Below are 144,179 nucleotides of genomic sequence, written 5' to 3' on the forward strand. Positions count from 1 at the left end.
CATTTCGCATGTGTATTTCGGATTTAGCCACAAAGAATGATGACAAGTTAAGTATTTGAGCATTTTAGCTTCTGTTCACACACGTGTCATAGCCATCAATGTTATTTCTCTCTTAAGCACTTAAATTTAATTTATTTATTACTGTCTGGCAGCGCTAAAATAAATGCATAATTGTTGTTCTGGCTGATTTGACATGATCCTGCTTAACTCTGTGTCTTTAAATAGAGCTTTAATTCTCTGGGATTATAGTTCACTGTGGTGACTTAGCATTACTGGCAAATACACACGCAGCACAGACTATGGATCCGTTCCCATGGTGTCTCATTTACTTAATCATGTAAATAGCCAATTGAGGAATGCATGCTTTTGAAGAGGAAAAGAACCATGCTTAGTCCTTTTTTTGCAGCTGAAAGTGACATGCTATGCATTATATGTGGAAAAGTGTAAATTTACGTCATGATGACGCACCAAGTTCATTTGGGTCAGGGGTTTCTCATTAAACCCTGAGTCAGATCTTTTGATAGATCTTGTAAGGACAGGAAGGCCAGTTTCTAATCCTGTCAGTCAAAGCTGACCCATGGTACACAGGTTTACCTGCGTCACCAGGCATAAAATGACAGCAGTGCTACGTGCTCTGCAAGAAGAAGCTACCTACCTGTGTAATTTTATCAAAGATAAAAAAAAAAATAATAATTTTCATTAAAACTCTATTATCTGTGTCACAGAGTTTGTTAATTTTAGTATATTTATATAGTATTTGTTACTATTTTGAATAGGCCTTTATTTATATAGATTTTCAGTTTTTTTTATTATTATTGTTTTAGTGTGAAGTAGCTGTGCTTTTTAGCATTTTTATTAGATTTGTAAAAATTCTATTTAGCTTTATATTCTTTCAGTTTTCTTCAGTTCAGTTACTTCAACATATTTTATTTCATTATAAAATTACTTCATTTTTAATTGTTCAACTAAAATATTATAATTCAGCTTCAGACTCTCGTTCAATATAAGTACAATACTGTCTGACCACACAACAAACTAAATTCAAGCTTACAGAAATACCTTTATAATGGAAGCAAATGTTTAAAATGAAAATTATGAGGTATTAAATGATTAATGAATTAAATGTTTGTAAGTTATTTAATCACACTAGTCTCATGCTAATGCAAAAAGTAATATATATATATATATATATATATATATATATATATATATATATATATATATATATATATATTATTATTATTATTATTATTATTTTTCAAAATGTTTATATTCTATGATATTTTTACATTTTATAATAAAAATATCTCAGCCTACAGCAATAAAATGAATTCATAGCATTGCGTATTGAAGTTGTCTGCGATTGCTTCAGTCTTTGTTTGAATGATGGTTTAAAGTGTTATGGTTTAAATGTTATTAATTAAAACGTTAATATTTTAAGATATATTTCTAATTGTATGATTAAATATCGGTGTCTGAGACAATAGAATTTGCACCGCATTATAAAAGTAATACAAATAAAAAAAAGTCTAATTTTGTGGCCATAATTAAAGCGATACCTATCAAAGAATAACAGAAATCTGTGTAATACCCAGAATGAAAAGGGAAAAATCCTAGTTTCAGTCAGCGCATCCGTGGGGTATTAAGATATCGTCTGAGATGGCAAACTGGCACTACTCTCCTCATGTGGCACGCTGCTCTCTTTCACATTTGCTCCTCCTCCTTTTTTCTCTCTTTATCCCTCGTTCACGGCTGAATAATTAATCCCAGAGTATGCTGTGTTAGGACTCACGTACTCACTTTCTGTCTCGCCGACTGTAACCCCCTTTCACACATGCATGCTCATATTTGCCAACATGAACACACAAATAGAAAAGAAATGCTTACTCTGCATTCTTTGTTTAATATTCTGACGTGACAGTAATAGTGTGACCGAGTGCAGAAGTGACTGTCCTTGGTTTAGTTAACTTGGCATCTTTCAGAATTTCCATGGAAACCCTACACCATGCTTTCACTTTCATGATGCCCACTATTCATTCCCACTGAAGCACAGACTTAGAGAATACAACATTGAAATGTTCTATCTATCTATCTATCTATCTATCTATCTATCTATCTATCTATCTATCTATCTATCTATCTATCGAATATTAATAGAGAATATTGCTATTGAACAGGTAATATTGCAGTTCAAAAATTAGAATATTTGGATTCTCTTCTATTCTATTCTATTCTCCATTTTATCTTAGAAAATGACCCCAAAAATCTCAAGTGTGTCTTCCCTTATAAAAAATTATAACTTCCCTTATAAAAAGTTTATTCAAGTGTGCTATTACTATACTTCTTTAAAACTAAAAATAGGAAAATGTTTAGTTTACTTTTTATGTACTTCTCGGAAATGGGCTTTATGTACTCGTCAAAAATATACTGAAAATAACATTTAAGTATACTTGACTTGTACTTAGAAAAATTCTAAATATATTTGAGCTATACTCCTAGAATCTGTGTTTTCATTGGTATACTGTAGAGGGCGCTAGAACACATCTTCTGTACAGAATTTCCAAAAAACACAAGTGAAGAAGAAAAATGAAACAACAGATACTTACTCATGTAATCTAACACTATCATCTGACATGAAACAGCATCAAAACTTATGTTATGGAATAAAATGTTGACGGATGAAGCTTTGGGATGTTGACCGACTCTGTCTACGTTTTGATTATCATTCTGAATCAAATTCATAGTCTTTTTTCAGCTTTTTGTTCAAAATGTTATTTCTTAATTTTTTTTTAATGAAACTTACCAAAATTAAAGTGTTTAAAAAAAATTTATGAAACTACAATGAGCAAAATGTTTTTGTTTACAAGTGGATTCTGTTCTTTAGACATTTTGTATGTTCAAATATTCATACAACAAAATATATACAAATTAAAACCTAAATAGGGACATAGTAGTATACTTAAAGTATGATGTAAGGTTCACTTAAAGAAAACTTATGAGTATACTTGCCATATAAACTACTAAACTAGTAGTTTACTAAGACTATACTTCAAAGTGTACAAAGTATTTAATTATTAAACTTTCAGTGTACCTATAAGTTCACTTTTAGTATAATTGCAGTACAAACTACAAACATAGAGCTAAACTAGTAGTGTACTCAAAGTTTGCTACTGTTATACTTAAAGTATACTTAAAAGTATACTTTTATATAATAGAATGTGGGCCAATTTAGTCCCAATGAGAATTGAAACAATACACTTACAACATATACTTCTAGAACACTGATATTTGTATACTTGATACATAAAGTATACTTTAAAATATACTAGAACTTTACTTAGGTATACTTATTAAAATAAACTTTAAGTATACCACTTTTTGGTAAGGGTTTACAAGAACATCGTGAGCTATGCTATCAAAATTCAGACATTTCAAAACATTTGAGTTAACGTTTCATAAGGAAGACATGTTTCATAAGGAAGAAATGTTTTATAAGGAAGACATGCTTCATAAGGAAGCATGACTGAAAATTCTAAGACTTAGTTATAAAAGTCCTCCCTGTTCTATTTAATGGAGGAAGATAAACGAAAGTCAGCCTTTTTAATCCAAAGTGCAATTTTTCAGCATTTTCTGAGCTTAGTCAAGGGATGAATTCTATAAAACACTAAGGTTTGTTTGAATTTCTTACAGTGGCAATAAAAAACGAGATGTCTGTTTCTCATTTGTACCAGGCCTCGCCCAATTCTCCCAAAACTGCTCCAGTTTGAAGAGCGGAGGAAGAACAAGCTGGGCGGAGCGAGAGAGAGGAATGGATGGGAGTGGAGGAGAGTCTTCCAGGTGGACGTGAGACTTCTCACATTCACTACATGGGGCTTGGTTTGGTTCCTTTTTTCCCCTGTCCAGCCTCAAAGAGGTGAGTGTGCATCAGTAAACCTAAACCAACCCTGAATGTCATCCAACACCTGTCCCTGGAGTCCTGCACAGTCAGATCCCAGATGAGCATGCACTTATTAGCCATGCTAAAAGATCAAAACCAACATGACTTAACAGGTTGGTTACCTCTATCTGACGTACAGTTGTCATAACTACAGTTGCCCTAACAAAACTGACTTAACAGTGCAAGTTACAAAACATCCAAACTTGTCCTTGACACACAGATGAGGACACATGTACACACAAATTGCAGAAGTGATTTGAGGACAAAAAGGTCAATATTGCAAATGGTGGCGTTTCCAAAATGTGTATCTGTAAACATGTGGCCTAGACATCTGACAGTGACCACAAAAACTTTGTTCTTCAAAATGTACAGGAAGTAACGTGAAACATGGCGATGGGAACAAGCAAACAAACCTGTGCACACAGGCAGATGCTAATAAAAAAGCAATTGCATATTAAGCGTTTTTTATTTTGCTTAGGAATTTCTTTGCATTGTTTGCTGACCAGCTCGTGGAGGAGAAGTGTGTTATTATTTTTTGAAGGGATAGGATGTAATATTCTTGGCTGATTTGACTGGATTGGATTATTTATTTCTAGTGGACGATAAAACAGGCAAGAAAGGGTATCTTTTAGTTGTGTATAGGCAAGCCAAGTGTGCAATATTTTGTACTTAATTTTATTATCATATAGCTATTTTATTATTTTGTTCTATTGTTTATTTTGAAATGAAATGAAATGAATGGCTCATTTCTCTTAGCTTGAAAGCAGCTGCAGAGTCATTTGAATTAGACGACTCATGCGCTCCCAGTAAATTTCCTTGGCTCCTCTTTGGCGGTGATGTCACTGAGTGGACAGGAATCCGAAGGAGAAAAATAAACAAGTGCTGCATTTGCCAAAGTATTACATCACTATCACAAGATCACCAGCATTGTTGGGCCAGAATTGGGGCGCCAGTACCTTTAACGTGGGATGTTTCATAATTTGCTTGCGATAAAAGTCAGAAATGCAAATAAAATTAAAAGAGCAGTTTAAAACAATTAAGTAGACTCAGTTTAGACAAGGCTAAAGCTGTACTTTATTGGATATTTTCACTCACAGAATAAAGTAACAAGTCACTGAACATTTCTACAGAGACAACTTTAGTGTTTGCCTAACAATGCATCCACAATGCGTCCTATCACCCAGTGCAACAAAAACATTTACTGAGCATACCGGAATATAATGCTTATGTGCAGTTATTGTGCGACTTTAAAATGAAGCTGAAGGTCTGAAATTCATGGCAGCTTTCGTTGGCCAAGGCCCGCCCATGAGGCCGTTTGACCGACATGTCCAACAACCAATCACAGTTCGTTTCGTTCATCTTCAATTTCGAGGCGTGGACATTTTGCCACAATAACAGACCATTGTGTAAAACTCTCGGATGTATTTTAAAGATTCTATGCCACAAACTTTAAATATTTCACATACTTTTGAAAATGCTGCGTTTAGGTGATCCTGATAAGCGCTGGTCTTCACAGTTGTAAACACGACGGCTTTCTTCTTTCGTGAGGGGGTTTGGCGCCACGGCATCTTTGTTTCTAGGTGGAACGTTAAAGAACGCAACACACACGTCTCCCAGAAATCCTGTAGAATTCAACCCATCCGATAATGACTTCAGCATTCCTGAAGTGTTTCCACTTTTGTGTCCCATAATGCATCAGATATTTATTAGACTATTGTGTTTATGACTATGGTAAATGTCACATAAAAATAATCTGTTTTGAAGAAAATGATGAATATGTTTGACCATCCAGAGCTTCCTGCCATGATGTTCAGGTAAGAGTTCCCCTGGTGTTGTTATACAGTGGTGCTTTTATTTTGTTGCACTGAGTTTAGCAAACTGAGTTTGTTTCTGAATGTTTTAGATGTGTGCTAGTGTGTTCTAGGTGGTTTTCATGGTGGTGTTATTTGGTCTCTAAGATGTTGCTAAGCATTTGCTAAGGTGAGTAGAGTGGTTTTTTATTTGTTGTGGTCAAGTTGGCAGTTTTAGGGTGGTCTGGATGGTTGCTCAGGTATCATTGGCCTAAAAAGAACCTGCTCCCAATTCCCTCCTTCAACGTAAATCAGAAACCATACACTTAAAAAAGTAATAGACCATTTCAAATGACAGCGCTTTCCAGACTGAGACAAAAGAAGCTCAGGATGAGATCACCAGGACCTCTTTTAATGTTACAAAAGTGTTTTAAATCCCAGCATTAGTCATGGGTTAAACGGATGCTCCTGTGTATCTTTTCCTAAACGTGTTTTAATCAGTGTTTGTCCAGGGTTGCTGAACAGACAGAATAAGAATGTGAGTCAAGTTTTGTAGTTACATCTTTACAATCAAGGCTATTGCGACAAGTTGAGAGCAAAGTTCCTGGAACTTCCTGTCTCCACTTTTTGTGTCTACTCTCACAAGTGGACACTTAACCTCTTGAACCTTACGAGAAGAATTTCAAACTTCCCATTTCAACCAACATGAGTGTGTTAAGAGATCATGGCAATCCATGTCCTCTAGTTCAGCTGACACGTACATTAGTTGTCCTTCCTTGTATCATCCACACTCAATGTTAAACCTAATCCAGTTACCACAAAAACAGTAATAGATCCCTTCCTATACCGTACATGTCATACGTCAAGCCACTGGCTGTCGGCCAGTGTTTCAGCCTTACAATAAAGACCCCACAGTCTGTGTTCTTGGTTGTGTTATAACTAAATCTATAATTCCATTCTGAGTCCCATTCCACTTTGTCACATCCTCCCATGCCATTTTCTCAAATTTTGTCTCATAATAAAATAATCTCTCATTCGAATGTAAGAAATCATGCCTGAACAATGACGAAGGTAGATGGCGTCCCAGCATTTAAAATGTCTGAAAGACTGATCTTGAAAGTGCCTAGGCTGGAGGTGGCATATTGTTGTCTGCTCTTGACCCCGTTCACTTCAGATCTCATTACTTTGCCGACTGACCCTGACCCCCGTCTGGATTAACAAACTCTCAATGCTGGACCATCAGCCAAGCATGTTGTGCACATACTCAAAGAGTTCAGGTACAGGTATGCACAGACACTGACAATGTCAAATGCTAACCTGCGTGCACTAAATCAAGCAGCTCTAACCATATAACCTGCCACTAAGCTCTGGATAGACAGGCAATAGATCGATATATAGACAAGACAGACAGACATTGTCCCTAAGTGACTTAATGTCACAATACTCAAAAGTAGTTCAGCTGCAGTGACATGGCTGCATTGTTTAACCTTGACCAGAGTTACTTGTGTGCATGTGTATGTTTATGGTGTCTTTGAATATACAAACCGAGCAATCAGCCGATACTTGGAAATCAGTCAATTACTCTATGACTCTGTGATGCCAGGTTAAGAGTGATTTGCAGGGTGTGACAGAGTTTGCAGGAAGGCCGCGGGCAAAGTACAAGCATTTGCCTGAAGCACATGGCGGTTTGACATTTCCAAATGGTTTTGAAAAGGTCTGAACGTGCACATTCGTACATAAACAGACAAACGACATACAAAATACGAAATATATGAACGTTCATAAGACAAGTGCAAATAGAGAGCAGACAGACAGCACGTGACCATATATGGTCTTACACCTGCATAGCATCAAACTGGACTGTGTAAATATCTGCAGGGTGTGTAGTGTAGGAGAAATGTCACGAGGACACGCGTGACAGTCTACACAAGTTCAAGGTGATGAAATATGTTGTCTGAAGGTGAAATATAAGTCAGTCCTAAGAAGACAGCCGAGACATTAATCTGTCTCCGCGCCAGTGGCCGACATAAGCTGTGTCCAAATTCAGGGTCTGCATCCTCCTTAGGATCCTTCCTTCCCGGTTGAAGGAGGATGGGTCCTCCGACGACCGCAAAAACCGGAAGTCGGTGTTTGTGAATTTGGACAGCCTACCCTTCTTTCAGTTCCCTCCCTTAACCGTTGCTCATATCCTGTCGCCTAGCAACCGTGACAGCGCCAAGCAAGAAGCGGGTGAAGAGCTCATCGTTCTCTCCCCGGAGCTTTATAAACACTTCTGTCTGCTCTTTCGTCCTTAGAAGCGTTAAAACAGCTTCAATCACTAACAAATAAGCTGTGTGTAAGAGGATATTCACACAGGCAGTAAGGAAGAAGCTAGTTTACGAAAGTAAACATATACATATACATATACATTTACATATACACGTACACATGTAAAAAAATGCTTAATGCTAAAACAAAATGTCTAACTAGAAAACCACTCAAAATATATCTTTTTGAAAAGCCAGTTTTTAAAAAACATCGAAAATAATACTCCTCCCCCACTGCGCTACCGCTCGCTTCGTCCTGCCGAAAAGAATTATGGGATAGGTAGGACGCGAAAGGATCCATCACACCCATCCTTCGAATTCGGGGAAAAGGAGGATGCATTTGTGGGCCGCATTTGAAGGATCCTACGAATTTGGACAGCCTTCGTCGCGGCGCTGTGACGTAACATCCTTCAAATGCGTCCTCCGAAGGATGTAGACCCTGAATTTGGACACAGCCATAGTGAATATTATGTATGATATTCTATAAATCCTACCAAGTAATTGAACGAGTAAAACCCAAGTGTTAAGTGATCCGAGTCACTTCAAAGAACACGGGGCTTTTTTTGGTCCCTGTGCTGAATGGACCGAAAATCACATGCAATACTGTTATATCACATTGATATGGCACGAGTCATTTTCCACACTGTGATGACTCAGTGGTCATGTGCGCTAAACATTTGTAGTGCTTCCGGTTTGATTCTAAAGGAAATCCTGACCTCTAGTGGACATGGATTTGATTGAATCTGTGTTTCCTATATAGCTTAATTTCTGCAATTGTAGTGTTTTGAGTCCGAATATGCAATTTAAATAAAAAGTCCGAATATAAAAGTCAGAATGTGTAAATGCGTTTTTGAGGCAATAATTTGTCTCAAAGACCTCACTTAAGAAATAAGCCTTTATTTGATGTTTAAGGCAATTTATTCAAGGTTTTCATTTCCCATGCACTGTAAAATAACCATACATATATAATAAGTACTCATTTCTAGATGTCCCAAAATAAATCATAATGCTGACTATACAGAAAACATAATTTTGTCTCTCTAAATATATTGTGTTTTTGCACCACACATTAATTTCCAAGAATGCATATATAACTTTGTACAGTCCAACAACATAAGAACCTAACCGAGCAGTAACTTAAAGTTTGCTACACAATAATATTTTGCCACTATTCACACCTCTATACAAGGCCTTCAGAATTCAGTACGGGACACGTAATAAAATAGATGATTATTAAAGATACGGACATCACAGCATATTCTTCTAAGAAAACATACAATAAATTTCATGATGCACAAACAAACAAGTATATTGGTATAAAAATACTTTTCAAACCAATACCATAAAAATCATCACAATATGAGATTAAGTACAAATTCAAATATCAAATTCATCACTATTGTCACATAAATAATGATTTATTTTTCCTTTATATCATTAAACCAGTAGGAGGCGACAAGCCTCATTCACTTCAACTTGTTCAGGTAAGAAATGAAAAACCTCTTTTAACTCCGTTTTAAGTACATTTGGAATTTTTAAAAGAAAATCTAATTCGTTAATACAATATGTTAGTAATTATTACCTTCTTATGTTAGTTTTTGAGAACCAACACATTTTCACTTTGCTAGTTCATGTTTTTTTTGCATTGTACCTCACAAAAAGGCAAGGAGGCACCAAATAGTACCATAATAACATTATAGATATTATATTATATAATTTGACACAACCGTGTCTTTTATCTACTAACCATAGCATTAACTGAGGTTGACTAGAGGCTGATATGTTATTAATGTGAGTGTTTGCCGTTCGGTTTGGCTTTTTTCACAGTATTTGCACAAGTGTCTTCTGTTTGTGTGTGAGTCAGGGGCTCTTGATGCGGGCCATGGCGGGGTTGATGAAGGAGAAGTTGTTGAACATGGTCTGGTCCACACTGTTGATCATGATACAGTCTGTGACGGAAAGTCGAGGCTTCTCGTTTATGAACTCCTTATCGAAGTTACTACAGTCACTTGCTGATTTCTGTAAACAGAGTTAGCGTGTCAGTCAAAGATCAACTCAGTTCCTAAATCCAGTGAGTGGCTGCCTCCTGTTAACAGTAAGTTACTCAAATCATGGTAATCATTTCTCAAAAACACATACTCAGTGTTAGCATGTTGCTAAGCTAAAAACACAATAACACTCTAACAACACTCTATAATTAAAATAGTGGTTAATTGAAATCAAACACATTTTGTGCATCTCTTTTTTTTTTTTACCATAAACACTTTTCAAAAACAGATAATCACATGTTCAAAATTCTTTACATTTTTGTTAGTTTGATCAAGACTTACGAAAAGAGCTAAATAATTTAAAATAAATCTTGCAATTATGGGCCATTCTACAGAATTCGTGCAAACTCCCGTGCCACAACCAAAAAAACAGGTTTAAAAAGTATTTATGAATTAAAATCTTATATTATCTATTATCTATTGAAACCCACAATAAAATTAAAACTTTAGTTATTTTATATATATATATATATATATATATATATATATATACATACATACACACACACACACACACACACACACACATATATATATATACATATATATATATATATATATATATATATATATATATATATATATATAAAATCATCGTTAAATGGGTACTTTCAATTGGGTAAAGTATTTTTCGATATGAAGTATCGTTTTGATTCTTTTTAAAAGTGAAGTTAAAAAAATATATAATTATTTTATATTTTCTTTGTAAATTATGAAACATTGTGTAAAAAAATGTGTCCCGCATTTTGAGGTAAATGTGTTCAAAAGTCTGAAAAATCTGTGTGTAACTTTAAGGAGCATCACTACCAAACAGCGGTTTTCTGCAGTGAAGCATACATTTATCCCTAACATCAAGTTTTTATATTGTATACCACTGTTCAGAACTGTGCTAGCTAACCATGTGCTGATTGAGCTAGGTTCAAAATGATCTAAAATCGTCACAACTGAAACATTTGTTGGGGTTTTTGTAGTGACATCTCTTTTTTGGGTGTTATCCCATAGAATTGTCACTACCGAAACAGTCACTACTGAAATATGTCATCATTGTTTCGGTAGTGACAAAAGGGAACAACACATGATGCTCATATTCGGGGGAAATAAAAATTTTGTACAGTTTTATTTTTGTACAGTTATGCAATTTATTTTTGTATTTTAATATGTTTTAGTAGTATTTTAGTATGTGAGTTAAAATTCTGTAATGTGATGTGGTTACTACCAAAGCATTACTGTCACTAACGAAAATGTGAAAATACTTAACTGTGTAAAAAAACTTTCCTGGCTAGAAAGATATTTATATATATAAAAAAATTGCATTCTGGGATTGCATTTTAAAAGATGCATTCAATTCATCTGAGTATAGCTTATGTATGAAGAGCGCGGTTATCTTTAAAATGTTATCTAGGTAGGCAGCTCATTAGGTTTTGGAACGGAACAACAGTCTTTTAGGGCAGTGATTAACTTACCACAGTAGGCCTGAAGGGCGGCTCCACCTGTCGCTTCTCTAGTGCGTTCCAGTCCGTGTCTCTGAAGAACGCATGCTGCCGTATATTTCCTTTCACACCCAGCCTTCGCTCTGGTTCTCGTACAAATAGCTAGAACCAATCAGAAAGCCCAGGTATAACAAACTCAGACCCACAAATCGGAGTAAAGCGTTCTTCTATTTAACATGAACTCTGACACACCTTTACAAGAATGTCCCTTGCGTCTCTAGATAACCAGCGTGGGTAGCACGGGTCATCTGTGCGAATCGACTGAAACAGCTCTTCCTCGTCCTGGCCATGAAATGGTGACTGGCCAATCAGCATCTCATAAAGAAGGACACCAAATGACCACCAGTCTACAGACGTCCCATATTTCTGCCCAAGCAGAATCTGTGAAAAATCCAGTGTGCATTTATATTTTGTGCAATCTTTTTTTTTTACATGTAAACAATTAAAAATAATAATATATATATATGAACTATAGTGTGGTAGCGATCCTGACCTCCGGAGCTATGTAGTCTGGTGTTCCACAGAAGGTGCACGTTCTAGCTTCTCCAAACATGTTCTCTTTACACATGCCAAAATCTGCGATCTTGATGTGACCGTCGATGTCTAGCAAAATGTTGTCCAGCTTAAGATCTCTGTGGAGGCATAAAATGCATATTAAATATATGGAAATACTGAAAAATATGTCTTTAGCGCATCTCTTATGTAATGTAGTGTATACCTGTACACAATGCCTTTTGAATGTAGAAACTGCAGCCCACAGACGATCTCCGCTGCATAGAAGCTATGGACAGAGAGAACAGAAGAGGTGTAAGAGAGTGAAACCCAGAGAAGAGAAGAGTGGGCAGAGTCTCAGCTTTTAAAGTGTGTTTGTGGGGGCTGCGTGAGTCTCACGTGGACCGTGGGAGGTCAAATCTGTGGCAGGTCTGGATGTGGAACATTAAGTCGCCCCCATTTAAGTACTCCATCACGAAGAAAAGATTTTCCTTTAGAGAGCAGTACAAAAACAGATCAGTGCAGTCCGGCCAAAAGAAACCGCAGTATGCGAGTGTGACTCAGTGTGTGGAATGAGGAATGTCCACAATCTTATATTGTAGTATTTCAGGGCCATTACTTCAATTCATAGGCCTTGAACAACAGTTTTATTTATTGTTTATTAACTTTATGCTGTATTATTACAGCCTTAATATATACAATTCTATCATTAGTTACTCACACTCATGTTGTTCCAAATCTGTAAGACCTTCGTTCATTGCAGATCACAAATTGAGATATTTTTGATGAAATCCGAGAGCTTTCTGACCCTCCATAGACTGTAAACTTATATGGCCCAGAAAGGTTGTAAGTACATCATTAAAATAGTCCATGTGACATCAGTGGTTCAACTTTAAATGTATGAACACTTGTTTAAAAGCAGAGGAATGCAAACTCATGCATCTTGCTACTCGACCCGTGAAAGTGTGTCGAAGACTCACACGAAAGAAAAGAAATTGTCAAATGAAGCCGTTATTTTTGTTTTCTAGGTGCACAAAAAGTATTCTAGCTGCTTCATAACCTTACGGTTGAACCACTGATGAAACATTGACTATTTTAACAATGTCTATATTACCTTTCTGGGCCTTGAACATTTCAGTTATGTTGCTGTCTATGGAGGGTCAGAAAACTGTCGGATTTCATGACAAATATTGTAATCTGTGTTCTGAAGATGAACAAAGGTCCTATGGGTTTGGAACGACAAAACCCAAAATGGAACGGCTTTGGGTGAGTAAATAACAAAATGTTCATTTTTGGTTGATCTAACCCTTTATTGGCCCTTTCTTATTGCTGCAGACCCTTACAAAAAAGTCTACCTAATAGTATAAAAAAAAATTATAATTAAACCATAGCCATGTTTTAAAAACCATAAAACAAAACCAGTTACATATCAAATATATAGCTTAATCTCAAAGTCATAGTGTGTTACCTTGGTCTGGAAGGTGCAGTAGAGGTGTGTGAGGAAAGGGTGTTCCCAGGCCAGAGACAGCACTCTCCTCTCCACCATAGTGCACTCAACATCGTCATCCATCAGAACTACATCTTTCTTCAGGGCCTTCACTGCAAAATACTGCCCTGTGCCTTTCAGCTCGGCCAGAAATACCTACAACACGTATGCACAGAAGCAAGATTTATAGAGAGTTACATGAGTATGCATTCAGAATCATGTTGTCTTGTTCTGCCTAATTCAGTCATGCCATATATAACGGCTGTCTATGAATGCTACCAAAGCTAGTTCCATAAAATAATTCAACATCCAAATCCAAATTGGTCAGGTATGCTCAGGACGTAGTCTTGCAAACGGTTACAATGTTCAGTTTCAGTATGGCAAATGTTTGCCAAGATTCTGTTTAGTATCTTGTTTGGCATCCTCACAGTAGTATTCAATGGTTATTCACTCCTGATTTGTTATTTATATCGGTTTGACCCATGGAATCAAAGGATGTCTCATTTCTAGGCTAAATACTTTAGTTTAAATGGAATTTCACTGCTGTGATGTGTTTGCTGTGAGTTGAATACACTACTCTTACCTTTCCAAAGCTTCCCTTGCCCAGCATCTTATGCAGAGCAAAGTTTTCTAGGTTTAATTTGTGGTGCTCTTTGCGTGGGGTGGCGTACAGGGGTTCAGACTGTTCAAGACTTGGCCTGCGGCCCTCAGCCGGAGTGTTCCATGAAATACCTTGATGCTCTGAAGGGAGGAACCAAGAATTAATCCATTAAATCAATCAGTCAGTCATCAGTCAATGCAAAAACTAGTACACTGCATGGCATAGCAAAATTTTAGGCACCGTAAGAATGCTTCAGATGCTTAATCTGATCCAAAGGGAAGATGATAAATTATGCATCACAAGTCATTCTGGCTATATAAAAAGATGTTATGGTGGATTATGTCAGAGAATGTTACAGAAATGTACATCCATCACTAAAATATTGACAGAAAATAGTTCCATTTAATTAAAATGGAATATTTTACCCATTGCTTTTGAGCGCTGTAATTTTTGTGCTTACGACGTTGTTAGCTTGGCTATTGTCTACTGTTGTTTCAGCTTTGAAGCCAGTTCATTGTCTACTTCCTTTCGATCGCTACCTAGTTCCTTATAAGATCATTTCTGGTAATTTCTAGAGTGGGCATGTTCCGGTTAACTGAAAGACTTTTGATAATGATTAAACTCAAGAGATGGCCCCAATGCAGAGTAGTTAATACTGAACTCTGTAGCTGACTGAGACGCACTTCCCGTCTCTCCTTCTGAAGTAGTTTGATCCAACTAAACTAATCTTTAGTCAGTAGCAAGCTCGACCGTCCAATCTGAGTTTTATTTTTGCATATGTGATATTTACCTTTGCGTGGTAGCAGTGGTGCAGGCGTCAGGGGTGATGTTGGTAAGCGGCCTGAAGGCTCTCTAGCGACCCCTGCCTGACTCACTCCCACTGGACCCTCTCGACCAGCAATCTCACTATCTCGAGAGCTGCGGGCCTGCTGTGGACAGAAACGCACACATCCGGTCAGATTAACCACATGATAATCTAGGTCATTCATGTCATGTGTACTATGTTGAGTTAGACAAAAAAAACTACTCCGTAACAATGCTAGCATGTAGTCCTATTGTACATAACTTGAAAATTTTCATTCAGTATGGCGAATAGGTGAACTATGAACTATCCTAAATGGCTACCCATTAAGCTTGTAACCAACTCTAGTACTCAAGGGGGCGACAGAGTTACTTTCAAATATTTGTGCCAATAAACCAATGTGCTGTTAGGTAGCATTTAACATGTAGAGTTGAACTTGTCATCCAGTTTCTTCTCAAAGTACAGGTATAAGAGACAATTAAATATGTGGTCACATTTTGACAAAAGCCAACTTAAACCCTTTGTCCAAAAGAAATATTTAGCTCTCACGCTAATTTCTCACGCTGGATTCTTAACGAAATGATTGGATTTCATCCACTAAACTTTGCCAATAGTAAATGGCGTGGCAATTTTTATATGTTGTGTCAGTCTGTGTAGCATCTGTGGTTAAAAAAATGTGTCTTCCAACCTGTTGAGTGCTCTCAATCATAGCCAGGGCCTCTGCCATTAGCTTCTGGTTGACGCCACAAAGGTTTGCTACTTTCCTCTGACATTTATGGTGAACGTTCATTCCACACTCTGCAGTAAGAGAAAATGTTCAAAAAATTTAACTGAAATTTATGTCAAAAAAAAAAAAAAAAAAACACTATAAGACATGATTATAGAAAAAAATACATTTCAGAAACTTGATATGATAAAACAGGCCTTATGAATGTTTAGGGGTCATTCTACAAAACATTTGCATCCTTTATTAAAGTTCCTTATACGGTACATGTTTAAAAAAAATATTTAAGAAATGAATAGCTCATGGTCAACTCATAGCTCAACTTTAATATCTATTAGATATCTTATATAACTTGGTAACTTTATTTTTATTTAACGCTTTGTCTTTATTCTCCTTATTATTATTAAAAAGGTTGCATATCAGCTGTTACCATATTACAATTACATTCACCATTTTAACATTTTTAAAATTATCTAATTCAAAAAAAGACAATCATATTTTCTGTAAGTGAACAAGCACATTTTTTTCTTCCTTTTTTCACTTTTCTGGCATTTTCTTGTTTGCTAAATATCAGATTAAAAAAATAAAAATGGAAAAAAGACTTGAATTCTTTAAAAGAGTTATGTCCTAACATATGTCTATGCATATATGTTTCTGTTTATGTGTTGTACCATAAATTATTTTTTTTATTAATAACATTATTTAAACACATTTTTAAATAGAATTCTATAGATATTTACTTCAAAAATAAACGCAGAATGACCCTTAGACATTGATAGTTGGCATGTGGTTGTGTAATGAATCACCTTCACATTTAAGGCCCTGCCGAGCAAGACCCCACAACAAGGTTCCACAGTGCTCACAGAATGTCGGGCTCATGTAGTTATACACTCTAAACCTGTGAGGCATGTCAATCTTAAAACGTTCCTTATGGATCTGGAACACACATATACACAGATATTAAGTCTGGAAAACATACTTTACACACACTGATACACCAGGTCATCAAGGAAAATGTTCAAAACGCCATTCGTTATTTTCAGTGTGACTCAGTAAAGTGTAGGAAATGTGTGTTTTGTGGCATCTACCAATTACTGAAAGAGGAAGGAGTTTGTGACAAAAAGATGACTCATTTTTCATTTTCTTAAATATTTATAATTATGCGTTCATCTGCAGATTACTAAAGCTTTGCTGAAACTATAATTAGCTTAAAGTTGCACAAAATGTCTAAAGGACTCTGACTTACTGTAAATTCAGGGCACCGAAACCCTTTTGTGAGAAAAACAAAACACTTTGTGTGCTTGAAGTGATTGAATTGAAGGGTGATGAAAAAGATCCTTTTATTTACCCTGGTTTCTTTACTGTTTACTGCTGAGCCTGTGCATTTGGCGATGACTTTGTCGATACACTTTTTATGGATGGCCGCATTGCATTCTGGGAAAGAAGAGTGAAGTGTGTAGGAGTCCTGACACTGATTCAGTGGAAACTTGTATAGGAACTGGAAAAGCAATGAGGATGTGAAAAAAATGACTTACGTCGACACTGGTATCCTTGTTTATTAAGGCCCCTGAAGTAGGAAAAGAAACCATTAAGAAAATATTTATGTAATGTATAATCTAATATACAGTGCTAATTTTCTTGCATATACATATACGAATAGATATTTTTCACAATTATATGTCATACGTATGACATATAACAAAATGACATATAACAAAAACAAGCCGCAACGCAACGGAAACAAGCCACAACAAAGCAAAATTGGTACAACACAAACAACTGTCTTCTGCATTGAGATTTCTTTACGTTGTGTTTTGAACTACTGGGCCACCATACATATACACTTGTATTTCACAATATAAAATTTTATGTTGAGTAAATTTTATTACATTTAGTCTATTTTAGTCTTTTTAATTTTTTATTGATTGATTCAGTGATTGACTGATGTTTTAAAGAGGCCATAAGGTAAAAGCTAAACTGTTCAGTTTATCGGTGTACAAAATTGTCTTTCATCAAAATGTCATAACTTGAACTGTTGATAAACCAGTTAATATAACAACAATTCATATTTTTATTGCATTAAGCAATATTTTTTACATATTTTCATCTGATCGAATCAAAATAGATAGATTAATCCATAAAATCTCACCCCACATTATTTTACGAAGGCTGTTTAGAATCTACAGAGTACTTTAAAGAAGTAATTTTTTAATAAGTTTTGTTTTAATATGAATATTTGAGATAATACCAGACAAACTCCTTGCAGACTGAACAGAAAGTCGGCTGAGGGAAAAAGGTGGCGGTAAACTCATGACATTTGACCACATGAACTTTGGCCTGTTTGATAGCTCCTCTTCTGTGATGCAGTGCGAACACCCCGTCTTTTTCCTGTTCGCTTTCTCCATTTCCTTCACCATGACCCGCAGCATCTTAGAAAAAAACAAGAACCCACATGAAAACACCAAAAATGATTTATGTCCCCTGATCCAAGTTTGAAAACTCCATCAAGCTCCATCACCTCATGAAAGCGTGATAACATAATAATAGAAGTATGCTAATATTAATAAGTTTGAGATTGTGTGTGGATCTGAATTAGAGAAATACTCACCACTCCTCTCCAAAAAATACCGCGCTTCCATAAGTAAGCGCCCCTGTGGCTTCAGTTCCACCTGTATTAAACAAAAATAAATCTTATTAAATAATTGAAAGTATATTTATTCCGTTTATAACATCCATTTGTATTGATTTTAGTAAATCGCGATTAATCACATCTAAAATAAGTTTTTGTTTATAATCTGTGTGTACTGTGTATATTTATTATGTATAAGTAGACATACACATACAGTATATATATATATATAAAAAATATACAGTACAGTATGTATATAAATATATATATATATATATATATATATACACACACACACACACACACACATATATAAACGCATGCACGCACACACACCACACACACACATATATATATATATATATATATATATATATATATATATATATACGCACGCACGCGCACACACACACACACACATACATGCATACACATTGGCTTATACATTGGCTTGCGAAAGTATTCATACCCCTTCATTTGTTGCAGCCTTATGTTAAATGCTTTAAATTTCTTTTTTCCCCCACATCAATCTACACTCCATATACAATAAAGAAAAAAGCAAAAACAGAACTGTCATGACTTTGTATTCATTCCCTTAACTCATTACTTAGCTGAAGCAACTGAACAGCCTCAAGTCTTTCTGGGTATGATGCGACAAGCTTCGCACATCAGCATTTGGCAATTAACTGCCATTCTTCACCTCACCTGTTCACCTCTCAAGCTCTGTCAGGTTGGATAGGGACAGTGGGGAAAATATTTATTTGATCCCTTGTTTGATCCCACTTACAAAGAAATGAAGGATCTGTCATTTTTATGGTGTGTTTAATTTTAATGTATAGAGACAGAATACCAACCCAAAAAATCCAGAACAAACATTTTAAAAAGGTTAGAAATCGATTTGCATTTCAGTGAGTGAAATAAGTATTTCATCCCCAAGCATGACTTAGTACTTGGTGCAGAAACCCTTGTTGACAAGCACAGAGGTAAGCCATTTTTCTGTAGTTGGTCACCAGGTTTGCACACATCTCATGAGGGATTTTGGTCCACTCCTCTATACAGGTCCTCTCTAAATCCTTAAAGGGGGGGTGAAATGCTCGTTTTCACTCAATATCCTGTTAATCTTGAGTACCTATAGAGTAGGACTGCATCCTTCATAACTCCAAAAAGTCTTTAGTTTTATTATATTCATAAGAGAAAGATAGTCTGTACCGATTTTTCCCGGAAAAACACGAGCGTCTGAAGGCGTGACGTGTGGGCGGAGCTAAAGAATCACGAGCGCCAGTAGGCTTTTGTGTTGAGAGCATGTGGAAGCTGTGACATTATCGTGAGGGAAAAACCATCATCCAAAACAAACCATTGGCTTACAGTCAGATTCAGCCGTTTATTTATGATCCAGAATCAGATCCCGAGGCTGAAACTGAATGAGAGGAGCAGCATCAACGACTTGCTCCAAGCGGGGCTCGAACCCGGGTCTCCGGCATGGGAGGGGACGCACTAACAATGAGGCAGAGATATTTGAAGCAGTTTTACTCACCGCCTGCGGTTCCAACACACGATCGTGACCCTTTTTCATTGGGATTACATCATCCTTAAGAAATAAACGATACGCAAATCCGTCGTCAAACAGGGCCTTGTTTGTAAAACAAGCATCTTCGAAATGCAGGGAACAAACAAAAACACTTGCACAACTCCGTTGATGCTCTGTAAAAGTAAACTCCATCCACTTGTCCCTTAATGCTGTTTTTTTTTTGGTAATCTGTGCAGGGTTGTCTTGCCCTGGCAACCAAAAACACTTCTTTTGTGAGTTTTCGCGACGCTCTCGCTCTGATCAGTGAAATGTCTCTGCTCAGCCTCACTATACAGGAGCGCGCGCTCTTCTGGCAAACGTGCCCTCAGGACCCATATAAGGAAATTCCGCTCCATCTAACGTCACACAGAGCCATACTCGAAAAAAACTTTCCGAAACTTGTGACAAACCGGAAGGAGTATTTTGGGAACAAAAATACTCCTTCAAACGTACAACTTGATTTTTGAAATTTTGTCCATGTTTAGCATGGGAATCCAACTCTTTAACAGTGTAAAAAACTCAGTATGCATGAAATAGCATTTCACCCCCCCTTTAAGGGTTCTTGGCTGTCTTTTGGCAACTTGAAGTTTCAGCTCCCTCCACAAATTTTCTAAAGGACTGAGGTCTGGAGACTGGCGAGGCCACTCCATGACCTTAACGTGCTTAATGTCCACTTCTATATTGCCTTGGTGGTATGTTTCGGGTCATTGTCATGCTGAAAGACCCATCCATGACCCATCTTCAGAGTTCTGGAGAGAAGGAGATTCTCGTCAAAGATTTTACAGTACATGGACTCGTCCATTTGCACCTCAATGCGGTGAAGTCGTCCTGTACCCTTAACATAAAAACAGCCCCAAAATATAATGTTTCCACATCCGGAAATATTGCTTGACTGTAGGGATGGTGTTCTTGGGGTCATAGTCAGCATTTCTCTCCTTATAGCCCATTCAAGCCTTGTGCAAATCTCTTCTCTGACATCCTTCGACAGCTCTTTGGTCTTGCCCATGGTGGTGGGAGAGGTTGGAATGGAAGATACAGATTGTGTGGACAGGTGTCTTATACACCTAACGAGCTGACATTAGGAGTAACTTCTTAAAGTGACACGACTAATCTGTGTTCCACATGAGCACATACTGTAACCAGTTTGTGGGAGCCAGAATTCTTACTGGTTGGTAGGGGATCGAATACGTATTTCATTCACTGTATTTGATTGGGTTCAGTCCCAGGCTCTGGCTGGGCCACTCAAGGACATTCACAGAGTTGTCTATAAGCCACTCTTGCTGTGTGCTTAGGGTTACTGTCCTGTTGTACTCAATCTGAGTTTCTGAATGCTCTGGACTAGGTTTTCATTAAGGCTATCTCTATATTTTGGTACATTGAGCTTCGAAGAGTACCTCAGTCCCTGTCACTGAAAAACAGCCCCACAGCATGAGGCTGCTACCAGCACACTTTACTTGTGGGATGCTACTCTGCATGCTTGGAAATAAGGTTCATCAGGCCAGATAATCTTGATTCTCAGCATCTAAGGGTCCTTAAGGTGCTTTTTTGCAAATTCCAAATTCCACCATCATAAAGCCCAGATCTGTGGAGTGTTGCAGTGATGTTTGTCCTTCTTTGGGTTTCTCCCATCTTGAAATATGATCATGGAGATCAACCAGAGTAACCATCAGCTTCTTGGTCACCAGTCTAGACAAGGCCTTTCTCCACCGTTTGCTCAGTTTGACCAGGAGGCCAGCTCAAGGAAGAGTCCTGGTTGTTTCAAACGTCTTCAATTATGGATAATGAAGGTCTCATGATTCTTTGAATATTAAATGAAGCAGAATTTTTTCGGAACTCTTTCCCAGATCTGTGGCTTGACGCAAACTTGTTTCTGAGCTCTACAGAAAGTTATCTTGACCTCAGGGCCTGGTTTTTGCTCTGATATGCAAGACGTGTGCCTTTCCAAGCCATACCCATTCAATTGAATTTGCCACAAGTTAAGTGTAGTAACATCTACAAGCAATATGAATATTCCTAAACTAAATTTCACAGAGGGTTTGTATGCAATGGAATTATTTGTTTTTTATTTGCAAAGATATTAAAAACCTATTTTTGGGATTGCCATTATGGTGTATGGAGTGTAGAACAATGTGGGGGGAAAAATAATTTAAAGCAAACTACCATAACGCAGCAACATAACAAAATGTGATAAAAATGAAAGGGTTTTAATACTTTCACAACATATGTATATATGCATATAAATTGTTTTTTCTTTTTATTCCAACAATAACAGAGGTTAAACTGGCTCAATTGTCCTTGAACTGTATATCAGCACTGGTAACGCATTTGTTTCCATTTTGCTTTCTCACCCAGATCTCCAGTTTGCCATTCTCTTTCTTACAGCGTGAAGCGAGGGTGTCAAGTTGGACAGTAGCCTCCGTCTTTAGCTCAGCCGTCTTGTCCTTGACCACCACATGCATTACTCGTCCTCTGTGGACATGAGCGTCAAAAGTGCTGCTCCAGGGGGGATACATGGTGGGCCGCTTCTGTTTATACATCTGACCCTTTTCTGTAGATACACACACAAGTTCAATACAAGTACATCTCTAAATCAGTTCCACACTGCTGACTGTTTGACTGGACTAAGCTTTAAAAGTATCAGCACAAGTAAATCACTTACAGCATTCGGACTGGATTTACCGGATCTGAAACTAATACTAGTGAAATGGCACAGTGCTCTTTCTGTTTGATAGTAATCTGACAGCCTTTATGGCAGGAAAACAAATATAGGGCCATGCAAATGAAACCATGCGATTTTGGTAGAATGTCAACATTTTCCCTTAGTTAAAGTCAACATGACATTTAAAATCAGGTCAGTTTTTTTCTTAATGCATATTCCTGGTCTTATTGCGCGTGGAGCATCAAGCCATGTTTAAAAAACACATTTGTCTTCATAATATTTCATCAAAATAATTCCTAAAACGACTTTTCCTTTTTGCTGACATCATCAAGTCCTCTTATTTTTTTAGCCCCTCCCCTCACCTCCAACCACCTGCTTTCATTCAGTGTATAATGCCTACTTTTCAATAAATGGATACAATGAAGTTTAGATCTACGTTTCTTTAAGTGAAATAAAATATATTGTTTCACTTGTTGTTAAAACAGATTGTGAACCCTTTCATTTAATAATAAAAATTGGATATACAGTTTATCTGACTTATACATAAAAGCAAATAAAGAAGAATCAAATTACTAAAGTAACAATTTCTGCAAAAGTGCATTTGAACTTACCTACTGTTTGCATGTTTTTGACAACTGAGCATTTTAAAAACATCATATATTTACATACACGGATGTCTATGTATTTATTGTTTACAAATTTTTTTCACTTCTTAAAATGGGTCGCAAACACTTTCATTTAAAGTATAATTTGACATTAAATGCATAAAAAACTGGACATTTATATGACTCGCTCTTGACAGTGTAGATGATTCAAAAGTGTTTAAACTGAGTTGACACTTTATATTTTGACAGGTATTTGTGGTTGCGGTCGGTTCTAGAGAATGAAACCAAAGGGGTTGCTGGGAAAGCCTTGCGCTCAGTACTGCTTAGTGGCCATGTTTAAGTAATATGCATGTGTGTACAACTGCTTATCATTTCATCTTATCTCATTTAAACACGCATTTTACCAGCTATGGACATCCGTGCAAGTAAAATATACGGTGCATAAAAGTTAAAAAAAAAAAGTGTTTATACGCACTTTACTTTCTTATCAATTTTGTATTAATTGATTCATTCTAATTATTTGCAGTATAGAAGCAGTGAAACATTGCAGTGATCAATTCTCTTAATTAAACTATGTATGATCATTTTAATTGTCTTTTACAATCTTTTAAAACTTTAACGCAGCTGTTCACATTCATTTTATTTGGAAAAGGGTGTCCAGAAGATTGTTTAAAATGTATAAAAGATGGTTATTTGGGATTGGAACATTACAAGGGTGTGTAAATAATGACGTTTAAATTTGTGAGCCATTTCTGTAGAATTTGTAAAGTTTCAGATATATAGTATCTACAGTAATAAGTATAAAATCATTAATACGTATAAAAACATCTTTGAAAGCATTTTGAATTGTTGAATATTTGGTCGTCAAAAGCTATTAGACATAATGTAAACAGTTTTGGGTCCATATATGGCTTTTTTCTGTCTTCATAAACTGATGCTGAATAGTTTAATGAATAAGCACCTCATTTGAAATTATGGAATGTGTGTGTGTGTGTGTGATAGATATATAGACTTGCTTTATGAATCACAACATGAAGAGTATGTTTAACAGGAAAGAAACAGATAACTCCTTTTTACTGATAATGACACTCACGACACACTTCCCTTAAGGTAAGAATTGACACGAACACAAAACACAAAACATTCAGTAATAGTAAGTTGTTACCAATTCTGACCTGACACACTTTCACCTACTGAAAACTGTGTAGGTTGATCTTGTGGGCGTTTCTTCCACTATGGGCCATTTCGTCTTTTTACACTTTTAGTAAACAAACTTCATTAACATGAAATTTACAAATGTTTCTTTAACATTGATATTTTAAAAGTAACACTTTAACACATGCATCACAAATGTATTTGATTGATTTATTGTATTTTCCATTTCCACCACCATCTGAAATCAGCATTCATCATGATAATTTTTTTTTTTGCCATCATAGCATTTTATGTACAATAGTTTCAATAAATCGTTTTTTCAGTCTTTTTGCATAATTTACAAAAATTACAGTTTGATGGCCAATAGAAATATTCATTTTTTTTATTTATCACATTTGCTTTGGTTTTTACTTATTTTCTTTGCACATCACATAAATCATATTTAATTATCAAACTCTTCACTAACACTGTTGTCTACTTCATAACTAAGTACAGTACCTTGGGGAAAAAAACGTAGCAAAATTGTTGGTTGTTGTGATAATGACACCAGAGTTAAGTTATATTAATTTAGACTATCATAGTTTTAAGTTAAAACTTAATTATTCATTTTTATTAACAGATTCATATTTTTTAAATTAAAAGTGGTACATGGGTAGAAATATAGATACAAACATAGATAAAACTATAAGATGAAATGTACAAATATTAAAATCTATATTTTTTAATAAGAAAAAAAAAAAAAAAAATGGCAAAAAGAAATACTGAATGCATGGTAAAAAGTTTATCTTCATAACAAAAAGTGATGATAAAAATGTAAAAATGCCCTTAATAAAAGAAACTAGCCCGTGGTGTCTGTTGTTTATCTATGTTTTTCACAATTTCATGGTAAACTATCCTCGTATATTTGAAGCAGAAGTATCTCTTACCAGTCTCCACAGCCTCTTTCATGTAGACAGCACAGTATGGATTGAGTACTTCTTCATGGTAGGCAAGCCCAGGGTCCATCTCAAAACTCGAAAAACCAATCCTCAGGAATGGAGACATGACTGTAAACTCCCAGATCCAACAGCAACAGCCTCAGATATACAGTTTCCTGTGAAAGTATGGTGTTTAATTCCACTGTAAGGATCTTATGTCCAGTGATATACTCCTATTTGGTATTTGTTTTCATATTTGTGATGTCCGATGTATGGGCTTTAAATCTCAAGCGGCTCAGTAGAGGGCCAAGTCTGGAATGGTGGTGTCCTTAGCTCCGTGGTATCCAAATTAATTGTATTAATTGTTTTCAATCGAAGTGTTTACAGTTGTCCTTTGTCCATCAGATCCGTCTCTCTTATAGCCACTGTTTTAGAAGGACTGATGTTGGGATGAAGCAGTTTAAACAGTCTACAAAAAAAGAATAAAATATTATAAATTCAAGTTTATTAAAGTACAACAATAAAGAAATAAAAACAGCAAATTAATTAAATTACAATATTTATATTAAATTAATCTTAGTAAATGTATAAAAAGTCATGGTATATTATGTATGGTATATTAGCAGTTTTAGCAGGAATAACATTTAATTATTAATTGCGAGCACTTTATTTTAATTTATTTTTATTTGAAAATATTAAAATTATTTTCAATGGTTAAAAATGTTATGACACCAAGTTTTATTTTTAATTTAATAAATACAACTCTAAATCATTCGTCGTTGTTAATAAAGTCACATAAACCAAAAGGGTGTTGTTGCGGTGATGCCATGGAAGAACCATTTTTGGTTCCCAAAAGAACCTTTCAGTTCCTAAAAAAACATTTTTAAAATCTAAAGAACCTTTTTTGAACTATGGAGAACTTGTTCTGCATTTGAAAGGTTCCATGGATGTTCAAAGTTCTTCAAAGAACCATTGATGATAAACAAAGAACCTTTATTTTTAAGAGTGTAATAATGATACTGTTCAATTAAACCATTAACTAAACCCTGATGGAAAAAGGCATAAACTACCCGGTTGTAAGGATCATTCAGATATGCTCTCTGTCTAATGGAAACACAGCTAAAGACACGCTTTAACTTCTTTCCATACTACACATGCCCTTTAAATTAACATGACACCTATTAACACCAACCAATATCATAAACTAAGCAAAAAAAAAAACACACTGACTTGTTAAAAACAGTTGGACCACAGAACCACAAGAAACACTTAGAGAGTACTTACCAGTTGAAAGCTGTAAGGTAACTGGTGAAGGGAGAGAACCAGAAAGAAAGAACTATTAATAGAAGTGAAATACAAAACTCCCATCCCAACAGCCTGCCGGGATCCACTTCCCTACTGAGTCACATACAGTACTAAACCACGTCATGGTCACACATTTACACTTAGCTCAGACATGATGTGTGTGTTATAGTGCATCTTATTCATGCTACAAAAAAAGAAACTATTTGTATTTTTTTTAAATGTGAGTGGCACCAACTACCCTCCACATGTCACCACTAAGAAATAGTGTTAAAAATAATCAACAAAATATTCCACTAAAACACACGTTGTGGTCATACATTTACACTTTGCTCAGACTTGATGTGTATGTTATAGTGCGAAATATTCATGTTACAAAAAAAAATGTTTTTTTTTTTAAAAATGGTGGCACTAACTCCCCTCCACATGCCACAACCAAGAAATACTGTTAAAAATTATTAACAAAATATTCTGGTTAAGCTCAAACAACAGTATTTGGGTCATAAAGTAAACACATTAAATGATTTAGATTCATGCTTAAAGACAAATCTAAGTTACAATGCAAGTGAATAAGGCCAATTTTGGAAGCTTTCAAAAACAAAAATGTGAAAATTTAAGTAAAGGACTTCTGTTAAAACTTCTTGTAAAGTTGTATAACAGTAAGATGTTGTGTTGGTATAAAGTCATCTTCACTTTAGGTTTTTAGCGTTATGTTGTCGTGCAATTGAACATAACTTCACACAAAATTGGTTAGTAAGCGATTGTGCCGCATTAAAATCCTGTGCTCAAAATATTAACCATACATCATGTAGCTGTACTATTAAAAAAGTGAGCATTCTAATATTTAAGGATTGGCTCATTTACTTACATTGCAAGTGCCTCACTAATTTTTACTTATTAAAAAAAAGTATTTACTAGTTAATCAACAATCCTAGATGGTTGCTAGCATGTGGCTAAGAATCTCACATTTTCATCTGATTTATCATATCATAATGTAAGAATTGTAAGTGATTTACAGATTATTAAAATTATGTAGGAAGAAAATAAACTATAATCCAATGTGTAAACAGAAACTATAAAAATGTAATAAAAATATTATTGTTTTATATATATATATATATATATATATATATATATATATATATATATATATATATATATATAATTAAAAACCAGATTTTAGTATGTTATTTCTGTACAACACTAACATACTTTTTTTCTTAACTCAAGTTTCTCAAAGCTCTGGCTTAGAAACTCTCTTTCTTGCTCTAAATGTGTTACTGCCAAGTATTTCCTGTCGTTTGAGTGACAGCTCAAACCGCACTTCCTGCACATTGAAGGACTGCAGTGCAGATAGCGAGCTGGCCATCTTACCTTCTTCTGCTACCAGGATAGAGAGACAAGACAAAGAAAGAACACAGCCGGACACAGACAGACACTTTAATGTCATAACTTCATAGTAAGTCTTTAATGGCTCAATGAAGGTGCTACTTCATCAAACAGCGTGCGCGGTCAATACTGACTCCGGAGTCGACACGGTTGAACCATCCCAGCATGTGAAAGCTGCAGGGGTGCAAGAAGTGTGGGATCAAACCACAAACGCCTCCATTGAACTCCCACACCCTGGACTGACCGAACTACAAATACATTTGACCTTTTGCAAGCCACTCGGGAGGTTAGACTCATGAATAGTCCATGTTCAACACTTAAGACTCTGTGGCTCAGTCACCACAGAAAGTCATTCTCAACTCTCACATGTGTTTACATGAATCCACATATTATGGAAGTGAGCAGGCAATGTAAACCTTGAAGTGTTTATAAGTAGAGATGTAAAGCACTTCTGATACAAAACATAAAGAATGTTTTTTGAGATTGTCTTTTTGCGATGGCACTACTTTTCTTCGCTCCTTCTCTTCTCTTTAAACAGTTTAAAGATAGTCCCATCACGTCTCTTTCTGGTATCCTTGGGCGTGTGTTTTTGTTAGTTTATCATTTTAGACCCTTTTAGGTTTTAATGTCGCATAATATGAAACTGTTTTTGCATTGATACCAGACATACTCATTTAGTTTGAATGCATCTTTTAATTTACATTTATCAAGTTCCACATCAAAAGTTATTTATTTTTATTTTTATTAAATTATTTAACTAAACATGGTTCAGTAGTTTACGCATAGACTGACATCTACAAATTACATTTATAGATATATGTATGTGTGTATGTGTATATATGTGTGTGTGTGTGTGTGTGTGTGTGTGTGTGTGTGTCTGTCTCATACACTGTATATATGCGTCTATAATAATAAATGTTTCTTGATCGCCAAATCAGCATATCAGAATGATTTCTGAAGGATCATGTGACGCTGAAAAGTGGAGTAATGATGCTGAAAATTCAGCTTTGCCATCACAGATAAAAATGACAATTTAATTACATTTTTAAAAAGAAATTTAATTGTAAATTGTAATAATATATTACAGTATTGATATTAATACAATAATGTCACTGTTTTTGTTTATGATCACATAAGAGTCTTCTGTTAGAAAAAAAAAAATCATTTTGAATGTTAATGTAGATTAAACTAAATTAAGATATTACTTTTAAAAACATAATCAAGACTGATGACAATGTCTAATGCTTGATAAATGTTTTGAGTCAATATTTAACAGTTCTACATTCAAAAGCAGAACTAGAGTGTTGTGCATTTCTGTCTGCGAGGTAAAGGCAAAAACATGCATTTTCTATAAACAAACAGAAGAGGAAGTGTTGTTTTTTTTTTTTTTACAATCAAGGCTTTAGCACTATATATTGTATGGTGTCTTATTGCGAATGTGCTAAAAACCAGATCTACATCTAGATAGCATCTTACACAACGCGCCATTGTTCCACTGCCTTTTAAACCCTAAAAAAGTAAAGTCACTACTAAAAAGGATGAAAAACTGAAAAACGAGCATAATCGCATGATGTGTTTTTTTTTTCAAAGCCAAAAAAATGTCATTCAAAACACTTGTGCTTTAATTCAGTTATCTGCTGTTATTGATGATGGTATTGAGTAATTCAGCTATTCTCGCACATGTTGGTTCATCGTGGTTTTTTTAACCCAAAGTTGTTGAAAGGCAGTTGAAATAACACAACACACTCCTCAAACCATACGTGTTTTAGGTTGAGCACCATGCTATCCTTTGTAAAGAAGTCAACATATAACCACTGAGCAGTACAACTTTCAGCCACATCTCTTTTTTGTTTTTAAATAAACCTTTGATTAACATCAATAAAAATAGGAAGTATCGTGACCAGCTTTCCAGTTTGATAATTAGCTTTGATTAAAGCCACTTCAGCTTCAGTACAATACACAACTGAGTATCTTCTAAAATGCAATATACAGTAGGAAAAACACAGAAATGTCCTGGTTAAAAAATGTCTTGGAAACAACTGCAGTAAGTAATTTTAACTTGAATCACGTAACACTGACATGATTTTGTACCCTTGGTTAAAATGTGGTTGGAAATAGCACTCTGATGTGAGTAAGATGTTCCAGTGCCCGACATTTGCAGTTCCTCTTATTCACACCACAGAAGGTAGTATGTTCATGTTTTTTGGGTTATTAGATTTTTTTATTATATTTTTTTAAGATTACCTTATTCCCAAGCATGTGTTTTTAACATAGATGGTTGCATACAACTGTGTCTGCGAACATCACACACTCAAATCCAGACACATAAAGCACCTTTTAAATCATAATTCTTCAGAAAATGGGATTCTTTAGCAATAATAGTGTAATTTAACAGCAGCTTTTGTCAAATTATTGACTGGAAGAGGACAGAAGGGATGTTTTGATGTGATGCACAATGTCAACATCAGTAAGTAACATCATTTCGTCAACTCATTTTGTCTTATTTTTGGAGAAACATCTCCAAATCTGATACTTCTTCGTATACTTTAAACACACTGTAACACAATGCTTTGAAAGAGCAGTATTTGAGATCATTTGAAACCTATACAAGGGCTGCATTCAAGCTAAAGCCACTACAGTTCAGCAGGTTTTAACTGACTTAAAATAGACCAATTAAGGCAAAAAAAAGTGCTTAAATACTGGATAAACAAGCTCTTAATCCTTCTAAAAAAACTACAATTCAGGCTTATGCTTCCAATTGCACCAAAAGATCGTGATCCCTAGCTTTTGCCACACTTGTGTGGGCATTGTAACACAAAACAGTGTGAAAACATGTTTTCTGAAAACTGAAAAAAAAGAAAAAAAGCTTGATACATCCCACACATGTTGTTTTCTTTTAAATATAGGCTGGCGTTTTTTTTAAAGCGCAGGTTCTCAGATGCTAGGTTTTACTTCTACACTGTTTTCTTCTACGTTTTGTGGTTTCCTGCAACTGCTACAAGAACAACTGGATAAGTTTGCATAATGTATGCGAAGATGTAGCCTACATCTTATTAGTGAAGTTCTAGACAGACATCAACCGTTACATCAGCAACACGGACAGACAGCCAGTCTGTCTCTTTTTTGATTTTTAGAGTTAAACCAAGCTTCAATTGAATTTGAAAGTTCGTGTATAACGTATACAGAGTATAAAAACAGCACTTACCGAGTGCAGCTCAAATGAAGGCAGCTGTTCAGTACAGTAGTCTACTCAGAAAGTAAGAACGCCTGCTGATGGAACTTCTGTAGACCTGCGCGCACGTGACGGGCGCGCGCGCCTCACACCTCTCACACACACTGAAGGAAGCAGAAAGAAATGATGTGCGGTTTGCAGAATTGTACACTCTTCGCTGCGAGAATATAGGTCGTTGACTTTTATTTTATAGCATTGCTCAAGTTCGTTTGTTTAATTCTATGACATTAAATCAAGGGATTTCTTTTGCATAAGTCATTTCATTGCATAAGAATTGTTTCTTAGCCTGCTTTATTCAATTGTGTTTTTTGTTTATTTACTTTATTTTAAGAAGCAGGGTTGACAAATTCTACGATGTTCCAATTGTCTGTGGCGCTTTCTGTCGGCTGTAGTTCTGCCAACGATGTCCGAGTCATTCTTTTTGAGTCGAATCTTTTTAATGAATGAGTCAAACGGTTCAGTCGTTTGAACGACTCACTCACAAAGGGACTCGTTTAAGTTCATAAATTGACTGAGATAAGACGTTACAAAAATTTATTTTACAGAAATATGATAAATCCATTTTGGTAGACACAGGCACTGGCAATAGGCTAGTTGTTATATTTCCGAGATTTATTATTATTATTTTTTAAGTCTGCTAATAACATATGTAGCCTATTAAATTGCAGCTGACTGTTTGTAATGTTGCATGTTTATTTTTAATAGAAACTCTGTTTTTATTTATTTATTTATTATTATATATATTTTTTTAAGTAGGTAGGCCTACACTCTCAGAAATAAAGTTACAAAAGCTGTAACCGGTGCGGCTCCTTCTCAAAACATACACTTTTGCACCTATTATGTACTAATAGTACATATCTTGGATGTAATAAAAGCGACTCTTTTACAAGCATGTACCCCCAGTGACAGCTTTTGTACCTTTATTTCTTTGAGTGTAGGATTTCCAGCACAAAACATGGGATCAGTTAAACTGTCAGAACAGGAGGGTTTTTGAACCGGTTCTTTGAAACCAAACGATTCAGTGAATTGAATCAGACGTCCTATCTGCAGCAGATAACGGTTCTGCCAGCAGGCGGCGCTAAATCATAAAAAAGCGACGCCTATATCATCAGAAAGACATAACATAGAAACAGTTTCTCTTTCTGAACATATTGATATATTGATTGATTGAATATTGATGGATCAACATGAGTGACAAAAAATAGGCTACATATGAGCCAATAGTGACATGGAACGATTTATCAACATGTGCATGCTTTCATATATATATATATATATATATATATATATATATATATATATATATATATATATATATATATATATATATATATATATATGTATATATATATTATTTTGCCAAGACATGTTCCTAGATCAACATGTTCTGATGATCCTGGATCAACATTATTGTCCAAAAATACAGACTTAACCCAATCCCTAGCCCTAAACCTAACCTTACCCATAGTTAATTCTTAAAATCAGAGGGAAATGATAGCTGATTAACAAGGGTTTAGAAGCACCTAACTCTGATTGTAAGCCTAAAACAGATATTTCCTGAAAAGTTATATCTCAATTCTGATTGGTTGTTTGGAATGATGTTCCTGGATCAAGAAGGATGTTGATCTAGGAACATGTTGTACTTGGTGAAATCACGGTCGCCATCTAGATATATAGCTCAGAAAGTATGCACATAATTTACCAATCTTTTTAGTTTACTTGTTAGTTATTTTAGTCACTTTCTTTTCTTTTTCTTTTCTTTTCAAAGTGCATTATTTAATGTTCATTCCAACATTCTACAAAAGCCAACAGATAAATCAGCTCTCTATCATCTTGGTGTGTAAATATACTTTGTTGCTTATAAAGTAGTTGTAAACATATAATAAAGTATGCATAGGCCACCAGCTACTTCAGAACTACTGATGCAGTCTTTTGTGCTCAGCACAGGAATGAAAATCTGATGAATGGTTGAGAGGTGTTTTATTATTTCACTCTTTGTTTTGGGAAAGTAAGTGAGTGTGGCCTTAATGAAGGAGCGACGGATGGGATGGGGAGGTGGAGATATGGGGGGATGGGACGCAGAGGAAGAGAATCGTAATTGTTGCGTTGCATCAGGGAACGTGCCTTCTCTCTATATTTCTGTTGCTATGGAAACCTGTGAGGGAGCTAATGGATGTCTGGGAGACCCCCAGCGAAAGTCCTCCACACACACACACACACACACACACACGTCTGAATAATTTAATTTTAATTATTTGAATGGAATCCAAAGCTCTCAAAGAAGCGACCGCTGTTTCTGTGATTTCAGATTTATGATAAAATCCCACAGACTGCCAAAAGCCCAACTTAATCTCAGTGTGCAGCTAATTAATACAAGCTCTAGGGAAAATAACGCATTTCTCATTTGAGCTATTGAGATTGTGATTTATACCAGTTAATATGAAAGAAGGAAATACTAACGTTTAAACAGGATGACTCCAAATGACTTTGATTGCTAACATCTGTTTTCCTTTCTCTGATGTAACAGATCAAATGTGAAAATCTAACTACTTACGCTGGTTATACTGCATCGATACTTACAATCATATTTCATAAACTGAAATATTTATTTGTATATATATATATATATATATATATACACATTAGATAAATAGATAGAGAGATATGTATTCTTAGTGCTGTCAAACGATTAATCGCGATTAATCGCATCCAAATGAGTTTTTGTTTACATAATATATATATATGTGTGTGTGTACTGTGTACACATTTATTGTGTATATAAATACACACACATTGTATACACACATATTCTACACTATATATTTAAGAAAACATTTATATTTATATATTGAATTTATTTATATGTAATATAAATTATATGAGTATAAATATATGCATGTGACTACATACATACATATATATGGTAATAGATGTAAATATTTTCAGAATATATACATGCATGTGTGTGTGTGTGCGTGTGTGTGTGTGTGTGTGTGTATATATATACACACAGTACACGCACATATATATTATGTAAATAAAAACTTTTATTTTGTATACAATTAATTTTGACGGCATTATATGTAAAATCGAGTGTGGAAATTAAAGTGTGATCATATTTACCCTTATCACACTACTTTTTTCCACTCTGTTTTACATATTTGAATATTGCAAAGGATTGTAATGTCCATGGGCAAGTAATTTGCTGTGTATTTGACCGTAATTTAACTTAAGTATACATGCTTGAAATTTTATAACACAAAATACTACTGAAACAAGACATTATATATTTATGTATACATTATTTAAAGATTAATTCATATAAACATAAAAGTTACAATTAGGTCAATCGAAGACTGCCTTTTAAATAAAGTTTTGTTTTGTTAGTAATAAGTCTTTTCACATATATGTGTGTGCTCCTGCTTTTATAGTTCTGGAGCCTCATCTCAGGAAACACGTCTTTGCTGTTGAGAAAAACTAATTAGATGCATCGCAGAACCCAGAAGCATAGCCACGCCATCTGCGCCAACAAAAGCAAGTTGTTAACTTGTGTATTGTCTTGACTTACTTTAAGTGCTGAATAAAATAGTTAAATTGAAACTATTTTTAAAAAGCAGAAAGGATGCACCTGTTATTGAAAACATGCATTTCAACGGGTGGTATAGAAAACAAACGTGTCAGTACATAAATGTGCCGTAATTCCTGTTCAGGCTTAAGGGAAATGAGAAGCAAACACTTTCTCTATTATTGCTTTTGTCATTTTTACAGGAAGAATGAATGAAAATGAAACGGTTTTCTCAAAACCAGCTCTGTTTATGCAGCTCGCCTGCCGAGATTGTACTGAGTCATTCACAGTGAATACAAATGAAAGTACAACACGCACATACACAAACAAACACTCACACACAGATTCTTCAAATGCCCCATGCAGTGAAAGATCCAGCCGCGTGACTGAATTGGCTGTTGAGGGAAACTGTGCAAAAATATTTATGATGCCAGCGATACATTATGACAGCTTGCAGGAAAACATAAAATACTGCGCATGGTTCATTTAGATGAAAACTTGTCTTGTTTTTTTTTTTTTAAACCCGATCATCACGTCCATGTGTGGCATGAATTTATTTTCACTTTTACAGCGCTTTTCCAAAACACTCCTCCATGATTAGCAGACAGGAAATGATGCGTTGTGTTTTTGTACAGACTGAGAATGTCACTGAATGTGGCAAACAAGCAGAAAAATACAAATCAGTAATGTAAAAATCACCATATAGCCTACATGACATCTCCAAAAACAGTGTAATGGGAGTGTAACCTCACATTACGTACATTTAGAAATAGTTTTCTCATTTGACGTCATTAGATTTATATGGGCAAAAATGGAGAATCTTATTTTTTAAGAATTTGATTTCGCTTTTAATTCTTATTATCAGTGTTGAGTCTTTAAAGACCCAAACTGTTGGTTGGCATGTATCTTCTTATGGAGAATTGACTTAAATTGAACTCAAAGGACTCAGTTAAAGGATTCAAATCAATGTTGAAGTCCATTTTTGCCTTAATTTTTTCTTAAAGCATAGAACACAAAAATAATTTATACGACATGAAAAACAAAACAAAAAAAAAGTCCCTATGTGCAATTTTATTGTATGGAAAAGAGCAGCATGAACATTCTTCTAAATCGCTCAAATATATTTATATCAAATATATCGTTAATAATAATACAATTAATGATAAATTATTATTATTATTTACATTTTCTAGCGTTTACATTTTGGGGCAAACTATATTTAAAAGTGGTGTGTCTTTTCGGGTGGTTGTCTCTTAGAAATGCCTGATAATGTTTGCCTGATTATCGTGACATCTCTAACTTTTTTAAAACCTTGTCTGCAAAAATAATTACATATGAAGTGGCATCTGAAATTCATCTAAAATTAAGATTTTTATCAGGCTCCTATATTTATGTTCAGTTATTTCACTTTAATAGCCTGGAAAAGGACCCTGCACATTGCAATTAAAGTAAAATGACTCAACCTAAGCATATAGGAGCTTGATAAAAATCCTAATTTTAGATGAACATTTCATATGGCACTTAGAGGCTTTTGCATCTGAACTCTTCATATATATTATCATATAAAACAATTTATTCTATACTGAAAAGATCCCTCTGAAAATATACACAGATATATTGCGCAGCTCTCCTTTGAGATGTACATACAATAGATGGAAGTTTGATGAATATTCATGTTTGATCGGGTCGACACACACACACACACACACACACACACACACACACACACACACACCTAACAGGCAAACACACAGCTACAAGGTAGCAGCAGAGTGAGTTTTTGCTTGATTCTTTTTCCTTGATGAGTCATTTCACACAATGTCAAGATAACAGTATGACTAATAATAATAATGCCTTTGCATTTTACAACCAGATACAAAGAACCTGTGCTTATTTGAATGCATGTTTTTTTCCATGCATATGTTATTGCAGAACAACACTGAGGGTCATTTCAGAGAAATGCAATGTAAAGCTGACCTAGAAGCAGCAACTAAAACTACACAAAAATGTAAGTATGTCCTATACACTCAGAGCACCTTGGAAATCAATCAGTTTGTGATTACAAGCTTTTTATTAGATTTCGATGCATTCAATGTGCTTGCACATAAAAGAGCTCACACAGCATAGTGTTTCGGACTGATTCAAACCAGTATTAAATGGTTCATGATTCAGATTACACTTGTTGTGTTGTCCATCTTATTGCATGCAGCCTGTAAGGAAAACATACACAACAAAAAAAATACACTGTTAAAAATTGTATTATCAATAAGCCATGACAACATATGTTTTTACACTAATACGTCAAAATAAGTTAAGCAATTTTCAACTTTTTAAAATAAGTTATACAATATTAAACTCATGTTTCTAATTTGAAATGACTTATACAGCTAAGCTGAGGCAAATAAGATTTAAGGCAACAACTTTTTACAGTGTAGAATATGCATTTTATACAGACTGTGACCTTCTAACTTGGTACATTGCAAAATATTAATGTTAAAATTAACAAAGTCCTATGCAGCAGAATAAAGTGACATTTACAGGACAGGAATCACTGTACAAATGTTTTCATACTAGTAAAAATAGTGTTACATGTCAATCACAATTAATGTAAAAAACAAAAAACTAAATTTGACATGAGATGTTTTACATTTTATGAAGAAATGAACAATTTCTTATTTTAATTAAGCTACTAAATAATCTAACAAATTGGCAACTTTGTATTAATTCAATAATTACAAATTGCCATAAGTGTGTGTTGAGAATAATCATGTCAGTTTATTGGTAGAAGGTGCCACCAGAGAATTTCAGGAAGTATGTGTTAACAGTACAATAAACAGGCAAAATATGAAATACTCGTGAAGTGCTTGCCGTGTCAAAGCAGGTGTGTGTTTTTGTTGCACCTTTCATCTTCACTGCGGTGAAACGAGTAGAGAGAAACTGTCGTCCTTTCAAGCTGTGTCTTGATTTCCGATTGCATGCAAAATGTGCAAATCTAAAAGGAAGCTTATTTCAAAGGAGATACAGCAGCCAACAATTCAAAACTGGCCCCTGTCACCCCCCTTAAAGGTCCTACGTGACCCAGTTTCAGGTGTGTTTTAGTATGAGAATGAGCTTTGTGGTTAACCCATGCTAGCAGCGTTTTTCTTTTTTTACTCGAACAGGCACATATACCGAGTCACATTTTTTGCCAGTCCCTGATATTATCTACAGAGTCATGCTCATAAGTCAGCAATGCTCTGCCACTAACAATAATTTCGTGATTTTCAATATTGGATGCTACTTGGTATGTAAGCTTTGAGGATTGAGTTTACAGAACAGATGAAAAATATGTCAAATGTGATTTGGCACAGTTGTACACCTTCTACACCTTATTTAAACCTTCACTGTGTACATACAATCCACTGCAGTTTCTAGCTTAAATAAGGGTTCCCACTGGTCCCTGAAATCCTTGAAAGTTTGTGCTTGAATCCTCGAAAATAAGTCCCTGTAGAAAAAAAAACTGTAACAATGTATCTTACAAGGTAACACAAAATATAACCTTGATCTCACTTGAAATGCATCTCCAAATTAAGTCCTTAAATTTGAGGGATCTGGAAAGTTCTTGAAAGGTCCTTGGATATGAAGGTGTGGGAAACCTGTGAAATAAACACTGGTGGCAGTAACACACCAATAACTTTTATTCCTTTTCAAACTAATTATGATGATAAACTTGCTCGATAGCTCACCTGGTAGATGTGTCCCATAAAGCAAGAGTGACAATTAAAGAGCTCAAAGACTTAGCATGGTTACTTTAGCAAATGCATTTTTGTTTTGTTACTATTGGTTAGTAACTAGACAGACAGTGAGACAGAGAGATAGTCAGACAGACAGATAGATTTTTTAATTACTTGCGAAAAAATAAATAGATAATACTGAGAAACATACAGTAAAAATATAGAGCTAATGTATACTAGCATACTTCACATCTTTTTTAATTTTATGATATTTTTTTCATAGTTCGTTCTGAGATCTTGAACATTTGACTACAGACTTTCTAAAGGATTATTAAAGTTTTTTTTTTTTTTACTTAACCAAAAGTCTTAATTTGTTTCCCGTTTAATGACATTGACATTTTTTTCACATTTAGGCATGCTCTCTTTGAAATGTTGCTCAATGAAATTCAAGTGGGCTCCTCAAGCATCCATGAGAAACATATCTCGATTATGGTCAGACGCATCACTGGTGAAGCCGTGCAGCATACCTTTGAAATGATGTTGCATGGCAACCATGAGAAGTGGCAAAATAGTCCTACAAACAGCTTCTCAGTCTGACTCAATAGAAAACAGTTAATGGTTATAATGTCACACTTCATGGAAAATATATAAAACAGTAATTATTTACAAAGTGCAATAAATTATTGATTTGTTTGTTCTCACTTACATCAATTCTCCTGATGGCTGGTTTAATGGTTGAACATATATATATATATAATAGAAATGGAAAAATAGAAATGAAATATAAACTTTTATTATCTTTAGTAATTCTCATGAATGAGTCCATCTTAGAAACATACATTATTTATGCAGATGCTAATTGGCCAATGCGAAGTATCGTTGTACAAACTTAATATGCATACATTATATAACAAACCTCATTACTCAGGTGGCTAATAGAAGTACAATCAAATGTCTGTGCCAAACAAAAGCCTTCTTTTTAAAATTAGAGAAATGTTCATAGAAAAAAAACCTCTAATGGTTATGTAATATCACCATGTTTTAGCCTTGACCAACAGCTGAGTGTGTGTGAGTGGGTTGCGCTCTAAATAGCTTGCATTACGTTGCCTAATGTTTCCTGGAAATTATGTTCATTTTTGGGTGAGGAAGTTCACATTTGTTTCAAATTCTCTGGAAAACATGAGTATAAACTATATAAGCTGCTATTTTTAATATTAAGGGAATGCTCCGGGTTAAATACAAAATCTATGAAGGGTATCTGTGACACACTGTCGATTAACCGCAGAAAATAATACTGACTCAGCCCTCAGTTTAAAAACGTACAGTAATGCATTTGCAATGAAAGTCTATGAAACAAAATATGGCACTTAAATATACATTAAAATACATTTCTGCTTTGGCAACAGTTATCAAACATTATACATAAAACTAGTATGATAAAAAGATTTAAAACCTCTTAGAATGCCGTTTTGAAAGTGCACTCTATGCCATTTTTGTGTGCATTTACAAATTAAGTCAATCTAATGGACCGCTGGAGCATGTTATATTTTCTGGTCTTTCAAACATTGCCAGTTTTGAACATTAAACATTGGAAATGAATCAAATGATGACCGGAGACAGTATTTCAACAGCAGTTAATCCAATTTTAATACATTATACTTGTGATCAAGGTGTCGTACAATGGAGAAGTAAAAAATATATCACTATGTAACTCATTAGTCATTACAAACAAAAAATATTTATAGAAAACATATCCAGTTTTGCATAGATCAAAAATTACATTTACATAAAATATAGATAGGCCATGACAAAAGGCAGCTCCTCCAAAAAATGTACTTGCCCTTGTATTGTAAAGAGAAACAAACGATGCGTTTTGGGAAAAACAAATGCGTGTCGAGTTATGTATTTACGTGTGAATGCACATTTCAGTAACACTCACACAACATATAACCACTCACACAATAAGTTTATACCAAATATCAGTCTCGATAATAATAATATCCCCTAATTCATAATGGCCAACTTGCCAAATCACGATATTTCAGGTGTTAACTAACCTCCTAACAAACGTTTTAAAAATAGTTTATCGGAAAAAAATAAATACTACAAATATATTATTCCACTTCCGAAATTAATACTTCACATTTAATTCGCCATTATAAATATAATTTGGTCTTTAAAGATGAATTAAATTTCTGATAGTTCTGCAGTGAATTCAGGGGTTGGAGGTTTTTCACAGTTGAACTTCCTTTCAGTTTAGACATGTACTTATTCCCACCGAGGATGTCTTCATTCTAGAGACGTTCTTTTGAAACTTTGGTACTCCAACCAAACCTAAAATTGCCATCGGTTGTTTGGTTTGTCTTCACCACACTGCTGAAAAAATGGCGCTCTTAAAAAATAAAGGTTCTTTATTGGCAACAATGGTTCCTTGAAGAACCTTTAACATCCTTGGAATCTTTCAATTCCCCAAAAGGTTCTTAATAGTTGAAAACGGTTAAAGAACTGTTCACTGAAAGATTTTTTGGGGAACCAAAAATGGCTTTTCTATGGCGTCACTGGGAAAATCACCTTTATTTTTAAGAGTGGAAGTTTGTTTAGGCTATTTTGATGGCTTTGAAGGTTTTTGGTACTTGATTCAGTTAAATCCTCCAAAGGCCAGTTCGACTAGGCTGGGAGTCCAGGTAGACCAGCTCAAACCAGCCCAAACCAGCAACCTTCAGTGGTTTTCTTTAGCAGGGAAAGCAGAAATTATGTTATATTCCATGACTAAGTCTCATATTGAAAAAATCCATTCGGCATGAGGCAACCTGAGGTTTCCTGATGGATGGAATGACTCTTTACATCCCCTGAGCACAATACATAGGTGTCTGTTGATTTATGTCCGCCAAGAAGGTTAGGCTAGTTAGCGAACTGGGAGTAGAAGGCCACTTTGACTCGCTCGATCTGATGACAGAGTTTGATGGCGGGGCCGAGCTTTAGGTCCATGCACTCTTGGACTGTAGGAAGGGTCAGCAGCAACAGGGCCTGTCCATCAATGTCCTTGAGAAGAAAATAAGGTGTATGGGTTAGCGCAAATATTTTATTTTGTTTTGCTTGTTCTTGTTAGTTTCAGTTTTGCACACCCTGAGAGCAAATGAATGATTCTAAGGTGTGTGTCTGTGTGCATTTTCACTTGAAATCTGTATGATTTCTAAGCTGCAGCAGACCAAGACTATTAGTAATACAAAGTAAAAAGGGTCGATTTTGAAAGCAGTGTGTTATAGATGTGCTCTGTCACAGATTTCATACTGACTGCACACTGATTAGCTTAGAAATCGTAACATTTTCTTGATAACTTGATATGAAGTATGCCCCAAAGAAGGGCCAAATGATTGTTTGGTTAGTATACCGTACCTGCTCTTGGAATATCTTTGCTAGAGAGGCACAATCTGTGGATGAGATGAAGTCAACCACATCAGAGACGCTCCATTGCAGAGGATTCGTCTCTAACACCAGACGATCTTCCTCTTCAAAACTTTCAGTCTACATATGCACACAAACACAGTTCAGCTTAACTAATAGAATCTGATATAGTACTGATTCATTTGCACATTAGCTCTATGTGGACGGTTTACCTTTGTGTGTGTGTTTTTGGCCGTCTGGTTCTGGCTGTAAGAAACAGAGCGTGTGGTTCTTCTGGGAGAGGATCTGTCTGTGGTTTCTGGCCCTGGATGGGTCGCCCTGCGCTGAAGAGCAGCACGGCGTGGTGGTCTTCCTCTCCTCGGGACGTCCTTGAAGGAGTGGGCAGAGGCCTCCTCACGGGGTGAGCTGGAACTCACTTCACTGCCCCATTCCTCAAAATCTTCTTCCTCCTCATCATAGTAATCGCTATCCTGTGATGAAACGGGAACAGTCTTACACTAGATCTAAAGGTGTAGTCACATTTACCATTGCTTGGCTAAATTTCTTGGCCACAAATATAATTTAAATACACAATTGGAAATTTCACTTCAGTTTCTTCCCCACATCGGTTCTATTGGGTTCAAGTTTTTAATGCAAATTTTTCACGTTGACCAACAGAATGCTGCTTGTTTGTTTTAAAGTTCGATGACATATATTAAAATTTTGACTTTGACTTTGCGTGTTCGACTTGTAAACACTGAGTACTCCTGCCTACATAATGCTTGACCTTTTAAATGTGATTACATATCACGTGAAGTCGTGGATGCGCATCGCAGAGCAGTGCAAGGCAGGCATTTCTTTTTATAAAGAAAAAAAAAAAGTAAATCAATCACTGATCAGGAATCTGTATTTTTGTCTCAATATCCAGAAGAAAACTAAATCATAAAAATGTACTTAAGAAAACAGATTCTTATCAAAAAGTAAATTAAATCTGTTCAGTGAATATGTCTTAAATCAAATCTAGTTTTTACCCCACTGAGCAATTTGTTGTTGTTTTGGCATAAAACTAAATTAAATATGAAACAAATATGGTTAAAACAAGAAAAGATTATGCCTAAGATACAGTATATCATTCAAAACATCAATAGTTGCCTTTTTGTTTTAGTAACACTTTGTTCCATGCCTTTATGTATAATCCATTATAAAGATATTCATAATGCATGTTTGCAATGCATTATATATTTTCATAAATAATTTGAACCAAAGTTAAACTGCATTATAATGTTTGCAGATTCCTTTGGTTTTCATGTGTGCATCAATGGATTATATGTTCTGTGTTACAATGTGATAGATAAGTATTATAATTTATTATTATAGCAGTGGTTACAATTATTAATATTATTATTATTGGATTAAAATGCATTATATAAAAAATGTATATGCTTAAAGTAATGCATTAATTTGACCTATTTGAAGAATGTTTGGATATTTTTACTGTAAAAATGACAGTTCCATTTACAATAATAATTGATTAATAATTATTTAAAATAAATTATTTTTGCGATGCACGCCACCCACACAAAATCAAATTGGTCAATGTACCTGCTTTGCACAGTTAATTAAAAAAAATATGTTGTGGTTGTTTGTGGATGTTTAGTGTGCACATACAAAATATATGTCATAGGAAACATTTTTACTTATGTACTTTTATATGCGCTTGCATTTGCTTAGTCTCAGGAGTTGCAAGTGAGATGCAAGTGAATATTTGATGCAAGCGAGTGTGTGTTTTTGGTTTGGCAGACCTGAGGTGACTCTGTGGTGTGGTATCCCACAATAGAAGTACGTCGTTTTTTCTGGACAAAGATGGCTTTGCGTTTTTTTCGACGTCGTGCTGGTTTGCTCATGTCACCGTCCTGTGCATTCTCCCCTAAACTTGGGCGTCCAACTTTCCTCTTCTTGTAATATGCTACATCAGACATAAATTAACACATACATGCATTTATTGAAAGTTAGCAAAAGCTATGTGTGAATTTGAGTGTATCTGTGTCTGTTTCTGGAGAAAATAATACCTTGCTCTTGTGAAACATGTCATTTTAATTCCAAGTTAGAGCAAACAACACTTTTCATCGTATGCCATAGAGGAAAAAAACACTCACTGTATTTGGTCTTGGTCTGACTAAAGCAGTTTTCAGGGCACTTGTCGGACACGATTGTTGGGCCGAAAAGATTCGGACAACACTGAAGTCGCTCGCATACTCGACGACAAAACTCCGACACTTGATCTTGTGTTCGGACGATCCTCATGGTGGACCGATAACTTTTCCCTTTGTATCTATAAACAAGCAAATGTGTTTCCACCATCAAGAACATTATTTAAATGAAACATTTTAGATATCTGGCTAACATTCACATGATTATGCTAATCAGCTGGCTTAAAATCTCATTATGCAAATGAAGGACAGCTTTCTGTTCATTATGAATGCACTTTAATTTTGTATGTTGACTAATTTATCACTAATATTTTAGAATTACACATGTATACAGACTCAATAGTATCGGAAAGTCTTTTTAATGAGCAGGTAAACAGAAAAAAAAGCTTAAGTCATCAGACAAAAGTATGGAAAGCTTGTTTCCGCCATGGAATATTAAAAAAAAAAGTAATTATCTCACAACTGACTTTCTTTGTCATTTTTCTCATCAGAATTGTTATAAACTTGTATTTCTCACAATTGCAAGTTAACATCTCACAACTATGACTTGTAAGTTTGTATTTCGGAATTTTGCCTTATAAATGCAAAATTTCATAATTGGTTTTTCGAGAAGGCATTTAATAGAAATAAAGTCGCAATTCTTAGGGAAAAAATCATAATTGCCAGATATTAACTCACAATTCTTAGGAAAAAAAGAATTGCGAGTCAAAATATTGGAAGGTGTTATTGTAAGATAAAAAGTCAGAATTACGAAATACAAACTTACTATTTTGAGAATTGCGACAATTGTGAGGAAAAAGTCAGAACTGTGATATAAAAAGTGGCAATGATTTTTTTAACCATGTTAGAAACGGGATTCTATACAAAGAAGTAAAATTGTGATTATTTTTTCAATTATTATATAGAATGTGTCCAATGTTATTAATTGTGAATTATAGCAAAGAACAATATGGATTAAAAATACTAAACAGAATTGTTCCCAATCTTATTTATAAAAGTAAATACTACTACTATTACTACTACTAATTATTATTATTATTATCATATTGTTCCAACCTCACAATTTTACCCCTAAACAAAGTCATCTATTATAGTTTAGTGACTTCAACTGAATCAACAAAAATAATTAATCATTCAAAGAAATTTAATAATAATAATTTGCAGAATGAATACTAGCTTTAATAAAATATATTTATAAATCTTTTTAACTCTAAAAATACAAAACCTATTCTGTTATGGATGGGTTTAGCCTGTTTAGCTTTCTATAAAAACGAATCGATGTCTTTGGTATATTGTGGTTTCGTTAACTAAGTAAACATGAATGTGTGTGTTCATACTTGGCTTTCAGGGTTTCCTCCTGACAGTTCCACTGTGGGTCTTCCACCATCTGCAGCTCTCTGAGCACGCGGCCGGGTTTATACGCTGAGTTTATTAACATTGACAGAATCTGTGAGAAAATAACATCTCAGTGAATACATCATAATGCTCATTTAATGAATCATGTTACATAAACATAAACAAACACATGTGCGTATCCTCCATAGCTAGTGGGCAGCTATTCTTTTACTTCTATAATTATAGTGCATGCATAACTTTTATTTGCTCATATTAAAATAATGTATCCCACCCTATTTGGAATAGACTATAGAAGGCATAATTGATTAAACTGGTGGAAAAACTTCCAGCATCTTTATTCTGTACATTCATGTAGATTTTTTAAATCTCAAATTCTTCATAGTATTTGCAACAAGTCAGAGATAACTGTACCTCTTTGAGGACTACAGCACACTTTCCGGGCCCAACGGCATTTGGTAACTCAGCGATTCGGCCTTTGTTGAGATACGGACCAGAGAAACAGCGGTGATTGATGAAGAGCTGGGAACAACAGTATTTTCCATTCACCAAACCTAGATAACGCACATACAGTAGATTAGCAAAAATATGTAGACAATGTTTGATATGACATGAATTAAAACGATATTATTGGTAGAATATTTAGTAAACCTGTATCCATGGGTGAGCACAGGTTAACAGGGGCATCAGGAGGCTGTGACGGGGCCAGCCTAAAAACAATCAATCAATCTCAATCAAGGTATTGCCATCCCATTCAAAACTACAGAAATTATCACACAGAAAAAATACAGCATCAACGTTTATTTTCAAAACAAGTAGATGAGTCACATGCATGACACGTTTAGGTCAAAAGTCCCACAGGTTCTAGCAAAACAAACATGAGTTTATGTACTCACTGTTTCTCAGGCTGAACAACGGCAATCTTCTTCTGAGACAAACCTGAAATACCATACAAAAATATGACTCGCTGGGGAAAATAGGGACATTTCTTTGGAAATGCCATGAAATTATGAAAAGTCTTGTTTGGTTTGCTTTGAAAGAGCAGAGTTTAATGCACTATTTATGTAAAAGCGAGAGCTGTTATTACTGTATTGCTTTATTACCAACCACTACAAATGACGTACAACAGGTCCTAAGTGGTCTTGGTTTACATCAGGCTGTACTGATCTCATTGGTAATACCTTTTTCACATTGTCATAAATATTTCAGAGTTCTCCAAAACGTTTCAATAAAGAATTTCCACGAATTTTGCAGGTTTACTATACAAGATTTTTTATAAAAATTACATTTATGAAAAGCAATGTATAAACAATTAAACATTTAAGTGCATGAATACAGTCAAAGAAAATCTGTAAAAAAGAGATTTTTTCAGTTTGTTTTTCTTCGTATTTCGAATTTCGCATTGCATTGTGTTTTGTTTAAGGGTTAAAGCAATCTTTTCTATTTTTCTATTGATTTTTATTTTTTACAGTGTACAAAAAATATACAGTGGATTCTGAAAATATTCTGACCCATTTTTTCACATTGTATTATGTTGCAACTTAATGTTAAAATCCATTATTATTATTTTTTAAACACACTTTGCAAATGTAGTTTTGAAGGTGAAATAATTTTGAAGGTGTTATTAGTATCTAAGTCTAGAAATTACAATTTAAAATGTGTTAATATCTGATATTAACTGGCTGTTGCTAGGTCATCTAGCTGTGGCAACATAAATAAATAAATACATTTTATTAAATAAAAAATTTAAGTATTGCTACCAATTTAAATTTATATTTTAAAATGTAAATATTTTAAAATAACTGAATAATGCCTTTTTAACATTTTTACTTTAGCAACTCAAACTGATTTTCATGCACACATGGCTAAAAAGCCACATTTGTTGCAACATTTAAATATGTTCCTTTCTTTAAAGTAAAGTCAGATTGAAAGCATATGTTGCAGTCAAAGACACATTAGAAAGCATCAGCACTTGACACTCACAGACTGTCTTTAGTAAATGTGTTAGCGGATAGCTGTTAGCTTCACACCAGCCCACAGGGAAGATACTCATACTCTCAACATCCACTATGCAATCTGGTTGCGGCTTAGTCAGACCTAAAAACAAAGACAGAGAGCAAAGGTAAAAAACTGTCAGTGTGTCATATCTTCTGGTATTCACTTCAAGATCATGCCCTTGAGAGATTTCTCTTAAATAATACGCAAAGAAGGTCAACATACAGTCTGTGCTCTATTTATTCCTACCTTCCAGTCTGAGCCAGAGAAGCCGACCTTTGACCTGAGTGATGCGAGCGACGCAGAGTTCAGAAGGTTGGAGTGGATTCACGGCTTCAAGCCACATATCCTTACAGAAGCCCCTGCTCTGAGACGCCTGATCGCACACAACACAGAAAAATAGGTCAGTGGAGAAGCACAGTGTCCAATTACAAAAAACAATGCATATCACAATAAGTACAAACAAACTGGATAATGAGGCAGATACATCGTCAAGGAAAATAGCTTTTTTTACCCAAAAGTTTTAATGAATCAGATTTATACAACTTATCACCATTTGCATCCGATAATTGGTGCAAAAAGAAACCACAAAAAAAGCCTGCAGTCACAGCTTTTGTCTCGAGTTCCAACATAATTAGTGGAATTTGAAGGGCTTTAAAATTCCAGTGCTGGATGCTGATTGGTCGATTCAGTGTAACAGTTCTGAGTGTCTAGTAACCTTTATGAGTTTAGAAGAGTTACTTTAGAAGAGTTGAGAAGATATGAAAAGATATATCTTTTATGTAACATCTATAATGTAAAACTAAAAACCAGTCAAAAGCAGTCATACGTTGCACTGGTATATTTGTAGCAATAGCCACAAATACATTTTATGGCTCAAAATGATAATTTTTTTCTTTTTACGCCAAACAGTCATTAGGATATTAAGTAAAGATCATGTCCCATTAAGATATTTTGTACATTTCCTACCGTGAATGTATCAACGTCATTTCTGATAAGTAATATGCATTGCTAACTTCATTTGGACAGCTTTAGAGGAACACTACACTTTTTGTTAAATTAGGCTCATTTTCCAACTCCCCTAGAGTTAAACAGTTGAGTTTCACTGTTTTTAAATCCATTCAGCCGATCTCCGGGTGGTAGCACTTTAGCTTAGCTTAGCACAGATCATTGAATCTGATTAGACCCTTAGCATCTCGCTCAAAAATGACCAAAGAGTTTAGATTTTTTTCCTATTTAAAACTCGACCCTTCTTTAGTTACACTGTGTACTAAGACGACAGAAAATGAAAAGTTGTGATTTTCTAGGCTCATATGGCTAGGAACTATACTCTCATTCTGGCGTAATAATCAAGGAACTTTTGCTGCTGTTTGCTGTATAATGCAGCGCCTGAAAAAAGTCCCAGCTAGGTAACTTCCAATATCTTTTTCCACCCTCAGATTTCAGATTTTCAAATAGGTTTATCTCAGACAAATATTCACAATAGTCATATCGTAACAAACCATACATCAATGGAGAACTTGTTTATGATGTAAAAAATTTACCCTTATGACTGGTTTTGTGGTCCAGGATCATATATATATATATATATATATATATATATATATATATATATATAAATACACACACACACGTAATGCTGCTTTGTGACAATATTTATACACATAATAATATTTATAAATAATGACAAATATTTGTTGATGTATATATCTAATGGTAATATAAGGTAGACAGAAAACATGCTGTCAACTTAATACAAAGTATATTACTATTATTATATTTGAATAATAAAAGGGTACATTTATTTATGTATTTATTCATATATTATACTGTTTAACAAAAAAAGATAAATTACTTATATAAAATAGTTTATTTTAGGATGTGTATCACTTGCCAGGAATTCATCATAATTTATAGTTACTGACTATGTTTATCATAGTCAACTTTGAACTTTATGAGGAACGGGAAACACAAGAGGGGAGGGGTATTTCTCTAAAAAACAAAACAATCCTTTGGCACCTTGCTTGTGTCAATGTGACCAACATCGAAATGGGGAAACCCATTAGGTGGCACACTGTGACATCAGCCTTTATCTAATAAAGAAGAAATCCCCAAAGCCTCATTCAGACACCATCTAAACACACACACACACACGGTCATCTGAACACGGGGCAGCTGTGGTGGGGAAGGATCAAGATAAAGTGCCTTACATTTGGGAAACACACATCTGGGGCGGCTTCAGCGCCAGTGTGTTTAAGATAGTCCGCCCAATCGAAGTCCAGTGACTCAAAACCTGAGAGAAAATGACACATCGAGAAATAAAAAGAGATGATAAGAGAGGCAGAGCAAGCCAGAGAAACAGAGAGAGACATATTATGAGCAAATAAAGCTTAATTGTACTACATTTGTTCTCTATTATCATGTTTCTTTTAGCCTTCATAATTTTGTTATATATTGATATAGTGTACCACATTAACAAATCACACTGAACTGAAAATAAAATTGTAAAATCTTGTTAAGTGAATATGAATTTAATAGAGCAAAAATCCCGTTAAAACACTTTCACGCCCACCTTGTGGCCTCTCCAGTCCAACACCATTCTTCAGACACCACTGCACTGGCAGGATGCCCGGTGAGTCAGCGTGACACACCACATGAGTGGGCGTGGCTTCAGCTGTGAGGTCATCAACTGTGATCTGAAAGTAGTATTCATTATAGACCTGCAGAACAGAGAGATGTGTGAGACAGAGGAAGACTGATGTCAGGGTAGTTAGCTAGTAATTATAACCTCTAGCATAATAACCCTTCATCTACTGTGTGTGTGTGAAAGCATACTTTAGTTACAGATACAGGGCAGATGTGGAAGGGTTCCTTGGGTGACACCATTTCAAGCTTCATTCCTGCCCTGAAGGAGTGTGTGCTCAGGTCAGGGTGATCCTGAAACACACACATACAGATATCAGTTGTCAAAGTTCTTAAGAGCTTTGTGTAAAATATTGCTCTAACTTTCCAAAAACACACACACACACACACCTTGAAGACCTCCAGTGGAAGGGGACATTTCAAGGCTTCAGTTGTGGCTTCATCTAGAGCTTCAGTCCATTCTGAGCTGCTCCTCAAATCACACAGATCTGAAAAAGAAGGAGAAACACAAGCTCATCCATCTATCTATGCACCTATTTATTCACCCAACTGTTCATCCATCCATGCATCCATTTACTCAACCAGATATCAATCCATCCATCATACAAAGTGTACATACACATAACTGTCCATCCATCCACATATTTATTCATCCAACCTTTTATCCATCCATCCATTGATTTAACCAACTATTCAAGTCATCTATCCATTTATCTATACATGAGTCTTTTTTCATCTATCAAAATGTTTATTCATCCAATTACTCATCCCTCTGTCCATACTGCCCAGCGTTTTATCATTCTATTATTCTATTCTATTCTATTATATTGCTCTGTTTGCACTACTATCCATCCATATATCCATCCTTCCCTCTCTACTTCCGTCAATCGATCCATCATTCCGTACTTCTATAATCCATCCAACTATCCATCATTCTGTACTTCTATCAACCATCTATCATTTTGTGCTCTATCCATCGTTCTGTACTTCTATTCATCCATCCATCATTCTGTATTTCTATCCATCCATTTGTACTTCTATCCATCATCCTTCTCTGCTTCTATTCATCCATCCATCCATCCTTCTGTATTTCTATCCATCCATCCATAATTCTGTACTTCTGTGGCAATTTTATTTATCTAGCACTATTAACTACAACCAGAGTTGACCAACGTGCTTTATAATAAAATTACGAAAAACAGCAATAACACACACACACACACACACACAAATGCTGTTAAACCAAGATGAAGGAAAAAAAAATCTTAACATGCAACTAAAACATTGGACAAGGATATAGAGTGCATCATCAGAATTAAAAGAATTATTGAACAGATAGGTTTTTAATTTAGACTAAAAAATATTTTAATAAATGTATATATACAAACTAGTCCATTCTAATAAAAGTTTGCGGATCATTCAAGAGTCTTGGGGGAACTGTAGAAAAATCATGATTCTGCCTTGTAAATTGCACTTCTGCCTTGTCTCTGGTTAGAAGACCGGAGGGAACTGGTTACATTGTGCTCAGTCAATAAATCAGCAATATATAATGGAGCCACATCATTTAGTGACTTACAGACAATAAGTAGAATTTTAAAGTCTACTCTCTAATGCACAGGCAGCCAGTGTAAAGACTGTAGAACCGGAGTAATATGATCCCGTTTATTAGGGTTGGGTGATGTCTACCAAATTGGCATCATGCGATGTCTTCCGTGAAACATCATGATGGACGATGACATCGGGGGGTGGGGTTAGGGGTGTGCCCAAAGCTTGAATCCGTTTTCAGAAAGGCACAGAAAATAAATAACGTGTTCTACGAAGCCATTAAATGGATGTGGTTAGCCGTTTGCTAGCGATTCATTTACAGTACTTAACATTTTGCTTACCACATAAAGAGTGTAAGGAGTGATGACCTAGTATGATGGCAATTGATTTTCAGATCTTGTGCACCACTGACAGACATCTAATCTTGTAAACTGTGTGAAGTACTGCTGCTCCATAGTTTAAATAGAGTACTAGTGAACACGAATCTTGAAAGTGAAAGTAAAACACAAGCACGCATTCAAAAGTGGTTTCAATGCCCTGCATATTAATAACCGCTCCCTGATGCCTGCAATTTATATACAGTAATATCTAATGATATAATTGTGAGAGAAAATAATAATAAAAAAAAAAATTCTCCCATCTCCTATTTATTTCCTTAAGGAGTTCCGTAGTTCAAAAGTCTAGCTGCAGCATTCTGAACCAACTGTAATCGGGATAAAGATGTTTGACTAATCCCAGCATAAAGTGAGTTACAGTAGTCTAATCTTCTATCCATCCACCCATCTATCCATCATTCTGTACTTCTATCCTTCCAATTATCCATCCATCCATCCATCCATCTATCCGTACTTCCATCCTCCCATACTTCCATCCATCCTTCTGTACTTCCATCCATCAATCCATCTGTACTTCCATCCATCAATCCATCTGTACTTCCATTAATCCATTCATCCTTTTTTACTTCCATCCATCCATCCTTCTTTACTTCCATCTATCCATCAATCCATCCATCCTTGATTCTTCCATCCATCCATCCATCTGTACTTCCATCCATTCTTCCATCCATCCTTCTGTACTTCCATCCATCATCCATCTGTACTTCCATCCATTCATCCATTCATCCTTTTGTACTTCCATCCATCCTTCTGTACTTCCATCTATCATCCCTATTTCCATCCATCCATCCTCCATACTTCCATCCATCCATCCTTATGTACTTCCATCCATCAATCCATAGATAATTCTGTGCTTCCATCCATCCATCATTCTGTATTTCTATCCATCATTCTGTACTTCCATCATCCATCAATCATTCTGTACTTCCATCCATCCTTCTGTACTTCCATCCATCAATCCATACATCATTCTTTGCTTACATCTCTCCATCATTCTGTACTTATATCCATCCTTCTGTACTTCCATCCATCAATCCATCCATCATTCTGTACTTATATCCATCATTCTGTACTTCCATCCATCATGCGATAAAAACAAAATAGTTTTCCTACTGAAAAACTAATAAGCTACATGATTTTTTAAAAGTGATTCTAACAAAAATGTAGTTAATCTAATTACTTTGTTATTTGTGGCATCACAACCTCTCAACAGTGCTAAGGGCCCAAGCAGACGCAGGTAAACACATGCACCCAATCAGTCTTTCTTCTCAAAATAACTGCTTAGAAACAGTCATCAATACAAATTGTAAAGCAATGCTTTTGAACTAGTTACAGCCTGAAAACTGTTTTGAGATAAACATGCAAGTTGAATAACTGATTTCTGACTGCCCACTGAATTCATTAGATTGAACTGACTGCATTACCACAGTGGGAGTGCATTTATTTCCAGAAATGAAACTGTCATCATTAGTTATTCCTTATACATAATCATATCTGAAAGAAAGGCAAGATAATGAGAGAACATGTCTGAACAAGTTTTTGAATTCATTTGCAAGGGTTAGGGAAATGTGAACTCAGATCCATGATAATTAGTGTGTGGAAGCCACATAGACCTTGGCAATTTTGCAATGGAACAATTTGCATACAGGAGGGGAAGCCTAAAGAAAAATGCACGACTATGAACTGCGCTGCTTCAACTCAAAACTTTGAATGAATGAGCAAAAAGAAAGTAGTAGTAGTAGTAGTCTTTTTTTTTATTATTTACATTTACTCAACATTTATTTTAATCAATGAAACTTAAGTATGCAATGGCTTAACACTGACTATGTTTCTAAAGATCAAATTCAGGTTCATACTCTCACCTGTGGGTGGTTTCAATGATAAATTATTCTCTTTGGCCCAGCCCAGGGGGCGGAGCCTGGTGTCAAGGTAGAACATCCACATGTCGTAGGCTGAATCATTTACTCCAACATAGCTGAGGCATAAACGTCCGCCAACGTTACACTGGACACGTGCCGCCCAGTACACACTGGGTTCAGAGGCATCACGCACCTCCAAAATACAGCCTACCACAATCAGATCCACTGTGTTTTTACCTCTTAATGGCTACGATGACAGAAAAAAGAGACAAAGAAATAACATTATTCATTTAAGTAAATTGTTCAACAATATACAATGATTTGAACAGATTTTATGCAGTTAATAAAAGCTTTTGTTAATGTACTTTTGCTGCTATTGAGGTGTGATAAGGGCAAGGTTCAGGACAAGTTTGGTGTTGTGAATTGGTTTAAGGGGTCAAAAGTGTGCAGGGATTAATTTGATTACTACTGTATAAGAGATATAAGATTACTATAACATGTTTTAGTCTGTTACTATTACATTGTTTTGATAAATGATCAATTAAATAAAAGTGCAGGATTATATGCACTGAAAGTTTAATGACATTTCTAAGCAATTTACATTAAATAATGATCTGTTAATCATTAAATAATGTTTGTTGAAAATGAAAAGTTATTATAATGTTACCAGTAAAAGCCCAACACTAGGTGTGTAATTCATGCTTCTTCTGTGTTTTTCATAACTGCTATTGTCTTGCGATCACAATGGCAGGAAATGTTGTTTTGTTGCACAAGCCTGTCACATGATCTTTTACATTATATTCTTGTTTTTATTCACGTCAAATGAAATACGCCATCTACCCTGATTAAGGCCCATTCCATTTTTCCTGTCACCATTATTGGCTTACAAACCAAAAGTAGAACTAAACAGGTATTTTTGCACAAATTTATCGGTCACTTGGTAAAATGGCTTATTTTCAGTGTGTATGATGTTTGGCACTTGCGCTGTTGATTAGGCATTCACAGGTTTGTTCATTGTTAATGTTAAGACCACGTACTTTTGCACACTTAACATACGAGCTTAAATATACACACAAATCTCATTCTCACCCCTTCAAGCAGGGTTGCCGGTGCTGTCCGTGAACCTGTGAGCTCCTTGATGAGAAACTCAGTCCAGTCACTGTACTTCTCTTTAATAGCTGAAACAAACCAAGAAAGAAGAGCTGTAATGAATTTCACAGACAATTCCACACTTTTGCATCTGGAACTGATCCAGTTGTTGTTGTTGTTGTGTGTGTGTGGATTTTACTATAATAATAATCTGAACTAATATCACAGCTATTTATTTTCTGGCTTTTTCTCATTTTTACCCCCAGCACATGGGTCAAAGTTGCAAACATCCAATTTTTGTGTTTGCACTGAATTAAATTTACAAAAGTGTTTTTATATGCATAGAAAGTGTCTACTTGAATGTTTCAAATAACATTTGTGAAATAAAATGTCAAAATACGAATGAAATTGTATTCCATCGCCCGCCATTCAGCATAACATCTTATGTTTATGTAAAAGTGATCCAACATAATATTCTGACCTCTACTTTTTCAAATAAACAGGATGCATTCTAATGTACGAAAAAATAAGCTGTATTATTAAAAACCCTTTTTCGTCTCTGACCCACACATATCTGCTCATTTCTGCTCATTGGTAAAGATCCAAAGATTTATGAATATGCCATTTAATAGACTTCCTCTCTCAAACATCTTCCTACTTCCTGCTCCATGGTGTCAGCCACATGAAATATTCATATACAGTATGCATTACGAATGTATATAATGTTAAGTCACTTCCTGCATTTTAGCGTCTACACGGGCCTAAACAACATACACTGTACATAGCACCTCCTCAGAGAGAAGTGCTAGTTAGTTATGTGTTACAGACGAACAACAACACATTAATCATGACGCGTTGAGCACCGTTCACACACAACTGTACATTAGCATCAGCAGAATTCACATTGATGAAGTTCTCAGTGGGGTTAATGACTCTTAGCTTGACTCTGAGAGCCAAATACTGTCTCTGCCCTGTTACGTCATGACTACTTCACTCAATAACACATGATAGCACTCATGTGGGTGTGATCTCTGCCCTGATGGAGGATTTGAGTAAACAAAAACAGAGAGAGAGGGGTAGGGCCCACAATTGGATTTTTTTTTTGTATGTTAGAAGGCTTAAAATAAATTCAGTACCAACTTTTTTAATATACCAATATGCAGGAATAAGCAAAATAATTAGTAAAAATAATAATAATGTAATAACATACTATGCCAACTGCCATACTGACACAAAACACAAATCAATATATCTGACTTGTTTCCAAGAAATAGCTACTCTATAATTCCTTTATACATTTTTACAATCTTTAAAACTAGGTAACTTTAACTAATCTTTAAAACTAGATAACTTTTACCAGAAAAGGTATATTGCAAAAGATTTTCGGAAGAATGTATTGCGATACGATTATAATACGTTTATTACACTAACAATTACTTTAGCTTATTCCATTAGTAGAAGTGGTGTTTGAAACCCATTTTTCTTTCCGCAATGCAACTTTTCTGGACACATTTTATTTAAAGGTCCAATTTTTGCTATTAAAAAACCATTAACTATGAACTCCTAATTTGCTGTTTATTAATAGTTAGTAAGGTAGTTGTTAAGTTTAGGTATTGGGTAGGATCAGGGATGTACAATATACTCTTGCAGAATATATGCTTTATAAGTAGGCCTACTAATAAACAGCCAATATGTTAATAATGGGCATGCTAATAATAGTGAGAATTGGTCCCTATACTAAAGTGTTACCCCTTTTTAAAGTAAACGGTTTTGTGAAGTCTTTTCAGAGTTTAAGCAAGTTAGCATTAGTTAAAAATTAAAGCATTAGCATTATTACATTATAATTATTTAAGATTTCTGGTTAAATTGGAGCAAACAAACAGTGAGTAAACTGGATCTTTTGCAATGTATTGGAGAATGCCTTCAACTCTGTCCTTGTGTTAGAGTGTATGTCTTTCTGCTTGATGTTTTACAGACTGGAAAAGAGCAACTATTTTTACAGATACATTAAATTTGTCACCACGCTTTTTTTAATAACAGATCTCAGTCATCAGAAACTCTAGCCATTTCCATTTAAACAGGACACTTATTTCTGTCTCTATTATTTATTTTCCTCTTTTAACTAGCACACTACTTGCCTATTAACCGTCTACTAACCTCAGCCACCATAAAAACGGTGATTAATATGTAAAATATGGTAAATATATTATAGTTTAAAATGTTTTCCCTCTAAAATTTAGTATAATTTGTAAAATTTGTAAGTACATTTGTTATTTTTACTTCTTATGGCATTGTGACTATGGCTTTAAGAGATTTTGTAGACATTTATTTTGTAGATATGAATATTGTAAAGTAAGTTTACTTCAAATCCATTGTGGGCTTTTTGTTTTTGATTCTTTGTTTCTTCTGGCAGTACAGACTTGTTCGGATCAAATAAATGAATGCATAATTGACAACAACTCAAAGAGACACGAGGCGCTTTGCGTTTCCTCTTTTTCTGCACTAGGGAGTCTCTATGCAAATATTAATTTTGCAAAAGCAGATTTGCATATCTTCCAATAACCCTTCTGTAAACAGCGGGCCAGATTTAAAGAGTTTCCCTGCTTGTGTAATCAAAGCAATTATTCAAGAGAGGAAGGGGAACAAAACTCTGTGTGTTAAAGAGAGAGCAGTGTTGCGATACTGACTGGTACAGTATAACAACCTGTCCTGTGTGTCTGAAGAGGATAACACTGTTTCCTGTTTGCCTGCCAAGCACTAGTACATCCAGGATACTATTTTTAACAGCAAAAAGGTCATTGCTTAATCAAGTTAACTCAAGAATATTTGACTAGTTTGTGTTTTTAGGGTTATTCAAAGGACAAAAACAACTATTAAGGATATATATTTTTAATAACATTGAAAGTCAGTCTTAATTTTCTTATTCTCTTTTTTAACTTAGTAGACGATAGATAGATAGATAGATGGATGGATGGATGGATGGATGGATGGATGGATGGATGGATGGATAGATAGATAGATAGATAGATAGATAGATAGATAGATAGATAGATAGATAGATAGATAGATAGATAGATTGATTGATAGACAGACAACAGATAGAAAGACTGACAGACAGACAGACAGACGATAGACAGATAGATAGACTGACGATAGATAGACAGATAGAAAGAGAAAAACAGACAGACAATATACAGACAGATAGACAGACAGACGATAGATAGACCGATAGATAAACAGACAATAGATAGACGGATAGACAGAGACAGACAGACAGACAAACGATAAATAGACAGACAGACAGACGATAGATAGACAGATAGACAAATAGACAGACAGACGATAGATAGATAGATAGATAGATAGATAGATAGATAGATAGATAGATAGATAGATAGATAGATAGATAGATAGATAGACGGGTAGACAGACAGACAGACAGACAGACAGACTGACAGATGATAGATAGACGTATAGACAGAGACAGACAGACAGACAGACACACAGACGATAGATAGACAGATAGACAAATAGACAGACAGACGATAGATAGATAGATAGATAGATAGATAGATAGATAGATAGATAGATAGACAGACAGACAGAATGTCAGTCAGACAGACAGACAGACAGACTAACAGACTGACAGATGATAGACAGACAAATAGATAGATAGACGGATAGACAGACTGACGCTAGATAGACAGATAGACTGACAGACGATGGATGGACAGATAGACAGTTGGATAGACAGAGACAGACAGACAGACGACAGATAGACACAGAAGATAGATGATGGATGGATGGATGGATAGATAGCTAGATAGATAGATACAACCAATAATTATAAAATATATAAATATACATTGTTATGCATTTAACAGACGCTAAATGTACTGTATATACATACTCTAGTTTATAATAATTATTTTGCACTTTTTATGAAAATATATAATTGTACACACAGACAAACACACTATTAATATTTAGTTTAATAATCTATTTAATCCATTTATTGTTCAATAATGTATATAATATATTATTCCATTTAAACATACTCAACGTGATTTGGACCCTGCATGGACAAACAAATCTGACAAATATATTTTGTGTGTCAAACCATAATATTACATATTCTGTCACTATAAAAAACAATCACAAATATAGCTATACATATATCCGTGAACCAGCACAGTACTGGCCCAAAATGTTGAGGTATAAAAGACCAACACTAATGTAATTCACCTCAAATAGCTACAATAAGAAAAGTTTGTGCGTGAATGAGTGCTTGTGGCAGAACGCCGCTGTGTCTCAGCGTGTAATCTCTGCAGCACAAGTGTGTACGCTAATCGCTTAAGTAGCGCTAGAACGGGAGTGTGTGGCCGTTGCCATGCCAACAACCCCCCAGCGTCTAAGCACTCTACTCAGGATGTGTGTTCGACACTCTTCAGTGGAACGGGATCATTTTATCACATTAGCTCATGACAATCAAATTCAACACATACTTATGCGATTAACCTTGGGCCTTTTTTATTCGGTGCGTGCTTGTGTGTGCGTGTGTGTGGTTGTGCGTTTATTCCTTTCATGTTTATTAACTATTAAACCTGACGAATTAATGAATAATTCATTGAACTCATATCATACCATTAGCAAATCTGCACTTAAGTACAGATTAAAGGCCCATTCACATCAAGGACAAAAACTGTAAAATTGTATAGTTTTAAAAGTCAAATTAAATCCATAACACAACATTAATAACAGCACACAGCAATGATTTAGTTGGAATCACTTTCAAAATTATTATTTTTTTTTTTTTTGTGAATTATAAAGAATTTTCATTTAAAGCAGCAGATGACGGATCTTCATTGCGCACTTATAATAAACATCATGCTATCTTCTGTTGGTGTGGATGCTAGTATAGTTATCCTTATAGTTATACTTTATAGTTATTGTTGTTGGTGTGAATGGACTTTAAGGAATAGTTCACCCAAAAATAAAAATTCTGTCATTATGTTCTCACCTTCATGTCGTTCCAAACATGTATGAGTTGATGGTTAGTTGATGGTCCCCACTGACTACAGTAGTATTTCTTTCCCTATGGAAGTCAACGGGGACCAAAAACTGTTTGGTTTTTCAAAATTCCTTGATATATCTTCTTTTGTTTTCAACATATGAAAGTCATTCTCTTTCAGGTTTGGTACAACATGAGGTTGATTTTTGGGTGAACTATTCCTTTAATTTCTTAATGCATGCTGCCTCAGTAAAAACAAAACAAGCCAAATTGACCATATTTACTTTTTAAATACACGTTCATGTGCACATTTTAAGTACATATTCTTATGTTTTTTAAGTTTATAATCTTTTACAAAGATTAAATGTAGTAATAATTTCTCAAAAATACTTTTTTCCTTGTTGGCTGATGTCGGCCATCCCTCTTAGTTTCCAAGTATCCCTCTTTCTTTGCTTTTGGCCATCTTTGGCCATTGCACAGTTGAAAATATTTATACTGCCTTGCACGATGCCCATACTGGCACATGCCCAAATGCCCATATGGTTAATCTGGCATACTACAGTAAGCTTGTGTCAGTGTTTAGTTTTCAAACTACTCCTTAGTTTATGCCAAATACGGTTATAAAGCAGTTGTATTTTTAAAAGAATACCAGAACCAATGACTTTAATGATGCTCAGTTGTGTTAACTGCTTCTTCCACCAATGGAAATGGAGCACCGTACTAAAATACTTAAAAAGGATAATTTACCCAACAATGAATCGTTTATTCACCCTCATGTTTTTCCAAGCCTATAAGAATTTCTTTCAGCCCCTGAACACAAAAGAAGATATTTTGAAGAATGTGGCTAACCAAACAGTTGACGGTAGCCATCGACTTCAAATGGCTATCGTCAACCAGCATTTTTCAAAATATCTTCTTTTGTGTTCAGGTGGAAGAAACTCTTAAAAGTTTAGAAAGATCTGAGAATCACTGCCCATTTAAAATAAGTAAATAAGATTTTAGTTTATACTATTTTGTTGGTAAATTTATGCACCTGTTTTTTGTCATTAGTGCATGTCATGTTCAGCATTTTTTTAAAGATAGATAAAAGTTATTTTTATTTAGTAGTGCCCTTAACTAGTGATGTCTAAATAATTCAGCTCTTTTTTTTTAAAAGAATCTGTCCAAAAATGAACCTGTTCACAAATCAAGCTAAATGACTTACAGTATGCCGACACTTCCAAGTGAGAGGCAAGTGAGCACTCATTTAAGAAAATAGTTTAATTTGCACAAATGATCTTTTTGCTAAACCTTGTTCGCCTGGTTCTTGGTATCATGTGGCTTCTCCTTGAGAATCAATGACCACTTGCAGCCTTTTGTAACTGTTATGTATGAGTTCCTCAATTGTCTTGAGTGCCAACGCTGAATCTCAAAATCATAAAGTCACTGTGGGGAAGAAATCAAATGTGCAGAGCATGCTGGGAAACCAACGAACTTACTGGACCTGGAGGCTTTTTGTCAAGAACAGTGGGCAGCTTCACTACTCGGCAGAAACTGAAAACCCACACACAACTATCACAAAAGACTAGAAACAGAAAAAGGAGATCCAATGCTATGTGAGCATTTAAACAAAAGAGTCAACCAAAAACTTTTTTTTTTTTGTGGAATATAATTTATGAATATTAGAGATTCTTCTTATTTAAAAAAATTTAAATGTTGCATTTTAAACTTTTGAGCAAAGTTTAGGGATTCCTGTTGTTATTCTTAATTACAACTAAAAATATGTTTTTTTTTTTTCAAGTGTTAACATAAAAATTAAATAAAATACAAATGAATATGAAAAATGTAAATGAAAATTAGAAATGCTTCCTTGGCATCCAAGTTAATAATTTTAAGTTGAAGAACCATAATTACTAAATCTGAGATTTATAATTGTAACAATATGTATAAGATGAATAATAATAATAATAATAATATATATATATATATATATATATATATATATATATATATATATATATATATATATATATATATATATATATATATATGTGTGTATATATATATATATAAACAACTGCTAAAAACTAAAATTAAAATAAAAACTTTAAAATAAAAAAGTTAATTCAAAATATAAATAAATACTATAATAGCATTTTTTTATTGATTGATTTATTGTATTGTTAAATGTGATATTAAACTGTGCTTCTATTTAAAACATATAGATTACTATTTTGGTTGCATTCATCTAAAACTCACACATAATTAATCTCAGAATTGAATAACAGATAATAAAATGTAATCTTTATTTGTATTTCCTAGTGTAATTTCCATTAAAATGTTGTGATGCCTAAATTGTATTCTAATTCTTTTTATATATTTAATATTTTTATTGTCGTATTTTTTGTCTAATCTGCCATTTTTATTAGAGGTAATAATATATAAATAAAGATCTGTTTTCATCTGTATGCATAATGTTTTACATTAAACATTTTTAATTGGTTTTGCCCCAGAAATGGGAAGAATGTGTAAAATGTGTTTCACAGAGCAAGCTATTCGTGCAAACATGTGCGTGCACCAAGTGAAGCATGCCAGGCTGAGTAGCTTTACATATGACCTCCGGAGTTGCCTTAACTTTGTATGTCTCTGCTACACAAATGCATGCAAATACACAAGCTGACACCACCATGACGTTCACACCTCTCACACACACTCATTCGCACTCACATAATCGAATACACAGGGCGGAGCAAACAAGCATAAGGAAGAAGGAAGGAAGATAAACAGAAAATACTGGAGGAATGAAAAGAACATCAGAGGAATTCTGGAGGTTGCCTGAGAAAGATGAGGCGAGAGATAAAGGAAAGGACCCAGAAAAACAGATAATGCATGCGTCTGAGACGTGGGCGTAGATTTGGGTACATGTGGGACAACATGTTTCTACCTACCAAAGTTGAAGGACTAGTTCACAAAAAAAAAAAGAAAAGAAAGGGAGAATTCTGTCACCATTTACTCACCCTCATGGTATTACAAACCCATACAAAATACTTCCTTCCGTGAAACACAAAAGAGGAAATTAAAGAAAGAAAAAAAATTGCTATTGCTCTTTCATGCATGCACAATGAATTGGGACTGGAGCTTTCAAACACACAAAAAATATATATAATATATATATATATATATATATATATATATATATATATATATATATATATATATATATATATATATATATGTATATGTGTGTGTGTGTAAAACTGTAAAAAAATATATATATATATATGTATAACTAAAAAATTGTCATTAATAATTATCATAAAAGCAGTCAGTATGAACAGTCTTATGTCTTACCATATCTTTGTATACGAACAGAGTGAGATTGAATAGTTGAGTAATTTCAGATCAAGAAGTATCGATTTATGAAATAGGTTTATCAATCGAATCAATAAGAATAGAAAGGAGAATTTGAATTAAGAGTTTGCTCATTAAAGATGGAGGGAAAAAGAACAGATAGTTAATGAATTACGACTTGAATTTCATCTGTTCATCAAAGAGAGTCTTTATAGAATATTCTTCATAAGTTCTCATTTTGTAGGTTTGCAGGAGTTATTTATGATAATAATAATAGTCTAGTTTTTGTTCAGTGTGAAAGGAGAACCACCTTCTAATTTTTACAACGCAAGCGAAACAGAATTGGACAGCTAGTGATTATTATGCAGTTTATTGCCTGGAAAAGAGCAGCTGTGAATATTATAGGAACAACAAGAGTGGGTAGATGATGACTGAATTTACTGTTAAATGTAAATGATTTAAAGGAAGTGACACAGTTGGACCGTCCAGATTGAGGCTTCATAAAATGCTATATCAGCACAGTAATTTTAGACAGCTTTTCACTTGCAATGATTAAACAACCTAATTTAAAAAACTAAATAATAATAATAATAACAAAAATGTAGTAACTTTAAATGCCTACGAATATAAATTCTTCAAATTATTTCATAAATAATATTTATAGAAAATATAAAATATTTATAATTATGAAATAAACGAGTGTACATATTATTTTAATAAAATAATCTTAAAGAAATAGTTTTTCTATTGGATTTCTATTTTTCTAAAAGATTTTCTTAAAATTAATTAACCCTCGGGGCCTCCAAGATGTACATGTGTTTTTTTTTTATTATTATTTATTATTCATCTGAACCGATCTGGATCAGTTTAGCATTACATCTCTTGCAAACAAGTGGATCCTCTGCAGTGAATGGGTGCCGTCAGAACGAGAGTCTAAACAGCTAATAAAGACATTAACAAATCCACAAATAATCCACAAGACTCCAGTCCATAAATGAAGTCCATAAATCAAAAGGAAACGCTGTGTCTGCAAGAAACAAATCTATAATTAAGGCATGTTAAGTAGTGCCAACTGATGTTTTTATCAGTTATTTAACTTTCATTCTGACGGCACCCATTCACTGTAGAGGATCCATTAGTGAGCAAGTGATGTAATGCTACATTTCTCAACATTCACTTTCAATGAAGACACAAACTCATCTACATTTTGGATGGCCTGAGGGTGAGGGCATTTTCACCGCATTTTTGGTATTTTTTATTTTTGAGTGAACTGTTCCTTTAAATCTACAAATACCTACATACAGTACTTGTAGAGAATATATTGTCTTTCTAAACAACCGTTTAGCATTTACATTCAAATTCATATGGTGAAAACATGGTGTTTTGCTTATTTGATTTAAAAATGTTGAAACCAAACCTATGCCCTTGGTCTGAGAGAAAAGAGGACAGACAGAGAGAGAGAGAGAGAAGTAGGCTCAGCTTACCTGCTCTGAGGTAAACGTTATCTGAGAAATAAACAGACAGGAACAAAGATGACCAACAAATACACACTGACTAAACATGCACACACACACACACAAACACACACTCATAAAGGTATGCATACAAACAAAACACTACTTGTGGCGCAAATTAAACACGGTAAAACAAACAATATTCCTGGCTGCGCCTACACATTTATTTTTTTATTATTAAGCTTCTGTACACACTATAAAACCTAATTGATGGCATTTACTTGCATTTTCACATGTCATTTAATGTAGTCATATATCTTCTGGCACTCAATGAAATTAACTTTGCTAATGTAAATGGGTCATGATGACAATAGTTTTCCATGAACCGTTTGATTAAATGCTAAATAACTCTATTTCTCCCATCAGTTATTTTCCTGTCAAAACAAATGATGTAAATTAGTATGACACGTTGCAGGTCTTTATTGGCTGTATGATTTAAATGTGTTGTGATGTTAAAACCTTAATCATTTTAAAGACCAAATTTCAGCCCAGGTATGTTAGCTTTGAGGCTAATATGCTAGTGTGAACAACAAAATACAGTTTTATAGCATTTTTTAAATGTTCATTACAAACCAATTTTTTTTTTTTTTTATGATCTCTAGAGTTAAAATGCCCTTTAAATTTACATTATAAATACCATCAGACTCCCATAACAGGTTGCAAATTGTGGTTTATTTTCGGTGCTAATTTTAATAGCTAACCTATTTATTTTTATTTACCTGTTTCTTTGAGAAGGAAGTGGCTTTGTGTGGTTTACTGGGTTGTGATGTAAACTAAAGGCTATTGGCTGTTTTTTTTTTAAAGGGAGGGAGTGCTATTGTATGTCCTGTCCAACTTCCTGTTTCAGCGCATCAACACAGGAAAGTAAACTGCACCAGTCAAACCATTTGAATGGGTTCTTTAGAAACGCCTGCATTTTTGGACTATATATTTTGGACTCATTTGGAGAATATTTCAACCACTGACAGAGCTTCTTCTTCTTTTTTTTTCTTTTTTTTGAAACAGAATCAGAGCTTCTTGTGATCTTATTTTAGAAATGCAAACACAGATTTTATCTATTTCTTCTGAAAACACATACACAAAAAAAAACATGCAGATTGCTTGACAGTAACAGCAACTTTAGATTTAAATAAATGAATGACCATAAATAAAGAAAACTTTAATTCATATTTATTAACTCAGTAATTTTATATAAATATTTAAGTGCATTTAAATTCAGTTTATTACTGTTTTACAAAATTTTCCAGATTAAGTACATCTTTTTATTTTTTTTACAAAAATGCACTTACAGTGGAAGGCTGGGGGCACTGTACAGTTTTTTTTCAAACTGAGGTGAAATTGAAATTATTTTCAGTAGAAACTGACAGCATTCCACAAATACTTTCTATGAAGCTGAATTTTATGTTATGCATACTGTATTCAATAGAGTATATATTCTGAATATTCCTTTGAAATGCATAAAGGAAGGATGTATTAAACTATGTATTTAAATGACAAAATCCAATACTGCAGTCAAGGTCATAATTTCCTCATTAAGATATGCATCCATTCATTGTACCATCAGCTAGACATCATTGCAAAATAACTGATCTTGCGATAATGACAGAATGCACATGACTATCTGAGATCAAGTATATGAATTGTATAAGGTTAAGAGAGAAACTAAATTGGTAACCAGACAGTTTTGAAAAAAATTAATAATAATAACTTCTTTACGTTCCAGAAAATAAAGTTTGGAACAGCATGAAGGAAAATAAATGATGACAGAATTTACATTTTTAGGTGACCCATCCCTTTAAAGCCATTTAGTGTGACTTGCGTTTGACAACCGAGCACTTTGTTCAACAGGTTATTTTTCTGGTTCAAAACCTTTCCTGCGAAAATAAACTTTTCTAATATGGGTAAAACCGGTATGGCCAGATTCCTCTAGCACAGGTTTAACAAATAAGCTCTTCAAAAAAATGAAGGATGCCCATTCTCTGAAGTGTGGAGCGGTTCAAAAAGATATCAAGATATCGAGTGAATCCACCAACTGATGGTTTTAGATGTCTTGGAGGATACCAGGTCAAATTTTTCTGACTATCAGGCTCTGTGTTTACCTGTTATTACCTGATTGTTGACACATTTTAAGTCTTTAAGCCAATCATATGTCACACCACGTAGAATTAAATGATATGATAAAATGCAACACATTTGATAGCATTGCAAATATTTGACAGTAACCCTAACCCTAACATCTTAAACAAATGTGTAACTTGTCAATGTGGTCTCAACTAAACTTTCAACTAAGCTCTTATTCTTAAGGTTCAATTTCATCCATTTAACCCAATCCCTTGACCATACCTAACTTTATTTGGGACTGTCTAAAGCAGGGGTGTCAAACTCAATTCCTGGATGACCTGGAGCCCTACAGAGTTTTGTTCCAACCCTGCTCCAACACTCATACCATGTACTTTTCAAAAAGCCTGAAGGACTTGATTAGTCGGATCAAATGTGTTTAATTACAGCTGAATCTAGACTCTCCAGGGCTCTGGCCAACCAGAAATTGAGTTTAACACCCTTGGTCTGAAGCATTTTATATGAACCGGTGGTCAACTACACTTCCAAATGACACTAAGGCCGGGCATACACTGTGCGATTTTCATCCGATTTTGAGCCGGATTCTGACTCGTGCGACCTTTTCGGGTCGGGTCGATTTTCAGCATTTATGTGCGTTGTTTGTCGTGCAGTGTTCGTGAAGTGTACAAGGGCAAACGAGAGGCGATTAATTCTCCCGACAGGCAATCGGTTGGTCGGATGGATTTCTGACATGTCAGAAATTTTGGTCGCCTCTCGTGAGGTATCGCACTATCGAAGCAAGTCTACGAACCGATTTTCCGTGTTTCCCTCACTGCGCGGGCGCGAAACCATAAACAAAACCATGGTGACACGGCGTGTAGTGTGGACTAAAGTGATTGAGGGAAAACTTGTGGAGTTATGGCAAAGAAAAATAAAAAACTGCTTACCTCCAGTTCACGTTCCAAAATGGATAAACCATATTGGCCACGGCCTCAGAGCCACCTGCGCGTCTAGATATGCCTACGCCTTTTTTTTTTTTTTTTTGGACATTTCAGCACACAGAATAGCTTATATCACCAAAGCAGTGCGTTTATCCCGGAAAAGCATGTTTATTCAGAAACCGCCACAAACATCCAGGTTCTGAGGGATCCTACGTGTTGATTTGGTTGATTCCCCACGTATAGTGTGAGCAGTCAAATTGCAACTCGACGATCGGACCGTACAGTGAGCGCATAAAAATCGTGAGATCTACTCGTACAGTGTGAGTTTTACCTTGCCGAAATCGCACAGAAATCGCACAGTGTATGCCCGCCTTAAGAAATTACATACTACACTAAGAACATATTTTACTATACAAAAATAGCAAGTGATGACAATATAAACACACAAATAGCAAATGCTGGATTACTATAAAGAGTTTTGACTGTTCACAATTGGTGTTTTTGGGCAAACATTGAAAATCCAGGTTAAAGTTCATGAAGAAATGGTGTATTGGATAACACTGATAACCTGCTTCCAGATCCAAAGAATCAGTCCCATATTGGGAAGAAAATAGCTTGTCGTAGGCATTCCAGCTGTTATAGACATTACAGTGCTCACGCATTCATTTTGGAGGACATTGAGTATATTTCAATACAACTTTGCATTGTTTGTTAGATTAGCATAAGTATTTAAACTCTTAGTGCTATTATTTGAACAAACAAGATGGACTGCTCTACATAGTGAGGAGAACTCTGTGTGTGTGTGTGTGCTTGGACGTCATTTGTTTAGACAGGAGGGACTGTTTTAACATGAGCTTTATCAGTGTTTGAATAGACATGTATCTCTGAGGGTGCGCTGGTTTTAGTTCGGGTGCAGTTGCGCGTTGCGCCTTACCTTCAGGTGGCTGAAGCGTTTTGTTGTTCTGAGCGCACCAGCCGACAGGATGAAGTTCGGCTGTCATGACATCACACCAGAAGTCAGTCTTGCGGTCGTCGCCATAGCCACAGTAGCGTAACAATAGCAACTGCCCACATGTGGTTATAATGGTGGCCACCCAATATGTGTCCAGACTGCCCTTATTAGCTACTTCAAGCTTCATTCCAGGCTGAAAGCTGCTCTGAAGACTGAGCTCCACCTGTAAGGTTCAGTCAGATGTTAGCGTGATATATTACGACTTTGCTGTGTTCTTCCATGAAACATACATGGGTTTACTGATGGCCCCAAAACACTAATAAGCATATAACATACTGCTGATATTAAATCCTTGAATAATCAGAGTGATCAGTTTTGGCCTAATGTTAAATGGCACACCTCCTATTTTGTCAAAGTGTGTGATTCTCAGAACTAATCAAGTAGCAAGCCAACACAGTACCAAACCTAACCTGTATTTCATGTTTTTCAGATTGTATTTTTAAACTTGCTCACGATTTTGAAGTGAAACATGCTACACAATGTGCCCATGTTGGAATCAGTCAATTTTTTTAAATTTTTTACAAAGTAACTTAGTAACAAATCACCATTTACAAAATCAACAACTACACACACACACACACACACACACACACGCATATATATATATATATATATATATATGTGTGTGTGTGTGTGTGTGTATTGCAATTACAAATATTACAAATTATTACCATTTAAAATAACTATTTTCTGTTTTAATATACTTTAAAGCTGGATTGTTCAGAAGCCATTACTCCAGTCTTCAGTGTCACATAACTTGACTGAAAATCAGTCTATTCTTCCAATTTATTATCAATACTAGAAACATTTTTGCTGCTTGATATTTATTTATTTACTGGTATTTTTTGGGAACCTGTGCTACTTTTTTTCAGAATTCTTTGATGAATAAAAAGTTAAAAAGAACAGCCTTTATTCAAAGTAGACATAATTTGTAACAATGTACGTCTTTGCTTGACATTTTTCAATCAATTTAACATATCCTTGCAGAATACAAAGAAAGAAAAAAAAAAACATACTGACCCCAAACTTTTGAACACTAACATATAGGCCTAATATTAGAAAATATTTCTACTTTGAATAAATTAAGAATTCTATGTGGAAAAAAGTATCACAGGTTCCAAAAATATAAATAAAATAAAATAAATAAATATTTAAGCAGACAAAATAAGTAAATCACCATATTAGAATGATATCTCAAGGGTCATGTGGCACTGAATACCAGAGTAAAGGCTAATGAAAATTCAACTTCGCCACCACAAGAATAAGTTCTATTTTAAACTAATATTTAAAGTAAATATTTCACTATATCACTGTTTACTGGATTTCTTATTAAATAAATGCAGCCTTGTTGCGCATAAGAGATTTATTAAAAAATATTTAAAATCTTACTGATCCCAAACTTTTGTATCAGTAGGTAGTGTGTAAGTGTGTATGTATATATATATATATATATATATATATATATATATATATATATATATATATATATATATTTTTTTATACACACACACACATAGAGATTCTCTCTGTGTGTTCTCACATGTCTGAATGAAGTGTGAGGGGCGGCAGTGGCTCCAGTTTCTTCAAGGTACTCCTCCCAGTTAAAATCCACCTCCTCCTCTACACAATCCATGCCTGCTAGGAAAGAGAGAGACAGTAAGAATGTGTGTATGTTTAGAGTCTGTTGTTGGCACTGATGGTATTGTGGGATTTCGTCTGGTTTGGTATTTTTATGGTTACATATTTGCACGAGCCATATTCTGTCCAATCGCGTGAATGCAAATGTTTCTAACCAGCTCAATTTCATGCATCATTGTGTTCCAAATTGTGTCCCAGTGCAAATCTTAACTCAAGTATGCGTTGCGTTTTCACTTTAGCCACAAGGAGATCTATAATGAGTAAACTGAAAACTGACTTCCTCTGTGGTCAGTTTTCAGTCCTAGTACTCTCACAACCCAACTAATTCCTCATTAAATCAACATTTTGGTCAATAAATATTTAGTTTTACACAAAAATGTGATGATAGTTCAAATAATGTGGTTTGTTGTTTGTTATTCTCACCTGAATATTTGCATTTAGTTTGTATCTAGCTTTAGAGAAAATGGTCAGCCAACGATTCTATGATAACCAAATGTAATGATGCCTTTTGATAAGCAAATGCAATTAGTATTCATAAACTCACAAGTGTGAAAAACACCAGCATTCCTATCACTCCCACATCTCTCTTTTCTGCTAACTAGACCTAGTCTAATCGCATTATTATATTACTAAATACACCAAAGATTTCTGGTTTTACACTAGGCCATTTATGTCATGAGTCATTAGATGTTTCACTTAGAAAAAAGAAATTGCGTGGGAGAGTCTAATGTGTTTTCCCAATGCCGAGCACAGTTGAGGACTTGTTCATTTCGAAAGAAATCCTCTAGAAGGTTCAAGATAAAACCCTCATTCATCTAAGGACAGGATGCGAAGAACGTCCATATTTCTAAGCGTTCAACAATTCTTGCGCAAATTCACACATCCATTCGTTATATTTTCCCAGCTTCCAATGTTAGAGAGCAGGTGAAGCGTATATATAGAACAGTAAGACATAAATAAATGTGAAGAATCCAACACCAAAACTAAACTAAGGTTACAATTCTACAACATCTCTTGAATTTGCTTCATAGTGTGAAAAGATGCGAACTTCTCACAAAGCTACACCTTGTTGCTCTCATCTTCAAATGGAAACTGTTGTTCGCTCCATTATTCACGTCAAATACAGTAGCTACTCTCACTGTGGTCTATAGAAATGCTGGATTGTTCACTAGAATAACAAAGACGACTTCAAAGAAAAAGGCTGAGTATAGACAAATAGACCATTTTGCAATCTTGCAGTAATTTGAGATTCAGAAATCTGCCACTGTTGGTCTAAAGGTCTGTTCTGCTCTCTTATGGGCTGTGATTTGGATCTGAGGAAGCTGATGATTGCACTGATGACAATGATGACCGCGTCCTTCAAAACTGATGTCTTCTAAAATAGCATGCTTTGGTTACATCTACTGTTTTCTGACCTGGAGTCATGTGATGCTTTTAACACTTTTAACATGTTCTTATTTATTTGATAAAAACTGAAGACTAAACATGCTTTGTTTGCTCATTTGTGGTTTGCTTATAACTAGTGAATCACATAGGTTCCTAATTAATACAAAGCCCAATAAACCATTCTTTAAAATAAAGCTTCCATTTGAGACTTATAGACTTTTTTTATGCCACATTCCCCATTATTTTAGGGTCTCTTAACTAGTTGCTTATTAGCATGCATATTATTAGAATATTAGTCGTTTATTAATACTAATTAAGCACATATTAATGCCTTATTGTACATCCCTAATCTTACCCAATACCTAAAATTAACAATTACCTTACAAACTATTAATAAGCAGCAAATTAGGAATTTATTAAGGGAAAAGTCTTAGTGAATAAGTGTTCCTTATTCTAAAGTGTTAACTTTTTTATTCTCTAATTCTCCAGAAAACTATCTATACTATTGTTTTAAAGAAGCCAGAAACCAATATGCTGGTCTGAAGAACCTTTTCCAGTCCTCAACTGAAGAACACCACAGAAGCAAGTTGATTCTTCATAAGAAAAAAATAGAAAGATACTTGAAGGTACTCTTTTTGGAGTGAAGAGCAATAAATAATGCATACATTGTGACACTAAAGCATTTTTCTTCTGGTTTCAGATGGAACTAAGAATGAGAAGTGCACTTTAACACCAAAACCACTTCCTTGCAAATGACTCACTCAATATTTGCCATGATGGCAGTGTGTGTGTTTGAGTGTGTGTACATTTGTTGTGTGTTATAAACACAGCAGACCAATTCCAAAGAAAAAAAATATATATTATGGTTCTGTCACTCGTTTGGCAGATATTTCTGCCGTTGTTCCGCACTAACCCGGTCGAGAAAGACGTGAATCAAAGCAGAAATTGATGCCACAAGAAAGTGGGTTTTAAATGTGGAAAAGGTGTTCTGTCCCCAGTTCATGGGAATTTGCATCCAACCTACTGTCAGACAGAAATGTGATCCATTTCTAGCATATATATGAGGAAAGAATATAAAAAAATAAATACTAATTGTCCACTGCAAAACAAAACATGTCTTTTAAAATTGTTAGTGTAAAAAGCTATTTAATAATGAGAGTTCATTTTTCTTGGCAATATTTCTTCATATCAAATGAGTCATATTCAAATGATATTTCATATTCATTGATTGTGGGTTTGTTGTGGTTAAGCCAACACAGTCGGTCCGGTGGGTGTAAAGACACCTCCAGGTTGAAGATGAGGGATTAAAGTGAATTTTCAAGAGATGGGCTGTTTCAGAATAAATCCAGATTTTATGCAGGCATGCCGTAATATTGATTAGCTCATATTGAGCCAGATGCCCTCTCTCGCTCTAATGCAGGACTTGTTAAACTGTGGAAGGGGAATTAAAGGATTATTAAAAGAGCACAATGTAGCATTGCTTTTCTTATTAAAAAAAAATAAATGGCTCTGGCCTTTTTCAATCTGAGACACATTTAATAATCCATTTTAATCACCCAACTTGAGGAGAGGAATTGTTAAGGCTAGCTGTGTGTTCATCTGTCGGGTGTTTAGTTTAGGAGGTTGCAATACATTTATTTGGTCGGTTTTGCTGATGGCATTACAATGTAAATAATAATAATATTCCAAATTCAATGCCCACTTCAAACTGAAAACTTGAGTTTAATAATTTTTCAACAGAATAGTTTTGTTTATTTATGATTTTACTATTTTACTGATTTGCTTTTTTTTTTTTTTTTTACTATATATCAGAAATATAGGAAAATGCTGATGGCAAGAGTCCTGAAATAGCTCCATTAAAAAAAAAAACAGTTTGAACTGACAGGGAAGCCAATCATTGTAAGTATTCAATTAAACATGCACAACAGAGCTTAACACACAAACCTCAATAATGGTATTGAGTAACAAAAAAAAAAAATCATAGCTCTGAAAACCATATAACTGACAGTGACAACAACAACAGTACAAGTAAAAGCAGCAAACAATAAGTACTCCATATGATTCTTTACAACTAGAAGTACTGGACTTCATAAAACCATGGGTCGTCACTAGAAGCTGAAATTAATATGATTGAGTTTCTTTAGCGATGTTAAGCGTGCAAACTTGCTAGAGAAGTCAGTAATGAATGGTCAGTGGAAACTGAAGGAGGGGATGACAAAGAACTTGCTAGCTTGACAGCATCGAAACAGATATTAATATAACCAAAGAAGCAGTGCTTGATGGGATAGCATGGAGAATGTTTCTTCATAAGGTCACTGAGAGTCAGATACGACTGAATGGTTAGTTTATCAAAATTAATTAATGCTGCAATGCATGTTGTGAACTCAAGCAGGCCTATACAGCTTATTTTTTAACTGTGTGGTCAATCTTCTATTGGTGTCTTACTGTATATACACATTTTAAATACAAGTCTTCAAGCGTTCTCATGTTTAACGTGTGAAAATAAGTGTAAAATATCACATGCCACAGTAGCTGCCAATTTACAGTGTTAGGTTTATAACATTTAATCCAACCACTCTGAATTTACTTCAGTCAAGTTGGAAAAACAAAATCAAGTTGAAAGTCAAAAATGAATGATATAGTGACCAGTCAAATGGACAGAAACAAACATGGTACACCACCACACCATTTTTTTTCTGCCACTTAGACCTGATGTTTTTCTAGCATTATGTATTAAAGCAGTCACACTTTATTTTAAGGTCTCATTTTCACTAACAAACCATTAATGACTTTTGCCTCAATAAACTACTATTTGGCTGCTTATTAATAGTTAGTAAGGTAGTTGTTAAGTTTAGGTATTGGGTAGGATTACATAGTCATATATAAAATATGTGCTATATTAATAAACAGCCAATATGATAATAAGAGGCATTTAATAATCAACTAGTTAATATTGAGGATTGTAACCATTAATGCATTAGTCATGAACTGAAACAGGATGACATCACTTCTCAAAAACACAACATGATGGCATCACCAAGGTACAGGATTCAGTTCCTTGCTGTTTTCTCTATGCCAGACAAAAGAAAAATACCCATGGCATCATTCTCTATAAAAACAACTTTGTGACCTTATAAAGGGAAATTCATGCTGTCGGTATGCTAAGTGAGCTGATAATGCCAGATAATATGTGTAGGATGTAGGATAGTAGCTATGCATAAGCCTATATGCCAAATGAGAATAAACACGTACTGCCCATGCATTCCTGCCCTGGGAGATGTTTATGGCGCAACATGAAGTTCCCTTTTCAATGAATCATTGGAAATGTGGAAGTCTGTCCAATTGGAGGCCACCTACATTTGCTTTCACGCTCACGTCGTGACGTCCTCAATGACATTACATCACAACGGGCTGAATGTAAATCGCATTATTCAATCCACAGCAGAAGAGCAGCAGTCACCCTATCTGCGCGACCCGAGGGTAAACTATCTGATTGCCCTATGACGTGTCGCATATCTCTCGCTCACAATGCGCATCTAACAGTGTTTGTGTGCATTAAATATTGCTTACCAGTAGCCTACTATACATGTTACGTAACGTTAACGTTAATCAACATGTGTGCGATTTTTTCTTTAGGTAATACCCTACTCAGGTCACAAACCGTTAGTGAACCGTTTGTCTCCACTGCTAGTGTAGGCTACACTTTTTAACGTTTTCACCACATATAACGATATATCACACGTATTTACGTTTCGTTTTTGTTTACTGTACGTGCTGAAGGTGCGTGCTGTTGCTGTGGTTACCCCCCTCAGACGAAAACAACTTCAGTTTGCTAGCGTCTATCTATCTGGCCGTTAGTGATACACTCGATAACTCGTAAACTTTTGTGGCTCCTGGAACGTTGTATATGAGACTGAGTGTGAAATATAATACGTATAGCACCTTTAAGACCTCCAACCTTTTGATTTGACTTGTTTTGAGGGCTCAGGCCTTAATTAGCGGGTCAGCATCTTCTCCCTCATAACTCCGGGACAGGTAACTTATCTGCTTTCGTCTCGCACTAAGATTTTTTACCTTTTAAATAATAATGATAATAATAATAATAATGTTTTGTGACTCAACTGTGAAGGCACAGTCGAATCAAATGTCAAGCTTTATCCAAGTTTACACGCAGTCAGGCTGATTCCGTGTATTTTTCAACACATCGACGATTTGGACGCCATAAATTTCATAACTGTGTTTTAAAATGTAACGTTAGCTCTTTCTTTCTTATGGCGGAACGGTTTAATTAGGCTTAACAAATGCTATTTAATAAACGGGCCTGCTATGATAGTCTTAGAGTAGACGTGAGGAGTATCCTGTTCATCTCTTTCAGGTCAGGCAGAGAATAAAAAAAAGGTAATTTCATCTCAGTTCATCTCATCTCCAAACACGTGACTTCATTTCCCCTTCATTACTGCCATCACTTTAATCCGGCCCTATGAATAAAACCCCATGGATTTACAGCGACATCCACAAATATAAAAGTTCATCCAATAAATAGCTACTCGCATTTTGCGGAAAATTAATCACTCTGAATTCAAAATCATCATAATTGATTTGAGAAGAACACGATGAAAATCGTGTACGTCTTAATGAATAGTTTTTATTTTATTGTATTATTTTTTTAAACTGGGGGACCGTTTGATTAACATGAATAATATGTCAATAAAATAATGGCTTTTAGCCCGCACAGCGAAGAATGCACAAAGCGAAACAGGAAATATTGTTTGAGCATGTGTGATACTGTACTTTGCACACTCTAGAAGTATTACAGCGGAAAAAAACTCCGCCGACGTCGCCAAACGGCCACTTTAAATTTAATTCATTAAAGCACGTCCAGGTGCAGCGAAAGAAACGAAAACTGGACGCGTAACCAGCGCGGGTTTATTTTTTCCTTCTTCAAAGATTTTGCATGGCAGTTTTAACACACCTTAACCCGCCATGTTGAAAGTGGATTTGACACATGAGGAACGAGGATTTCGGCTCATGTTCTGCGCACCTGAGTCACGTACACCGACCGGCTCCTGACGTCCAAAAACATTTAGAAACACCGAGCGAATACGCAAACTTAAGTGCTGATATTTACGCCTGAACGTTGCGTCCTTTGAAATCGAAAGGAGGTCAGATGGCAGTTGGAAAATAAAGTAAATAACAGAGCGAGAGTCGCTTTGAGGAAAAACACGAGCCGAAAATATCGCGTGTTACATAAACGTTATTTTCCACGACATTCCAAGCGCGCGCCTCTTCGGATCGTAAATATATTTATCGGCAGAATCGAAAGTGCTGGTCGCTCGACATTCGTGCTAGCCTACGCATAAATAAGGTTACTTTAATTGTCGGACCGTTTTGTCAACTCTTACGCAGACGCTTCTGTATCCTTCTGGCTGTTGCGAACAACCTCCAAATGTTTTTAACGAGGAAAAAGCGTCTGGACGCGGAAATTCGCGCAAAGAAGCGCGAGCCCGTGTCCGTCACGATCACTATTACAGAATGAAGTTCATGCTAATAATGTTGCTTTTACCTTAAGCGAGTTTTTTCCGTCTATCTGAATTGAGTGATCCGGTGTTCTGGTTGAAGCAGGAGCGGTGTGTGTGTGTGTGTGTGAGTGTGTCCAATATGGCATCATCCCGCATCTGCGCATGTCTCAACATCTACAGATTATTTTCAAGCCGACTCCTTCATTGACCTTTACAGTTGCAAAATTTGTTCAGCCCAATATAAATAGAAATGGGCCCGATCCTCCGCCTCCCCCGTGTGGGGAAACTCATGGCTGTGTCTTCAAACCTTGCGAGGCGCCTGCATGGACAGTATCGGGTGTTCATAGGCGCTTGCAACACTTTTGGGCATCACTGACGCATGAATTGTTTTTGGACATCACTGACGCATGAAGTGTTTTTGGACATCACTGACGCAATGAATTGTTTTTGGACGCTTTAGACATTTCAATGGCCAAAAATGCTGTATAAGCGAACGTGGTAGAAATGCTAATGAAATGGTCTCTATGTAGGAAACTCACTAGGTTTTGATACACAGACAGTGTAAACAAGAGGGGGCTGCTGTTGCAACCTCGTTTGGTTTTCATCTTGATAATCTATTTGATTATTTCTTCACACTTACGCAAAAACCATTGACCGCTTTACATGTGGAGTGTCTTATTACTTCCATGTCTGTAGGAATAATTTAAGTAATATATATATATATATATATATATATATATATATATATATATATATATATATTCTCAAAAAGAGAGAAATTACCATTAATACCGTTTCTATAATTTAATTACTAGTTTTTTTCCTTTTGTCGGCTATATCTTTTCCACAACTCATATTTTGGTATTTCATATTATGTAGCTTAAATAAGGACAAGATCTTAAACACAGAATATTTCACAAATAAAAGTTCAAAAAAGAAAGAATTAAAGTGATGCTTTCAGTTTAAAGTCATTAAAGGTCATGCGGGTCATTGTAGTAGTCATCAAAACAAAATAGCTAAAGTAAATCTAACATTCATTTCCAAAAATATGACTAACTATTATATGAATATGACAATGTAGGATACATTGTAAAAAGTGACAAGTTAATACTAATCTTAATGGTCTATTTCTACCTCATCTTAAAACTTCTAATAATTTTTCACTTTACTTGATTTTGAAGCCATATTTTACCAAACAAATATATTTTACAGTGTCCATATTCTTCACAGCTTCATGCAGTGAATGTTACAGTGAATCTAATTGCAAATCAATGTAAAAACAATTCATTATTTTTATAAACCCAAAGCATATTTTAATTTAAAAATTACATTTTTTAAATTAATATTGTTTAGAAATTATAATCCTATTCCAGACATACAAATTCAGTGCTGATCTTGTCCTTCATTGCCATCCTGTGGTAACAGTATTTAATGCTGTGCTGAATTTAAACTGACATTAATATACTTTACAGTTTACAGCTCACTGTTAAGTACTACTCCTCTAGAGCAAAACAAAAAAACAAAAACATATATATATATATATACTATTAAATAAATAAATTAAACCAAGTGTTCTCAATAGCATTGGTAAAGAAATAGGGGTTAGTTTATCAGGCAACACCATCAACACCCTAAACCACTCACACATTCATGTAGGTAGGAGACTATGTACACAAACAAGGTGAAATTCATTGGAAAAAAAGAACTGCTCTCCTCTAATAAGCACAGGCTTCCACTTAGTGATGTTACAGGAACAGATGGTTCATGCCTTGAGCTTAATCTACAAGAGGAGACTGTGGCAAGCACGTCCAGGGACAGATTACCACTGCTGGAGCAGCGACCTTGTGAGAGGAGATAAACAATGTGGGTCAATACTTTATCCTCTCCATGCTGTGGGATAGAACTGAAAGTTGTGCCTATAGGGAAATTAGCTTTGGACATTATCTGGTAGTTAATACTTTGGTATGAAGGCCTTCAGAAAAGTATGAGAATGAAAATATCCATAGCACATTACAGACCTGTTTTATAAGGATTTTCAAAATATCAGTATCAAGATTTGAAACTACACTGTAAAAACCTGCAGCTGTTAAAAGACCGTTAAATGACCATTATCTGTGTCACCTAATCATTTTGATTCAAATGTAATTAACAGTCAGTTTAGATGCTAACATGAAACACATTTATAGGTTACCTGGCAATTTTTTTTTTTTTTTGCAATGTATATTTGCAGCTGCTTTCTCCCGTTAAAATAGCAGTATTTAGTAGTTTTCAGTTTTGATGTCCTGTCTAACATGCACACACCTCGAGGAAAAGGACTTCAAAACCCTTTTAATTCATCAATACTTCAGTGTATTTATATTAGAGGTATATTTTGGTCCTTTAAGTCAAATCAAAAGTCTACGTACAGTCTTGTTGTTTCATGATTGAGCACTTCTCGAGGAAGCAGGCTACTACTATACACTGTTTATACTAATAACACATCAACATTTGTTTTTTTAACCCCTTAAAAACCTTTTGGTTTCCTATTCCATATTGCTTTCTTTCTTTAAAACATATTAACACTCAAAAGTTAGCTCAGTAGGACTTTATTGATTTATTTGAGATACAATCTACTGTACATATGTATAAAAGATTACTTTTATTCAGCAAGGATGTTAAATTGATCAGAAGTGACAGGAAATACATGCACATTTCCAACGTTACAAAATATTTCTGTTCATTTTAACTTTCTATTAATCAAATAATCCTTAGAAAATGTAAAACAATACTAAGAATCCACTAAATAACTAATTTAGATTCTTGAAGGATCAGGTGGATCTCTCATTAGTTCCTTGTCTTTGTCACCCCTGTGTTTATAAGCTTGAGTTTCTCCTGTGGTTCTGTTCGTGTCATTTCCATATAAGTATGATAAGTTGGCTTGCTCGGATTTGTTCTTTGTTCCTTTTCTCCTGATTCTTGTTATTTTCTTTAATAAATCATAATTCCTTGTTCCTGAGTTACCAAACATTACAGAAGACCTGACTTCCACTACTGAGGACAATGCAGTGTTTTTGTGCTCCTGCCAACTTTGTGGACTGGGAAGAGAAAGCTTTTAATGGCTTATATCAATTTGGACTCAATGAGCCTGTTATGTCTTTTCAGCCAGGAGGCAGATGTGACTTCAAATTGGATCAGTTCATTAACTACGCAATAAGAACCTGCCTGTCCCCCTACATTATGGGATGCATCTATGCTCCCCAATGAGCCCCAGCATTTCCCAGCCAGTGGTGGCACCCGTTCCACCCTCATTCTTGTTGCTCACTACAAAATTTAGCCCGGTGGTTCTACCACAGCCTTCCCTAGCCCAGTGGTCCCAAGATCGGTGGTCCCAATGCTCCCAAGTCCATCTGTCTCAATAGTTCGATAGTCCCAGTACAGCACCCTCTAGACCTGTGGTTTCAGTGCTCCCAAGTTTGGTTGTCCCAGGGCTTTTTTTGCTATTGACTTGATGACCCAGTTCAACCATACTAAGCAAAAATGACATATTTGCATTTCATTTTTGTTTTAGATGAATAGTGTAGAAGTTTCTTATTCTGCATCAGATTCTTCATGCAATTTGTTTTAGCTGCGCCCTCTGCTGTACAGATGTGGATTTACATGTCCTTCAGCCTGAGGTGTTTTCATTTCACTTTTGTTGTGAAAGGGCTTTTACATTTTTAAAATAACTTTTTATGTATTAAGGACAAACAATCAAGTCTTTCCAGATTTAAAAATCAACAAAAATTATTTAATACATTACTTTCCATAAAATTAACTAAGTAACATAATTAATGTTTAAAGGTGTAATTTAATACTGTAATGCAATACTTTTAAAAGTAATTTTGCCCAACACCAATGAATACAAAATAAACAGACACACCACCTCTGGGTTTCAACGAACAAAGCTTGACAAGAAAATAGAAGACATGACTTAAAACATAAAATAAAACAAAAGCTGCTGTATACAGCTGCGATAACAGCTCCTACAAGATAGTAAATAAAGTCATTGTTAGTTAAAAAAAACAGTTAAAAAAGCAGTGCAATATCTATTGAACAAAATGGTTTGCATAGCCAAAGTCATTGATTGTAAACTGGAGTGATTTCTTACTGTTTTACTGTGGGATCATTTTTATAAGCAATAAATCAAATACAGTTTGTAGTTGCCGATTAATGCACCTCATTGTCCTATACTGCCTGTATGTCCTTTGAAGTCAAATCTATGAATCTGTTGTTGTATCATATGTCATTTCTTCTGTTGGACACGCTTCAGTGTTGCTCACTGTTGCATTGCATAACTTAATGTCTTTAAAGTTATGGATCACTGAAGCTGAAAAAATCAAGCAGTCCCAGCCCATTACACGCCTTTTACTGTCAGTCACGGCTGAAAAGTAGCTGAAAAAAGCTGATGTAACTTAAAAAAAAAACGCCTGTAATTTTCAGTGTTTTGTGAATGGTTTTCTCATAAAGATAGATTTTATAAGGTCCAAGAGACCAGCAGATGTATCACACAACAAGTAGGCTATAGGCTATATATAGTAATTGATTAGAACGATTGACTGCCCTATTCCAAGAGGTCCATCAATAACCTCTTTTTGTTCACTTTGGTTTGTAAATAAAATACAGAGAAGTAATAAAGACCACATATAGGAAGCATGTTTCTCATATTCATAGGTAAGTTTACTTTTGAAAACTGATGTCATATAACCATAGACCTGGTGCAATAAGCATCCCCCCATCACACCCCCCCCCAGGTTAAACATCCTGGTCATATGATTTTTATTTATTATTACTATTATTCATATATATATATATATATATATATATATATATATATATATATATATATATATATATATATATATATATATATATATATATATATATATATATATGTATGTATGTATGTATGTATGTATGTATGTATGTATGTATGTATGTATGTTTATATATATATTATTTTGCACCTGATTTCGTACTCTATATAATATAATTCAAAAATAAAGAAGAAAAAGTGTAACACTTTATTATAAGGTGTCCTTGTTACATACGTTACATGTACTTACTATGATAATAACAAAAAAGTATGCAGAATTACATTCAAGTTACCCTAATCCTAACCCTAACCATATAGTAATTAATATTACTCCGTACTTAAATGTATATTTACACTGTAACAAGGACACCTTAAAATAAAGTTGAATAAATAAATAAATAAACAAACAAACAGACAGAAAATAAGAGTGTCTTGTCCTGGTGTGTGAGGGACAAAGCGCTGCAGGTGATGTCAGCAGCAGGAGGTGACGTCAGCAAGCCGCTTTCTACCCCCGTGTTGATCAAATAACAAGAAAGAAAGAAAGTGACCTGAGAGAAATGATTCGTCTTGTGCCACATCGGTCAGTTTCGACACGACTGTGACAGCGCCGGTGTTGTGCAGTCAACGCGGTCTCTCGTCTTCGGTCTGCTGCTCAAATGTCTTTGTCTTCTCGCCAGTGAACACTAACGGAAAATCGGTTTAAGACGTTTGCGCGAGGATTTCTCTTCCGATAATGATCTTATGAGTCTTCTTTTGATTTGTATTGGTCACCATGTTAGTTTTGTGGAGGAGCAGCAGTAATATGAGTGACCTGGTGGGTCCTGTGGATCAGGGTTGTGTGGACGGATCTCTGATGGACGGGTTCAGTGTTTTTATTCAGGGTCTGTTGGCTGTTCTGGCTTTCAGCACTTTAATGTGTGAGTTTCTTACGATTTTTAAACATAACCGCAAATGAGCAGATGTTTCTGTGTGATGTGATAGTGTTTTCTTTCTTATTTTCTGTTTGTGGATATGATGTAGCACATGGCTTGGGGTTAGTTTGTTTGTTTACAGTCTTGTTTGTTAGCTGTTGTAGTAGTATATGGAGGTAAGCTAGTATGGTACAGTGATGCGTGAAATAGTTTTTTTAATACTTTGTTTTGGTTCTAGAATATTTATATAGCATGGCATTTATATTATACTTCAAAAAAAGTAACGTTACCAACAATATTTCATTCAGTGAACATGTTTGAAACATCCAGATTAAGCCATGTTTACTGTTTAGTGTTCCCTGTACAGAAAATGACAACTATAGTAGTTACTTGCTTCTTAAAATGACAAATCACAAAATTGAAATGACATTTGTTGATGTACTTATGTTTACTCTATCTTAATATTTAAACAAATAACTGAAACATGTTTAGGCTAAGCAGAATATGTACAAAAACACATTTAATATTCACAGAGCAGAGAACATGTGATGGTTTTAATCTGATCCTGCCTTGGTTAATATGTCTTGTAATCAGTTTTTTTTTATCTTTCTTCCTGGTGCTTTTAATTAATTCACTCTTCACATTATGTGCTAATTGAAGATCTGAAGTGTTTAACTATCAAGCAATACAAAAATATATGACTTTTAATCAATAGCACTGCATATTATAATATCCCACATAAATTTGTGCCCTATAAAATGTTTTTCTTTCACTAAATTTTTATACCACATTTCAGTCTCCATCTCATACGTCATTTTTTTAATGAGGAATATGACTCGTCGTCATCTGGTAACAAATCGTATGTGCAGTTCAAATGGTGATAGAAAACATTGAAATATTAGGCCATTTTAAGATAGTGATTTCTACAGCTGATTTAATTTTGGCTTATGTGTGCTAGTTTTTTAAATTTTCTTTAGTTTTTTATCTCTTTTTATCACTTATCTTTTACTCTTATTTTAATCATTTGTCATGTATGTGAAATGAGGCACATCCCCATTATTATTATTAATTAAAATGAATATACATTATTAAAAAAGCAATATATATATATATATATATATATATATATATATATATATATATATATATATATATATATATATATATAATTTCAAGCATAATATCTCACAAAAATATATTTTTTACAGGTTCAAAATGGTTTATATATATATATATATATTTTTGTGAAATATTTTGCTTGCAATTTTTCTTTTTTTAAATAAATGTCACTTGATTTGATTTTTGTTAACTAACTGATACACTGATAACTAACTGATCTGGTAACAAATCATATGTGCAGTTCAAATGGTGATAGAAAACATTGAAATATTAGGCCATTTTAAGATAGTGATTTCTACAGCTGAAAAAGAAGATAAAAAATAATTCATAAAAAAAAATGTAGGCTGATTTTATCAACTGGGAATTGATTGGCTCGTGAACAAAGCAGAGTTTGCAAAAACAACGGCTAAATATCTATTGGTTTCTTGATCGCCATTATCGAGTTGCGAAGAGATGTCAGCAGAAAATGAAAAAAAATTAATGTTTTTTTATTTTCAGGCATATGTTTTGTCTATATGTGTAATTCCCGTTTGCATTGATTCGCATTCAAATGACTGGATATGGTCTGTCAAGAATGCTCAAACAATCACTTTTCTTTGAGGACGAGTATCACTCAAAGATAAGCAGGTTTAGCTGTGTGATTACAGCATCGTCTCCTGTAGCTCATGTGATGTTCACATCCCAAACTCCAGCTGGAGGCTTCGAGTCATGTGACCTTCCTCTCAACTTTAAACCCTAAGGTCCAGAGTTGTTTCTTTCCCAATATCCAACCGTGCCATGTGATCATTCAGTTCAGAGACACCATAGTGTTTGCTCGGTTAATGTTTGGCCATTCTGACCTAACATTCATTCAAACTGCTACTGATCATTTATAAAGTGTTACAATGTTTTTGGAGTTTGGTGTTAGATTAAAACTTTGAGGAACATGTCCCACATTTGGGGTACGGATAGGAATGAGAACTAAACACATGAAGCTTGTTGAGGAGAAGTCAGGTTTCTAAGCAATCGGAATTTGGATTTGTACCTGTTGGATGATAAAGTAGGTGAAAAAAGGCCAATTTAGCAAAGTCCCGGCATGATGGCAGTGAGTTTTAGGCCTCACATTTAAAAAAAAAAAATATATATATATATATAATTTTTGTCCAAGGATGTAAAATAGATTTCTAATTATTATTTTTTCACAATTTATTATTATTATTATTTTTATTATTTGGTCATGCACTGAATAACCCCCCAAAAACATGGTAAATGACCTCTGACCTTTCTAAAGTTACACATTACCATGGGTCTGTGCTGTGCCTGTTGAACATTAAACTTTTTGCAGTGTACAGAATTTTCTTTTTGTATTATTATTTATTCATGTATTTTTTATCAAGCTCTGTCTGTAACAGTTGTGCTTTATGAACACTGTCAGAGCTCTACTTATGTTTGTTTTCTTACTGTATGCACTTCCTCTTTGTTATTCTGGCTACTTCCTGGCTTCTTTTTGGCTGCTTATCTTTGGCGACGTCATCACTGTTGGTTTCCTCAGACATTCAGTGATCATCATCCTGCTTCTGTTTGGCTGGTGCTTACAGACTAACCGTTTGCATATTTGAAAACCGTCCAGAGATGTCTTTCAGATTCTGTTATAGTAGAGTTTTGGCATTCAGTGCAGTAATTCTGTTCCTTGAGAGTGCTTGTTGTGATGTGCATCAGTGAGAGCATTATTTCATTTCTAATTTTGTTGGTGGTTTAGCTGTTTTTTCCCCCCTTTCAATTTATTTGATTTAATTTTGGCTTATGTGTGCTAGTTCTTTTAATTTTCTTTAGGTTTTTATCTCTTTTTATCACTTATCTTTTACTCTTATTTTAATCATTTGTCATGTATGTGAAATGAGGCACATCCCCATTATTATTATTAATTAAAATGAATATATATTATTAAAAAAGCAATATATATATATATATATATATATATATATATAATTTCAAGCATAATATTTCACAAAAATATATTTTTTACAGGTTCAAAATGGTTTATTTTTTTTATTTTTTTTGTGAAATATTTTGCTTGCAATTTTTCTTTTTTTAAATAAATGTCACTTGATTTGATTTTTGTTAACTAACTGATACAGATAACCTTTTTTATCTTATTTTGTCCCTCCATTGCATCCAAGACAATGTGTGTTCCTTATGGAACACATGTAACTTATTGGATATTAATCAGAATTAATTTTTTATTCAGTAAGGATTCATTAAATTTATCAAACATGACAGTAAAGATGTTTATCATATTACAAAAGATTGTATTTCAGATAAATGGCGTTCCTTTGTTCATTATAAAACCCTGAAAAATGATTGATTGCAAAACTATATTAAGCAATACAAAACGGTTTTAGACATCGATAACAATGAGAATTTTTTCTTGTGCAAATTAACATATTAGTATTTTTTCTGAAGGAAATTAATGACAGAATTCATTTTAAATGTATATTAAATAATAATAATAAAAATGCTATAATATTTGACAATATTACTGTTTTTAACGTGTCTTTGATTAAATAAATGCAGCCTTGGTCAGCACATAAGATTTTTTTTTATTTTTTATTTTTTTAACTCTAAGGTTACATCTTTGTCTTTCCAGTGAAAAGGTTTCGTGAACCCGTCGGAATAAGAAGACCATGGAAGATCTGGTAATAATATTAAACATTAGTTCAGAATTAGGGCGAAACAATACCAAAATAGCACAGCAGAGAGCCATCTCTCGTTCATTTTTTGTTTTCTCCAGGATCTTTGATACGTCGAAGCAGGCCATCGGGGCTCTCTTCATGCATTTTGCCAACATTTTCTTGTCCACACTCACCAATGAAGATCCCTGTTCTCTGTGAGTCAGTTATTAGCCTGATTATTTGTCAAGTTTATTGCTTTAACCCCTCATTGAACTAACTGAATGGTCTTTTCTGTTTTTAACAGATATCTCTTGAACTTCCTGTTGGATGCCACACTGGGAATGCTGGTGATCTGGGCGGAGGTTAAGGTTGTTTCTAAGATTGTGGAGCACAGACAGCTAACACTGCTGATGTTTGGAGAATACGGTGAGTTACACTAATAGAAGCTGGTTAGAATGAGTGGACAGTGGAGATAAGGGCTCCGTTTAATGTACAAGACTACAGTCATAACACTCAGGAAAACGGAAACCAAAAATTCAAAGCAAAAGAGAAACTGATGCATCGATTTGAGGCGTTTGTTAGCAGCAGAGGGCGCTGTATGATAATAGTTCTCAAATATGTTTGGGTAGTTTCCACACATTGCTTTTTCCCTCTGATGGATTCCCTTGGGAAAAACTCAATCGAAAAATCAAATTACACACACACACTCACACGTGTGCGCACACACTCAAAACAGATGGAGTACGCCCATGCTTTCACATGATTTTGGCCAAACAGTTGTTCATGTTTTTCTGCTCAGATCAGTTTTGAAATGTCCAGTTCACTATAATGGCAAAAGTGCTCCGATGCTCAAATCAGTGCTATTAATATAATACAACTACCAGAATTCATCAAAGTTAAAGAGAATGATTTTTTAAGATTGTTTATGGAAGAACATAAGTGCTATATAAACAGATAAATTAATATTTGATTAAAAACAATTGGCAATCTAGCGTTCAATAAATAATAATAATAAAAAAACTAAAATAATGTGCTTATGTAGCAAAAAATAAATGTATGTATCTTTCAAAAAAAAAGATGAAATGTCAACATTAACATATATGCATAATTATTATATGTGTTAATGTATAACATAATAATGTAATAATATTACATGTTCATTATTTATTTTCCATGTATATTTATTTTTATTGTCACATTTCATGGTTAGGGTTAAATAGATTAAACATATTTATTAATTAAATGTATTCATTTATTTAAATACTGCCAAATTTCATGATTTATATATTTATTATTTTATATACACATTTATTTATTTATCTATTGGACAATATTTATTTGTTTATTGAAAGGTTAGTTTATTTCCTTTTCTGACACATTACGTAGGTTATTTATTTATTCATTAAATAGATTATTAATATATATATATATATATATATATATATATATATATATATATATATATATATATATATATATATATATATATATATATATATATAGATAGATAGATATCGATATATATATTAATATATATATAGATATATAAATATAAATATACACACACACACAACATATTTCAGTAAATAAATAAAAACATATTTTATTTAATTAAATGCCCTATGTCTTGATTTTTTTATTTTTTTATTTTTTTATGTTTTACAGTTTTGTTTCGTTTTTTGGCTGCTGATCACTTAATAACTGCATAGCAATAGTGTGAATTGTAGCACACTTTTGAATGTGTTTCAGGTGATCCTCCGCGGATAGCAGCCTGGCTGGCTCAGTGCTCCGTGTATTTACTCATAGTTTCTGTGGAGAAAAGTGTGGTCACTCTGGTGCTGCTCGTTCCTGGGTGGACCAATGTAAGAGAAACATTCACGCACTCAGATGTTCTGTTATTGTGACACAGACTCACCCCACTGGCATCATTTCCCTAAACTAATACTGCTCTCTGATCCTTTTGAGTAACAACTTTTTGGAATGGTTTTGTTTTTTTAAAAAATTGGATTAGATATTTTCACTCATTGACATTCATAAGGATGACGAATTATATTAGGGCTACTGAATGTTTTCGGTGCCTGTGTAAAACAAGTCGGTCCCATATGTATTTTTGTTTCTTCTGTTTTTTTTTATGAATCAACATGAATAGATGACCTAACATGGAATGATTAAACGAGGACTGTGATTACAGAGATAATATTTCATCTGGATTGGTGTGGGAAAACATTGTTTGTGCATAATTTCATCTATAGACTTGTCTTAATTTCAGTGAAATAGGCTGTGTGTTATTTACATACTTAATAAACTCGGAAGAAAACAACTGCAAAGTAAATTCTTTGTTTTATTCAAAAAACTGTTATTTTTATAGTGTATTTATGTATGTATTTATGCTTTCAGTGCATACGGCATACATTCAGTTTCATCCTTTCTCACTGTAGGATGTCTAGATATTTGCCAAAACTTTTGTAGACAGATTTCATATTGTCATTTTAATATTCTTGAAGCGTTGACCGCTGGTGTGTTTGTGTGTTACAGCTGGAGGAGGTGGTTCTGGACTACATCCCAAACCCACAGCTGGAGTTGGCTATCGTCATGCTGATCGTGCCTTTCATTGTAAACGTGAGTGCTATCTATCTATCTATCTATGGTTATGTAATATAATGCCACTTATTTCTGTAAATATATGTGTTTCAGTTTATAATGTTCTGGGTGGTGGACAGTTTAACAATGCGGAAATCTAAGAAAATGAGGTCTCTGGAGGGCTCACGTGACTGTCCTAAGCAAGGAGAGGTGTTGCCAAGTGACAGCAATGACGAAGCTGAGGTGAGCATGTCCCAATAAATAAAAAACTGTTCACTTGTAGAATCACAGTTTTGATCAAAATTGTAATGTAATAGTGAATTAAAATCTAACCAATATCTGAATTCAGATTAGATAGAAATACAATGGTACTTTAAAGTTAACAAATTCCAGTTTTACTCAGGGGTCACTTCTTGCAAGATATGAATCGAAGTGTGTCATTTCTGTGGCACTAAAGAGAATTCCAAAAGCTTTCATAATATCATCATGTGCAATCCTTAGGATGTTCTTTATCATGGGTTTAACAAATGAGATCCAGGAACAAATGAGTCAGTTAAAATTCTTTAACCTGATCCTAATGAGCATCAATTCTATTTTTACAGAAATGTATCATCATTCATTAGACAGATTACATATGTGTAACCTGACCTCAACCGTAAACAAAATAAACAAAACAAAATGAAATATGACCCAGACTACATGAAATACAGATTCAAATTATCAGAAAGCAAAGTCAAGAGCATGAAACCATCAAGATTCAGCAATTGTTTTCTCATTCAGCCTATACTACGTTCACAATGAATAAACTGCATATAATATGTTTGATTTTACAGACAGCCACTTGAGATCCAATGTAAAATCTGGTTCCCTGAAGCAAAACTATTTAAACCCCACTGGACTAATTCAGTTTTTTATTAGCTTGGCTTTATTCTTGCATATGATTTCAAATGAAATGTGCCAGCTGAAATGAATGTTTAGTTTCTTGGGTTGTATATGAATAGTTTGATTGTGTGTTTGTGTATTGTATTCTTCTTCTTGAATGGTGGGATTGTGCTATATGAATGTGATTAAAGGACAGATATTTTTTTAATATTGGCGTCATTTGTCCAAAGACCTTTCCAAAGGCCGTTGACCTCTAGGGTCAAAAGGTCTTCATTTGTTGGGCAATACAGTGTCTTTCCCAGCTCTTTTACTTTGTTCTCCTCTTCTTCTCTTTTATTTTTTTCTCATCCCTCTTTCCCTCACTCCTCCAGTTGTGGAAGTGTGCCAGCTTGTCACAAATCATCCATTTGTTCGGCGGGAGCAGTGACATTTGGAGCATGTTTCCATAAGCTCATGCTATAGAGAATGAACCCAAATCCGTGGAAAAGTGTTTGATGAGAGCCAATGTGAACGAGAACTTAAAGGGATACTCCTCCCCAAAATGAACATTTTGTCGTTAATCACTTTCCCCCATGTCGTTCCAAACCCGTAAAAGCTTTGGTCGTCTTCAGAACACAATTTAAGATATTTTGGATGCAAACCAGGAGGCTTGAGACTGTCCCATAGACTGCCAAGTAAATAACAGTGTCAAGGTCTTCTCGTACGAACAGTATTCGCGTCACTTCGTAACATTACGGTTGAACCACTGATGGCAGATGGACTATTCTGATGATGTCTTTCATACTTTTCTGGACTTTGACACTGTTATTTACTATGGGACAGTCTCAAGCCTCAGTTTTCATCCAAAATATCTTAAATTGTGTCCTGAAGATGAATGAATCTTTTACGGGTTTGGAACGACATGGGATTAATGACAACATTTTCATTTTGGGGTGTAGTATCCCTTTAAAAACTAGTGTAGTGTCAATGTTCTGCTGAATCCACGCATCTGGGCTTGTGGTTTTATAATCGGTAGATTTACGCAACTATAAAGTGATCCAGCTCACATGAACGGGTAAAGGATCATGTGTAAAATCTGACCAGACTCCTCAGCTGACCTCAGACTGTGTTTATATGTTTGTGTAGGTGCTGCTAAAGGAAGATGAAGATGATGCTACAGTGTGTTCTGAACAGGAAGAGCACGTCTCTACAGAAGAGGTGTTGATACGCGTCTGAATGGAAGTTTAAAACAAACGTTTAGAAGAATACTTGGCAGAATTGCTTAAACACTATATATTTGTTCCTAAACCTAGTGAGCTGCCTTGATGTTTACTTCTTAAATAGGCAGATGCCTTTCAGAGTGAAATGGAAACTCCTAAGTGACTTTGGAACACTCTAATTAGATTTCAACGTAGAGCAACTCAGAACTTTTCACGCCAAGTACACACTGGAGATGGGACTCAGTTGATACCAATAGAGTTTGGCATTAGCATGTTGCTAAGCTAACAACACAGCACCATAGGCTGTAGACATGTCTCCACTTCCTACCACTATGGAAAAGTGAAGCCAAAACATCTCAGTATGGCCGCTGTCATCTTGCGAAAATGACGTCATTTGTTTCCCCAGTCTGCGCAGTAGTGATTAATTTGGAGACTGCGTAATAGTGATCAAGAAGTGGAGTCGAGGTATCAAAGTCCCATCCAAACTCCCGCAGACCCAATCAAACACTCACAATCATGACGCCACACCCCATTTTTGGAGCATCAATTTTATTAATTACATAATTTAGTTTTGCTCACATCCCATTTGTTTACATGGAGAGGCAGCCAACAGATGGCGATCAAAATGGTTTGGCTTTATTTTCAGGTCATGTGCGGCACATTTGCACAATACTAGAGATGATGCTATGTATGTAAAATTGTCAATGTTTTTAGTTAAATTGATAGATGCTTTTTAGCATTTCATGAAATGTGTTTATCATCAATATTTGTTTTAAGAAATTTTTATGCTAATATGGTCTGGAACAGCCTTCTTCTGGGAGAGTGCCAGTGATGCTTTAAATTAATATTTTCATGGCAGAGTAGATTTACAATTGTTTCAAATGAGTGTCTTCAAAACAGAATTTTTAAAAATTGGAAAACAAATTGCATTGTGGCTGTTCAATACTCGATAATGGTGCTTTGTGCATCTGAAAACCCAAACTTTTAAATGGATTTGAAAAAGTGCAAGGTTTTGAAAACCGTTATCATTTCAGTGTAAACTACAAAAACACAAATTTGTGTTAACGGTAATGTCATGCACATGCGTATTATATGTGCACAGTGTTTTTAGTCATTTTCGTGGATCAACATAAACAGGGATCGTTTTGACAACGTTGTCAACTGTACATGAAAAACACTTCGTTTTTCATTTAAACATGCCCCGAGTCTGATGTTAGGATGGCGCTAAGCTAACAACACAATAGGTAAACAGATTCCTTTGTCAACATTTCTCTCAGATCGTCTGCTATCTTAAAATGTAATAATAAAAAAGTAAATATAATAAATGACAATATTTTCTGGAATTGCTTTCCCGGAGAAAAAAAACATGCAATGTTGCCAAGTATTTTAGTATTCAATTATGCTTTGGTTACAATGAAGAAACGTTCCCAGAACATTCTGATAGCAGTCGCTAGAAGGACTATGCTGTCTAGGTAGGCAGCTCTCTAGATTTTGGAGCAGCTGGGAAGTTTTAACAAAATTTTAAGCAGACACACATGCAATTTGTCATTCTATACTTCAGGTAAAACTGCATTTTGCTTATACTCTTATAATTGTTATCCATGCAGCTTATATTAAATGTGAACTCATTTTAATTGAGAAGCTACATTGAATATTTGAGCATTTAAAAATTCATGTCAGGCTTTTAGAAGTAGTGAATCAAAAATGTAATACTTAATATGGTCACCATTTGACAAGTTACAGCATCTAAGTTATATATTTTGTTTATACATTTATATAAACTTCAACCTAAAATCTTGATGTTGAAAAAAATATTGTTCAGTAAGAGCAACAGTTTTATGAAATACTTGAAATTACGTTGTGGGATGTTTGTATGTTAATGTATAAGCAGACAAGATAATTATCAGCATACGAATTATTAAAGGGAAACATTATCCTCCTTCCACATCCTTTAGAGCTCATACTTCTAAGAAGTTAATTAAAAGAAGAGAAATGGAGAAAGATGAGAGGTCTAGTGTTTCTCCTGATTACAGACATTCAGACTTTTAATTTGTAGTCTAAACAAGTCATGTCACTACCTGTGATGAACACTTGACTTTAAATACACTACAGCCATTTTTCCAGCGCTGATGCATGCTAGAATATTTCATATCTGAAAGATGCACTCAAGAAAATTTTGTAAATATTCAGTTTTAAGTGAAAGACCAGATTATCTCTGTGCTTAAACGTTGTAGTACTGTTTTTGTATTTTTACATATCGTGCACTAGTTATGAAAAAATATTTGATATAACTGATGTATAAAATGTACAACTGTTTACAATTTAAGCTTTGAAATTATATTGATTTCTTTAAAATTGTAGCAATGTCAACACGCATATTAAATTTCTTCAACATGAGGAGACATCCTGTTGAAAAATGTTGACTCGATGCTTTATTTGGATGAAAACTAATAAAACTACAGTTTGAGTGACTTAAACATAAATTATGAAGTGATATGAAAGACTGCTTGTAATATAAAGTCCAATCTAGAAATAATTTTGTAGCAGTAAGTTGTCACTTAGAATTAGATACATTATTATTTTTTCAGAAGATTTGTGTTCTTAATGTAGTTTTTATATACTAATTGTTTTATCAAAGTTATACTGCATTAACCGTAATTTGAACCATAGGGTCATTGTGTGGATAAACGTTAACATATTTTTTCGTTATCAGAAAGCAGAGTCACGTCTCCAGACCTTTTATGTGAAGTATATAAATAACCACAGCCAACAAAGTCCTGTGTGACAAAGGGGCTCTAAGAGTTAAGCAAACTTGGGTAAGAACACCTGGAAGGGGTGGGTCCTGAAAACCATTTGACCCCAGTCTGATGACGGGCCAAACAGATCACTCTCAACCAGACATTAGTCGAGTCGGTCTCAATTTCTCAGCTGTTAACTTACAGATATAACACCCCTCTCAGAAAAAAAGTACTAAAGCTCTCACTGGGGCAGTACCAACTACCAACACTGGGGCTGTACTTTTAAGCTACTAATATGCACCCTTTAGGGGTAAATAAGGTACCAAAGGTGTATCTGGTAACACTTTAGAATAAGGTTCCATTAGTTAATGTTAGTTAATGTATTAATTAACATGAACAAACAATGAATAATACATTTATTACTGTATTTATTCATCTTTGTTAATGTTAGTTAATGAAATTACAGTTATTCATTGTTATTCATGGTAATTCACAGTGCATTAACTAATGTTAACAAGCACAACTTTTGATTTAAATAATGCATTAGTAAATGTTGAAATTAACATGAACTAAGACTTATAAATGCTGTAGAAGGATTGTTCTTGCTTAGTTCATGTTAACGAAAGTAGTTAACAAACATTAACTAATGGAACCTTATTCTAAAGTGTTACCGTGTATCTTTTGAAAGGGTACTGTGACAGTATTTATTTGTGCTCTTGAGGTTTGTTTAACATTAGCATTCATTCACTTTGCTAATAGTGACCCTTTCAATTTGCCACAATAATGACCAACTTTCTACGAAGGTAGGTTCTGTAAGTATTTCTCTACTTATTTATCTATTTAGACAGCATATTTCAAGCAATTTAGCATTTGAAAAATATATACAATAAAAACAATTAAAAAAAACAAACAAAAAAAAACATTAGTAACGGGTTGAAATTATTTACCTTTAATAAACATCTGAAAGATTAGTAAATCAGAGGAATGCATGTCATTAAGATAACTGATAAGATGTTTATTTCTACATTATGCATAACCAATAAATGGCATATCTATCTATCTATATATGTATATGTATACATACAAATATATATATATATATAAAAAGCTAATAATGACCAATAACAGATATTGTACCAATATGTCATACATCCCTAACAATAATTTCATTTTTTTATTTTAATTTATTTCTTGAACTGAAGCTGAATCAAAACTTTGATTTTGTGTTTTTTTAAATAAAAAAATAATAATATTTCAAAATAATTATAGACATCTTTATTGATTATCTATCTATCTATCTATCTATCTATCTATCTATCTATCTATCTATCTATCTATCTATCTATCTATCTATCTATCTATCTATCTATCTATTGTATACTAATTTATCCTTTACTTTTTTGTTATTTACCAAAAAGAAAACAGCCTTATCCATTAGTACAATAAAAAAAAAAAACACACTTTTTTAAAAATACACTTAATACACTTTATTTTAAGGTGTCATTGTTACAGTGTAATAATGCATTTGAGTACTGAGTAATATTAATTAACTACATGTGCCTACTATATGATTAGGATTAACTTGCATGCAATTATGCATAAAATATTGTTATTATAATAGTAAGTAACTTGCAACAATGACACCTTAAAATAAAGTGTTACCAAACAGTCTTATTATATTAACTAAACATATACAATATATTTTCTTTTAGATTACTACAATAAACCTGTTCACACATTTCTGAATATAGATCATGTACTTAAAACGCTGCTCATGTTGTTTGTGTGAATATATCTGGGTCACGACCCATCAGTCCAGTAGAAGTATATGTGTGTGTGTGTTAGTCTCAGTGTGTGTTGGTTCCATTAGCCCAGTCTCCTGTGTCAAACAGATGGGACACCACGTAATCACTGTATTGTCCATCAATCAGTTTAGCCGCATTGTTTTTGGCAAACCAGCAGTCTACAGTCTGTTTTCCAGAGTAGATTCGCCTGCTCTTCTTAATGACAGTGACCGTGCGATCCTTCACCTTTAGGGCAGGGTCACTTGTTAGAGTGATATTTTTCCCTAGTGTTTCCTGTGTGCTGTTTTCTCCGGCCATGCTGACATTTCCAGGAAGCTGCGTCAATCCAATGTCTTCATACAGGAACTGGCCTGTAAGTACAAGAATGTATCTCTCATTTAATATGTAGAATTTGTAGACCTGTTCCAAAGTCTACTGCGCTTCCTATGCCTACATTTAGCTTTCATGTGCATGTTTGTGGAGAAAACATGGCCAAATTGACTGCGACAAACTTTTTCTGAGAAAAAAATTTGAAGAAACGTATTTAGTGTTAAACAGGGTTGTTTTTGAATGCCAGTGCTCGAAATAAAGCTATTTATTTAATTGATTCTATTGATGATTGCAGTTTTATAATTATAGGCCTATAATTCACTGTATAATAGACCAATTTAAAATACCTTTTTTAAAAACATTTTAATTTCTAAGTAAATAGCCTAATCTTTTGTTATTCTTCCAGAGCGTCAGTTATGCGGAAATTATTGCGTCGCAAATTTATTGTCATTTTAATTTCATAATAAAAATAACTTAATAATAATAGGCCTAATTAAATAGAAATGTAACATGAATACATTAATTGGAAATGCCAAATCCTCTTAATATTGACAATAATTGATGCTTTCGACAATATCTCACGCTGTCGTCAAACAAGATCATCGTCTTGGGGAGGTTATCGCACCACTAGACAGAAAGCACGTTGCCTGTTAACGATTTTGGGTGCCTTGTTTAGTGCAGTGCCATTAAATTATATTTCTCACACTCTAAGCTCTTCTAAGATCTTGGCAGCGCGTCACTGCGCGTCACTCTGGAGTAATCAAAAATAGGCAAAAAGGCGGGAGCTGGTTGCTGAAGCCACGCCCACCTAGCGCGACGGCGGTGACAGCAGCAGCAATCCACCTGTCACTCAAGTTGCCACGCCCTTAATTAAGCTGAACTTTAAAGCTTAATATTTTTAAGAAAGGCGTGACTTTCCAGAATGATTTGAAAAAAAAAAATTCTTTCAAAGCTAGCTTGCTATTGCCAGCCTTTCCGAAATCACCTACTCTCTTAAAAAAAAAAAAAAATCTTTATTGGCATCCATGGTTCTATGAAGAACCTTGAACATCCATTGAAACTTTCAAATTCAGAAAATGTTCTTTATAGTCGACAAAAGGTTCTCTAGGTTTTTAAAATGCTTTTCAAAATGGTTCTTTTGTTTCTTCTTGGTTCCCTTTTGGAATCTTTATTTTTAAAAGTGCACTCTACTTTTAATTTAACTCCCTGCATATAGATCACCTCTGCTCAAGTTCCCGCAACATTACAACAAGATTTTAAAACATGTGTATGCACGCTTACTGCTTACCTAGCAACCCATGCGTATCCTTGCTCAATCCATTGCTGTTAGCGATGTAAAACCCCAGGTGGTCCCGCTGATAGGGTGCTGGGTTTTTGTAATGGTGGAATAAGATGACAAACTGGATAGTTCCTTGGATGGTCACTGTTACGTTTGTGTTAGCAATAATGACCACAGCCAGGTTTGCGGTTTCGACAGAAATGCTGGCGCTGGATGGAAGGATCATCCGGTCCCGGTCGTCCAGTATGACCTTTTGTGGGGTCACTTCAATGTAAGAACGGTGTGGTTTATTGGCTACTATAGTTATGGTGCTGAAATATGTCCTCTGTTCTTTATGACTGCCGGCTGGAGCAGGAGCTCCAATCAGTGCTCCGTTCACAGTCACGCCTAATGGGAACAAATACATACATATTCATGTAAAGGCTTCATATTAATAACATTTTATAAATATAAAGTATAAATTTAGTATGAAATGACAGTTTACACAATTTAAAATAATAATACAAATAAATATTAAATATCAGTTAAAATATGATAAATATGAAATGTAAAGTAATAAATTCAGTTGCACTATTTTACAGTACGTGTACTAACATGTACTTATAGTGTACTTACTTACAGTGTATTTATCTAAGAAAGTTCTGGTAACACAAGGTAACTACAATAGGGTAGGGTTAGGTTTAGGGGTAGGTTCAGGGTTAGTACCTAGTTATTACATAGTTATTGTAATTACTATAATAAGGACATAGTATGTACATGGGGAACAGGACTGTAAAATAAAGTGCTACCGAAAATTCTAGTTTGCATACCCTGAAGTTGTTCCAAACCTGTATGAATGTGTTTCAGCTGTTAAATACCAAAGAAACGTTTCGAAGAATGTTAGTAATCAAACATTTGCTGGTAGCCATTGAAAAAATACTATGGAAGTCAATATCTACCGTCAACTGTTTGAGTAACAAAATTCTTCTAGGTAAATATATTTTGTGTTCTGCATAATTCAGGTTGGAAACAACTTAAGGGTGCATAAATGACACATATTTTCTTTTTTTGGGTGAACTGTCCTTTTAAATTGGCCAAGAATCATCACTAATGCAAATATCAATAAACAGCTGAAAAAAAGGTGCAGTTTAATACTTGTAAAATACTCTGTAAATACTACACACACAAAAAGTGCATTCCAGTTGTTTACCTGAGTTTTTATGGTCAGTCACCAGTCTGAGAATGTGTCCTGGTTCTCCATTAATGTTGAAACACACTGTCAGTTTACTGTGAGGAACCTCCACCACAAAATGAGGGTCGCCATCAGCTAAAGACAGATAGATAGATAATGAATGAGACAGAAAATATGATTAAATCCATTTTGATTTGAATAAGGACCATTTGTAGAACATTGTGTGAATGTATTGTACTTTTTCTTTCTAAAAGTTGTGGTTAAATACTTTGTTGTATGTAAGTAAATCAAATTATCCAAGCACATCGGTTATGTGCAGTATGAACAACCCCTGTGAATTCTCTCATTTAGCAAGTGTGATGTGTGGTTCCATCTTATGCAACATTTTATATGAGATCACAAATCATTCCAACAGAAAAGTGGCTTTTCAAAGCTTTCAGATTGAACTTGAATGGAAGCCATGTTTTATTCATCTGATGCATGCATCTAACAGATTTACCCCATTTAAAACTTGAAAAAGATTATTTGGATTACTGTAAACTATGTTTAACCCCTCATGCACAAACACGGACTGCATCAATGTACAGGTGCATCTCAATAAATTAGAATGTCATGGAAAAGTTCATTTATTTCAGTAATTCAAATCAATTTGCGAAACTTAAATTCAATGCACACAGACTGGAGTAGTTTAAGTCTTTGGTTCTTTTAATTGTGATGATTTTGGCTCACATTTAACAAAAATCCACCAATTCAGGATCTCAACAAATTAGAATATGGTGACATGCCAATCAGCTAATCAACTCAAAACACCTGAGCCATCAAAATTATCTCTCAGTTTGGTTCACTAGGCTACACAATCATGGGGAAGACCAGAAGACAATCATTGACACCCTTCACAAGGAGGGTAAGCCACAAACATTCATTGCCAAAGAAGCTGGCTGTTCACAGAGTGCTGTATCCAAGCATGTTAACAGAAAGTTGAGTTGAAGGAAAAAGCGTGGAAATAAAAGATTCACTATCAACCGAGAGAACTGCAGCCTTATGAGGGTTGTCAAGAAAAATAAATTCAAGAATATAAGTGAACTTCACAAGGAATGGACTGAGGCTGGGGTCATGGCATCAAGAGCCACCACACACAGACGTGTAAAGGAATTTGCTGAACCACAGACAGCGCCAGAGGAAGGGTGGAGAAGCTCATAGCCCAAATTTTTATTGAAGCTTCCACAGTCTGTGATGATTTAGGGTGCAATGTCATATGTGTTGGTCTATTGTGTTTTTTGAAAACCAAAGTCACTGCACACGTTTACCAAGAAATTTGTGGAGCACTTCATGCTTCCTTCTGCTGACCAGCTTTTTGAAGATGCTGATTTCATTTTCCAGCAGGATCTGGCGCATGCCACACTGCCAAAAGCACCAAAAGTTGGTTAAATGACCATGGTGTTGGTGTGCTTGACTGGCCAGCAAACTCACCAGACCTGAACCCCAGAGAGAATCTATGAGCTATTGTCAAGAGGAAAATGAGAAACAAGAGACCAAAAAATGCAGATGAGCTGAAGGACACTGTCAAAGACACCTGGGCTTCCAGACCACCTCAGCAGTGCCACAAACTGATCACCTCTGACTGATCAGGCAGTAATTAAAGCAAAAGGAGCCCCTACCAAGTACTGAATACATGTACAGTTTTTATTTTTTGTTTATTGGTGTTATGAAGTATTTTATTTTGTTGAGATAGTGAATTGGTGGGTTTTTGTTAAATGTGAGCCAAAATCATCACTATGAAAAGAACCAAAGACTTAAACTACTTCAGTCTGTGTGCACTGAATTTATTTAATACATGAGTTTCACAATTTGAGTTGAATTACTGAAATTAACTTTCCCCGACATTCTAATTTATTGAGATGCACCTGTATTCTGATGTGCATATGACAAAACGCCAAACACACTAACATACTTGCTCCACAATATTAATGGTTGCCAGGGTGTTGCAGTGTTCTGAGTGCATTTTTATGAGTTTGTTGTGCCGTTTCTAGAGTGTTTGCTTACTGTCAAAAGCCTATACCTTCTTGTTTTATGCTGTTTTTTAGTTTTGTTTTATTTTGATTTGTTTTGCATCTTGTTAGCATTACTGGCACCTTTTACTTTGTTCTTCTAATTATATTGGTTAATATCACTATATTTTTTTGTTTTTAGTCACTGCTTGTATTGTTTGTATCGATAGTTTGGCAATAGCGTGTGTGTTGTTATGCAGCTGTTTGTTTTCATATTGATTTTTTGTAGCATTAGTGTTGCTTTTTACTTTTACTTTTATTTATCAATATCACTATATATACTTTTATGTTCACTGTTTGTATTGATGCTTTGGCATTATTTTGTGTTGCTATGTAGCTGTTTGTTTGTTTGTTTAACATTTAGTATTTTTAGCATCTGTGGCACCTTCTACTTTTAATTATTACTTTTTTCTTTATTGTTTAATTAAACATTAATCTTTTTATTTTCTTGGTCACTGCTTGTATTGTTTGTATTGATGCTATGGCAGTATAGTGTGTGTAACAACCATGCCAATAAAGTATTCATATCCATAGTACAAAGAGTAAGCAATGAGTTATGCACTGATGCTCTGAAGTGTACTACTTAAGGGGTTTGTTGAAATCTTGCCTTTTTCCCCATCAACCCCCAAAGACAGGCATGTGAATTAGAGCCCATACATAACTGTCAGTAGCAATTAACTGTGCTCTGATGAGGCCCCTTTACCTGAACAGAACAAATTACAAGCCGCCCAGACGATGTGAACTGACAATACGGCCACTTTCAACTACACTCACTCACATTCGCACTGAAATGCAACACAGATGTAGAAAAATGTAAAAATACCGGATGTTTTGGATAAGATCACAGGTTTTTTGGCAGGTTTACTGACGCCACCTGGAGATAAATGGAAAACAGTGAAATCGTCATGGATCGTTTGAGTCGCCTTAATATTTTCAAGACCGATTGTGTAATGACAGTCATAACGATTCTAAATATGATCTAAAACAAATGTTTAACTTTATTTAAATAAACACACTTGTTGCCTTAGAGACTGCAGAAATCGGCTTGGGCGGTTGATTTCTGTGCAGGCTCTGGGGCGTTAAACTGTTGTTGTCTTCCAACAGCTGATTGGATGACTCAGCAGGGGGCGGAGCCTCGGTGGCCTCTGCCTCTTTCTGTGTCTGTGCTAAAGTTCCATCGACCAGCACTTGTGGCTTCTCCACTACCATTTGGGTGAGTGGCGTAAGGAAATTATACGTTAACGAAAGATTTGTAGCTTGTTGCATGTAATTTTCCCGCTCTGCGCTCGTCTGACTGCGCAGTCTTCCTTTTAGCCCGTCTTTAACGCTCAGGTATCCCCACAGTCGTTCCACGTAATCCCTCGCGTTTGGACCGGCCTCTGCTTCCGCTAGCCGCCGGTCAGTTTCCTGCTCTCGCTCGTGTATTGACACGTCTTTCTCCAGCACGATACTTCGCTCGCTGTTGCTGGCGGTAACCTGAACGTGCAGCAGATCTGAGCTGCGATTGGTCAGTTTTCCGGCTACAACGAGCTCAGAGCCATTGAAGTAGTTTGTGAAAAGGTTCTGGGTGATGTATTCCACAGCATCCTCAGAGTATTGCACCCGGATGTCAGATAACAGTGGAGTGCCGATCTCATCGTAAAACCTATAGAGAAATAGTAGGTGAAAGATAGACAGGAAAGAGGGGAGAACAGGAATAATAAGGTCACAGTGTTACACTGTTGCTTCAGATTGTGGGTTAATAAGTTATGCATTCTTTACCATAAACTTGTTGAACTTTTAGAGTGGGACTCAATTGCTAAGCCTTGTGTAAAGATTTGTCTTCCAATTTCAACTTTTGACCTTTATCCTGGCCGGACAACTTGCCTCATATTATGAATATTTGCCCGGGTGTTGCTATGCAGTTGTTTTGAGTCTTTAAGTGTATTGCTATATGGTTGTCAGGGTGTTCTGAGAGGTTGCTAGGGAATTGCTAAATGTTTTCTAGGGTGTTTACAAACTAGCCTACCTATTTTTAAATTATTTATTTTTTTTCAGCGAGCATTAACTTATGGCCCTGTTCCTCTGATTTAGATCAACTGATAACACTTTAAAATAATAGTTTATTTTTACTTTTTAGTACTTTTTGTCAGTTTTGAAGCTTCATGATGTTAAAAATAATCACTAGGACATTCTGCTAAACTTCTCCTTTTGTGTTTCACAAAAATAGTGAAGTCTTAAGGGATTAGAAGGTTGAGTATATACGATGACAAAATATTTATTTTTGCCTGAGTTACACTTTAACTTGTTCATAGGCTCACCCTTTGAGCATGACACTGGCATCTGCATCCTCTGGGATTCTCCTCATGGTTCCACAGTTCTCCAGGGACATCCTCTCCAAGAGCCTGTAGTCCACGTCATCACCCATCCCAATGGTGAAGAGGCAGAACTTCTCCTGCACTGCTGCTTTGGTGTTGCCAATGATGACCGGGCTCTGAACCACTCCAACGGTGGGCCGCCCATCGGTCAGGAAGATTATGAGTGACACGCTGTTGTGATGGGACTCTTCTTTGCTGGAGAGGTAGTCACGGAGTAAGGCCGAGCCTGTCTGAATGCCACCATTGATGTCAGTGCCTGAGAGCATTTTAAATTAAAGAGGAAATGAGTTAAACAAAACATTTTTACTCTGTCATTATTTAATTATTCTCATGTCGTTCCAAATCAATATACTAGCAGTTCACAGTAACAATGTTGGTCAAGCATCTATCTATATTGTATCGAATACTATTATAGTACTTATTTTTTAAATTTAAGTTTTCATGTTAAATGTAAAGTTTTTTTTTTAATTTTGCTATGTGCTTTTTGTCATTTTTATTAGTTTTTTGTTTTCTTAAACATTTCTATGTTACCTTTATTTGTTATTTCTGGTTTAGTTTTAGTGATCATATTATTTCAAAGGTATTTATTTCAGCTAGTTGCCAGCTTTTCTTATTTTGGAAATGTATTTACTTTCATATTTATTTCAATTGAAAACAACACATTGAGTTTTTTTTGTTCTTGTTTCTTTTCTTTCTTGTTTGATTTAAATGAGAATGAATTAGATGGTTTAAATGTGTAACAGGGTGTGTTTAGGAGTATGTATGAATTTCTACCTCCAGTGGGTGAGATCATGTAGATGAACTTCTTGGCATCACGTATATTGTTGGGAGTGACTGGCACGAGTTTGCCCGCCTGCCACACACGGATGCGATTGGAAAAAGTGACAAAATTGAAGTGATCATTGGGCCGCAGCTCGCGTAGGATTGTGAACAGAGCTTCTTTGGTCTGCATGAGAGATATTAAAAGAGAACTGTTGAACTCTGTCATTCTGCTATGAGATGGGTGTATGCATGTGCATGTGTCCAGCTATGAGATCACAAGAACCAGCTGGAAAAAAACGGATCACAATATCATTCCCTCCTTCAGAGAATAACACACTACATCTCTGAAGACAGAAATGCTCATCAGCATGCTCATCAAAATGCTAATCATTTTAGCACCATTCATCTGAGTGTGGAGAACTGATTTCTTCAGTTTTATTTACCTGTCTGATTTTGGTTCCAACCATGGAAGCGCTGGTATCAATCACAAATACAACGTTCTTTGACACGACAGGCAGGTCTTTGGGGGCAAAATAGTGTACAAAATGTCCATCTAGCACCTGAAAGAAAGCAGATACTTTGACAGCCATTTAATCTTTGTAAAGTGTGTGTACACGAGCGAGCAATGAGCTCAGTGTGCTGGAGGAGTCATCATTAGTCTGCAGTGACTTCATCACTTTCTGAATGGACTTCAAAAATTTTGGAAGCCAAGAGAAAACATCAAAAATGAAATGAAAAGTAAGACAAAAAAGCTAAATAACTTAAATTTCAGAGATAAAAGTGCATGTTAATAATACAATAAAATATTGTGAGTATGAGTGTATGTATACCTGTATATCGCCTATGCCAATTTCTCTCTCTACATCATAGCGCACCACAAATTCTCCCAGCATGCCGTTGGTTGCAATCCTGGCCTGCTGGACAATGTTGGGAGTGAAGTGGATCTTGCAGAAGGTTTCATTTTGCTTGACTACTGTGGAAACTGGTGGTTCTACTTTACCTGGATGTAAACAAATGATCATATACCATTTTACTTTTTGACAACTTTAAATAACCTGCTGTAGTTTTATTGATGTTTTATTAATAGGTCTTTAAAAACAGACAAAAGTGGAATAAACGGAACTAGTGCCATCTATCTTGCAGTTTTGGAAGCTCAATGTTGTAAAATAGTCTAATATTTGAAACCAAACCAGTGACAGCATATCTACATGCACACTCAAGAATCAAATTGGATTCGGTTGGTTACCATCTGCTTTCCCATTGCCATTGGAAGATGGAGTTTTGCCATTTCGTAGGGGTAAGACTTCAAGGTACGTAATGCGAGAGTGCTCGACTATAGTAACTCCCACGCTGAGTCTGCTGACCAATTGCATTGGCCGCACACTAGTCACGTGCTCATAATGTCCCAATCGTCTCTGAAGCAGCTCTTCGTAGGTCAGGAGGAACACAGCGCGGTTGCGTCCAGGGATGGTGACTTCCATTCGAAACACCTCCATCTCACCCTCACTGACAAGGAGAGAAGAAAACATTACTCTGGAAATCTTGCCAAATGATCCGTCACGAGGTTTGCCAAACCATATTTAAATACAGCCGATCTTTGAGAGAAAATATATCTCCAGTTTCTCATCATCTTTCATATTTTCTTGTTCACTCACTTACAAGCTAATTAAATACACGTGTTAGAATTTACACAATGAAAGGCTCAAAACTTCGCAACAGGTAATAACGCAATGAAAGCACGTCTTGAATTCTCAGGCTTGCCACAAGGGGTGCTATAGTGAGTATAAGGACGTATATAGTCTTCTTCAGTGGTCACTTCATACTTTCAGTCCAACTGTAGTCATGGCAGAGCCACAGTTTGAAAAGAATCTTGCTGAGCAGGAAATAATTATAACTAGCTACATGAATAATCACGTTCAAATTAATGGCACAAACATTTGAGGGTAACTCGCTATCTTCACCTCTGCTCTGGTGTGTTCTTGTTCTTCTTGCCATTGTTTTCTCCACCTTCCTTCTTCGTCTTCTTCTCTTTGGCCTTCACCTCGCTGGGAAATACTCGTCCACCCACAATCCTTTGCCACCATACCAACAGTATGAAAGGAGAATTGTCATTAATGCCATAGAAACAACAACATTTTACCAAAAATACAGTATTTCTGTTGGTTAATGAGAATCTGAACTCTCTCAGGCCCTTCAATAACCTCTCCCAAGATATAAACACAGTACTGGAGTCTTTTAACAACTTACCCATTAACAGCCCAATTGAAAGTGCAAAACGTAGTAGCCTATATTATAGTCCTTGTTGGTATCCATTCTCACAAGAATTTTTTCAAAGACCAAACCATTAAATGTACTTTCAGGAGACATTTCTATTGCTCAAGTTAAAAAACGATTTCTAAATTCTCGAAATCAATTATTTGTGGTATTTGCCTATGGTTTGTATATGTTCACTTACATGGTAAAGTTGGAGATGAATGCAGCGGTGGGGATGTGGAACTGAAAGACCCCCTGAGTAGCAGCCGAGTGTCTGTTGAGCATGCTACACGACACCGCAGTGAAAGCATAGCGGGAAATGATGGTGGTCTGGACGGACAACTCCTGAATGTGAGGTTTAGTTTCCTGGCATACAGAAGCAAGTTATGACCATAATTAAAATATACATGAATATTTAGAATACTCATCATAAAATCATGCGTGATGAAGCCAAGTGGTTTGTGCTAATCTGGGTTCCTGACCAAATAATTGTTTGGTCAAGTCCTCACAAAAAATCTTCCAAATTCCGCTAAAATAACTATGGTAGATAAGCTGTGGTCCAGAAATTGATGGGGCTTGTTGTCCTACCATATGGGGTACGTTTTCACAAGCTAACCTCAGGCTTTTCAAAACTGAACTGACTTTGAGCTGAATAATGACACTATATTGTCTTCTTCAGCAGGGCTGCTTATAGCTGAATTGAACTTCTTTCATAATTAATAAACTTTACACAATTATTGAAATGAACTGAACAAACACTGAACTGACTTGAATAATGACACAATTAGAGCTTACAGCAGAATTTGGATTTGTCTCATATTTGATGCAATCTACCTCATGAATTCATTAATCCCCCCTCCCTCCCCCCATTTACAGCAAAACTTAAACAGTAAAATAATCATGAAACAAGTGTTCATGAAATCAATATCAAAGTTTAAGACACACAAGCGCGTGCTATAACACTCTCCATCAACAAACAGCAAGACTGAAGTGTTCAGAACTGCGTATGAAATTTTAAATGCAGTGTTCTTAAAGTCTTAAAGTGGCTATTATCTTGACTGTTACAGTCACTAAATCCTAAAACCCCGACGGAGAGCGCGGGTTTCGCGCGTCTTTACCTTCGTCAGAAGCGTTTTCACCTGCCGCGCGACTCTGAGAGGAGCCTTAAGACAAACACAAGACTGGTCAGATACTAGATGTGACTATAATCAAGATGACATTTTCATATTTGAAATTCAAGGAGAATCCTACCGCATTTGGATCCACGTCAGAGATCGTGTATTCTTCAAATGCAACATCTGACAATTCAGTATCCTCGGTTTGGCACCGAAAAACCGGACACAAAAACAAGACGAGGACTATGAGTAGCATTTTAGGATGTGATGGGCTATATCCCGCACTGGCTGCTCTCTGGAGTGAGAGGCTCGAGTGTACTTCAGGGGTCCCGGAGTGTGAAAAGGGCAGTTATTGCATGCGTCCCACCCATCCGAAGTGTTTGGGAGGGAGCTCCGGTGATTTTGGTGTCTAGACGCTTCACACTCACGAGATTGGCCCCTGTTTTATCTTCTGAAGCAATCTGTGCAAATGAATAATCCGGGTAAACGAGCTGGCATTGCACATAAACATTTGTCTCCGTCCCATTTCGTCTTTATTAGATAACTTTCATAATCAATTAATAGGCCATGTTTCACTCTGATTTGAGTGTTTAAATGTAACTCGGTAGTCGCGAAGTTTTGGGCTACTTTTACCAACAAATGTTCTCTTTTTAAGATAGAGTAGGATTTAGTGCTGAGTAGGTTTAGTAACTCAGAATATTAGGGTATAGGTTATAAGCTTGCATATTTGAATGAATGTCCTATGTTAATTATATCATACTTCCATCAACTTCATTGGCAGTGTTCAAATTCAAGTATTTGGTGCTGCTGTTGGCAGAACTTGCAGTAGTTGTGAATTGTAGCCTACCCTTGTAGGCCCCCTGTCGGAGCTCCAGCGCAACAACTTCTGAGCAACCCACAATTCAAGAGTCATTCAATAAGCAAACGTTCTTTATAACGTTCTTCAGATTATTAAAAAAAAAATTTAAACTCAGAATTTCACGCCAACTTAATTTTCTAACGTGAATTTTCTGTCTTTTCTGCCATGTACAGGACTGACGGATGATTGCGAATAAGGTACAGGATCCTGTCTGACTGGACATCTGCACATCTGAGGCGAGTAAGATCTCCAGTGCCACAGTAACAGATAGTGATTCTGCCTTATTTAGAAAATCGTCCGTCCGTTTTTTTATTTTTTTTAGAGACCCTTTACAAGATCAAATAAATATAAACCTAGAATCAAATGTGTTACACATTTAAAATTATTACATCAAATATATATGACAATGACAAATAAGCAAAGTGTAGACACATGGATTCACTCATGGTCATCCAGATAATGATATAATATCCTAAACAGAAACAAATGCAGTCTATTTTTTATTTCTGTCTTTTTTTTTTCTTTTTTCTTCCTGAAAATTGAAAAACATGATGAATAACGATCTAGTAGAAAATAACCAGAACGTTTTCCTTTTTTTTCTTCTTTTTTTACAGTGTGTAGGAACCAGAATAAAAGAGAATAAATAACCTTGTGTTCAGAACAACCACAGACATGCCCTTATTTTCTGGTGATTGGGCAATATTCTGGGTAATATTAACAAATTAACCATTCAATTGACCTATATGGCTTTGATAAATATTTTATATAACAAATTTTTGTGGTCACTCTCACAAAAAAAAAGAAAAAAAATTCTATCATCATCAAAAAAGAAAAAAAAGAAAACAATGAAGCCTACGTTTTTAAGACTATATGTGTTGATTAATTAATTCGATTTGAACGTGCACAGATTCTCATTGTATCGCCATTGCTATTATAAAATACTAAATTTAATCCTCTTTTCAATTATTCAGTTACTCAATTATTACTATTTTTTCTTTTATTAACACAAATGCAACTTTTTCATTTGTAAATAAAGAAACAAAAAACAAAACAAAACAAAAAATATGTGGTAGAGAAAATGTGCTTGATGTTAATGAAAATAATGTGAATGACCGTAATAACAATGTTGCTCTGAAAACATTTGAAACAAAGAGTGTGATATGTGTCATTCCTTTCCGGGATTGTGTTTGTTCATCTGCTGCTCAGGTTTCAAAGGTTCGTTTCTCTGTTTTTTTTTTTTTTTTTTTTTTTGGTTAAGCGGAGCACAACAAATATTGACGAGGCTCAGAGGCTGATCATTCAGCCTCAGTCACTGTGTGTGTTTACTGTGCTCGCCGTTTTGTGGTTTCTCGAGTGGATTTTTTTCTGGTTCCATGAAGACCCCAGCTCTTCTGTGCTTCCTGCTCTTTTCTCAGAGCTGGGCTTTCGAGTTTATCATCGATGGGGAGTGGGAAAGTGAAACAGTAAGAGTGAAAAAGAAAAGCAAGATTAAAAGAGGCAAATTTATGTGCATGCGTGTTGATGTCAGTATACTGAATGTGTATCTAAATTGAAAGCTTTATTGTGTGTGTGTATCTTATTTTGTTAGTCAGGTCCTTTGGATCAGTACCACCAATCTGGGAGATACAGGGTAAGCTTAAAAATGAAATTATATGTGGCATTTTAAACAGAAATAGCCTGAAATTACTTCAGAATTTGTGTGTTATAAAAAGAGTTAATGTACTTTATTTTTTTCCCAAGATGTTGATCAGTTTGAAATGTTTTAATGTGATGATAGTGTCACTGAGGCCTTCATTGATTTTCATTGATCAAAGAGTCAGGTGTAAGTCCACCAGTCCATGCGGTTGTGTCAGACTTACTTTAACTGAATATTTCAAATTAATATATTGAGTCTGATTTAGTTTTAAAGTGATGTGCAGAATTTTTTGCCAATAAATTACAATTTACATAATTTAAAAAGGATATTATAATACTGATATAAATATTTATATTTGCACGTGGTTACAAAAAAACAAAACGAAACAAAAAATATGCTCATACTCATACTGTATGCAATTTAATAGGACTTCCTGAGGGGGACAATTCATATTTCTTTGTTGATCATTTGTTGGGGAAGGTACCTGGACATTTATAATTCAGACCTTTCTTTCTTTTGTAAAACAAAACAGTGTAAACACATCATTTTTTAAAACTTCTGAATTGAACTAATCATTTTTTTCTTCTATTTTCGTGTGTAGAGGAACGTTTTGACCAATGGAGAAGAAGAGGATTTTGAGGTAATTGTGGTCTTGTTGTTGCACTTTAATCTTATCTACTAATCGACTGGCTTGTTTAAAGGTTATTGACATTCCCTCTGCCGCTGTTCTCTTTCTGCTAGAGACATTTTCCCCAAATGCCGAAAGATTCAGTTTTGCATGTTTGATGTTTGCTACTTTCACTCAAGCCAAAAAATGCCAGAAAATATTGCATTTCAAACTAGAAAAGGACGTTTCTCAGGACACACTTTATGTCTTTATGTGCTATAAGGTAAACAGATGGTTTCTGTGGTCTTAATGGTAATAGTTTGATTGATGTATTGGGTTTTGGTTATTTGTGTACACAGGCGATTCAAGGCAATGACATCACAATCAAGAGCTATAAGGTGGAGAGCAGAATCACGTTGCGGTTCGCTCACACCATAGTCAAGAGCTCTGTGGTCAACTCAGGCCCAAACGCCCAGAGCATCGGCTTCAACGTGCAGATCCCCAAACGGGCCTTCATCAACAACTTCACCATGTGAGAGCATTAACACAGACACAAATACACACAAAAACACATCAGTTCCCTGTGTGACCGATGGCTGCTTATCAGGAATGTCAACGGGATCCAATTCGTCGGCTCAGTAAAGGAGAAAACAGTGGCACGAAACCTTTACGCTCTGGCAAGAGCTCGTGGGAAAGCAGCTGGCATTGTCAGGTATGGCTTTTAATCCATTAATTCATACTTTATTTTTTACACTATATACTACATATTATAATATGCAAATATACGTTCAGTATTTATTGTATATTTGGTTTTATATTTCTATATTGAAGATTTGTATATTTAATTAATTATTTCAAAATACACTGAACAAAATTATAAACGCAACACTTTTGTCTTTGCCCCCATTTATGAGCTGAAGTCAAAGATTCTCTCAGAGATTGTTCACAAATCTGTCTAAATCTGTGTTGGTGAGCACTTCTCCTTTGCCGATATAATCCATCCCCCCACAGGTGTGGCATGTCAAGATGATGATTAGACAGCATGATTATTGCACAGGTGTGCACAATTAAAGGCCACTCTAATATTGTGTTTTATCACACAGCACAATTTACACTTATTATTATTATTATTTTTTTTTAAGTATCTTCTGCTTATCAAGGCTGCATTTATTTGATTTAAAATATTATAAATTTTATTAATTAATATTAATATTAAAAATATTATGAATTTCCATCAGCCAATACTCCTGTCTTCAGTGTCACATGATCCTTTAGAAATCATTGTAATATGCTGATTTATTATCGTTGTTGGAAACAGTTCTGCTGCTTAACGTTTTTAATAAAAATAGAGCATTAAGACTAAAATTGTTACCAAAGATTTGTGACCCTGGACCACAAAACCAGTCATAAGTGTTAATCTTTATTTTTTTTTTTTTTTTTGAGAGTTATAGATCATCTAAAAGCTGTTTAAATAAGTTAGGATAGGACATTTATGACTAGTTTTGTGGTTCAGGGTCACAGTTCTGTTTTGTTTAAACGCTGTTCTTGTTTAAACTTTTAACTCAGGACTAACTCTCAAGCAATGGAGATGTTTAAGACGGAGGTGCATGTTCCTCCAGGCAACAAAGTGGAGTTTGAGCTGCACTATCAGGAAATGATGCAGAGGAAGCTGGGCGTCTACCAGCACACGCTACACTTACAACCTGGACGTCTGGTTCCTCAGCTGCAGGTCAGTTTCACACACCGCACAGAAATATACACGAGTTGTGTTTCATGTGTTTTGTTGATGGTTGTATCTCTCCAGGTGGATGTGTATATATTTGAGCCCAAAGGTATCAAGTTTGTCACGGCCTCTAACACACTGGGGCAGCGACTTGCAGATTTGGCCAAAATCACCCACACAAAAGAAAAAGCCCACATTGTGTTCAAACCAACCCTACAGCAGCAGCGCAAGTGTGAAAACTGCACAGAAAGTGCGGTGAATGGTGTGTTCACTGTGAAATATGATGTGGAGAGAGAGAGCAATGCTGGAGAACTTCAGGTACGGATGCACATTCACTGTTAATAGTTGACATACAAAATCCCTATCAGGTGTAAGTCCATTTTACCCAGTGCTGGGTGATATCTGGGTTAAAAACAACCCAGTGCTGGGTAAAATATGGACAAACCCTGCGATTGGGTTATTTTGACCCAGCGTCAGAAGGTGGAGTTAAACATTTAACCCAACTGTTGGTTGAAAACAACCCATTTGCTGGGTTTGACATATTTATTTGACATTTATTTATCATGTATTTAACCCAGCATCTAAAAAATGCATTTTAATATCAGATATAGATACATTAAATAAAGACTGGTCACAGCACTTGCATATTTTTGCTTTTTTGTTGATTCTGATTGCTTCTAATGTCCTTGTAAGTCACTTAAAATAAATTAAATAAAAGCATCTGCTAAATGACTAAATGTAAATTCAGGGTTATTGTAGTAAAATTATAAATAAAACGTAAAAAATTATCTTTACTTGAAATAAAAGAAACACTAACTAGACTAAAGGCAACAATTCTTACTTACTTATTTCACTGTATAAATAAACGAAACAGATTTATATATATATAGGGAATTATGGAAAATTTTAATGAATGCAAAATATTATATATATATATATATATATATATATATATATATATATATATATATATATATATATATATATATATATATATATTCACAATAATACTGAAATATATATATATTCACAATAATACTGAAATAACACTGATCTATTCCATTTTTTTATTAGTTTTTATCCTGAAAAAAGGATATCTTCTATTTTATTTAATTCAAATTAATACAATTTTATTATATATTATATATTTGCACCTGCCTTAGTTTAAAAAATTTGGTTGCAAAAAACTGCAAACCTTATACAAAATAATTGTACAATCAACCAGCTCATACTGCATAAAATTTAATTAGACCTCCTGAAGATGACCATTAACTTTATATAATAATATACTCTATTGTACGTACAGTATGCTTTCATGCTTTTTACTTCATTCCCTGCCATTATTCAAAATGCACTGTATTTTCTATCTCTCAGGTGTCTGACGGTCATTTCGTTCAGTTTTTTGCTCCATCTGATCTATCTCCTCTCTCCAAGAACATTGTTTTTGTCATCGATGTGAGTGGCAGCATGTGGGGGCTGAAAATGAAACAGGTATGGTCCATGGATGAGTGTAACCTCATGTCTTCTCCTATCATCATGTGCTTTTTGTTGAATCCAATGTGTGATGATGATCCATTACATAAAAAGTCTAAACATAGATGCGCCTTCTTATGGAACAATGGAGAACTGCGTTTTTAATGTTAGTGTTGCCACCATGTGGTCATAAAATAAATTGTAGGTGATCATGAAATCAGTTTACTTTCTTAAAACCCGTTTCAAGTCTTATTATACACTATTAATCATTCATTTTGTTAAGAACTTTTGCTAAAATATCTGAATTTGACATTTCCCTCTCTTTCAGTTAGCAAGCTAACAGCTTAGCTTATTCCAGCTAGTTACATACAAAAAGCTCATTTGGTTATCTTGATAAACGCTACGCAGATATTTTGACTAGTGAATGCATTTATAATGTTATTTTAAATCTTGAGAAACGCACAAGAGCTACCTAACAGCCTGTTTTGTTTTGAAGACAGTGGAGGCGATGAAGTCTATTCTGGACGATCTGTCGATGGACGACTATTTCAGCATCGTAGATTTCAATCACAACGTCCGTTGCTGGAGTGAAGATCTGGTCCAAGCTTCCTCCATCCAGGTGGATGAAGCTAAAAAGTACGTCCAAAGCATCAGGCCCAATGGAGGTGAGAGACACTTTCTGTAAAAAAAACAATATATATATATATAGAGAGAGAGAGAGAGAGAGAGAGAGAGAGAGAGAGAGAGAGAAAGAGAGAAAGAAAGAGAGAGAGGTGCATAAAAAAAGAATATTGTGAACAATTTTGTTAAAAGAAGTTAAACTTTAACATATTCTAGATTCATTACATGTAAAATAAAACATTTGATATTTTATTTTAATACACTTTAAAATGTAATTTATTCCTGTGAAGCAAAGCTGAATTTTCAGTGTCTTTCAGCAATGAATGTCACATGATCCTTCAGAAATCATTCTGATGTGCCGATGTATTATCAATGTTGGAAACTATCATGATTCTATCATGAATAAAAAAAGTTCAAAAGAACAGCATTTATTTAAAAAAGGAATATTTTCTGACAGACGTACACTCTTAAAATTAAAGGTGCTTAAAAGGATCTTCACAGCGATGCAACAGAAGAACCATTTTTGGTTACACAAAGAACCGTTCAGATTTGTATAATCTGAAGAACCATTTTTTTTTTTTGGCGCAAAGAACCTTTTGTAAAAAATAAGATACTTCATATGTTTTCTTTATGGAACTATTAAGACAAAAAAGGTTCTTCTATGGCATCATGAAGCAGCTTTATTTTTAAGAGTGTAGTCTTTACTCTGATCACTTTTAGTATTACTTTCTTTCAAAAAACTAGTATTAGTTCTTTCAAACTTCTGAATGGTTGTGTATATCGTTAGATATGTATTGTAAATAGCCTAAATGCTGTTCTGTGTTCTAAAATGTTTTTTTAACATTCATTTTATTAATGGAAAAAGAATCACAGGTTCCAAAAAATATTAAGCAGTAACACGACTGTTTCCAACACTGATAATAAATCAGCAAATCAGGATGATTTCTGAAGGATCATGAGACACTGAAGACTGGAGGAATGATGCTGAAAATCCAGCTTTGCCATCACAGGAATTAATTCTATTTGAAAGTATATTAAAATAGAAAACCATTATTTCCAATCGCAATAATAATTAATTATATTCATGTTTTTTTCAGTTTTTTTAACCAAACAAATGCATCTTAAAACATCTTTAAAAACAAACAAACCTGAAAAATCTTATCTTACTGATCCCATACTTTTAAACAGCAGTTTGTCATTGACCCTGTGTTTAACGCCAGGCACCAATATCAACGAGGCTTTACTGAGAGCAGTGCAGATGCTGGTTAGAGCCACCAATCAGGGACTGGTCGACCCTCGTTCTGTGTCTATGATCATTCTGGTGTCTGATGGAGACCCCACAGTGGGTAAGATTTATTCATGTTTATATTATGCAGCAGAATATCTGTATGTCCTGAGGTTTCTTCTGGTCCTCAGTGATCTACTGTTTCTCTTTTCATGTCTTGTATAGGAGAAATAAAGCTGAGCACTATTCAGAAGAACATGAAGCGTGTGATGAGGGAGCAGTTTTCTCTGTTCTCTCTCGGTATTGGCTTTGACGTAGACTTTGATTTCCTGGAGAGAATGTCCATGGACAACAGAGGCATCGCTCAGAGGATTTATGCCAATCATGATGCAGCAGAACAGTTAAAGGTTTAATACAGTGTCACAATACATGCTATCTCTTCCAAACAAAGACAAGCGACAGGACCTTTTTGATAATCACCCGTTTTATTTTATTTTCATTTTTTTCTTGCTAACCCCTCTTAAAGTGAAATGTTATTGGCTAAAAATTATGCTCATCCTCTAAAAAATATCAAATATATTACAGTTGTCTATTATTGAGACAACTTAAGTTTAAATTATTGATATATAATATAATATATATATAAAAAATATATATTTATACAGTTATAGAAAAATATTAATCAGGATATTTTAAAGAATATATATTCAAATTCATTACATATTTCAAAATATATAGCAATTCATGTTTAATTAAAATTTTACTGTGTAAGAAACAATATTACAAATAAATTAAAATGTACATTTATATCAAAAATAAATCTTAAATATTACAAAAATATATTAATCAGGATATTTTAAAGAATATATATTCAAATTCATTACATATTTCAAAATATATAGCAATTTGTGTTTAATTACAATTTATTTATGTAAGAAGTAATATTACAAATAAATTAAAATGAACATATATCAAAAATAAATATTAAATATAAAAAAATATTAATCAGGATATATATATTCTTTAAAATATTCTGATTTTATATTCAAATTTATTAAATATGTCAAAAATATATTGCAATTCATGTTTAATTATCCTTTTAACTTTACTTGTTAACTTTGACAGCTGTAAAAAATACATTTGGTAAAAATCTGTTACATTTATCACAAAAACAAATATTTAATTGAACAAAAATGAAAGTTTTTCAGTAGAGAGCAAAGTCAGAAAAAAAGATGTGAATTTCTATATGAACTGAAACTTTTCTCATCAAATTCTTCCAAGTCCAAATAATCTGAGCTGTGCTATCCAGACAAATTTCTATATCCCTATTCACACTCAGTATGTCAGCAATTGTCTCGTTTGAGTCTATTATTGTTTTTCCACATCTGAGATGAATTGGATGTGAATGTGAATGAAACACAGCTCTTTTGAGCTTTTAAAGACTCAGTTTCTTCTCTCTCCAGACGTTCTACAGTCAGGTCTCCTCTCCTCTCCTGAGATCCATCACCATTCATTTTCCTGATAAAGCTGTGAATAGCGTGACTCAGAATCGTTTTGACAAGTTCTTCAGTGGTTCTGAGCTGATAGTGGCTGGAAAACTCCAGCCATCAGACCTCACAACACTGCAAAGCTTCACCACCGCTTCTGCTGTGAGCCCCTGCACACCTTTGTCTCTCTTCAGATTTGAGAATTTAGTTTCTATGTTTAACAATAGTTGGTTTGCTTTTCTAGGCCAACATGGACCTGAACATTCAGACAGAGGCAGATATTCAGGAGTTGGACTCTGTGCTCGGCACACATCAACATTCCTTCTCTGGCTTTGCTCGGCAGATGTGGGCCTACATTACTGTCAATCAGCTACTGGCCGAACGGTGAGAGGAAAAAAACAAAAAAACAACAACCTTCACTTCAGGAGCAGTTCTGATAGATTTGAGGCCAAATGCGCTAATATTGCTAATTGCTAGAATTGCTACTAATTGATCAAATAAACTTTAATTTAAATGTATTTAAAATGTCCTTCTGATGAAAACGGCCAGAAAATTGCTTGTTTTGAAAGTCATTGTCGTCTGTTCAAATTAACGAACAATATGTTTTTTATGTAATGTAGTGCAGTAATATTGTGAAGTAAAGTGAAAAGTAGAGATACCCCATTTTTGAACATAGACGTGAATGTTCACTATCCAAACTTAAATTGTTACTGTAGAATTTATGGATGTGTTGGAATACAAACCTAAGGTCGGACTCTTTTTAAAGAAGACAATCAGCAGATTATCGCAGAAGTAAATTTATTTAAAATATGAAAGTATCAAGAAGAGTTTTAAAAGTATCAAGAAGAGTTTTAAAAGTTGAAATCTACTATGAAGAAAATGCACGGTAATGTTTTTGTATTTTATATAAAATCAGTGTTTTGCTAAATATCAAAAATTGCTATAAAACTAAAGCCTTGTGTCTAAATAAGTTATGTTCCAAATTTGAAGTTGATGTATAAAAAAAATTGAAGCTCCTGTGAGAAGTTATTAGGGCGTCTAAATGTCTAAAATTCTCCTTTCACAAAATATGAAATCCTGAGACCCAGACCTTTGCAAAGATACGTATTTTGTCACGATTATAAAATGTTTTGATTGTAAAATACCATAATACATTTAGTAATAAGACACTTGACACCGCCCACTAAGGGGGAGGAGACTGACAAAAGATTTGAAAGTACCATTTCAATGGTCATGTAATATCCGACTTAAAAATGGTTTTCATAGGATGAATTTTGAGGTTGTACCCTTCAAATGATATATAATTTATGATGATTACTAAAATATGTAATAGGGATAAAAAGACCACGATAAAAAAATCCTCAAGCATTCCACAGATGGGACAGTGACACAGTAACAAAGTAATTTCATTATAATACTTCAGTTATAATACTTCATTACTGACCATCACTGCTCGTGAATGTTAATTATGATTTGCTACCTGATTTGTTAAAAGACAGATGTTGGTAAAAATGCCCTGGTACTGTGGCAAATGAAATTTAATTCCAAATAGAAGATAATATCCCAAAACGTGGCGTGTACAAACTGTGATATCTCTAAAAGTAGGCAGGGCAGATTTTGTAATGTAATCTAAAACTAAGTTTCAACTTAATAGTAAACTTACTTATTTAAAAAAATTAATAAATTGTATTTGCCGAATTTGCCATGATATATTTATTTTCAATTGTCAGTCCATTTAATATGAATCATTCTGTATTTTTTCTTCTATATGTACTATGTTTGCCAAGTCTCACTTTGAATTATTTGCTGGTTTCAAAAGTAATACAAAGTAAGCACAACATACATCAAAAATGAGACTAAACTTCCCTTTAATCGTACCTCTGTGGGTTTCCTCTCATGTAGCTCTCTAGCTACGACTTCATCTAAGAAGCGTAGTATCACCCAGAGGATCGTGGCCCTGGCTTTAGAGCATCAGTTTGTGACGCCTTTCACTGCCATGCTGGTGGAGGGTCACGACCAGGGGAGGGCAGAACGACTGATCGCAGACTCGCCCAGAGACTCCAAACATGGCTGCTGCTCAGGTACCAAATCCAAGCCCTTATCAATATTGCCAAAGGATTTATTATAGGGATAGTTTAACCAAAATGAAAATGTACTCACCCCTCGCTTGTTCTAAACATGAGTTTTATAGAATGCTGGGAACCAAACAGTTGATGGCTGCTTTTGACTTCCATAGTATTATTATTATTCTTTTCATTCTTTGGAAATAAATGGATGTTTGAATCAAAAAATGATGACAGAATTTTCATTTTTAGCTAAATTTCCTTTTAAACAAAGTATGGAAAATAATTGTTGTTCTAGTTATCTATTTATTATTAAAAGGATTATATATATATATAAAAATTTCTCTCTCTCTCTGACTTAGCCACTGCTCCCTTATCTGGACCACCACAAGTGCAACAGGTGGTCTTTTCAAATCCTCCATGGCTTCTACCTACAGTTGCTCCAAATCCCAATGAAGCAACCGGAAATCAAGACAGTTTCATTCCTGGACACATCACTGGTGGTAATGTGGCACAGTCAAACATTAACTAGGGTGTTTTTTAGGTGTTTTTTTTTCAGTAGTGCTGTCAAATGAATAATCGCGATTTATCGCATTCAAAATAAAAGTTTTGTTTACATAAATTATGTCGGTGTACTGTGTATAATTATTTTAGTAAATACATATATTTCTTAAATAGGTACATGGATGTGTTTGTATTTATATATAAATAATAAATATACACAGTATACATTTTTATACAGTATACAAACTTTGTATACAGTATACAAAGTTACTTTTTCAAATAATACATTTCAGTTACTTTGTTTTCCAATTTATTCACTGAGAGCTTTCTTGTCTCTATGTTGAGAGAAATCGGGAGTAAGTGGAGAGTGCGCTGTGTAAATACAATGATTGTGACAGTTATAGACTACATGTGAACGTGCATTTACCCATCTCACTTACCCAAAAACAGATTCAGTATTCCACAAAATTAATAAAACAGCAAGTTCAAAATATGACGCACACCTGCAATAATTATGTCAAATAACACAGATTTCCTTTATGTATTTAATCCCATTTATGTCTTTGCTGCCGACCTTCAATGCTCTAATTTTTGGTGTGAAAGAGTTTTTACATTTGCCAAAAACAAATTTTCCTCACATGCTAAGCCAGAAATGTCCACTTCAGTATTCGTTTTTCAGATATGATTTACCTAGTGCGTTTTTGGTTCACTTAAAAGCTTAAGGAATACTGCTCTACCACTGCTACATATTCCTATTGTGAATCTTTCTCATCCTTTTGATTTCATTGCAGTGGACAGTGATCCCCACTTCATCATTCACTTACCCAAAAGCAACATGGACATCTGCTTCAACATTGACTCCAAACCAGGACACATCCTCAACCTGATTTCAGATCCTGGAACTGGTAACTTTACGTTTTTTTTATCACTATAAAAAACTAAAGTCCTTTAATTATTTCATATTCCATATGTGTTTTTTTTTCTGTCCAGGAGTTACAGTCAACGGTCAGTTGGTTGGGTCTAAAAAGATGAAGAACAACAAAATCCAAACATATTTCAGCACCATCTCCATATACTCTAAAACAGACAGTGTGCAGGTTATAGTAGGAACTGACAGAATCGACCTGATGGAAGTAAAGAACAATCACTCCTTCTCCTGGGGAGCCACAGTTGAGCTCGCACTTAACAGGTATCTAAAAACAAACTTACTACAACAAAAACACCATAAATATAGGAATCTTCTTCTTCTTCTTGCTTTATGGTGGATCGCAGACTTATCAGTGCATTACCCCCACCTATCTCTCAAGAAGACCATTGACACTCCTAATGGAGATTGTAGATAAATGTCAATGGTCCACTTGAGAGATAGGTTACGGTGTCCATTTCTGCAGACTTAGGGGCCGTTCACATATCACGCCTAAAAACGCGTGGAAAACGCTAGGCGCACCGCCTTTGCTTTTTTTCCAAAGCGCTCGGGCAGTTGCGCCCCTGAGGCGTTTGCCTTTGCCTTAGCAACCATGACGTGCTCTCTCCATGAAGACTCGGAAATTTCAGCAAAGGATAAATGGATTTGCAGCTGTAAAAATCGCTTTCAGTAGCTCTGCTACTAAATTTATTTCAAAATGGCTATCTATATACAACTATGCGCTTGCGGCATTCTGAAAAGTTTAGATGTTTTTAACTCGATGCGAGCGCGTTGCGACCTTGTCACTTCCATTATAAACGCGCATACCACGCGCCTACATTGGAAATAACGAATTTGAGCGCACAAAAGATGTGATATGTGAACGGCCCCTTAGAAATAGTGCTTATTTTGCACTTTTATTTTTAACGTTATATTTTTCCTATTTCCTATTTTAACGATGTCTTCACAACCTTTCCGGGTCTTGAACGTGTCAGTTACACTGCTGTCTATGCAGGATCTGAAAGCTCTCGGATTTCATCAAAAATATCTTAATTTGTGTTCTGAATGTGAACGACAAGTATCATGGGTTTGGAATGACATGACAGTTGTAATTAATGACAGAACTATCCCTCTAAATGCAAAACTCTTGCTTATCAGGATGAGGGTCACCATAGTGAAAGAGCAACATGTAACTGTGACGATTGACGGGAAGATTTCAGTGATGGTGCTTTTGCATCGGGTGTGGAAGAAGCATCCTGTGCAGGTGGACTTCCTGGGCATTTACATGTCCAACGACAACGAATACTCCACACAGGTTCATGGTCTCATTGGTAAGTTACTTACCGTGATATTTAAATGTATGAAACAGTGTAAACACATCATTCATCACCCCAACAAGGGTCTTGTTCTCAAAAATGGATTTTGCATCTCATAACAGGTCAGTTTGCACAGGAGCCAAAAGTGAAGGTGTACGGCGTGCATGAGGGAGCAGATCCAAAGAAGAAAGAGGCCACAATGGAAGTGAAAGGCAACAAACTATCGGTCACCAGGTATGTCACATACAAATCTCTTTTTACATAGTTTTTATGTCAGACTACTTATATTTTCCCCTTTAAAATTTGCCAATATCTGTATATCAATCAGGGGCTGGCAGAAGGATTACAGACGTGACAAGAAACGTGGTTCAGATGTCTACTGCTGGTTCATCCATAACAGTGGGAAGGGCTTCATTGATGGCAGCTACACCAGCTATATCCTGCCTCAGCTGGACAGCTTCCTGACCCCCATCTGAGAGCATGAGTCTGGCAGCTAGCTTAGGACACTTGCTAAGAGATTGGTAGAAATCTGTTGTTTTTTTATACAAGCAATGAGAAGCAACGAAAACCGAAGCATGCCATTTGAAAAAAGGTTTTTAATACTACAAGAAAATATATACAAAACATAGGAAAACAGTGATGCACATCAATCAACTGAAATTACTCAATTAAAGCCAATCAGAAACGAATTCCTGTATTATAAAATCTGACTTGAGGTTTTGCAGCGAGACATTTAATTGAAAATTTGCTTAGGGAAATATTTTAAAATCATATGCAACTGTTTTCAATGACAACAGAGATAACAATGGACAAAAAAACCACAATAAAAACCATTGGTCATTTTGTTCCAATATGTAAATCGGGTCATTTAAGAGTCTTTATTATGCACTCTGAAATAGAAGATCGAACATCAGGCCAATTTGGAGAAGTCCTCATATGCAATCCCCTCCACTGTCTTTCCTTTCATCCGACCCTAAACCAAGACAAAAAAAGAAATGCTTGAGATAATGGCTCTCGATCCTGGAGAACAGTTGTGCTGCAGTGGATAACACTAAACATTTTGATTCTTTGAATAGAAACTTCCAATCAAATTTTGGTTTATAAATGTATTTACCCACTTCTGATCAATTGAAGGTATCTTTGCTGCATTAAATGATTCGTTTCTAACTACATCAGTATATAGATGACTTATAGAATTGACTAGAAGCTACAACTTCATTAGGTGCAATGAATTAGAGCCAGTATTTTAATAGTGTGAAGCGACAGTTTTCCGAATGAACTTACCGAGTCTAACGTGAGCGTAGCAGAGAATTTGTGTTCATTTATGCCTTCCAGGATAGCCTCGGTGTCTTTATATTGACCATTCACAATCAAAACCCGCTTACCTGTGACAGAACGAGAGATTAGATTGAGAATTTACTTTTTCTTCTTAATTTAGTCTTCCACTTAAAGTAACATGTAATACCAGGAGCCGGAATGACGGTCTCCAAATGACTCTGGTCCAGTTTGAGCTTGTCTCCAGAGTCGACCATCTTCACCACAGCGGTGTATTTATTCTGCACTTCCTGTAAAATGGCACACAACATCACTGTAGGAAACATCGAATCCCTGTGCGTGTGCTGTAATGACAGAACTGCAGTTACCCGGATGACTGCTTTCTTCTTGTAATACTTCTCTCCCAGTCTCTTAGTGATCACTTTCACCACAATGTTTGCTTGTATCCAGTTATCCGATCTCACAGATTTCTTCTTCTGTTCCTCCATCTGGAAGACACATGAAGGGAAAGCTCTGGTTGAATCCTAGCTGCGTGTATTTCATGAATACCGACGTTACAAAAAAAGTAGCTTAAAAGAAAAACATTAATGAAGAACATGCCTCTATTATCTCATCCAGAGCCGATTTCTTTTTCTTGTCCTTCGAGTCTCTGCTGTGGGAAGGCTCTTTCCTTTTTGCAGAGGCTGCAGCTTTAAGGGCACTAGGACCCAAAGTGGTGCTATAGAAATAAAACCAGATCGTTATTATCGCCCAAACTACAGCCATGTTGCTTTATGAGACTTTTAGACTTGTTATACCTTGTTTTAGAAGGTCCTGCTAAAGCAATGTCCAAATTAAAAGCCACTTTCTCGTCTTCATTCATTCGCTTCAGTTCTGTGAACACCGGTTCTTCCTGTAGATACATGGACAGTTAAAATTTGAGTGAGATAAAATGCAAAAAAAATAAAAAATTGCAGGATGCAAACACACCTCTGGCTCCTTGCCCTCTTGGCCGCGGCGAACTTGTTCTTCGATGAATTTGGCGCTGCGTTCTTCATCGTCCAGGTCCTGTTTCTTCTTCCTCTCTAGCTCTTCCTGTCTACGGATGGTCTCCGGATCACGATCAATGTACTGGACGTACCAGCCTTTCGGAGTCTCATCCACTTTGCAATAACCTGTATATACAATATAAATGAAACACCTACACTACGGTCGTCAAGAATGCATTTATCTTTGTGTTTGAAAATCCTAAAAAAAAAAAAAAAATTATAATTCCTACTGACCTCAGATTTTGAATGGTATTGTATGTTGTGCATATCTGGGGTTTTAGTTCAATAAAATGTATAGGATGCTTGCCTTCTCTCCCAAGCCATTTGGTGAAGTCGGTGAGCGTCTCCCACTGAGTAGAGTTCATGTGAACGTGTTCCCGATGACTGATGTACTCATTATACACGATGTTATTGTGAACTCGTTTAGTCCCTGCAAAAACAAACACAGATTATATATTAGCCTACAATAATAAAGCTATTTCACTAAATAAATTCATATAATACTGATTAATGACTTAAAAACATCTGTGGCTTACCAAAACGCCTTCGGAGCAGCTCTAAGAAGTCACTTTTGAACTCCCTATAAAATCAGAATTTAGAATCACATTTGATCTCAAAGACAGCTGGATCAATGGACGGATGTGGATCAGCAGTGTGTGTGTGTTGACTTACTCAGAGAAGTAGTTCAGGAACTGGTAGGGGTTCTCTGAAGCTAACAGCAGCTGTCTCTGATGAGACTCAGACATGCAGTGACACTTAAAGCCATTCTGCAATCAAGAGAGATCATGTTTGCTGACAATACTGGCAAAGTCTGGTTTTGAAACACAACCTATATTGCTCAAAATCATGTCCGGATGTTGCCCCAAAATGGTGTCTGACTAGGTTTGGACACAAATAAGACAATGATACCCAACAAAGTCATTGCTTATAAAGCACAACCATGCTGACTACACAGAGAGGTCACTTGTTTTTAAGAGGTTATCATTTAATCATTTAGCATGTTACAAGACAAATATTACATATTATAACCAACCATGAAATCTAGAAAGGCAGCAAAAGTTTTTTAACATGGTCTAAGACATCCAATAATGCTGATTATGTATAGAGGCAATGTCACGAAATGCTGAAAAATAAAAAAATATATATTCATAGGAAAATTAACACTAAGACTAAGTATTCATAACTTAAATTAGATGATAAAAAATTCAATTTATACATACAATTACGTGTTTATGAAGAATATAAGAGACATGTTGACAAACTTACTTCATCTCTACACTGTTTCTGACACATCTGACAATACCAGCGCAGTTTCTGAAGACCTTTGGCTTTAATTCTGTTCCCGATCGCTTTAGGACTTAGAAAATCAGCTTTCCCCATTTTAATCAGTCAAAAATATTCAGATTTAATGAAAAATAATAACAGTCTGAGTGTCTCGACACTTCCGACTCTTTCTTGCGTGGTGACGCGAATCCCTCGCTTTGCTAACACGCGTGATTCGTCACCTATCCTTGTGTACCTCTACTATCGCGAGATTATGACGAGACCGTCTAACTGCGTTTTATTTGCGCGTGCGCAGACCGGCTGCTCTGACCTTCATTGACGTGAATATGTTCGCCAGGACCAGCGCCGCGGTGTTCCTCCCACAATGGTAGGAATTAATTGATTAGTTGAATACATAATGTTCTGGAAATATGCATTTAATGTGCGTCTCTATGTAATGAAACTAAATTGTGACAGTTGGTCAATGAAACGCGGATGCGCTGGAACAAGGACGCGGTGAACTTTAGGCCGCAGTGTCCTTAAGAAGCGTACGACAGCGCGCGACTTGACTTTTCCGTGTTTATTATAACTATTTAATATCAATACACTGCTGACTCCACATATTTGATCAAATTGTGTCCCTAAGTGTCCAATGTCATACATAGAAGTATGGGTTTTTCGGGCTATGCATTACTTACAGTGTAACTCTAGTTGCTGTCATATTTATTAATGCATCATTGACGTGGGAGATATTGTATTTATTTGTGGATGAGCTTAATTTCTATAACCCGTCTCTTGCAGTGGGCAGGTCAGGAACATGGCTACCTTGAAGGACAGTAAGTGAAGATTCCTTTTGCTGACATTAATATCTTTACAAATGCAGTTTTTGTTAATATTTATATCTTGCTAATATTTCCTTTGCGGTGATGCTGTTATACCTAACAGACAATTCTCTGACCTGTGTGTCCATTGTTCTCTCTCTCTCTCTCTCTCTCTCTCTCTTTCACTCTCTCACTCTCTCACTCACACACACCAGTCACCCTTCGTTTGAAGTCCATCAAGAACATCCAGAAGATCACCAAATCCATGAAGATGGTGGCAGCAGCGAAGTATGCCAGAGCTGAGAGATCCCTGAAGCCCGCCCGGGTCTATGGCACCGGTGCTATGGGTATGCAGGATATTATTATTAAAAAATGCACTTTATATTGCACCGATATCCATTTAAAACATGTTGTGATAATATGGTGATGTGATTTATTTTTTCTTCATGTCTTTGTTTAGCACTCTATGAGAAGACTGAGCTCAAGGCTCCAGAAGACAAGAACAAGCACTTGATCATCGGTGTGTCGTCTGACCGTGGTCTCTGCGGTGCCATCCACAGCAGCGTGGCCAAAGCCATGAAGAGCGAGATCGCCAAGCTCTCAGGTGCCGGGAAAGAGGTCATGGTTGTCAACGTGGGGGACAAACTCAGAGGCCTGCTGTACAGGTAGTTTTCTTTTCCTCCCTTTTTCATTTATTTGAAGTTTGTAGATGTATCGCAGCAGTTTCAAATACAGCTTTTTGCGATGTTCTTTGCTTGAACTCTTCCTCTGCTTCTGTGAATCGTCAGGACCCATGGCAAACACATCCTGATCAACTGTAAGGAGGTGGGCCGCAAGCCTCCCACTTTCAATGATGCTTCCCTTATTGCCACAGAGCTACTGGACTCTGGCTACGAGTTCGACCAGGGAACGATTGTATACAACAGATTCAGGTTCGACACATAATGCACATAGTTTGATACTAAAAATAGAGCCTCATTTTTTTTATTGCTTTTGATGCTGGTTTGTGTCCTCTTTAGGTCTGTGATTTCATATAAGACGGATGAGAAACCTCTGTTTTCCACTGACACTGTTGCAAGCTCAGGTAGTGTTTCATTGTTGGGCTGGATACCCTTTATGACACGTATAAAAACAACATAATTGGACTACAGCTGAAGCCACATTAAACATGTCTGAGAGTCCCAACATGTTTGTGAGCAGGAGTAAATCTAGGGATTCATGAGGTGTTGTTCCGTTGCTTCTCAAAAAAGATTATTATTTTTGTTAAATAGTTTTATTTGAGTTTGGAATTCAATTTTTCATTGGGCATCCTCACTTCCCCTATCATTTTTAGATCTAGATCACCTGTGCCATCATCTAACGCTTACTTTATGTAATCTATGCATGAAATGATGCATAGTAAATAATGCATCATCAATATTCTTTTTTTTTTTCATACTGTATATTATAAGCTGCATATATAGCTGCAGTTGTAAAAAAGTTCACTTGTAGCCTTTAATTATTGTAATTGAAAAATAGGAAACATTTCCTAGGCATCCTCTCAGGACAGTCATATTATAATAATAATAATAAATGTAACAAGGTGTACACACACCCACACACATATAAAATGTCAGTTTTTATTAGTACATCCTTATTTCATTCTAGTTGTTGTTGGGGCTTCCTTTGGCTATATTGACTGGGTTTTAAGATGTGATCCAGTGACAGCGGAACAGAATCGATCATTTGTCATGTGTTTTGTTCAGAAAACATGAGCATCTATGATGACATCGATGCTGATGTGCTGAGGAACTATCAGGAGTTTGCTCTGGTCAACATCATCTTCATGGGGCTGAAGGAGTCCACCACCAGTGAGCAGAGCGCCAGGATGACCGCTATGGACAACGCCAGCAAGAACGCTTGTGAGTCATTTTAGATGTAGTCTTGCTTTCAGTTTCAGAACACTCTGATGGCTAGTTTCCTGTGATCATTACTAATGTTGTCACTCATACTTGAATTTTGTCCTTTCTATCAGCTGATATTATTGACAAGCTGACCCTGACCTTCAACCGAACCCGCCAGGCCGTCATCACTAAGGAGCTCATTGAGATCATTTCTGGAGCCGCTGCTCTGTAAGATGTTTTTCCTCTTTCTTTGCCCATCTCTTACCCTCATTATAACCCATGCATGCCACCTGTCTTCCTCATTCATTCATTCATTCATTATTTGTATTGGGTTATGGTTTTCTAGTGCCCTGTTCTGCTACATCCATAGCATGTTTTTATTTCTTTTAGTTTTCTTAACTCATCTGTTTTTTGTGTTGTTTTTACACCACTGATTTACTAACTCACATTAATCCAATTTCCACTTTTCCCTCACTGACCTTCCATAATATGCATGCATTTACCGTTCACAGAGACTGAAGCGTGACTGAGGTAACATCCTGCAGCTGACTGTAGAATATATTGTGTGCTTATAGAGAATAGCATTGAAAATGCTTTTTTTGTATTCTTGCTGTCTTTATAATGTGTTTTGTTGCATGTGGTGGGTTCTTTTATTGGGTTTGGTCAAAACAGAGAAGTTAATTTCCATAGGTCAATGGTAAAAGCTGCATGAGTTTTCAAGAGCGTATTTTTTTGGTAGAGTGTGACACACTGACTTTTAGGCCTGAAACATACTCTATATGCGTATATGCTTCAGTCATATAGAATGTTTCTGGCCTTGAACTTGACTACTATATGTTCACACCAACACAAGCGTTTGTTGCAACTAGGGCTGCACGATTATGACATCATAACTGCTGATTATCCACTTGAAATTGTGATTGCAATTATTAATTACGATTATCACAATTACATTGAATGATGTTTATACCATTGTTTTATTTTTATATGAAAATAAAAACGCTGAAAACAATCTAACTGAAAAACTTCTAACCCTTTTCTATAGTATTAAGCCTCAAATGTCAATTATACATTGGATTGGTTCTTTAAATTATATATTTATTAAAATAAGAATGGTATTATAATGTTATACTTAAACTAAAATGAAAACACAAATAAAACGAAGAAAGAAAATGCATCTTAAGGGTGCAGAATAACCTAAGTGGACGATTAATTGCCGCTTTGAACGATTATGTAATTGTGGCATCCATAATTGTAACCGCAATTAGAAATTCAATTAATTGTGCAGCCCTAGTTGCAACAATTCACATGCAATCTGCCTGTTCAGACCAGTGCTGAAAAAAAAAATGGCAGAAAGGCTGGATGAAATTGCAATTTCACTCTTTGCCAGTAGGTGGAGCTTGTTAAACAGCAGAAATACAGCAGTAAACAAGGATGGCTGTGTGAACCTTTACACAACTTCCTCCACTGTTTATTTTGTTAGCTCTACCATGTTGTAGTCTTATGTGATCACGTGTGTGTGTGCATATGACCAAAACTGCAAATCTTATTGGTTGAAGTCTTGTAGTGCATTTAAGAAAATTAATAAATAAGAGCACCTCTGTAAAAACTATCTTTGCTTTGACGGCATGCAGATGTTCATGTCAAACAGCTGTGCGTTCAAATATGATTTTTTTTTTTTTTTTTTTTAGTTAGTGAACTAGTCAACACTAGTGTGAACAAGCCTTTAAGTGTTAAGAATATACTAAATCTATTTCTTTTCTCATTCCAGATAAAGAGGAGCCCTGTAATCTTTCAGTGTGGTTCTGGCGGACATACTCTCCAGTTCAGTCACCTGGTGTAGAACTCACAAATATATATGTGATTTTGTTTGTACAATTATCAGAGAAAATAAACCTCTTACAGAGAAACGCCTTCCATTTGAGTTCTAGTGTATGTCCTAATCAGCTTTGATGTCCTCTTAAAAAAATAAATAAGTTTCCCGTCTCGTGCTTGTTTTTCCATTGAAATGAAAGCTTGTGAACTCTTCTTTGAAGCCGTGGGCTTGGCTACGCTCAGAGGTTATCAATACACAGAGCATTTGAAATGAAGACGTCTGCCAAAACAGAAGACGAGGTCAATACTTATAATAAACTCTCTCTGGCGTTTACGGATTTTGCTTCAAACAGTATTAAGTTACTTTGAACTGATTACTGATAAACCCAATTGACTTAACGGCATCCTTATTGTTCCTTCTTATAATTGCCAATCAAAACAAGTTTAGCCTCCTTGTTATCCATTTGAAACTCAAGCCCGGCCAGCCACCACAGTATCAGATTAAACGATCGCGCTGCGGTGTTGGGTGTCTGGATCCATGAAAGGGTGAATTTGGGGGTCACTGATTGTAGAAGAGGGTCTGATCTATTAAAGTAATGGACAAGTAGAAAGTTTGACCATATGGGTCACTCATGTATTATTTAATCAGCAGCCACTGGAGCTCAGATTGTGATGGTTATCATCTGAGAACCGATGCACATCACCATACCCAACCGTTGTTGTTTTTTTTTTTCTGAAAATGTTTTCGAGTCATCCGAGTTCAGTATACATTAGAAATTGTTTAAAATATAAGAAAACTAGTAAGTGTTTCAGTGCACAATTGACAATCAGGCAATAGAAAATAGTTTCATTTGTTGCATTCCATCTTTACTGTACTAGTAAAATAAGTATATGATCTGACTTTGAAATGATTTTTTAGCAACAAATTGAAAATTGCTGTCAGAAATATCTTTTCAGCTTTAATTCAATCATAAAAGTTTCATTAAACGTTCCACAGAGGGGAAACCGTTGTTTCTTCTTTTTTTAATATATCAAATCTAACTCAGCTCACAAAGTAAATTATATAAATTGGTATAGAATTTTACTTATTATAACTTGTAACCATAGTAGAATTAGTACTATGGTAGACATAGATATATTAAATTAAAATGATTACCTTTGCAATAAATATGTCCAAACATATATGTATCATGTCATATACAAATCTGCAAAATTCATGTGGACGTTTTTTATTTTTAACGATTCGCATAATTTATTTTCTGGGTAAATGTTTATATGAGCCTACTATAGCAGTCTGTGGCATAAAAATTTCAATTTAATATAATTTATTATGTTATAACGTGTGTATAATGTGTGTATATATATATATATATATATATATATATATATATATATATATATATATATACATACAGTACAGACCAAAAGTTTGGACACGCCTTCACATTCAAAGAGTTTTCTTTATTTTCATGACTATGAAAATTGTAGAGTCACACTGAAGGCATCAAGGGCTATTTGACCAATAAGGAGAGTGATGGGGTGCTGCGCCAGATGACCTGGCCTCCACAGTCACCGGACCTGAACCCAATCGAGATGGTTTAGGGGTGAGCTGGACCACAGAAGGCAAAAGGGCCAACAAGTGCTAAGCATCTCTCGGATAACTCCTTCAATACTGTTGGAAGACCATTTCAGGTGACTACTTCTTGAAGCTCATCAAGAGAATGCCAAGAGTGTGCAAAGCAGTAATCAAAGCAAAAGGTGGCTACTTTGAAGAACCTACAATATGACATATTTTCAGTTGTTTCACACTTTTTTGTTATGTATATAATTCCATATATAATTCCACATGTGTTAATTCATAGTTTGATGCCTTCAGTGTGAATCTACAAATTTAATCGTCATGAAAATAAAGAAAACTCTTTGAATGAGAAGGTGTGTCCAAACTTTTGGTCTGTACTGTATATATACAACACACACACACACACATTATATATTATATAATAAAATGTATACTAAACAATAGAAAAAAATACTCCATGCAACAATATCATGTTTGCCTTTAATATGAGAATATCATGGATCATGTGATATATCGTAAAAGAACCACTGAATCGGTTGATATAAATGAAAGATTCGAAGAAACTGTAATTTTCAGCCGTAGCCTTTTGATTACTGGCGTATTATCTAATACAAAGTTTATTCGAAAACAGAGAAAAACAAAAACTATATTTTATACATTTGTTTGAAGGAAATAGTCAAGGCTTTACACACTAACTTACACATGCAGGTGGTCTAATCGAGCAAGAGCTAATCGTTCGCTCCTCTGCGCATGCGCAATCGATTGTTCCGCGATGTTTCGCTCGGTAGGTAAAGATGGCGGCTCCTGTGGAAGCGCCAATGTCCCTATTCAAGTGAATGAGCAAAACCAATCCCAGCCTTTCCTGGCGCCGTGAGAGCAGGCCTTCGGGAGCGGAGACATGTGTGAGAGTTACGCGCGCTCGCTGCTGCGCGTGTCCGTGGCGCAGGTGTGTCAGGCGGTGGGATGGGACGCGGTGCAGCTGAGCGCCTGTGATCTGCTGTCCGATGTGCTGGAGAGATACCTGCAGCAGCTGGCCCGGAGCTGCCACCGGTACTCCGAGCTCTGTGAGTCGATCTTCACTTCTGCCTGACGCTTGGAGTCGTGTGACTGGCCTGGAGTGTGTTAGTGTACACCGTAGACAGTGTGTTTGTTGTTAAGCCCCGCCCACTACTACTGTTGTTTGCATGCTAAGCTAACTAGCTCCTCAAATGGGGAATTTACTGTTATTGCGTTAAAATGTTCTTAACGAATTACATTTAGTCTGTTTCTTTGACTTTCTAACACGTTGTTTTAGACGTTAGTTTGGACGATAGCCATCGATCTTCTCTGTCTGTATGTTTTGACAGCAGAACTGTTAGCTGACTATTGAGGCTTTAACAGATATAAACTTTTGATAGGAAAAGTATATTATATATATATGTATGTATGTATATATATGTATATATATATATATATATAAATGTATATATATGTATGTATGTATATATATGTATATATATGTATGTATATATATGTATATATATGTATGTATGTATATATATATATATATATATATATATATATATATATATATATGTACGCACGCTTATTTTATTGTTTTATTCAGTTTTATTCTTTATTAAGTACCTTTTTTTAGTTTACAGTTATAAACCTTCAAAAAAGACACTTTTTATTATATATGTAACAAAGCAACTATATCTGAACCTTTTTTTCTTTTTCTTTTTTTTCTGTGAAAATGAGAGTTGTCAAAACATTGCTCATTTATGTGGTGTTGTTTTTTTATTTAAATGTTTGGAATATTTTTATACATTTTGTTTTGTTGTTTTATTATCATTGACAAACTATTATGGTTTTATCAATAGCTTAAATACGTTTATATATATATATGTGTGTGTGTGTTTAGTATAATTAGTTGTTCCGCAAAGTCCTAAGTTTTAGTAATGTTTTTTGTTTGTGTCATTTGTATTAGTGTTTTGAATAGTCTTTTTAATACATTTTTGGTTAATTTTTAGTTATTTAAAGTTAAACCAAATGAAAATTAGACGTTAAGAAAATGAGAAAAAAAAAACTAAAAAAAAGCTTAAACTAAAAAAACAAACAAAAAAACTTATTTTATTTAATGTAACTATAATAAAACTGATTCAAAACATACACAATTTATTGTATTTGTTCATTTAGTAATAAAGCTGCTTGTTGTCAAAGTGAGAGTCTTCAAAACATTGCTCACCGTGGTCGTGTTTTGCTGTTTTTGTGTGTTTGATTGGCCAATGGCCATGTTTGTAAAGTTTGTGTGAATGTATGTTTTGAAAGTTTGTTTTGTTTGCATGCATATGTAGAAATGTTTTGAAAACATGAAATGTTTTGGTTTTCACATGAAGGCATTCGTTTTTTGAGATGTGACTAATAACATTATGACACAGCCAGAAGGTATTTATTTTATTTAATTCGTTGTTTTTTAGTTAGTTAGTATAATAACCATATATTTTACCTTTTCTGAGGTAATTTCCAAATTTTTTTTTTTTTTCTTAAAATATTTTAGGCTTAAATATGATCCTTTATTTATTACTTGGCATATTAGGTTGCTGAATACACATTAATTACATATTTAGCAAAGCATAATGTCTCTCTCTTTTTTTTTTTTCAGACGGATGTACAGACCCTGGACTGACTGATGTGGACCAGGCTTTTGGACTTTTGGGCGTCAGTATATCTGAACTCGAGGACTATGTAAATAACATGGAGCCTGTTGGCTTCCCACAAACTATCCCTCAGTTTCCCATCAGCAAGAGCAGCGTTCTGCAGTTTCCTGCTGCTGGCTTTGAAACGGACGCCCGTGAAGCCCTGAGGGGCGAGAGGAGAGACTACATCCCAGAGTACTTCCCTCCGCTCATCTCACTGCTGGAAGGTATGGATCACCATCAATAGAGAGCCAGAAGCAAACATATGCAAGCAACAAGTCATTTATTGGTTCCTTTGGCTCAGTGGTAGAGCATTGCATTAGCAGCGCAAGGTTGTGGGTTCGATTCCCATGGAACATGTTTTAGAAATTAAATTTATGCATTTAGCAGACGATTTTATCCAAAGCGACAGTTCATTCAGGCTATACATTTTTTCCCTAACACGTGGGAATTGAACCCACAAACTTGCGCTGCTAATGCAGTGCTCTGCTGTGTGCCCATATTGAGTTCTGTCCCGTACAGTGGTGCACACAGGATCCTAGGTATCCCATGATCCCTCAGTGCTGCAGTCCTTCACTCTCAGCCCATCCGGCTCATATCTCCCACACACAAACACACATTGGCCTTCTCATCACACACAGCGGAGGCAGTGCCAGTGGGTGGTGGAGGGGCGGACATGATCAGGGTTGTTTGGGGTCGGACAGGAAGCTCTCTGGCTGTGAGGTGTGTTTGTGGGTGTCGGTGTGTGTGAAACAGGAAGTCGGCGGGCTGTAGGCTTCCAGCCATGTGTGTGTGAGAAGCTGGCGGAGGTCCGGCCCGGATGGCAGGCATCCCAGGTGAGTGTGTGTGTGTGTGTGTGTGTGTGAGAGAGGGAGTCCAGCCAGGGCAGGGGGTCTAACTGGGCTTGGAGCCAGCGCTCAGCTGGATGCCCCTCTGCCAGAAGAAAGATTCAGGGTCTCTTTTTCTCCCTCTCCTTCATTTCCATTTGTTCCTCTTTTCCTGTCTCCCGTTTCTTCCTCATAGATCAGTCGGAGGCCGTATTACGCCCGAACACACTCATGCCACAAATCTACATGTGCTCTTATAGGCAAAACAGACAAAAGTTTAAACATACAGTACATTCTTCTGTTATATATAATATGTACTGTATGTCTTTCTCTCCAAACCACGAAGGTTAAGGAGCCCCGCTGTGTGTTTGAGTGTTACCAACATTAATGGATTTTTCTGGGGTTTGTATTTTTAATGCTACTTGCTTAAGAAAACTCATTTTTATTTCTGCTCATGGTAAGGGTCAGTGATTTGAATAAACCTCTTATAATAATGCTGACATGTTGCATTATTTGTGCCAGAACACCTTTTAGCAAATCCTTATCAACCAGTATGAATGATATACTATTATTTATATTTTTAAGTAGCTTTTTTAGGTTCAATTTTCTTTTTAGTTGAAATCTGAGTCATTTTTATAGTCATATATATATATATATATATATGTGTGTGTGTAAGTGTGTGTGTGTGTGTGTGTGTGTATATATAAATGTATATTATTTGATCATTTATGTAATTTTTTATATTTCTATTTTCTATTTATTTTTTTATTTATTAAGGTCAGTGCTTCAACTCAGAATGTAAGTGTTTCGTCTGACATTTGTTTTATTTTACGTTAAGCTTAAATTAACAAAATAGGTTTTTAAGGAAACCAGTTAAACATTCATTATTTCTAGTCTAGTGCGATTGACTTCTGCAGTAGCATGTTTAGCCACAGGTTGGCGCTATGTGACCACATTTTTGCTTTTTTTCTCTCTCTCCATTTCTCTTGTTATTTATAATACACTGTAAATGAAGATTTTAATTAAATTTTAAGTTTTGAATAGTATTGTTATTATTTCCCTAAAATTCATACTGTTTGTTCAAGTAAACAGTGTAGACAGATAAATGCTATTGGTTTTTGAAGTAAAAGTGAGTGGTGCTATGTAAAACTCACCAGCCTGCTCCAGTGTTTTGCAGGGTTGAATGATATTCTGAGGAAATATGTAAGAAAACTAACCGCGCACTTCTCCCTGACAAGCCACAAAATCTGAGCCGCTGTCAGTTACATAAAGTACAAACAGTTAAACATTGATATAGACACTGCGATCAAAATGCACAGTGATTCAAATAATTTTGTCATCGTAATCTGTCGATTTCAGATTCGCCAGAGTTGTTGTTGTTGTTGTTGCTGCATAGGTGGGTTTGCTCCCAGTCAACAGGCTCTTGTTTATATCTATTGTGTGGGAGCGTATTGTTGTTCAGTCCTGAGGGAAGAAGGTAATGGGAGGTAGAGAGAGCGCGATTGCATCTGTACACTGAAATTACCAGTGATCACACAGCCTGATAAAGTCTCTTCGTCTATGCAGAGAGAAAACAAGATTAAGACGACTGCTCTGGAAATTTACAGCTGCAAAATAAAGCTACGTGAACAGACTGTGCTTCTGAGCCACACGCTGATCCAAATGTGCGGCACAGGAACATGGTCCTGTTGGTGTTACGCAGTTGAGGTGGTAGATTCAGTGTCTTTACCACCAGAAACAACTCGATAATTATCTGCACAAGTTGTCTGTCTATTCTAACAGCATATATATTATACTACAATGTGAGTCAAGTCAAAACTTGTGCATGCTGAATATAAAGCTGTGTGGAACAGTTATTTAGACTTGTGATATTGAGGATGGGCTGACCTACCCAGCATGACCCCACAAAATAAGCAACCAAACAACACGATGCACCATTGCTCATTGCTTGTCGTGAAACTGAGATTTACTTAAAAGAATCTGTTTGTATTAATGCAGTTTTTCACATTCTCGTGTATGGTTTGCACATCATATATATGATTGTTTTGCCATGGTTTTTCAATGTTTAATGGCTTTTGTTAGTGGAAAGTTAACATGAAGCATGCAAAAATAGTGGGAAGTTGCAACAATCTGCTGTTTTTGTATTCACACCTTTTCTCATTTAAAAAAATAAAATAAATAAATACTTCAATCGTGCAGTACAACAAAATTAAAATGTTGCAATTAACAAACTTGTAGACTTTGCATGCTTGCTTTGTAGGCAGCCTCTAGATTTTATTGCACTGCACATGGCACTTAGTCTAGTCAGTATTTCTTTTTATTTAATGGTAGCTGCTTGTTTTTATTGTATTGCAATGCATTTTATTACATGACATCTTTAATTTGCACAGGAGCTGCTAGTTTAGCTGCATTGCATGCAGAATATACAGCTCCGTTGATTATAAAAGGTGCTGCTGGGTTTGCTTGCATGCATGCACTGTAAAAAGAAAGAAAGAAAAAAAAATCTGTAAAATTTATGCTTAAAAAAAAAAAAACAGCAGCTGTGGTTGTAAGAATTTTTCTACAAAAAATATAGTAACAAAATTTTAGGTTTTACAATTTGACTTTTTTCACATTTGACAATTTCAGATTTATATTTAAATACCACAATTTCATTAGCTGATATAATGTTAATACACCATCCTATTGAACTAGTGAAATCTGTCTTGTACCTTTGTAATACACTGATATCCACCAAAAGCAGGTGGTGATCAGAAAGTCACATGATGAACCAAAGCCCATCACAAGCAGCTTTTAAATATTAACAAATATAGAAGGTGCACAGTGTCATTCACACAAACACTAAACACTATCATGGCAGCACACATGGAACTGAAATAATGCAATAAACATTAATTTAACAACATGAGATGTAACATACAACCCTAATGTAAACAAACTAATAGGAAAGTTATTTTAACAAAAAAAAAAAAAAAAACGTAAATTGTACATTCTTTTTCACTTCCCAAAACGGTATGCTATCGTAAAATTACTTATAATGTCCAGTACAGTTTTCATGATATATGTTTGGGGAATCTCCCGCTAACCTTTTAACAGCTTTTTACAGTCTTTTACACTTAAAAATTCCCAGTCTTTTTTTACAGTGTAGTCATAAACAGTTTTATTGATTTAAACAGACATTGCTAGTTTTGTTGCATTTCATGCTTTCAATTAAGATAGCTTTGTTGATAATAACAGGCTTCTAGTTTTGTCCCATTACATACTTGCAGCTTTGGTGATATTAACAGGCACTGCTAGTTTTTCGCATTGCATGCATTAGACAGCTTTGTTGATATTAACGGCCACCGCTAGTTTTGTCGCATTACATGCATGCATCAGTGGTAGTTTTGTTGGCTATTGTGGAAGCTGCTAGTTATGTTGTATTGCATACACTGTATGCATCATCGACTGTGAGTGTTGCAGTTTTGCAAGCGTTATATTTAGTCCCTTTCCTTTATTAACACAATCATCCCATCAAGAGCTAGTTATGTTGCATTGCGTCACGCTGCTCTCTCGAAGCGTAGACACTGTGAGTCTTCTGGTCCAGGGCTGCTGATTATTACCTCAGTCTCTGCTAGCGTGCGCTGTGCTTCTGTTAACTTATGAATTGAGCAAGCTCTGTATTTGACTCGCTTCGTTATCGGCTCTTTTCAAAGCTTCACAAGAGCGTAAAATGATTAGAGGAGAGCCTGACAATGCATGAAGAGATTTCCACAGTTTCCGTAGATGTCAGGTGCAGCCGTTACACTCTAAAAAGAGAAAAGGATGAATATTAAAGGCCTGCGTCTTCTCTCCTTTTCTTCCGCCGCGACATTCACATCTTCTTTAGAGAGAATAGGGCCCAGGGCCCGCTCTGATTGGTAAGGGCACGCTCCCGTAGCCAGGAGAATCCGACCTGATGAAAAGACTTTGGTCTTTTAAGTATAATAGTCATTACTGTCTCACATTCACTCTCCCTGTCTCTCTGGGCTCAGACGTACCCTGTTTTTACTGAAATGGTGCTGGTCCACAAGCTAGAGCTGGTGCATGGAAATGCTTTGATTTTGATCTTATTTTCACTGATCCCACCACTTCTTCATAAAATGATTTATTAATAAGAATTAATTAGCTAAAATATACATAAAAAAATATTTTTAGCTAGAACTTATTGGGGTGCACAATAAATATCGGCCGATAAATTAATGTGCATTTTGTCAGTAAAGCCGGTTCACTAATCAGTGCTAAATTTCATCAGGTGCGTGATTTCACATAGAGCAGCTGTTATTACACAGAGCCGTTGTTAACTGACATTCTGGATGTTAAGATTGTCTGGGCCCTTAAACCTGCTGATTTGTAGGCAGAAAAATTATTCAGGAATATAGATTTATTCGTATATTAGCATTTAGATTCTAGGGGTGCACAATAAATATCGGCCGATAATTAATTAATCTCATCAGGTGTGTGATTTCACACAGAGCAGCTGTTTGTGACGAGAGCCATTTATAACTGACAAGCTGTGCAAATCCACGTTCATTATCAGCGTATTCATGAAATCACACAGCTGATGGAATTAATTAATTATCGGCCGATATTTATTGTGCACCCCTAGAATCTAAATGCTAATATATGAATAAATCTATATTCCTGCATAATTCTTCTGCCTTAAAATCAGCAGGTTTAATGGGCCAGACAATTTTAACATCCAGAATGGCCTTTTCTACTATGGAAACATGCAGAACGGTTCCAGATTGGCCACTGAGGGGCTTCGGTGTGCTGTTTATGTCTGTCTGTGACACTCTCGCTGATGTAGTAACTCCTGTATTATCTCTCTCCCCTCCTCTTATCTCAATGTATTTCCCTTCCTCGTCCCTCTTTGCTCATGGAGAGAGAGGGCTATCTGCTCTTTGTAGTTTTCTGACTATTTATGTCGGACAAGGTCAGAATCGTTTAAACTTGCCTGGCTCTCTCAGACCCGAAGATAAGATGAGAGCAGAAAGGATTGGGATCGATGGAGGAGTGCAGATTTATTCTCCTCTCTCTCTTCCGCTCTCTCTCTTTGTCTCTCGTCCACCCTTCTTGCTTTGTACAGAGGTTTGGCGACGTTGGATCCATTTGTCTTTTTTACTTTCCATTCGTCGACCCCTTTAAAATACTGTACCTAAACGGGCCACTTTGCGCATCCAGATCAAATCAAAGAGCAAATTAAAACGCTATCAAATAAATCTGACGGACAGTTCGTACTTGCGGGACAAGAGGAGAAGCCTGTGAGAATTCGCTTGTGTTTGAAAAACTCTATGTGACTCAAGAACTACATTTGTAAATCTTAGAAAGCCTTCATGGCCTTGTTTGAGGGACCTTTTGTGCATTAATGTATCTCTTATATCTTAGCAATTCCACATATTCAAATTTGCCACATTATTTAATTGTGAATTAATTGTGTTCTGCATCACTGACACCAAACAAAGCTATCTTGTAGCTTTATAAGTCTGTAACCATGATTATGGCTTAGTACGATTATCAAATTGGAAAGGCTTAAGCCTCGTATACACCTGGACGATTATCGCGTGCGCTTATTGCCAACGTTTTTCGACACATCTTGTGTTTAGACCCAAGCGATTTTCGCTGACTAAACGTGAAAATTCACTCCCTGACATTAGATGGCGCTTAATGAAAAACAGAAAAACCCGGTACACATCGAATTCTATCTGATCTGCAATACCTCTCCATAACAACTCCCTCTTATCAAGATTTTTGTATGACACCAGCAGCTCTATGCTCATCTTGCCTTGATTTATCTTCTTGGTGTACGTACTTCCTCATCGTCGTTGGGTATCAAGAGTGCTCGGCAAGACCATTTTGTGGATGTGTACCACCAAGATGCATACTGGTCAACCAGTTTTTAAGGCGGCGCATCAAACCCCCAACCAAAAAAAAAAAACCACAAGTCTATGCCATTTTTTACAAAATGACACTTTTACCCCTTTTATTTAGCACGTCGGGATGCACACTCACATTGGCACCCATTGTTTAGTCACGAGGCGTTAAACGTCAGCGATAATCGCGTTCAATATTCATCCTGGTGTGACAAAGCCTTTAGATATTCGCTGCATGTTTCAGATTCAAGTGCGGCACTGTTTTATTTTACATTAGAGCAGCTCATGATCCAGGGTTTACAGCATCTCAGGTAGTGGCTTGGTTTGCATTCTCAAATATAGAGTTATTATATTTATTTTACTTAATATTATTTAATTATTATTACTATTATTAAAAATGATTACCTTACATTTATTGTATCTTCTTTAATTTTTAGCTTCTTTTTTTACAGTAAAAAAAGTTTCATATTGTATTTAATAACAATAATTATTATTAATGCTGTATATAGTTATATTTCTGTTATAATCACAAATATTTTAACCAAATTATTGTGCATCAGGTGGTTATTACCCTATTTTAGGAATTACCCTATTTTCTTTAAAATAAATCACAATTTGTTTATTGGTCACTGCTTCATTCAAGAAAGAATCCGCTATTTTGACTAAATCAATTAAACTGATGATTCATTGACAAAGACAGTGACTCGGTGCTACCAACTGGTGGTTTTCATTTCATTTTTAAAGTTAAGTCATTTAAGTAAAAGCTGCAGTCCAAACTTTTTCTGTGTTCAGAATTGATAAAAATGTATATACAGTATAAAGCGAGTACACGATGAATCCGTTTTCCAAACCTTGCTTTTTGCTTATCCTGTATCGCTAGGGTACAAGTGTTTATATTCAAACTTTTTGGACTGTTTCGGGTAGGTACCACTGTGGAGTAGATTCATCATGTACATAAACAGAGAGAAGTAGCTCCGACTACAATGTTTTTCTGCAAGACGCATGCAGTCCTCTATATTAACTGCTAGAGCATCAAACGTTACGTACTGCAGCTTTAAAGTTTCTATATTCAAAACTTGACATGTATTTTACTAAAGAAAAAAAAGCACTTCGACATAAATTTAAGGAGGTAAATATTGCCTTCTAATGGGAGAGGTCGTTCTTTCTTTCTTTTTTTCTTTCTTAATTTCTTTTTCAATTTTGCTCCTAAAAAGAAATGTATGCGTAAAACCTTGTCGAAATTCTTAGTCCTCATTTCTTTCATTGTATGCAGAAGGGCAGCTGGGATAATCTGCAAAATATCTCCTTTTATTCTTCACAGAAGAAATTCATATGGATTTTATCAACACAAGCAGAACAGAATTTTCTTTTTGGTGCGAACTCTCCCTTTAGATGTGTTTGTTGGGTGCTGTCGAGTGAGCTCTGTGTGTGTGTGTGTAGAGGGAAGCCTCTGGTCTTATGTTACTCTGTCGTGGCTTTATGATAGATGGCTCAACCCAACCCTACTGCCCCCTGTCACAAGCGTTTACCTCCCCCTGTCAGCCCACTGCGTGGATGAGAAGGAGACAGAGAGGTCCGTGTTTGCTCGTTGCCACTTTCTGATTGACAGGTCTGGGATGACTCCCTGCTGCACTGGGCCAGGTACAGCGAGCCTGTCTTGAGTGTGTGTGAACGGCAGACAGACAGGAGCCGGCTATTGGGCTCAGTGAAGGGGTCACCTGACCCTGGATCAGTCCTGGAGAGCGTGCTACCCTCCTCTGCCCAGGTGTGCTAACACAAAACGCGTGTGTGTGTGTGCAACAGATTTCCTCTCCTATCTTTTATTCCCAGTCCAAACTCTCCAATTCTCCAGGTTTCTCTTATAATTAAGCGACTTGAAAGCGTTTTCGGCGACCGCCTCGGTGAGATCTTCATAAAACACATAATCCACGCCATTTGTACGTCTCCCAAAGAATCGTTTGATTCTTTTGTCACACGCTCCCGTTTCCAGCATGTCCTATTCTTTTCGTCCTGCCGCCGCTCTCTTCTCATTCTCTGTCTGTGCCGGTTTTGTGTCCTTCGTTCCAAACTTGATCCTCTTCGTAGCTGAAACGCTCGTGCAAGTGTAAAGTCTTCAGATACAGGTATGAGCAAAGTCAAGCTTATTTTATCTCTAGAAAGTTTCATGTCACAGCATGATGTGATTTATCACGGCTCCAAAGTACAGTTTTTTTCCTGTACAGTTTTGAATAGGGATGCACCGGTTTTGAAACTTTGTCCAATATTATAAACCAGATATTATAATTCTGTATTGCTATTTATAAAAACCTGAGCGTGTCTGAGCAGTAAGAATGGTCTGATGAATTTGTTTTTGTTGATAATGTACGAAAACTTCAGTGACGTTTAGAATTAAATTAAAATACATCACCAAGGTAAAGTTATTTAGCTGGGCAACAGTTGAAAATTGTGAGAAGCATCCACAAAAAAGTCACCGTTTTATTTAATAAACAGCGTGTAGTTTTTGTTTTCTAGTACAAATGTGTGTTTGATTTTATAGCTATCATGGAGTTGCATCCATAATTTTTTTTTAATCAATTTTCTTTTTTTATTGTTGAACCCTGCTGTGCTTGCAATAATAGTCCAGGCTTTGAAACCTGGCATAATATAGGTTTAGGAAAAACCCTAAAATGATCTACTTCTAATGTTGGTCTATTTGCATATTAAAATAATCAAATACACACATGCATAAATGTGTACAATTGCGACACTTATAAACTGAAGGCATGGATGTAAATGCATGAATAAATATGAAGACTCTACAAAAAGCTGCAGTTCACCGGCCTGCCTTTTGACTTCTTTCATGCCTCTTAACAGAAGAACATCGCTGGTATGTTACGATATATTTAAAGATGGAAATTAAGCAGTTATTAAAGGGGATTTGAGTTCTATGGTTCCCACATTACTGTCTTCATGCTCTTTCAGTGGATGGATATGTCAATTTCATTTGATTTGCCTGACCAAGCTTTTAAGACGTCAGCTGCCACTAATTTGGCTGTTGTGCCTCTAGAAACTATAATTTTCTTCTCAATACCTTATTCGGTCCTTTTTACTTTCAAATAAATCTTTAATAAAATATTTATTTTCAAAATTTCCTGGCATTACACAGTACATATTCATTATCAGAAAAAATTGTTACACCCAAATAAATAAAAACACTAAATAACAACTAAAATTTAGTCTTTAAATTGATTTTGCACTCATTTTTTTGGCAGGATAAATGTAGGCATAAATAGTTGAATTTTTTTTTTTTTACTTGCGTTCTTATTTTTATGAAATTGTTTTATTTAGGCCTAAGTGCACATGGATTTTCTTTTCATGTTTTAAAACTTAATAATATATATTTAGTTTTTAGAGCTTAGTC

General features: G+C 35.3%; 8 protein-coding genes across 13 annotated transcripts in view; 4 read left to right on the forward strand and 4 right to left on the reverse strand.

Moving 5' to 3' along the window:
• Nucleotides 1-8,917: 8,917 nt before the first annotated feature.
• prkcq (protein kinase C, theta) lies at nt 8,918-31,222 on the reverse strand. 2 transcript variants are annotated; one of them, XM_026230566.1, is made up of 19 exons: nt 31,105-31,222; nt 26,493-26,513; nt 25,218-25,677; nt 22,221-22,420; nt 18,285-18,345; nt 17,925-18,105; nt 17,212-17,243; nt 17,025-17,110; nt 16,483-16,612; nt 15,641-15,750; nt 14,941-15,079; nt 14,133-14,290; nt 13,532-13,705; nt 12,463-12,554; nt 12,290-12,352; nt 12,065-12,203; nt 11,764-11,952; nt 11,545-11,673; nt 8,918-10,052 (listed from the first exon to the last, which is right to left on the reverse strand). In XM_026230566.1, the coding sequence occupies exons 3-19, from the start codon at nt 25,333-25,335 to the stop codon at nt 9,894-9,896; spliced, it is 2,160 nt and encodes a 719-aa protein (XP_026086351.1). In that variant the 5' UTR covers nt 25,336-25,677; nt 26,493-26,513; nt 31,105-31,222; the 3' UTR covers nt 8,918-9,893. The 2 variants fall into 2 exon arrangements, with proteins under 2 accessions (XP_026086351.1, XP_026086358.1); XM_026230573.1 differs by lacking the exon at nt 26,493-26,513 and having other exon boundaries at nt 31,105-31,201.
• An 8,813-nt stretch (nt 31,223-40,035) lies between these two features.
• sfmbt2 (Scm like with four mbt domains 2) lies at nt 40,036-77,591 on the reverse strand. 4 transcript variants are annotated; one of them, XM_026230556.1, is made up of 21 exons: nt 77,336-77,591; nt 70,289-70,386; nt 68,671-68,911; nt 64,708-64,728; nt 54,883-54,971; nt 53,797-54,040; nt 50,385-50,482; nt 50,187-50,288; nt 49,924-50,071; nt 49,562-49,644; nt 47,601-47,727; nt 47,340-47,453; nt 46,253-46,295; nt 46,008-46,066; nt 45,771-45,910; nt 45,341-45,450; nt 43,950-44,125; nt 43,596-43,759; nt 42,027-42,284; nt 41,806-41,934; nt 40,036-41,451 (listed from the first exon to the last, which is right to left on the reverse strand). In XM_026230556.1, the coding sequence occupies exons 2-21, from the start codon at nt 70,379-70,381 to the stop codon at nt 41,311-41,313; spliced, it is 2,580 nt and encodes an 859-aa protein (XP_026086341.1). In that variant the 5' UTR covers nt 70,382-70,386; nt 77,336-77,591; the 3' UTR covers nt 40,036-41,310. The 4 variants fall into 4 exon arrangements, with proteins under 4 accessions (XP_026086341.1, XP_026086334.1, XP_026086315.1 ...); XM_026230549.1 differs by having other exon boundaries at nt 70,289-70,383; nt 77,336-77,589; XM_026230530.1 differs by lacking the exon at nt 77,336-77,591 and adding an exon at nt 75,130-75,615 and having other exon boundaries at nt 70,289-70,383.
• A 5,022-nt stretch (nt 77,592-82,613) lies between these two features.
• LOC113061456 (store-operated calcium entry regulator STIMATE-like) lies at nt 82,614-93,881 on the forward strand. Its single transcript, XM_026230586.1, has 8 exons — nt 82,614-83,039; nt 86,779-86,827; nt 86,923-87,018; nt 87,108-87,229; nt 88,553-88,665; nt 89,339-89,422; nt 89,498-89,626; nt 91,391-93,881. The coding sequence occupies exons 1-8, from the start codon at nt 82,895-82,897 to the stop codon at nt 91,478-91,480; spliced, it is 828 nt and encodes a 275-aa protein (XP_026086371.1). The 5' UTR covers nt 82,614-82,894; the 3' UTR covers nt 91,481-93,881.
• A 1,655-nt stretch (nt 93,882-95,536) lies between these two features.
• Nucleotides 95,537-107,815, reverse strand: itih5 (inter-alpha-trypsin inhibitor heavy chain 5). Its single transcript, XM_026230598.1, has 14 exons — nt 107,438-107,815; nt 107,305-107,349; nt 106,389-106,552; nt 105,895-106,005; nt 105,180-105,439; nt 104,764-104,933; nt 104,377-104,493; nt 103,946-104,117; nt 103,115-103,427; nt 101,831-102,459; nt 101,638-101,688; nt 98,785-98,901; nt 97,605-97,982; nt 95,537-96,357 (listed from the first exon to the last, which is right to left on the reverse strand). Exons 1-14 carry the CDS (start codon nt 107,555-107,557, stop codon nt 96,050-96,052), a joined length of 2,955 nt encoding a protein of 984 aa, XP_026086383.1. The 5' UTR covers nt 107,558-107,815; the 3' UTR covers nt 95,537-96,049.
• A 1,613-nt stretch (nt 107,816-109,428) lies between these two features.
• On the forward strand, nt 109,429-122,408 carry LOC113061473 (inter-alpha-trypsin inhibitor heavy chain H2). Its single transcript, XM_026230610.1, has 20 exons — nt 109,429-109,623; nt 109,749-109,790; nt 110,398-110,436; nt 110,763-110,935; nt 111,011-111,115; nt 111,970-112,132; nt 112,208-112,444; nt 113,501-113,617; nt 114,096-114,264; nt 115,441-115,566; nt 115,671-115,852; nt 116,909-117,094; nt 117,177-117,316; nt 118,835-119,013; nt 119,358-119,498; nt 120,291-120,404; nt 120,490-120,688; nt 121,562-121,734; nt 121,842-121,953; nt 122,048-122,408. The coding sequence occupies exons 1-20, from the start codon at nt 109,534-109,536 to the stop codon at nt 122,193-122,195; spliced, it is 2,835 nt and encodes a 944-aa protein (XP_026086395.1). The 5' UTR covers nt 109,429-109,533; the 3' UTR covers nt 122,196-122,408.
• kin (Kin17 DNA and RNA binding protein) lies at nt 122,296-125,535 on the reverse strand. Its single transcript, XM_026230624.1, has 11 exons — nt 125,289-125,535; nt 124,695-124,789; nt 124,559-124,602; nt 124,330-124,452; nt 123,964-124,148; nt 123,792-123,886; nt 123,595-123,712; nt 123,363-123,482; nt 123,185-123,284; nt 123,004-123,104; nt 122,296-122,692 (listed from the first exon to the last, which is right to left on the reverse strand). The coding sequence occupies exons 1-11, from the start codon at nt 125,400-125,402 to the stop codon at nt 122,630-122,632; spliced, it is 1,158 nt and encodes a 385-aa protein (XP_026086409.1). The 5' UTR covers nt 125,403-125,535; the 3' UTR covers nt 122,296-122,629.
• A 15-nt stretch (nt 125,536-125,550) lies between these two features.
• On the forward strand, nt 125,551-129,976 carry atp5f1c (ATP synthase F1 subunit gamma). 2 transcript variants are annotated; one of them, XM_026230636.1, is made up of 9 exons: nt 125,551-125,673; nt 126,087-126,121; nt 126,322-126,453; nt 126,567-126,771; nt 126,895-127,038; nt 127,126-127,190; nt 127,852-128,007; nt 128,121-128,217; nt 129,761-129,976. In XM_026230636.1, exons 1-9 carry the CDS (start codon nt 125,633-125,635, stop codon nt 129,762-129,764), a joined length of 879 nt encoding a protein of 292 aa, XP_026086421.1. In that variant the 5' UTR covers nt 125,551-125,632; the 3' UTR covers nt 129,765-129,976. The 2 variants fall into 2 exon arrangements, with proteins under 2 accessions (XP_026086421.1, XP_026086430.1); XM_026230645.1 differs by lacking the exon at nt 129,761-129,976 and having other exon boundaries at nt 128,121-128,221.
• Nucleotides 129,977-132,110: 2,134 nt separating this feature from the next.
• LOC113061498 (transcription initiation factor TFIID subunit 3) overlaps nt 132,111-144,179 on the forward strand; it is a 53,674-nt gene continuing 41,605 nt past the window's right edge. The window contains exons 1-2 of the mRNA XM_026230655.1: nt 132,111-132,447; nt 134,028-134,288. Of these exons, the coding sequence (XP_026086440.1) occupies nt 132,282-132,447; nt 134,028-134,288 (427 nt within the window). The 5' untranslated portion in view covers nt 132,111-132,281. The remainder of the gene's footprint in view (nt 132,448-134,027; nt 134,289-144,179) is intronic.

This window comes from Carassius auratus, chromosome 4, assembly GCF_003368295.1.
Source record: "Carassius auratus strain Wakin chromosome 4, ASM336829v1, whole genome shotgun sequence".
Taxonomy (NCBI): Eukaryota; Metazoa; Chordata; class Actinopteri; order Cypriniformes; family Cyprinidae; genus Carassius; species Carassius auratus.

Excerpts from the sequence above, each read along its gene's own strand:
- kin (XM_026230624.1), bottom strand. The coding sequence starts at position 125,402 with ATGGGGAAAGCTGATTTTCTAAGTCCTAAAGCGATCGGGAACAGAATT. Across the intron at positions 124,790-125,288 it reads AGAAACAGTGTAGAGATGAA|AATGGCTTTAAGTGTCACTG; the intron begins GTAAGTTTGTCA and ends TCTTGATTGCAG. Across the intron at positions 124,453-124,558 it reads GCTGCTCCGAAGGCGTTTTG|GGACTAAACGAGTTCACAAT; the intron begins GTAAGCCACAGA and ends TTGTTTTTGCAG.
- sfmbt2 (XM_026230530.1), bottom strand. The coding sequence starts at position 75,169 with ATGTCATTGAGGACGTCACGACGTGAGCGTGAAAGCAAAT. Across the intron at positions 54,041-54,882 it reads CGGCAACCCTGCTTGAAGGG|CCATTAAGAGGTAAAAACAC; the intron begins GTGAGAATGAGA and ends CTGTCATCGTAG. Across the intron at positions 49,645-49,923 it reads TGGACTGGAGAGGCCACAAG|GTTTTGAGTCACTGGACTTC; the intron begins GTGGGCGTGAAA and ends ATTTTCTCTCAG.
- itih5 (XM_026230598.1), bottom strand. The coding sequence starts at position 107,557 with ATGCTACTCATAGTCCTCGTCTTGTTTTTGTGTCCGGTTTTTCGGTGC. Across the intron at positions 107,350-107,437 it reads CTGACGTGGATCCAAATGCG|GCTCCTCTCAGAGTCGCGCG; the intron begins GTAGGATTCTCC and ends GTTTGTCTTAAG. Across the intron at positions 96,358-97,604 it reads GGATACGCATGGGTTGCTAG|GCCAGTTCCTGTATGAAGAC; the intron begins GTAAGCAGTAAG and ends TTGTACTTACAG.
- prkcq (XM_026230566.1), bottom strand. The coding sequence starts at position 25,335 with ATGTCTCCATTCCTGAGGATTGGTTTTTCGAGTTTTGAGATGGACCCT. Across the intron at positions 11,953-12,064 it reads CAGACTACATAGCTCCGGAG|ATTCTGCTTGGGCAGAAATA; the intron begins GTCAGGATCGCT and ends GATTTTTCACAG. Across the intron at positions 10,053-11,544 it reads CGCCCTTCAGGCCTACTGTG|AAATCAGCAAGTGACTGTAG; the intron begins GTAAGTTAATCA and ends CTCTGTTTACAG.
- atp5f1c (XM_026230636.1), top strand. The coding sequence starts at position 125,633 with ATGTTCGCCAGGACCAGCGCCGCGGTGTTCCTCCCACAATG. Across the intron at positions 125,674-126,086 it reads GCGGTGTTCCTCCCACAATG|TGGGCAGGTCAGGAACATGG; the intron begins GTAGGAATTAAT and ends CGTCTCTTGCAG. Across the intron at positions 126,122-126,321 it reads CATGGCTACCTTGAAGGACA|TCACCCTTCGTTTGAAGTCC; the intron begins GTAAGTGAAGAT and ends CACACACACCAG.
- LOC113061456 (XM_026230586.1), top strand. The coding sequence starts at position 82,895 with ATGTTAGTTTTGTGGAGGAGCAGCAGTAATATGAGTGACCTGGTGGGT. Across the intron at positions 86,828-86,922 it reads AGAAGACCATGGAAGATCTG|GATCTTTGATACGTCGAAGC; the intron begins GTAATAATATTA and ends TGTTTTCTCCAG. Across the intron at positions 87,019-87,107 it reads AATGAAGATCCCTGTTCTCT|ATATCTCTTGAACTTCCTGT; the intron begins GTGAGTCAGTTA and ends TGTTTTTAACAG.
- LOC113061473 (XM_026230610.1), top strand. The coding sequence starts at position 109,534 with ATGAAGACCCCAGCTCTTCTGTGCTTCCTGCTCTTTTCTCAGAGCTGG. Across the intron at positions 109,624-109,748 it reads GGGAGTGGGAAAGTGAAACA|TCAGGTCCTTTGGATCAGTA; the intron begins GTAAGAGTGAAA and ends TTATTTTGTTAG. Across the intron at positions 115,853-116,908 it reads ATGCAGCAGAACAGTTAAAG|ACGTTCTACAGTCAGGTCTC; the intron begins GTTTAATACAGT and ends TTCTCTCTCCAG.